This window comes from Convolutriloba macropyga, chromosome 8 (genome assembly GCF_964194025.1).
Source record: "Convolutriloba macropyga chromosome 8, txConMacr16.3, whole genome shotgun sequence".
NCBI lineage: Eukaryota > Metazoa > Xenacoelomorpha > Acoela > Convolutidae > Convolutriloba > Convolutriloba macropyga.
In genome coordinates this window covers 26,234,558-26,378,736 of record NC_134475.1, presented here as the reverse complement: position 1 = coordinate 26,378,736, position 144,179 = coordinate 26,234,558, and the positions used below count along the sequence as shown (strand labels likewise).

Below are 144,179 nucleotides of genomic sequence, written 5' to 3'. Positions count from 1 at the left end.
CATTTAAACTAATATTCCAATTGGTGCTTACCGGACTGTTCTTTTTCGTTGAACTTATTGTTGGATATATTGGAAACAGCATGGCTCTCGTTGCTGATTCTTTCCATATGCTGAGCGACGTAATATCTCTAATAATTGGATTGCTTGCGGTACGTATGGCTAGCAAGAGATCTCCAAAAAATACATTTGGATGGGTTCGAGCAGAAGTTCTAGGAGCCCTGGTTAATTCCGTGTTTCTCCTCGCACTCTGCTTTTCAATCTTCATTGAGTCCATTAAACGAATAATTGAGCCTGAGCCAGTTGAAGATGCAGATTTGGTCCTGTACGTAGGGCTGGCTGGTCTTTTCATCAATATAATTGGAATGTTCATCTTTAGCCGTAAGTTGCATGTTTGTCGCATTTTGCTGTTATTGGGCCATATTTGATTCAAATGTTTTTTAGATCATCACGCGCATGATCACGGAGGCGGTGGACATGGACATGGCCATCATCATCACCACCGGCATGGTCACTCTCAACAGCATCACGACCACAAGTTATCAAAACGAGATACATGCAGCAACGATAATATGGACCAAAAGGTAGGGTACGATGAAGTCATTGTAACAGTCAAGGCTGTTAATTCCAGAGATTAGTAATTGCTTTCAAACAAAGTTTGTGGCAATTATATTTTCCAGAGGGCATTAGTGCTGGGCAGCTCCCTTAGAGCTGATATAGTTCGTTTAGACAGAAGTCAGCTGATAAAGACAGAAGTCAGCTGCATAGAAATTCCACAAATACATACACCTTTGAATTTTTTCTTCCTGAAGACAACTTATTAGTTTTTTTGCACTAGTCAGAAGACATTCATTCTCTTAATTGGAATCGACTATTCGGCACTCTTATCTGGGACTTCTTTTAGTATTCTTCATCTGGTGAGACCAATCCAATATTTTCCAAATTAACAATTGTTTTAATTTCAGGTCTTTTTTAGGTCAAAGTTTTGAGTTGTTTTTTTCTCAGTTTTTTTTCCAGAATGAGTCAATAGTGTATTATAACCAAGCCCAGTGTATCCAGCGACAAAATGGAAGCGGCTGTTATAGCGAAATGGAACAAAGATAAACTCATTCAAGAAATTTTAAAACTAAGAGAGAATAAAAGATCATCACTCGATACTAGTTACTTGCAACAGGATGAAATAACAGAACTAAAAAAACACTTAGAAAAAAACAGGCAAGCAAATAGAGAACTCCAAACAGCTCTAGACAACAGCAAATCCCTATATGACCAAGCAATGTCAGAAATTGCTTTTTTGAGAGGACAAAATGAGAAAATGTTGACAAAAATTATTGATGGCAACAAAGACAAAGAAACTAAACAAGTTTATGCCAACAACAGACAGTTTTTTCCGAAATTTGTACCACGATTTACTAAACATCTTGTCATATCAGACAGCACGTATAAATTTGTTAAACAGGGTGATATAAGTAATGAAACTGCAATACACTCATACACTTCGGCAACAATAAGTGATGTTAATAACATTATGGATTCTTATTCGGCTGGAACAAAACCTGAAAGCCTTGTTTTTCATTTGGGACAATGCAATTGACCAAGGTACTGATGGAAAAAGGGCAGCTGAGCAAGTGGGTGACTTAGTCAGTAAGTGTTTAACTAAATTGAAGCCCCATAAGGTTGCTATATGCCAAATTCCACAATTTAAAAATGGACTATACGGACGGGACTCGAACAACAAAGAAATTGATGCTTATAACCAAGAAATCAACAGCATTGCTGACCAAATTAGAGGCGAATTCCAGTGGTCAAATGTATACGTCCTCAATTATGGTCTTGAGGCAAACGATATCAGACAAGATGGTGTACACCCAAACATATATGGAATTCAAAAAATAGTTAAAACTTTGCGGAAACATATGAAAAACATTGGCTACAACTGTTCATCAAACGATATATCATTGAGACAAATGCGTCCTAAACAGCAAAGTGGAAATTTTTTGGCATTCAAAAGGGGATGGAATAACTTCAATAGTCCGAATGAGATCTGATACTTTTGGGTGACTTAAATCTTAGTTCTTTAATAGAAACGTTGAATGTTTCTTTTGAAGAAAACATCAGTTTTGTTTGTGATTTTAATAATAGGCTTGGTTTGTGAAGGGAGAGAAGTAGCCTTTTTCAAAAGTCACTCAAATTATACTAAAAACCCAAAATTTAATTTTTGTCAGATTTATTTTAATAATTTGTTTTCACTAGGGTTCGGTTTCATCAATATTACGTATTTATTATCCGTCATATCAATTATTCTGCAAAAAAGTGGTGATATTGAAACAAACCCTGGTCCAGCTCAAATAGAAAAATTGAAAACATTAGACCAGTACTACAAAGAAAAGAACAGAACAGACGATAATCTCAAGTTCTGGTACATGAATTGCAGAAGCCTAAATAATAAATACGAAAAGTTATCAAATTTTTTGAGAACTCTCGACCAGTTGTCTTTCCTAGCAGTTACCGAAACATGGATTAAAGAGAACAATACTATTCCAGATTCTTTTTTGAACAGTAGTCATCAATTTATTCACCAGCCGAGATCATCATCGACTGAACTGGAAAGAGGGGGAGGTGTAGGCATATGGATACCCAAGAAGTTTTCAATCAAAATAAGAAATGACTTGAACACCATCAACCGGAGTTTTTTTGAATCACTTTGGATAGAAGTAACTGAGCCTCTGAAAGAAAAACTGCTCATAAATGTGGCGTATTGTTCAAACGTAAACCTTTCAAAAATCTTCCTTGATGAAATGACATCAGAAATTGCAAATGTTTACTCTAGCACTGACAATCTAGTCCTGTTTGGAGATTACAACATAAATATACTTAAAGAAACTGGGAGACAATTACTAAACAACTTCATTGCAGATAACGGGCTTCAGTATGTAAACACAAAAAAAGCAACATGGACAAATGGAGAAAAATTTTCTTTAATCGACCACTGCTTTATTTCTAAAAATCAAATCTTTGAAACAGATATTGAGTCAATACTTGAAAATGATCATTTCACTATTGTATATCAATCATCATTGAAATTAGAATGGAAGCAGCAAAATACAGAATATTTAATGCGGGATAAAAAGAGATACACAAGAAGTAAGTTTAGCCGTGATATCGCTTTGCAAGACTGGTCACTAATGTACAAAATCATTGGAGCAATCGAAATTTTTCATAAATTTATTGAAATTTTCAAAATGCATTAAATAGTCACGCACCTTTGAAGAATATAGAAGGAAAACAAAAAATGAGAACAAGAAATGGCTATCAAAAGAACTGCGTAGTCTCATTGATGAAAAACATCGTGTATTCAATGAATGGAAAAAAATCCTAATCAAGAGCTCTTTAACAGTTACAAAGTACTTAGAAACAATGTTAATAGAAAATTTCGTAAAGCATCTGACGATTATACAAAACAATTTTTCGAGAATCTCCCAACTTCAAAAGAACAATGGAAATTTATCAAGAACAAAATTAACTCAAATAAACAGACAGAAAAAATTGCAAAGCTGAAAGAGGGGCATAACATAATATCAGATGAAAAAAGCATTGCTAACTGTTTGAATAATTGTTTTGCCCGTCTTGGACTTTACAAGGGCGAAATAATTGCTCCTAAGTTGCCTTCTTTTAATTTTAAGGGAAATGAATTCAATTTCAGGCCGGTAACCAGAAGAGAACTATACAAAGTTATTGACAAACTACCAACACAAAAATCAGCTGGACCAGGGTATATGCCATCTTGGGCATTGAAAGATTGTAAGTTGTCCATTGGAACCCATTTACAGTTTGCTATTAATGAGTGTATAAATGCAAACACATTCCCTGAAATTTTAAAAGAAGTCTATGTCACTCCCATCTATAAAAAAAGGAGACAGGCATAACCCTGAAAACTATCGACCAATTTCGGTCACTCCAACGTTAGCAAAAATTTTTGAAAGACTTCTCTTGGAGCAAATGTCGGAACATTTATATATGAATAAAATAGTTAACAAAAATCAATTTGGTTTCCAAAAACAAAGGTCGTGTCTTAATACAATAATTACACTGACAGAGAAAAAAAATTATGTTGAAGAAAACGATATAGTCTTAACAATCTTTTTGGATTTAGCGAAAGCTTATAACTCAATATCCTTGGACATTTTTATTCAAAAAATTGAAAAATATGGTTTTGGAGAAAACGCAAGAGTGTTATTGAATTCTTTTCTAATTAACTGGAAACAGTGTGTTAGAAGCGGATTAGTTGAATCCGACTGGACATTTATAAATCATGGTGTTCCACAAGGTACTGTACTAGGACCACTAGTATTCATACTTTATGTGAATGACTTCGGTGAGGAAATAGGGAAAAGTTCGAATGTTTTACAATTTGCAGATGACACAGCAATTTTATGTCATGAAAAAAATGAACAGTGTTTAGAAGCAAAGGCTAAAAAATACACTAAAAAAATCACTTGTTTTTATCGCATTTAGAATTTAGTGCAATATTTTTTTAAAGTTTGTCGTCCTACTCAATTGACAGAATAAACAAACAAATTTGATGGGGCTTAAAAATTTGCTTTTTTCGAACAAAATATGACAGTGTTCATAAACTACTTTTTGAAAATAAAATACTTCCCGCAGAACTTCAAATAGCAAAAACTTCATTAAATAAACTTTTCGATATTGTCCAACAGACAAACATACAAGACCAAAAAAATTTCAGAGTAATCGGAGACGTTGAAATTAAGTTAATAATTGTACATATGATTTTTTTATCACAACAAAATGTAAATCAAAATGGAGTCGAAATTCAATTATAAGAAACTTTGTTCGGAAATGGAATAAACTTCCAAGAGCTCTAAGAAAGGAAAAATCAAAGAAAAAATTTAAAAAAGAATTAAAGGAAGAGATGCAAAAAAGACACGAACGGGTTCCAATGGACAAAAAAATTGAAGGCTTTAAAAGTTTATTTTTATAAAATAATTCACGAGAACTAGAAACTGAACCTTAGTTTTTTTATTATTATTATTATGTTAAGTTATTCAAGGGAAAGATGTAGTATGTTTGATTTATAATATTACAACATGTAACTTTAACCTTGGGGTTATTCGAATTTACATGTTTGAGATTTAAAAAAAAGTGTAAAAATCACATACGCTGCTGAGATGATTCAAATTAGCATGAGATGCGGTTTTTTGTCGGCTAAGATCCCCACTCCACCCCTAACCCACATGCTCGACCCCTCCCTTGATACAGCCCTGTTTTTATTGCCCCTACCTCCCCCTCTGTTAAGCTACAGGCAGCCTAAGCAAGTGAACGAAGTGAAACCTTCGAGGTTTCCATTCTCAAACCTGATTAAACGGCGAAACACTTCAGAAAATTGTCCAGAAAATCCAACAGCTACAAAGTGGAGAAACTTGAAAGTCTCAATCGCGAAGTCAATGGACACCTTCATTGTGACCAAGTGGTTTTTGAAATGTTGATTTTCAAAGAAGGAAAGTCTTCCGAAATACAGAATTTGAATGGCATCAAGAAGGGAACACAATCTTGTCGATAAAAAGGCAACAGCAGATGAAGAAAAAGCGGAACTAAAAGCGACTATATGTGGAGTGTAGACGAGATTAGTTCCTTACAAATATCAGAAATGTATTTCTCGGAACTTGAAATCCGAACTAAACTTGAAACACTGAATGTTATTAAGGCTAAAGGCCCAGATGATTTGAGGAACTTACCTTTTAAAAACACTCAATGATTGGATAAATCACCGAAGCTGGTTTTCAAAGCTGGAATCATTGTACCGTTATTTAAAGATCGAAACAAGCAATCAGTAGCCAACTATCGCTTGGTAACGCTTCTCAATTGTATATCAAAAGTCTCAATATTCGAAAATTGTATACTGCCGTTGCAACAGATAACCCCAGAACAACACGGTTATACAAAGAGCAAGCCAACGAGGACACGAATGATTTTGTACCTCAGTGAAATATATGAGAAACTTGATATGCACAAACTTGCAACATTCTACCTTGAATTTGAGAAGACATTTGACAAAGAGTGTGGCGTGAAACTCCTCAAAAAACTAAGGAGCTTTGGCGTAGCTGCAGGGGCATTGAAGCTACTCAAGAGCTATCCGTCTCAGAGAAGAGAAGCAAAAAAAATTTTTGAAAAAAACGGAGATGCAATCTCCAGCGAACTGATTGTATCAAATGGGATGCCCAAGGCAGTGTCTTAGGCCCTTTGCTCTTTAATTTCTCTATCAACGATTTGCCTAAGACCGCTATGAGTAAATGTTACGATTATGCAGACGACTAAAGTTGTGTGAACAAAAACTATTGCTCTGCAAATGATGCTGCCAAAACTGATGTTCTTATAACCTTATTAAACTCTATTTACTAAATGTAACGTTTTAAGTTTTAAAGGGAGCACAAATACTCGTTTAAATCTTGAGTTCTTGGATCAGCCAGGTGTCGAAAAAGACAGGTGTAATGGTGGCCGCGGATTTGACTTGGACAGCTTTATCGGATAGAAGATGCGAGAAAGCCCTCAAAGCATTCATGATGATAAACGCAATATTTCAGAGCTAACATTGTGGATGTGGAAGAAAACCTGTACAGGAGCTATGTAGTTTTAATCCTTTCGTATGGTGCAATCTAATGGAAAGCTAACAAGGCCGACCCCAGGGACAACAAAGCAATTCAGAAAAAAGGCATTAAGTTGGATTCTACGCACAGAGCAGCTTGGTTACAAAGAATGTTTGATCCGACTGGACCTTCTACTGCTAGTATTGTATCATGAGTTACATGTAGTATTGGTGTTTGTCGATATTATTAATGGACGGTATAACTTCGAATGGAAACAGTACGTAAGCATCGATAATCACAAGAAGACCACTCGAACAGAAAATATTCCAGTGTTTTCTACACGGAGGCTGCGAAAGCAAGAAAGTGATTACCTGACTAGAGCGGTTTAACTGGACAATCTCTTCAGTTGATATTTCGGTGCGGGCATTCACTATATTGCAAATGTGACGACGACACATTAAGAACTCTTCTGAGAAAGAATATGGCTATGGTAGTATCTTCCGTATTAAATTATAAGGGAAACTTTTCCCTGGATTCATCCTACATCCTGCTTTATTATTGTTTTTATTACAGCTTGCTACTGACGACACGAACCGCTTGCCCGTTGGTTGAGAAATCAAGTCTCCCTTTTGTTGCTCACTTGGATCAATTTCCACTTTCTTAGTAATTGAAACGTTAGTGTTCTAGTTACTATTATTGCAAAGCTGAGCGTAGCTTGCGTTAATCCTGGTTTTAATAAGTCTATGAGAAGTTATGGTAATCGTCGGTTTTTAAAATCGGTTGTAATTGAAACATTAGTCGGATGTATTTAGTAGCATTAAGGCTATATTAACGTTATTATTGGCCGTATCGTGGCTATTTTTTCGTCTCGAAGCAGCGAGCTTTGCTGGTAGTCATCTTAAGTTTTCAATCGGTCGAGTGTCAGTAAAAGTCAACACCGCGTCTGAAAACAAGTCTTCAGATCCACTTGCTGAGTAGAAGTGAGGAGAGAGTATTTTTTGGTCATGCTTGGTTCTAAGAGAGAGGACCAGAAAACTTGGTGTGACGGGATTTTCTCTAGGCGTTGTATATTTAATCGCGTGCAAATTTTTTAAAATTTAGTGGTTTTTACTTCATTATTAAGATGTAATTATAAGTTTTCGCATATATACTAGACCTTTAGGGGATGTTGATAGTTGTTTGTCATTTTGCTGTTTCAGATGCTTTATTAATGATAATCATTAACTTCTTTCATTACCGTTGATTTAGCGCCTTTAAGTTGATTCCTTCTCCCAAAAGTTGCAACGTACAAGTCATGATGATAATGAAATGTTCTAAAACTGGAAATAATATTCTTCCTTAAATGTTTAAGTTGAGAAACAAAATATGTGCAATTGATTGAATTGAAACTTAAGGTAACAGATTCAAGAAAGATATCCAGAGCTGAGCGTTATCATGCTTCTGTGCTTTTTTGTAGTCTTTTTCAATTTTACAGTCTACCTTTTAGTTTTTAGTAGTTTTTTAGTATTTCTTGTGAAGTCCGAGAACAGGATGATATGGCTTCAGTAAAACTTGCATCCGAGTAGTATCAGTTTAATTTGGCTAAGTGCTGCTCTTGAAGGTTTTCAAGTGTAATATTGGTTATTGTCCTAATTTATTTCAATAATTAACTGGCTTTTTGGTTAAGATTCGGTTGTGTTACTTTGCAACTACCACTTTTTTGGCATTTTTAGCATTGGTTGTTATTGATAATCTGATGTTGTAAACGTCATTCAGTAAAAACATAACATCAGGAGTTGATCATGCAATTTGAAATACAAAGTAAAGGTAAAAATTTTCAACATTTTTAATAAAAACGTATTACCCATTTTTCAATATCCTCTTCGCTACTTTGCAACTTTCATTTGTTTTTTTTTTTACAAGCTAGAGTTGTTACACTTGAATTTATTGGTACTATATAATTAATAACCGCCCTCATCTTTTCAGGCGGCTATTATAGCGCTCCTAAGTTTTTTCTAATTCAAAGAATTTGATTTGTATTGGGGCGCTGTCTTTTTTTAAGATCTGTTCACATTTTCATGATTTTTGAAGTCAAATTGGAGTAGTGAGTTTGGTCACGACGAAACAGGAAGTGGAGCGAAAAGGTGAGTGGTTTTGCGGCGTGTATATTTTTGCTCTAATTTTAAAGTAGAGTGATAAAACGGTGTTTGAACAAAAATTCGCTTTCTCTCTAGTGGTTTTTTGTTCACATGCGGCAATTTCACTTTGATTTTTACTCTTTATTTCAATTTTTTTGGATTGGATTTTTTTCTAAATTGTTTTTCCAATCCATTCATAATCCTAGGTCTAGTTTTCTGTTTAGTCATAGAAAATTCTTTGAATTGTACATCAGGACTTGTCTGCTATGTTTTTTTACTTCGTCGAACAAAAAAATGTTTAGCTTTACCTCATTTTGCCGCTTTTTCAACATTTTGCGTGATATCTTTTTGACTTCTCTAGGCTAGTTTCTCTCTTCTCTCATTCTGCTAAAAGCGAATTTTGAACATCAGTTGCTCAGCAAAGCATTTCAATATGAACAGAGCCAGTATAAAAAATTGAAGTCAGAAGTAGAAACGGGATAAACCCATAAAGCCCAATTTTAGATGCCCGCTATTTGAACGTCGTTCCTATAAGTCTTAGTTACCATCTCTAATGCTTATTGGTATTGATAGTAGCCCCTGTAGCCTCTCTCTAAGAAACAGAAGTACGTTATGTTCAACTACGAAATGCCATCAAAATAAATCGAACTTAAAAAATGGTTTTGTACAAAAATCTTTATTCAATATCTTCTAATCTTTCGATCCCAATAATGCTTAATGGAATCAACGACGGCTATTTTCCGGCAATCTGCGGGGTATGTTTCGTGTTAGCATTCAGATTCCTTTTTTGGTGACCAGGGAGTATGTTCCGCAAAAAACTGCAACCATGGCTTGTCTTTGCATTTAATTTTCTGAGATTTTTCAAGCATTGATTGGTTATAAATATTTGACTGTTGATCTCAGTGTTGAAGTACCTGCTACGACTGTTCTTGATTTAAAATTGTAAAAGTTTTAAAATTTTTTGCAAAGCTTGCTGTCTAATGGGTTCAAGATATTTGTATACCGTGGCATTCTTCAAAACTTTGAGTTTCTAGCTCATTTTTATCTAGTTTCAATTTTAAAATTTTAAAATTATTTTCTAGAAATAAAACATAAACGACATCTTTTAACGGATCTGTTATGTATGTTTTGCACCCTAAAGTTGCAGAGCTGGTGCCATTACATACTATATCATCGTTTTAAAATATGGCTCGTGCGTCTGGGGATGCAAATAATATGCACCCACTGAGCTGGGGGGGGGGAAGGGTTACAAACGGAGAAAATACAATCTTAACTGATTTGAATTAATTAGAGATAGATACAAAAAATCTTTTAATAGTGTGTTGATTCAACATTTCATTACACAATTTTAACGGCCCGTTTGAATTATACCAGATATCTTTCTTCATCATGCGTTAATTGTTGTTTATTTGCTCTTGAACGAAGTTCATAGCAATTATTGTAAACGTGTGTGTGTGTGTCTTTTTTTATGCAAAATTTTCGCTTGACAATTTTGACTTTTCGAGTGACTTTCCGCCCTTGACTTTTTGCGTTTTGTGTGATCCAAAATTCCCTCTCAATCACCATTTCAAGCAGCTGAACTCAATTGGTGGCAATTCAATACTAAAAGCCAAATAAAAAGTGCGCCGAAACTGTGTTGGTTTTTACTTTAAATCTTAATAGTGGTATATGTTAACCTTTAATGTGGTTATTTGAAGCCCACTATTGAACTTCTTAGTCACATTTTGGCTCCCCCTCCCCCGACTGAAGCAGGCTGCATTTTATTAGAGCTCCCACTAGTCGTTCGAGAGAAATTTTTTCGACGTTTAGTCGGTTATGTTTATTATATGAGATAGCGACAGAAGCGCATTTTGTTTTATATTTGGTTTTCCGAGAAGTTGTCTCCTGTAAGTGATATTTCAATGCAGTTTTTTTGTTCTGACGTACCTGTTTCTTTAGGACTTCCTTATCCTGTCTTTGCATTAATGAAACGATGCCAGAATTTTTGTGATATCTTTTATGCATCGAGTTACTATGCAGTTTAACAGCCGTTTGGAGAAAAAAGTTCATGTGCCAATATTGACTTCATTAAAATGAGTAAAATTTAATTAGTGGAAATTCAAGTATATGTTGGATTACAGTTCGATATATTACAGTTAATGTAAATTGATTTTCGTTCAAATTTTATCTCTTTTTAATTTGAACATATCCTGGACGAAAAAAAAAATTGATATAAATTCGAATTAAATGCAGTTTTGTCAATTTGGCGGGAACCGTAATAATATAATACTTAAATAATAACACTGAAATGTGTTGAAATGTCCAATACGAATTTTGAGGGGCCAATGACTTTAAAAGTTTAACAAGTGGGGTCGGAACAACTATGTTCCCGTTAATTCTCTGAAACAATGAAGCAATCGTATTGGGTCTGTTCAAAGGATAACGGCGACTGGAGCGCGGACGAAGACGAGGCGATGATGGTGGACAATCACAAACAACATCTGGATCTAACTGAACAGGTGGAATCGACAGGTCAGCATCAGAACATCCCCGGAACTCTCTCACAGGCTGCCAAAGACAATGACAGTAACGCCACTAAGTCTTCCGACACTGTCAACAGTCGATCCGCTCTCAGTCCCCACGACGAGGACAACATGCAAAACGACACTGAATCGGAAGCGACTGCCTCTCCGCCGATAGTGTCAACTATGAATCCGCAGTTAACTGCTCCTAGCTTTACCTGCTACATTTGCAGGAGTTGTGTTCCTACTGCCTCCAGATCTCTGTATCAACCTAACTCATGTTTCAATTGTGCAGAGACTAATGTACCCTCAGTCATTGCCTACCCTATAGGGTTAGTCTCTTTGGTAACTAATGTAAACCATGGCCTTGGATCTTCATGAAAAATCTAATCGCTTCTCTGGTCGAAAAAATGCTGCTGCTGAATCATAATTTTTTTTTATTGAGTGATAAGAATCTTTGATTTTCTGTACTATTCACTGGTGTATTAATTTTCATGCTTTTAAGTTGAAGACAATACATACAACAAGAATCTTCGGCTGCTACTTATGGTTAATTCATGGCTACATTTATATATCATTCGCTAATCAAAGCATTATTGTTTTATTTGTTAAGTAGTTTTGCTCCCCACTAATCTATCATCAGAGAACAGCGAGTGATCTGAGAGCAAGCAGCAGCTTATAAAAAGGAAGACCAAAAGTCTAGCCGTAAGGCCACCAGTTCAATTGAAATTTTTGTATTTTCAGCAAAAAGGACCTCAAATTAATTTAAGTAGTCCTGCTTTAAGATGCAGTCGTGCTAAATTAAAATTGGTAAGCCTGAGAGGATGCTTCTTGATTCGAGCCATTTGTTTTAGAAATGCGAAAACTGTTCAAATGAATGGAATGAGCAAAAATAAGGAAGTGGAACACAGTGAGAAAACGTGCAGGAAAAAGAAGGGCGGTATGTACAGTTTTCTCATATGATCATTCGAAGTTTTATGAATGGTTTATTTTAAAATAGGTCTGATAGAAAATTTGATTTGTGCATATTTGACACTGCTATATTGTTAATACGCATTATAAACATGCTTGCCAACATGCGTTTCTGAGATTATGAGTGGAAAAATTGCTGGCAAAAAAATGCAAATATGCCCGTAACTAAATTGAAATGAGTTAAATCAATGAATTTTTGACCGCAATTAATGATGCGTTCTTTATTGACTGCCCCCCATTCCATAACTCATTTTTGTGATGCTTATTTTCATTTGAACAGGTGACGGTTAGTTTGATCATCTTGTTGCTTCGTCTTCTCTTTTTCTCCCCATTTACCACCTCGAGCCTATATAATCTGGTTAAGATTAGAATAGCTGTTGATTCGAGCTTATATAGTGGATAATTGTCTTGGCAAAATTTGATTGGGTAATGTCACCTTCATGTAAACGCAAGGCAAGACCTTAATGAGTATTTGATCGTTTCGGGAGGGGGTAAATGGAGTGGGGGGGGGGGGGGGGGGAGGGCTGGGATGGGGTTTGATAAAAATCATTAATCACTCTTCTCAATCCTTTCCTCTGAACGTTCCTAAAATGAATCATTTCTTAACCTAAGGAGCATTTTTACAATGCTTCGATTGATAAAGCGGACAGATATGTGATCAATGAAAATTTCATTTCAGTCTGCCCGTAAGGTCAAACAATATATTGCAATCCATCGCAGTTTTGTTCACGGAAGTTCACGAAATGAAGATTTGGAGTAGATATAAGCTTTTCAATTGCTCTCAAACAATGTTTGAGGCAATTATTGTAAACGTGTTGATCGTTTCTCTTGACCGATTGTGTAAATTTTGTACTTAGCTTAGGCTGACAAGCTGGGGACTGACTAGCACCCAAAACTCTTAACAAATTGAAAGGGGTGTTTTGATGGCTCTCAGACTTCTATTGGAGGTTTCTTTTGTCCCCATGCTGCCCTTGTCGGCTGTAGGAAACTCTAGTTGGAAAATTGAATTGACTCGAGTTATCAAATAACATCAAATTAATGAACAAGAAATAAAAAAGACCACAAAATTGAATCAAATTTCAACCAGAGTTTTATTATTAAAGATGGCTCACAACTTTAACTTTGTAACCAAATTCACAACTAAAGAGGTACTTTTCTCTATCAAAAAATTTATCAGCACAAGAAGTACTCCTAATAGCTCTCAATTAAGCCGCTTGATCTAGCTGCGGTTCTCCGGTGTTCTCTGGTGTTCTGAATTTATCAAGTCAGTTCAACTCTCTCAACAATGTTTTTTTATCACATTTCTCTACAGGTCAACTCCTAAGATTCAGATCTGTTATGGTACTGTTGTGGTGATGGTGTCCTACTCTTTAGTGACTAGTCAAGCAGCAGCGTACAAGAGAGTTCAAACAAAATAATCTGTTCACTTCGCAGTATGGACCACACTAGTTGCCTTTCTTACGTAAAGTTTGTTAGGACTTCAAATGAACAATTGAATAACCTGAACTCCTTCTTTATACATTGCTGACTTCTACTCAAGCTATTCAAATTAAAACAAAAGCAGTATCAGACTTATGACGCTACCAATTAATCAATCGGTCAACCACTCTACTCAAGAAATTGGCCCTTTTTTGGAAGTCCCCCACAGTATCCATATAACAAATCCCCAAGTTACAACAATGGAACCTGCCCCAAGGTATAAACTAACTCCCTACCAAGTTTGATCACACTGGGGTAAATACCGGATGATAACTATTTTTTATAGACTTGGCGCCCCTCAGAAATCAATATTGCACCCATCTAGATTCTACGTGCACCTGTTTGTTGTTCCATAAATGTCTGGTATGCCAAATGTCTCGAATAGCAAGCCAACAATCTTACTAACAATTGGTAGGAAGCCCATTTTTGCAATTCAAGTTCTTTCACTTTCAATTGCGACACTTCTGTGAAAAAATTAGGATTTCACAAATTCTACACTCCTCCCTTCTACACTATTATTATCCCGATTAAATGCTACGATTTCGTTTGATCTAATTCTCCAACTTTGTTTAATCCTAATGATGTTTCGTCTGTTTATTCTATGTATTCTATCTTCAGTATTATATCCTCTTATCAGTAGCGTTCCCTGCACACACCTGATATTGATATCTCTCATTGGCTTGGAGAAGATTTTCAGTGGATCGTGGATAAAGCTTTCAGAGAAAAACTTTTGGTTCAAATGACTTCGGCGCTTTCTCGCACTTTACTAGTGATTTTTTGGTTTTTTCCTGTATTTTTTTTTTATAGTGATAAAACTTATTGTGATGTCTTATTGATTACCTATGCATGACAAAAATCCTTGTCCTCTAATCGAGGCATACGCTCCAATTGAGCGTATTTATTGACTTCTGTTGAAAGCTATTGAATTTAATGGCTGTTAAGTCTTTAAAAATAGACTTTCGAAGAAAAAATTTTCTTGAAAATTAACACTATCTTAAATTTATTTTCGTGAACTGTAGGTCAGTCTCAGTAATAACCGGACTCTTCTTCTCTACTTCAACCAAAATAATCTAGTTAGCAGTTTTATCTTCTAACTTGATGTTATGACCTCGATGCACGAGTGTTCATATTTTTTTAAGTTTTTGGATATTTTTTCGTAATTTTGGTTTCATTTGGAATCTTGAAACAATATCCTAATATTGATAGCTACATTGGCTTAGAGATGACGCTCAGTGGATCATACATAAAGTTTTAAGAGAAAAACATTTGGTTTAAATGTCTTCGACACTTTCTTATCGCACTTTTCTACTAATTTTTGGATTTTTCCTATGTTGTTATTTTTATATTCAATGAGTTATTGCAGTATCCTATTGGTGTTATGACCTCGAAGCACGAGTCTTCATATTTTTTTTAAGTTTTTGGATATTTTTTTTGTGTAATTTTGGTTTCATTTGGAATCTTGAAACAATATCCTAATATTGATAGCTTTATTGGCTTAGAGATGACGCTCAGTGGATCATACATAAAGTTTTAAGAGAAAAACATTTGGTTTAAATGGCTTCGACACTTTCTTATCGCACTTTTCTACTAATTTTTGGATTTTTCCTATGTTGTTATTTTTATATTCAATGAGTTATTGCAGTATCCTATTGATGACTTATGAGTGAAAATGTCCTGGTTGTCTCATCGAGGCGTAATTTAGCGTATTTTTTAGCTTTAAAGCTATTGAACTTAATGGCGTTGATACTACGGGTTTTCTCAAAAATTTGGTGGTTTTTGATGTATTTGTTCATGTTTGTTGTTTTTTTGGAGTCAAATTGTTAATAAGAAAATCTCATTGCTGTTAAAAATTTAAATGAAAGTTGAAAAGTTGTTTCTGAAAAGTTCATTTTCCAATGGCTTCGACACTTTTCTCGCTCAATTTTATGAATTTGCTGTTTTTGCTTTTTTTTATTGTTCAGGTAGCCGTAAAATGCTGACGGGTTCCATAAGCTTGTAATTGAGGATTGAATGAATGATTTTATCTGATGCAGTAAGTTTTTTCCCAATAGTCTTAAAGTTCATGATATTTTACAAGATTTTAAAGGATTTTTCAGTTTTTGTTGTTCCTTTCGTCAATTTGTAACTTATTCTCATTATTCAGAGGTCCCATACAAATCCAGGTATTTTAAAATTAGCATGTTTACTGATATTATGAGGTAACTGGTATTTTTTTTGTTGGACAATATGCGTTTTCATAAAAAGTTATTTTAGTGATGTATTTTTGTTTTTCTTTTCCCTTCCTGTAGCACAATCGGGTAATAACAGATTCCAATGATTTTCAAACGTGGCCCAATTGAACTTTTTTTCGTTCAATAAATTTTTAGCTGAATTAGTATATATAGAAGTTAAAGTACAGCTACCTAATCTTCACATATAGCGAAGGATTTTAATAGTTTCACTAATTTGTGTTTTCGCAATGTTTGTAATTTGTTGTTCGTAATTTTTTGAGTTTTTCTGCATCTTTAGTCCGTTGCTATGGCTTAGTCTAATCAGAGACAGGTTATATCGGTTCCATTAAGTTACTTTACTAAATTTATTGAGAATTAATTTGTTAAAAGCTAATTATTTTAAAGAATTTTGAAATTATTTGGTTTAAAAATTGTTGATTAATTTTTGAATTTCGCTGCAATATTTCTTCTTTTCGTCGACTTGTTGCCTAGTCTTATTAAAGAAAAATCCCATCTGATGTTTAGTCAGAAAAAAATGTAAATTTGTGTAGTTAGGGTTTTGTATGATTGTAATTGACGTCACTAGGTGCTTTTAAATTAAGGTATTGAGTTCTTGGGGTGAAATTTTTGTTGTTGCTTCTTTTTGGTGTTGTTTTTTTCTCTTAGTCTTTTCAATGGTAGATATCGTTGTAATGAGGCTTCGCATTATTAGTTCAATTATTAGTTTGCTTGTGTAACAATTTTTTTAAAACTCAAACGTCTATTTTTGATTATCTCTTTACAAAGTTTTAAGTCAAAAGACAGTTAAGTCAAACATGTAGATGAGCGCGGGTCGGAACATCTGTGCGGACGCTTAATAACGAGCCTCATTGTTTGTTCTACAACTCAAGTACGATTGAAAACAATGTAGATTTTTTTTTCACGAGTATTTCCTTGTTTCCGTTTTGAGTGAATTTGATAATGTAAGTAATTGAAAGCTCGTTTTACGCTAATAAAGTGGTTTCTTTTCAGTCAGTTCAACTGCGCGAGTTTTTTTGCTGTCTTTGTTTTTAAGCTTAAAATCTTGATTGTTGAACTCAAACTGCTAAAAGCAATCGTATGTTCTGTTAATATCGTTTCTTCATAAATCTTGCTCCTTTCATTTAGAAGCAAGACTGGCCGCTAATTGTTTTGTCGCTAATGTTAAATATATAATGATCATAATTGTTGCCATTTAAGGCAAGTTTCTTAAGTTTTCCACTCCTGTTTAACCTGTGTTTTCATATTTGTTTTGTCTATTTTCTTGTCAGTTAACAGATTCAACGCTATTTATCGCTTAATTATATTCTTCGTCTCTCGTCAGGTTTTAGTTTGTTCCAAATCCAGTGTTAGAATGTTGTCATTTAAAGAACTTGCTGTCGATATTAGTTGGATGTTGCCCCTTTTATTGTGAAAAAAATAGCTGTATCTGTTGTGAAAGTTTTGATTCTCCACTCAGATAATAAAGCAACTTGTTTTTTTTTGCCGCGTGCCATCAAATCAATTCTGATCCCTCTATTGTATGAGTTTTTTGCTATCTTTTTTGGAGTAACTTTGAGTTTCCATGATTGGGATCAGAATTTCCTTTGAGTTGTCTTATTTACTGTGCTCCCAAATCGGAGTTCTTTTTGTTCCGACCCCCACTTTTGTGGGGAGGGAGGAACTATATACTCAAATGGGTTTTTTTTTGTTCAGACAATTTTGGCCGATCGATATATTCATCGTAGAGAGTTGTGCGTGGTATCATTAAAAAGCCCGTCCAGCGTAGAATATGGAATTAAAAAGATTTTAATTAATTTCGTTTTCTAACGCGAGTTATCGTGGTTGTGAATATTACATCCGATTTGTGAATATTAGACCGATTTTTGTTCACCTTTTCAGAATTTTTTGCCTGAAATTTCGTCAGTTTTAGTAAAATATGTAAAAATTGTTAACAATAATACTGTTGATATTATTTTGAGAGCCAACAATTTCTTATTAACTGTTTTCGTTAAAGTTTTTTGGCTAAAAATTTCAAACTTCAGCGTTTTTCAAAAAAAAGTAAGCTACTTTAGTCCACTGTGATTAAATTTGCTGGAAGTACACACTCAAGAACATCCAAAAAAATCCTTGTTAATTCAAAAAAGAGCCGGTTCTACTTCCACTTATTTTGAGAGTAATTTTGTTGTTTTTTTGCTACCTTTACTCTATGATTATCCAAAACGCAGCAACTACTTTTGACCTTTTAATCAAGATCTAATACATTCGAAACAATTGCGTGTTCGTAATGGACAATCAGCAACAGAAAGGCTGGTTTTGGTCGAATCTTGGACTGTTACAATCGAAATACAATTCGGATTGGAATCAGTCGACCTATAAATTTTTTTTAAAAATTAAAGAAGCGAACAATTCAAAGCAAAGCTCACTGTTGATAGGTTTAATTGGCTTCCTAAGCATTTTCAAATTAATTTGTTTTGTTTCTTCACCGGAAAAGTTATGATTGTTTTGACTTTTAAAAACGTTTTTTTTTTAAAATAAAAATGGCTTATTGAAATTTGCCACAATTTTTTTGGCAACTTTAATTTGGTCAACTTGTTGCTTAATGTCAGCAAAGAAAGAATGTTTTTTTCTTCATCTTTCCTCCACTGAATTTATATTTGAGCTTTTTGCGGTTTTATGCGTTAAGTTAAGGTTTTCTGTTTTTGATACAACTAGGTTTTGCAAATTTTTTCTATTTTTGGCATTGGCCCATTTTTCACGTTTTTTTTCTCCTTTTGTCACATCATCACATATTGACAGTTCACATATTATCTTATTGGCTTCGAAAAAGGCACAAATGAACAGAGCAAATTTTAAAGGCATAATAGAGTATGGTTTTGACGGCTTCGATACCCCTTTCTCGAAGAATTTTCTAAAATTATTAAGTTTATCTTTAACTGTCGTTTTAATTTGTCACTTTAATTCTATGATATTTGCTGGATAATTACAGGTTTCATTGGTTTTCTATAAAGAGAAAAATCATCCAATATTCTGATTTGAGTAGATAGCTGATGGCTTCATGACTTAGAAAAACAAATTGAACTCATTTTGAGGGGCAAAATATACGTTTACAGCTTCGGAAGCGTTTTCTCGCAATTTTTATTTGAATTTTTGTTTGTTGTCTCTATTTGTTGTTCTTTTTGTAACCGCATACAAAACTGAATAATGCCAGTCTTAATGCCCTCCGATGGATTGTGATCATAAACTCGTTGAATTTTTTCAATTGCGATCTAATGGCTTTCATGACTTTGAGATAATTGTTTTCGAAAATTACAAAAGTATTACTGAATTTTGCCTTTTTTCCTTTTTTTGTCTATTTTTTTTTACCTATTCTCACTAATGAGAGGTCTCATACCACATTCACATTATTGTTTTTTGAAAGCTCAATTGAACATATTTTGAGGGGCAAATTTGGCCTTACGTCTTCGGAAGCGTTTTCTCGCAAGTTTGAATTGAATTTTTATTTGTCTCGATTTGTTGTTCTTTTTGTAACCTAATAAAAATATGAATAACTACAAGTCCTAGTGCCCTTCTATAAAAACGTACGTGATCATAAACATCGTGGATGTTTTCAATTGCTATCTAATGGTTTTCATTACTCTGAAATTATTTGTTTTTAAAAATTTAACCCAATATTTTTTAATTTTTCTCTTTTTGTTCATTTTTGTCTAATTGTTACCAAGCCTTATTTTGGAGTCGTCCCATATCTTTTTTAGTGTAGTACACGTTATTTTGTTTGGTTTCAGCTTTATCTGACGCTATTTTGAGCTTGTTAATAAGTTTTCTTTTAAAAGAAATGGACAAAAGTTTTGGATGTAATTAATGTTTGTTGTTTTTGTTTGATTTTGTTGTTCGTCTTGACTTGCTTTCCTAGTAATGGCTGATCTCATCAATCTAATGCAACCATTTTTTATTGCACTGAGTCATTTGTTTTGTTGGCGATCTTTTTGTTCATACATTGTTTTTGGAAATTAATTGAAAAAAAAACTGATACTCTCGGTTGTTCATTTGGTAGACAATTATGCCAAAAATTTGGATGAGCGGGGTCGGAACTTTATGTGCGAACGCACATTACCGAGCCTCCTTGTTAGCTTCAAGATTTTTAAGATAATTGGTAAACCAGTTCGGTTTCGTTGATGTATTTGAAATTGTAGGTGCAAAGAGCACCTTTTGTAGAGTGAGTTTTGAGTTTCCATTGTCAAGATCAGAATTTTCAAACTAAGATTTTGTTTGAGTTATATTGTTTACGGCGCTTTCACGTCGGAGTTCCTTTTTTGCTTCCAGATTTTCAAAATAATCTTACTAATTTCATCATGTCTGCGTGCTTTCACTTTGTTATCTTTTAAGGTATATTCAAGTGTGTATTTGAAGTGGTTCAGATTTTTTCTTGAATTTGTTGTTTCTGAAAAGAGTACCTTCTAAACTTAATTAGTTCAAGTTTGCAAGTAAAATGGTAGGGCAACGATTTGAGGATGATTAATTGCTCTCAAACGAAGTTTGTAGCAATTATGTTAGTCCTGTCGGTCTTGTGCGATTTTTCGCTTGACCAATTTTTCGTCTGACGCATTTGACTTTTCGTCCTCAAAAAGGGATAAACAGGTAGTGCCCAGCGGGCATTAAGTGCTCTTAGAGCCTTTCAGCTCATTAGTCTTCAAGTATGCGATTCACAGAATCTGTTTTGGAAACTTATACTTGTGGTGCGAAGGGCGGTTCTTAGAGATTGACCCCGCCGAGAAGGGCGGTTCCCCCTTCCCCACTGTGGCCACCCAATCCCCCCGTGCACCCCCCCCCCGCCGCTGCGCTCACTTACGCCTCCTTACTAACAAGGCTAGAAAACTAAAAGTTGCAGAGCCGAATCAAGCTAAAGCTAGCCTCACTAAACCGTGGGTAGCTGCTACTGACGAAGCCAACCGGTCGCCGGTGGTTTGAGAGCAGTTCGCTCGACGTTAGTCGGTTATATTAGATGTTTGAGGAACTCTGCCTTTCCAGTGCTCAAAGTTTAGTACCTAAAATGATGAATACACGTACTGCTTTTTTCAGTTTGCCTTTTTAGATCATGTACAAAATAATAAAAACCGCATGAGTAAATGCATATTTCGTAGTCACTTTTACACTTGTGACTTGTAACATGAGTATTTAGGCCGCCTCAAATGATAGGGCATCTTAATGATGAACTAGTTCTCTCTAATAAGTTGACGAAAAGTTCAACCAATTTGAGCTTGTTAGTTCGCGGCTTTTTATATAGAACAACCACTCTAATTTTCCTCAAAAATTCAGAATTGGTGCAAAAGTGCTCTACAAAAGCCATTTATTTTTATATATATATATAGAAGTTTTTGAAGTCAGAATCATCGCTACTCCTCGACCTGTTCTGTTTTTCACAAAAACATTTGAGTACCATGACACGTTTTTCGTTATCAGGTCGCTCGTTATCTATGTTTCTGTTAAACAAAGAATTTTAGAGTATTTTTTAAGTTAAGTCCTACAGCCTCAAAATCAATGTAGTGTTTTCTCATTGATATAAACTATTAAATGCAATATTTTTTGACATGATCGTTTTTGATCTGCGAGGAAAGCAACCGTAATCATCAACATAAGATTTTTAAAAAATATTTTTGACCATCTTTGATGCTATATGATCTCTCGCTCGACTTACTGTTGCCTGCTGTTGACTGTGTTTTCAGCTAACGATCAAAGGAGTGCACCTGAACTACCTCCAAAGTTTTGCGGGGCTCTGTTTTAGCAACTAAGTTGTTTAATTTCGAAATAAAGTCAAGGGTTACACTAGAGAATTGTCAAATTATGTACGTCTTGTTCTTCTTTCCTATCATTTGAATTTGTTTCGGTGAGAGCCACATTGGGTTCTTAACCAGCGGCACAATACCTCTTTACTTGCCAATTATGTCATAAGTTTTTTGATATGTGACTAAAGTCTCTGAAAAAGGAACTACGAAGAGGAGTTGTACTGGCCTTTTCTTGAACTTTCCGAAAAATTTGATTTGGATTGATGCTTTCTTTTGTAGTTTTCACACATTTTGATTATTAGTTATATGTCAAAGTTGACTGGTGATTTTAGCCTCACGTGAGAATCCAAAAGAGCTCAAAAACAAATTGGTTGAAGTTGTCAAAGGTTGAAAAAAGAGTGTATTTTCGAATGAGTTTTCATTGGAGGCAATTGACTCCTGTTTTCACTATTTCCTTTCTTTACCCGAAGTGATATATGTCTTCTAACGGTCTAACGGTACTTTATTTTGTAATTGTTTTGGGCGTTTAACTTTAAAGCTAGAATGGAAACCATTTGTATCTGGGTACCGTTTATCTGCTGAATAAAATGGTTTTTTACGCTTTGCCCGTATTGGTTGTTAATTGCTCTCAAATGAAGTTTGTAGCAATTATAATAGTCCTGTCGGTCTTTTTTATCGCTTAACCAATTTTTCGTCTGACGGTTTTGACTTTTCGTCCTCAAAAACGGATAAACAGGTAGCGCCCAGCGGGTATTAAATGCTCTTAGAGCCTTTCAGCTCTGTTTCAGCTCAAATTGTTTTGGAGACTTATACTTATGATGTGAAGGACGGTTCTTAGAGGTTGAAGACCCCTACACTGTTGACCACCCCCCCCCCCCCCCCCCTCTCTTCAGCCCTCTCCCCCCGTTTCTGGCTATTGACGAACAACCGCTCGCTAAAAACACGCAAATTTTTACTATTTTGCACAATTTTTTTCAAGCTTTTTGGAAATTTATGACATTTTTTTTGTTTTTCCCTATTTGTCAAGGAAGCTCCTCTAGATAATAATAGGTTAATGCATAGTTTCTAGTGGTAATGGAATGGTTTCAACATTCTAACATCACGATTTTTAGCATTTTTTGAGAAAACGTGCTATTTTTTTCAAATATTTCGACATTTTTTTCCTTTCTCAGATCTTTCCAGACCCAGGGAACAGAAAACCTCCTAAGTGGTTTGATAATAAGTTACTGACAAATTTTCATTTGCCTTGGAATAGTTTTTCAACTTTTTAATGTCACTTTTTTTTTAAAACTCAATTTATTTTTTTTAACAATTTTTTTTTTAAAACTCGCTTTTCAAGTTTTTTGAAAATGTTTGCCTTTTTTTAGATTTTTCAGACTTACGAGCCACGGAGCCTCCTTTAGGGTTTGAAAATAGGGAACTGTATGACTCCTGTTTTAGTATTTTTAATGACATGTTTTCCCCTTTTTTTCAATTTTTTGACATTTATAGTCATTATTCAGGTTTTTTGAGCCTCAAGGGTCAGAAAACCTCCGTTAGGGTTTAATAATAAGTTACTGGAAAATTTTTTTTGGTCATGGATTAATTTTCAACTTTTTAATATAACAAGTCTTAGCAATTTTTTTTATAAAACTTGCAATTTTTTTTTGAATTTTGTCATTTTTTGGGTTTCTCTAGCCTCAAGAGCCACGGAAGTTCATCTAGTGTTTGATATTTTTTACTTCATGGTTTAGAGATGTAATGGAATGTTTTTCAAGATTGTAATATCACAAATTTAAGCCATTTTTTAAATTTTTGCAATTTTTCATGTTTTTGAATTGTATCCGGCACCAGGGGCCCTAGGAACTCCTCCAAGGTTTAATAATAAGCTGCTGAATATATTTAACAGTTAATCGAATGGTGATCAGTATTTTTTTTCTCCAGTTAGTAATTTTTTAAATCAAATTTTCGGAAAATTTTTATGATCCAATGATCTCTTGCATGATTTTAACATCACAAATTTTAGTATTTTTTTTACATGTTTTTTTTTTCAATTTTCGACATTTATAGTCATTATTCAGGTTTTTGGAGCGTCAAGGGTCTGGAAACCTCCATTAGGGTTCGATCATAAGTTACTGGAAAATTTTTGTTGGTCATGGATTAATTTTCAACTTTTTAATATCACAAGTCTTAGCGATTTTTATAGAACTTGCAATTTCTTTGAATTTTTTTTTGTCATTTTTTGGGTTTCTCTAGCCTCAAGAGCCACGGAACTTCATCTAGTGTTTGATATTTTTTACTTCATGGTTTAGAGATGTAATGGAATGTTTTTCAAGATTGTAATATCACAAATTTAAGCCATTTTTTAAATTTTTGCAATTTTTCATTTTTTTGAATTGTACCCGGCACCAGGGGCCCTAGGAACTCCTCCAAGGTTTAATAATAAGCTGCTGAATATATTCTACAGTTAATCGAATGGTGATCAGTATTTTTTTTGTCTCCAGTTAGTAATTTTTTAAATCAAATTTTCGGAAAATTTTTATGATCCAAGTGTATGGATCTTGATGTGCCAGTGTAACTATTGCAGGCTTGAAACAGGAAGACTGAATAGTCTCTTGAGACAATGAATTGGATCTTAAGTTATTAATATTTTGAATTTTAGCAAGATTTTGTTAAAATTTGCAATTGCTTCTAAAATTGTTCAATATTTTTTGTCCTTTTCTAAGTTTAACGACCATCACTGGCCAACGAAACTTTTTAAGTCTTGGAGATGGGTTTCTTGACAGAACTCTTGAGACAAAAAATGGCTTTGAACTTTTTTTACTGCAAAGTTGACAACTTTCGGTTTTAATTTTGCCTTTTTCTGTTTTCCTATATGATTTATTTAACAACAATGCTTGAAAACTAGAAGTTGCAGAGCCGAATCCCATCATTTAAAATATTCCTATCTCTTTCGGTTGGGGTTTCTTTTCTTTCTCGTTCACCCTTTATCTCTCTCTCTCACTTTATCTCTCCCTCTCTCTCAATCACTCTCTCTCTCTCTCTCTCTCTCTCTCTCTCTTTTTGCTGATGCCGCACTCGAGCTGCTGCTACATGGCGTAATGTCATCATTTATGATCCTCATTAACATTGAGTTATAGTAGAATTTTTTTTATCATAAATGACTTAACAAGCACTTTTAGAAGACCATTGTTAATGGCACTCAAAAGCATTTTTCGCTTGAACATTTTTTTTGTCTGCCGCTTTTGACTTTTTGTTCTCAAAAACGGGATAAACAGGTAGCGCCCAGCGGGTATTAAGTGCTCTTAGAGCCTTTCAGCTGTTTCAGCTCAAAATGTTTTTTGGAGACTTATACTTATGTCAAGGGCGGTTCTTAGAGGTTGAAGACCCCTATACTGTTGCCCCCGCTCTTCAGCCCTCTCCCCCCGTTTCTGGCTATTGACGATCAACCGCTCGCTAAAAACACGCAACTTTTTACTATTTTGCACAATTTTTTTAAGGTGTTTGAAATTTTTTGACATGTCTTTTCCGTATGTGTCAAGGAAGCTCCTCTAGATAATAATAATAGTTTAATGCAAAGTTTCTAGTGGTAATGGAATGGTTTCAACATTCTAACATCCCGATTTTTAGCATTTTTTGACAAAACGTGCTATTTTCAAATATTTTGACATTTGTTTTTCCTTTTTCAGATCTTTTCAGACCCAGGGACCAGAAAACCTCCTTAGGGGTTTGACTATAAATACTGACAAATTTTCATTTGCCTTGGAATAGTTTTTCAACTTTTTAATCTCACAAATTTAACAATTTTTTTTTTATAAAACTCGCTTTTTTTCAAGTTTTTTCAAAATGTTTGTCGTTTTTTTTTATTTTTCAGCCTCAAGAGCCACGGAACCACCTTTAGGTGTTGGAAATAAGTTACTGTTTGATTGTTTGATTCCTAAGTGTAATGGACGGTCTTGCATGATTTTAACATCACAAATTTTAGTATTTTTTTTACATGTTTCTTTTTTTTTTTCAATTTTTTGACATTTATAGTCATTATTCAGGTTTTTGGAGCCTCAAGGGTCTGGAAACCTCCATTAGGGATCGATCATACGTTACTGGAAAATTTTTGTTGGTCATGGATTAATTTTCAACTTTTTAATATCACAAGTCAGCAATTTTTTTTTATAGAACTTGCAATTTTTTTGAATTTTTTTTTGTCATTTTTTGGGTTTCTCTAGCCTCAAGAGCCACGGAACTTCATCTAGTGTTAGATAGTTTTTTTACTGTATGGTTTAGAGACGTAATGGAATGTTTTTCAAGATTTTAATATTACGAATTTAAGCCAGTTTTTAAATTACTTGCAATTTTTCATGTTTTTGAATTATTTCCAGCACCAGGGGCCCTAGGAACTCCTCCAAGGTTTAATAATAAGCTGCTGAATATATTCTACAGTCATTCGATTGGTGATCAATATTTTTTTGACTCCAGTTAGTAATTTTTTAAATCGAATTTTCGGAAAATTTTTATGATCCAACCAAGTGTATGGATCTTAACTATTTGACGTGACGTCTGCAGGTCTTTGGTTAAGAATTGCTCTCAAATGAAGTTTGTAGCAATTATATTAGTCCTGAGGTCTTTTTATTTTAATGCTATTTTTCGTCTTACCAATTTGACTTTTCGTCCTCAAAACGGGATAATCACAGGTAGCGCTCGGAGGGCATTGAGTGCTCTTAGAGCCCTAAGCCTTACTATGCTCTAAGAATGCGATTCACCAAAGCTGTTGAGTAGTCAATTTAATGGTGTGAAGGGCGGTTCTTAATCTTTGACCCTCTCAGTCCCCCCGCCATCAGCCCCCCCCCCCCCATTCTCCCATTGTCCACCCTCATCCACCTGTCGATTTGAACCCCCCTCTCATCTAGCCTTCCAAACCCTAACCCCATCGCTAGCATTGAATGGTAGCATCGATAAGCCCCAGCTGGCTACTACCAAAACCAACCGCTCGCCGGTCGTTTTAGAGCGATTCGCCCGACGTTATTCGGTTATATTTTCATATATGCGGTCATACTTTTTTTGTGACAAAGTGTATCAATAGAACCGAGTTAATATTCGTTCCATCGATAATTTTCGCCCTCATGAGATAAAAATTCAAGTTCAAAAGAAATGTTTATTTCGATAGAGCCACTTTATCTTTTCCAATACTCTAAGCCTAACCAAGTTCTGTGATCAAATGCAAATATGTATAAAGCAACTTATTGCCCCTATTGAACAGGTACCACAATTGAAATCAGATTGCGTACAATTTAATTTGTCACAATTTGAGCCGCTTATGAGAGTCTAAGGCCTGTCTCTAATATGACTGAGGAATTTGATCCGCGCAATTAAGCTAACAAATGTGAAAAATTATTAACAAAGGCGAAGAATTTATTTCGAGCCATTAATTAAGCTTTCAGCGCGATATTAATTTTTCAGTATATGACTCATTATGGCTGTTTTCGCTTCTTGGTTGATTTTTAAAATCGGTAAAGGATGCGTGCTCTCACAAATTTTTATTTCCCAGTCAATGGATTGACAAGATATGTATTACAGATGACAGAAAAGGTAACGTTTTAGCCGACCAGATGAATATCAGAGGAGTGTTTCTTCATATCCTGGGAGACTTCCTGGGATCGATAATCGTGTGTGCTACAGCTGGTACTCTGATGATGTGTGAGAGGTACCAGTTCTGTGGAGACATTTGTGAGAACCAACCTCTGGAAACTCAAATCAGAGTACCTTGTTGGACGTTTTATTTGGATCCTTGTCTTAGGTAAATAGATGACACACAGGTAACATTTTGTGCTACTAAGATTATCACTATAATGTAGATTATAACTACAAGATAATGTTTCAGTATCTGCATGGTGATCATAATCCTATCTTCGACCATTCCACTGCGTAAGTATGCAGGGAACTCCGCCTAACATCACCTAAATTTCAATGGATAGATTGTGAAAGTGATGATTTGATTGTGATTTTTGTTCCAGTGAAGGAGTCCGCCTTCATTCTGCTGCAGACGGTGCCGACTCACATCAGAATAGACAAAGTGCAAAGCGAGCTGCTAGAACAGGTCAGTATCAATTCCAGTTAATGTATTAGTTATTTCTCAATTATTGTGACCCGGTTATAGTCTGAGATGTAATGACACTTCTAGATACCTATTGAGAGGTAATATTCGGTCTCATTTTAATTAAATGTTCTGAAAACAGTCCCAATGTTACTTAATACTGCAATAAGTTGAAGTCAACTACAGACACCCTCTGCTCAACATGGCAGTTGAGATCAGAGATAGTGGTTTCAATTATTGGAAGTCAATATGGCGTGGACGGGAAGGACATTTAGGCGTTAAGTTGTGCCCCCGAGTGAAGTACTGAAAAAAATAGAAAAATAGAATTTCACGCACTCTTTTGCATGATAAAAATGATTATAAATACCCTGTCATCAGTAGAAGGTGACCATCGTTATCTGATATTTTTACATCTTGATTATGCATGTGAAGAACGTAAGAACATTACGAAAATTTCGAACGTTATTGGATGCGGCCAATAGAATCCGGCAAATTTAAGATAGAGTTAAAAGTCAAGAATGAAAGCTCGATTCTGTCCAAAAATTGCTTGAAAAACGGTTACGGCCAAAAGCAACCGTTGGAAAGTTGTAAGGAATGAATTGTATTGTTTGGTTCAATACAGAAGACTTGAAAATATTTAAGTCCATTATTTAGATTTAAAAAACATACGAGCAGAAGGGTGTGCGAATCTCAATTCATAATAGGGAGGCATAAAGCGCCAACCCAGAGTACTGTGATCTCACTTCTAGCTTTTGCCGAGACCGCTTACTCCTCATTTTTTAACCCATATTCACTGTATTTGTGAGGCTATGACTAATATTTTGTTAAGGTTCCATCGATCAAAGGGATGCATGAGTTACACGTGTGGCAATTAGCTGGCAACAGAATAATAGCTTCTGCTCACGTCCAGTGTGAGTCCCCGCAGGAGTACATGCAGATGGCCAATGACATCAAGAGTTACTTCCATGACATGGGAATACACTCCACCACTATTCAACCAGAGTTCACACAACAGGTTTGCGCCGCTTCAGTTTTTCTGACATTATGATACCCACAGTAGAAACCCACATGTACGACCTGTTTTGCACCATTTTTCCGTCAAAGAGGTTTATTATAGCTGCGAAGCTGTAAGCTGAGCGTAGCTATATTGCGGTGCTCTTGGTTTTTTTACAATTCAAAGAATTTGAATTGTATTGGGGCGCTGTCTTTTTTTAAAGGTCTGTTCACACATTTTCATGCTTTTTGAAGTCAAATTGGAGTAGTGATTTTGGTCACGCCGAAACAGGAAATGGAGCGAAAAAGCGAGTGGTTTTGCGGCGTGAATTTTTTTCGCTCTAATTTTAAAGTAGATTGCGAAAATGGTGTTTGAACAAAAATTCGGATTCTCGGTAGTGGTTTTTTGTTCACATGCGGCAATTTCACTCTGATTTTCTGTTTTTTCGATTTTTTGGATCGGATTTTTTTTCTAACTGTTTTTCCCAATCCATTCACAGCTCATTCTAGGCCTAGTTTTTTGTTTGAATTAAATTTTCATTTCTCGCTAGTGGTTTTTTGTTCACATGCGGCACTTTGACATTGTTTTTTTGTTTTTTTTTCTTATTTTTTGATCTGATTTTTTTAAAATAGTTTTCTCAATTCACTAATAGTCCATTCTAGGTCTAGTTTTTCTGTTTAGTCAATGAAAATTCTTTGAATTGTACGTCAGGACTTGTCCTGCTATGTTTTTTTTGTTTCGTCGTCTGACTCTTTTTTTTTCGTTTTACATTTGTTCACACATCAAAGCTGAAAAAGTCAAATTTTCTGAATGACTTCTTCCTCTCACTAACGGTATTTGCGCGCGTGACGTCATTTCTCACTCGCTTTAGCGAAAGTTTTTAGGTTATTTGTTTGATTAGATTTTGATCATACGTGACTTACCTCACTCAATAAAATGACTTTTCATTTTAAAACTTAAGTTTAATTTGAATTTGGTTAAGGTCAAAGGAACTTATATGTGCAGTAAAGGTCCCTAATAAGAGGCTTCTGTGGAATGAATTTTAACAAGCTTTATTAATAATTCATCGCTGAATGTTTTTTACCTAGTTTTTTGAGCGGCGTCGATTTTTTTTCAGTTTAGATCTGTATCTGTTTCTATCTATTATATGGCACGCAGGTCTGTTCTTTCGCAGCTATTCCGGCAATCTGCCGGCTATGTTATAAACTGCTCAAAGCAATGGATCTGAGCTTTTTCTGTGACTGATGTCTTGTATGGCGCAATAGGGGTAAATGAGCCAAACGTTAACATGGAAAATTGCAACGAATGTATTGTAATGTTTGTTCCAATACAGAAAATTTCAAAATACAAATATCCATTTAGATTTAAAAAATATGCGAGCAGGAGGATGTGAGTAATAGGGCGGGATATAGTGCCAGCCCAGCGTAAAGTGATCTCAATTCATGCACTAAAAGATTATAGGATTTTAAGTTAAGCGTTTTATTGCGTTATTCTTTCATTAATAGAAGGACTGTATTCAACCTTCTTACGTACACATTTAACAAACGCGATAACTGAATCAGAAATATTTAGCTCTTGTTTCAAGCAGTCCATATTTTATATTTAGAACCAGTTGGAATATCAGAATAGTGGAGGTGAATTGGCAATTCAGGTAACCAATGAAACTGCCAGTTCTGAGGGTGATAATGCCCGCACACCAGCTAATAGTCGTCAGACCTCTGACTCATCTAACAACCAATCGTCACAACAGAGCTCACATTCAGTTGTTAGAAGCTCAAGTGGCGACAAATACGACGATGCAATAAATAATAGGGAATGTCTCCTAACCTGTGGACCCGAGAAAAGTTGCACTGACGAGGTACTCTGCTGCCCAAGAGACCTCAAGCAGGAGCTGAGAAATTCATTGAAGAGGAAAAAGAAAGAGAACAATGGCAATGGATTGAACGGGAATGCTGCTGGTCGGTTGCTAACAGATGTGTCATTGGACCTTACAGGTAGTTCGTGTAACCTTATTAACTGCTCTCGAGAATTTTTGCATCAATTTTTAAAAGTCTTGCTGGTCTCTTCATGCAATTTTTTGTTCTAAGATTTCGCGAGATAGGTTCTCTCTAAGGCGGAAATAGATAAAGGAGATAGGTTCCCTGAGCGTAAGCTAGCAAATACCAAAACGAACCCCTCACCTGCCGTAAAAGGATAATATTGTTAAAATATTTAATCTCGACATAACTTTCTCGCTCACGTGAACCACTTCCTATTTACTTTTTAGTTGAGACTTAGTTGTTACGGAGGTTACAATGAACTTATTAATGTCAATGAGAAGATGGGAAAATAGCTCTTATGATCAAGACTTAGAAAGACTTGACGTTTCTATGTACAGATTCTCTTATGAAGTCTTAGGGAAAATCGGGTTAATCAAGAAGCGCGCGTCGGTTTCGGTTCAACATTTCAGTTTTAAATTTTGTCATTGAGTTTTATCAGCATTAGGTGTCAGGGAACCTCTTCTAAGGTTTGATTGTAGGATACTGCATAGTTTCTAGTGGCAGTGGAATGGCTTCAACATTTTAACATCACGAATGGTAGCATTTTTTGAAAATAATTGTAATTTTTGTGACATTCATTTTTCGTTATTCACGTCTTTCCAGACGCAGGGACCAAAAATTCTCCTTGAAGGTGTGATAATAAGTTACTGAAAAATTTTTATTTACCCTGGAATAGTTTTCAACTTTTTAAGATAACAAATTTTAGCAATTTTTTTTTATAAAACTCGCTTTTTAAGTTTTTTGAAAATATTTGTCGTTTTTTTTTAGATTTTTCAGCCTCACGAGCCACGGAACCTCCTTTAGGGTTTGCAAATAGGTTACTGTATGATTCCTGTTTTAGTATTTTTAATGACATGTCTTTCCTTTTTTCAATTTTTTGACATTTATAGTCATTATTCAGGTTTTTTGAGCCTCAAGTGTCAGAAAACCTCCGTTAGGGTTTGATAATAAGTTATTGGAAAATTTTTTTGTCATGGATTAATTTTCAACTTTTTAATGTCACAAGTCTTAGCAATGTTTTTTAGTAAAACTTGCAATTTCTTTGATTTTTGTTTGTCATTTTTTAGGTTTCTCTAGCCTCAACAGCCAGGGAACTTCATCTAGTGTTTGATAATTTTTTACTGCATGGTTTAGAGATGTAATGGAATGTTGTTCAAGATTTTAATATCACGAATTTGAATTTTTTCAAGTTTTTTGAATTTTTTTTTGGTCGTTTTTTAGGTTTCTCCAGTCTCAAGAGCCATCTAGGGATGCCCTCTAGGGTTTGACAACAGGTTATTGTGTAGTTTCTAGATGTAGTGGAATGTTTTTACAAATCAGGAATGTTTTTCAAGATTTTAATATCACGAGTAAAAGATTTTAATAATCACCACGGTCCTAGGGACCTCCTCCATGGTTTAGTATTAAGCTTCTGTATTGTTTCTAGAGTTAATGGAATGGTTACCAATATTTAAATGACTCGAGTTTTTGCAATTTTGTGATACATTTTTTTTTCAATTTTTCGGAAAATTATTATGTTCCAAATTTATGGATCTTAACGAGTCAGTGAAAGTTTTTAAGGTTTGAAATAGGGATGGTGAAGTGGTTCTGAAGATATTAATATCATGAATTTTAGCAGGATTTTGTTAGAATTTGCTATTGTTTTTAAAATTTTTGATTATTTTTGACTTTTTCCTGGTTTAACGATCATTATTGGCCAACAAAACTTTTTATATCTTGCAATTGGGTTACTTGACAGAACTCCAGAGAAACAGAATTGTTTTGAACTTCTTTTCGCTGCGAAACCTTTCTTTTAAGTTTGGCAAATTTTCAAAATATCAGTTTTCTATTTGATTTATTTGTTAACAAAGCTAGAAAACTAAAGCTTGCAGAGCCAAATCAAGCTAAAGCTAGCCTCACTAAACCTTGGCTAGCTACTGATGAAGCCAATCGCTTGCCGGTCGTTTTAGAGCAATTAGCCCGACGTTTGTTGGTTCTGTTTTTACAATTCAAAGAATTTGAATTGCATTGGACTAGTCTTCTTTTGAGATCTGTTCACACATTTTCATGATTTTTGAAGTCAAATTGGAGTAGTGATTTTGGTCACGCCGAAACAGGAGGTTGAGCAAATGCAAAAATGCGAGTTGTTTTGCGACGTGAATTTTGCGTGAAAATTTGCTTTTCTCGCTAGTGGTTTTCTCGATCAAAGTGCGGCAATTTGACTTTGATTTTTTTTCATTTTTTTAATCGGATTTTGTCTTGAAATGATTGTTCCCAATCCATCAATAGCTCATTCTAGACCTAATTTTTGTTTGAATCAAATTTCTTCTCGCTAATGGTATTTTGTTCACATGCGGCCTTTTGACATTGATTTTCTGTTTTTTTTTTACTTTGTGGATCTGATTTTGACACGTTTTTTCCAATTCGCTCATAGTCCGTTCTAGGTTTAGTTTTTATTAAGTAAATGAATGTTTTTCTTTTAAATGTACGTCAAGCCTTGTCCTGCTATGTTTTTTGTTTCGCTTTACCTTTTGATCACGTTTTTTGTTTTTACATAATTCATGATTTTCACATTTGACTCCTGACTTACGTCGCTCACTGTTTCAACTGAGTGGATTATAAATTCTTTCATGCATTGAATTACGCAATATAGTGAATACGGCCCAATTCAAAAGAGCAATATCAAAAGTGACGGGATAAACCGATAAAGCCCGGTTACTAAGTTATTGAGAAATAATTTATCAAAGTTCATTCGAGTGTTTGCTAGCTGATATCGGTATTAAGCTTACTGGTTTTCAGTTTAGAAGCTGAATTAAGTATAAGTTTAGAATCCAAGTGAAACTGCGCGCCAAATTAGAAAACTTTTTGACACCGAAAAAAATGGGTCAAATTATCTTTTTTTTTCTTTTTCTGTTTCAATTCCCATCTGCATCAAGCGCGTCAACGGCGGCTACTTTACGGCTATGTGCAAAATCTGGCACTGCAGAGACTGGCATTTAAGTTGCTCTAGAACGGACTTTGAAGCATTTATTGTTAACGTGTGTCTTTTTATGCAAATTTTTTGCTCAGCCGTTTCGTCGTTTTTGTTCCAGAACATTCGCGCTTTTGTTAACATTCTTTGACTGCTTGAGTGAATTTTTCACGGCTGAATTCTTCTTTTTTTGGTGATCTAAGTTACTTTCATCGTGAAATAAAGTTTATTGTTAATATAATAGCTATTGTGAGCGAAGGAGAAGCAAAGCCATCCATTGTAGCTTAGTGTTTAAGATTTTTTTGCATCCATAAAACATTTCCAATCTGCACACCCTATAAATTAAATCGCCCCCGCCTGTCGTTCAAGAGCAATTCATCCCACGTTAGTCGATTTATGTTTAACACTTGCACGTGATTCTTTCAATGTGCTACACCACATAAACTGGTACCAAGATATACGCGTGTTAGAGATTCTTAAACACGTGTATGTCTTGGAACTGCGTTCTCTCATTCTCGCTTCTTCTGTGAGGGTTCATCTCTAGCCAAGTGTGTCATGAAGAAGAGCTGCTATTTAAGCTATTTGGAGCTTATTTTATGTACAATTTACACCTCTAACATTTTAGGCATATCAAATCAAGCTGGATCTTGTTCTCATGTCTCGACTACTCCTCAGGATGCCTCAAAGAGCTCAGGGCAACAGCCGCAATTTCAACCATTGTCAACAATTGGGAGCGGAAGCAACAAAGCATCCACAACCACAAACAGTCTGCTCTCAACCAGAGACAAGGACTCTTCAATTCTCGAAGCCCTTACAAATGAAGTTGCGAGTAAGAGTGGTAAAAGTAGTAGTGGCAATATAAGTAGCAACGAAAAGGCAATGACACAGGATTTATCTTCAAATGATCTCATCGATCACCAAAAATCGACTGAGACATCAATGCAAGGTCACAGCAGTTCTGCCACAAACATTGGTCACAACTCGGGCTCAAAGCTCACGCCACCGGGAGAGTCACAAACATGAGCCCAGCTCTGATAGCATTATGGAATTGAACTTAATCATGTACAGCTCATGTTATCTTTACTGTCTAGTGAAGTCATATTTTACAGAGTCTACACTACATCACTTCGAAAGTGCTTCTAAACAAACGCTTCATGTCTTTTGTTCGCCATTGCTGAACTGACGGTCACAAAAAATAACCAACTACAAAATTCAAAATTATTATTTGCTATGAAATGTCAAAAATCAGAATCACCCTTCTCTTTTATGGATCACTTCATATTTTCATCGGTACAAACACCTTCAAAATGAATTATTGTTAAAAATCGCGCAATAACATCCTCATTGGGATTCATGGGGGGGGGGGGGGTTGTATTGCGTAATGCGATTGTGACAATCAGTTACAGATTGATAGGACGGAGAAACATTTTTGCACAGGGTGTCGAGACATCGCGTCCCCCCACCCAGTTTGTACCGTGATAAAAACAAAGAGGTAACCTCACTTGTGGCGCTACAGATGCAGGTGTGATCAAATAATAATCTGTTAAACAGTAATACAGGTCTACTGAGAGTAGTCGCTACTGAAAATGTTCCCAGAAAAGACGGAAATTCAAAAACAACTGTTTGCTCTTTTTAGTACTATTACGGGTGTGTAACAGGAAAATAGATGTTTTTGGTTAGCGTTATAAGGGAAAGAAAACTTTTATCTGGAGCTCTGGGAAACAATTCTAGTGTTAAATTCATAACACGTATTCATATGGTAGAGGAGATAGCGTTTTCGATTTCCTTCTAATTTTTGTTTAACAAATACAAATTTTCAGCAATGAGCTCTAATTTCAAATTTAATAGCCAGTTGGACTGAAATCAAAGAGCATTTTGACTATCCGTAGTTTTCATGCTGCACTAAATCTTCAATGAATGAAACTAATGAATTACAGTTGAATCAATCGCAAGGAAAACCGTTGGGAATTGAATTAGAGTTCCATTACCCTATTTGCTAGGGTAGAAAGCCATTCAAACCCCCCAAATTGGAATAGATTTTTCATGCGCAATGCAACTAATGGGGAAATGTGGGACATAACTGGCCATTCGCTGTTGGAAGTATTGTATTACGATTGTGAATGACGTCCTTTTGTAATACTTGAATCAAAACAAAGCAAATTGTTGGTTTATGGTAGAAATGGTGGTAATTTGGTTGGGTGTCTTTCCGGTCTCTAATATTTAATTGCAGTCAGTCATATTGTTCAGTACCATTTCTAACATGTCAAATTTTTGATGATAGAGATCATAAATGGTGCTAGTTGGATGCTGTTTCACATTCTCAACAATCTTTTTCATGACCTCAATCGCAGTTGCCTTTCAACATCAAAATTCTTCCCAGTCAGGACTCGTTAACGAAAAAAGAGCGGTAATTGTTAAACAATGTCGGTAGAGACTGTTAAATTTCAACTGGAATAACTGAAATTGCAGCACGGGATAATTCTGTGAAATGTAATCGTCTTTTATTCTGCTTATATTAGGCTATATTATTTGCTACCTCTTTTTGGGCCGTTCAACCCTTTTTATGAAGACGAAATCGAATAACTTTCCGAAATGTAAAAGTTTAATTAATCGGAGAATAGATGCTTTGCAATCCAAAAATAATGATCTGTGAATTACACTTCATGACGATTGAGGCTATTCGTGAAATCCATTTGGTGTACGCTAATTGACCGTTTGCAGAAATAGCTAGCACCTCTTGTTACAGTTTGTATACTCCTGTGTCTAGATTGAACCAATGATCTTTTTCCCCCCGAACTTCTCTAAAGCGCGTCGGTCAGACAGATATATTGGTCATTATTGTGTTCACAAAGTCGCCACTGACATTTTTGAAATCCTATTTTCTGTTTAGAGTGGTTTTCAAGCAGATGCTGAAATATCGCAACTTACAAATGCGCGATTGCTGCAAACCAAGATTTCAGAGCTGAAATGCTGAAAAAATGTCATGAATATTTTCTGAGCATGTGCTGACGTACGGACCGACTAAACAGTGTAATAAATTAATATATAATGTATAACTATGAGAGCAGTTTATAGAGTTGGCATTCCGATGTCACAAAAATTTTGTGTTCAGCTCAAAAAATTTATGCTCGTTTTGGAGTCTTACTTTCTGAGTCATATGCTTATTGATAATCTTTCGAGCATTCCCCGCCCAACCCATCTTGTCCTACTACTAAATGTGATGCTAATAGATGCTTAGAGTTGACTCGTTTTTTGCCATGAGGGCTGCTAAAGTTAAATGACCTCCACAAGATGTGGCGCCATTTTTTGGTCATGTAGTTTTTCGATGCAACGCAAGGTTTTCTGAACGTACCTTTTAAAATTCTCCTAAGAAAAATTGTAATTACTGGTCTTTTCAGATTTTTTACGAGACATTTCCGTCTTGACAATTAGGAACTTCTTTTCACATGAAACTCGTATTCACATTACTAAAATTTAAATCAAATTTGTACCGAAAGGAAGTTTTTTCAATTGCTCTGTGACCAAGTTTAAAAGAATTGTTGTAGTCGTGAGCATTTTTGACAATTTTTTAATGCAAAGTTTTTGATTGACGATTTTTTCTCCCGCTTGAGCAATTTGACTTTTTTCAAAAGTTAAACTGGTCGAGACCGAGGCCATTAGTTCCATGTGTGGCTCTTATTTTTTTCCCGCGCACTTTTCTGCTCCCCTCTCCAAGTGTGGCTGTTCTGTCTAAACATATGATAGCTAGAAAATCAACCTCCTCCCCCGCCTGGCGTGAAATTCGTCCGACCATACACGTTTATGTTTAATAGCCGCCTCATCTTCTCAGCCGGCTATTATAGCGCTCCTATTTTTTTTTTACAATTCAAAGAATTTGAATTGTATTGGGGCGCTGTCTTTTTTTTTTTTTAAGATCTGTTCATACATTTTCATGATTTTTGAAGTCAAATTGGAGTAGTCATTTTGGTCACGCCGAAACAGGAAGTGGAGCGAAAAAGCGAGTGGTTTTGCGGCGTGAAATTTTTTCGCTCTAAATTTAAAGTAGAGTGAGAAAACGGTGTTTGAACAAAAAATCGCTTTCTCGCTAGTGGTTTTTTGTTCACATGCGGCAATTTCAATTTGATTTTTACTGTTTTTTCGATTTTTTGGATCGGATTTTTTTTCTAAACGGTTTTGCCAATCCATTCATAGTCCGTTCTAGGTCTAGTTTTCTGTTTAGTCAATGAAAATTCTTTGAATTGTACGTCAGGACTTGTCCTGCTATGTTTTTTTACTTCGTCGAATAAAAAAATGTTTCGCTTTACCTCATTTTGCCGCTTTTTCAACATTTTGCATGAAATCTTTTTGACTTCTCTAGGCTAGTCTCTCTCTTCTCTCATTCTGCTAAAAGTGATGCTGAGCATCAGTTGCTCAGCAAAGCAATTCAAAATGAACAGAGTCAGTATAAAAATTGAAGTCAGAAATAGAAACGGGATAAACCCATAAAGCCCAATTTTAGATGCCCGCTATTTGAACGTCGTACCTATAAGTCTTAGTTACCATCTCTAATGCTTATTGGTATTAATAGTAGCCCCTGTAGCCTCTCTCTCTATGAAACAGAAGTACCTTATGTTCAACTACGAAATTCCATCAAAATAAATCGGACTTAAAAATGTTTTTGTACAAAATCTTTTTTTTTCAATATCTTCTGTTCTTTCAATCCCAATCATGCTTATTGGAATCAACGGCGGCTTTTTTCCGGCAATCTGCCGGCTATGTTAAATAAATTTTTTTTAAATAGTGGGTTCCCATCCACTGTCCTCACCTGGCGATTTGAACCCACCTCTCGTCCAGTCCTTCCAACCCTGCCCTCGCCCTCCCCTAATGCTAGCATCCCTGAGACCAATCTGGATACTACCGAAGCCAACAGCTCGCCGGTCGTTTGAGAGCAATTCGCCCGATTTTAGTCGGTTTTGTCCAAATTTGATTTTGGTCTGCAATTCTTCATCGTGTGTCTGCCTTCTTTAAGCTGCAAGTTTAGAGAAATTATACTGCTGTGCTCTTGGTTTTTCGTTTTTCTGGCTGGTGCTCTTTTCCGTTCAAGTGGTTTTGGTGACGCGTTTAAACCGCGGCTGCTTCTTTGTTCTTTTGTCGCTTTTACATGCGGTAAACCTAATCTTGAACTAATCGAAAATAATGTTGCGTGATAATGCTGCCGGTTAACAATTAAGAATGCCATCAAAATTAACTAAGTTTTTAATAGCCGCCCTCATCTTCTCAGCCGACTATTATAGCGCTCCTATTTTTTTTACAATTCAAAGAATTTGAATTGTATTGGGGCGCTGTCTTTTTTACGACTCGAAGAGGAGTATTGGAGAAGTCCTTTTTTTAATCAATTTTATTGGAGTGATTTTTGAAGCGGGAAATGAAACGCGTGAAAAAATTTGGAGTGATTTTGGCGCTGAACAAAAGTGAAGAGCGGAGCGAAAAGAGTGGTTTTTGTTCATACCGCTGTTTTTGAGAGAGCGAGAAACTGATGTGTGAAAAAATTTTCTCTAAGCGAGCGAAATTTTTTTTGTTCACGTGCGGCATTTTAAAGCAGTTTTTTTTCATTTATTTTGGTTAAGAGGTTTGGTTATGATTTTGTTTTAATTTTAGGCTGGTTTCAGTCGTGGTTTGAAGGTTTCTGGAAATTCATATGAATTTAATGATAATTCGGAGGTTTTTAATGTATCGATTTTCGGGCTAATTTTTGCGTTTTTTTTGACGATTTTGTTTTACTGGCTCAAATGGGTATTGAAGAAACCCCTTCTACTTGAAAAAATTTATGATAACAATTGGTTGCAGTTTTGTGGGCAAGAATCATTTTTTTTGTTGAGAAATATGACAAAAAAAATGGCGAAAATTGGAACTATTTTTCTTATTTTTTTTGCCGTTTTTCGTCTTTTTCTGTTTTTAGCTAATTTCTTTGCCTACTATGACTTGCCTATTGTTTTGCGAGCATCTGGATAACCTATTGGCTGAAAAGATTTTTTGTTTGGATTTATATGTTTTTTGAAATATTTAAAAATTTAGTAACTTTTTCCAGTTTTTCAGTGAAAGTTGTTTTTAACAGTTTTTTTTTCATTAGTTAGCCTAAAATATTTTTTCGAAATTCACATAAGGGGTTTTTTAAGGAACAGTTGTTTTGATAAAGTGGTTTTGGCAGAGATCATTTTTTCAGGATCCTAATTTATAACAAAATTTGATCAGATTTTTTTATCATATTTTAACAGATTTGATTTTATTGTTCTACTTTTTTGTTTCATGGCTTTGTTTCAAGATAATCAAAAATTAGTGAAGGCGCGTTTTGTTTGATGAGTAGTTGGATTTTCACTTCGAGTCGTTTCTGGAATTCTTCCGGCTATGTTTTTTTTATAGATCTGTTCACACATTTTCATGATTTTTGAAGTCAAATTGGGGTGGTGATTTTGGTCACGCCGAAACAGGAGGTGGAGCGAAAAAGCGAGTGGTTTTGCGGCGTGAATTTTTATCACTCTAATTTTAAAGTAGAGTGAGAAACGGTGTTTGAACAAAAATTCGTTTTCTCGCTAGTGGTTTTTTTGTTCACATGCGGCAATTTCACTTTGATTTTTACTGTTTTTTTCGATTTTTTGGATCGGATTTTTTTTCTAAATGGTTTTTCCAATCCATTCATAGTTCATTCCAGGTCTAGTTTTTTTGTTTAGTCAATGAAAATTCTTTGAATTGTACGTCAGGACTTGTCCTGCTATTTTTTTTTTACTTCGTCGAACTTTTCGCTTTACCCATTTTGCCGCTTTTTCGACATTTTGCGTGAAATCTTTTTGACTTCTCTTGGCTAGTTTCACTCTTCTGTCATTCTGCTCAAATTCATTTTAAACAGCAGCTGCTCAGCAAAGCAATTCAAAATGAAGAGAGTCAGTATAAAAAATCAAAGAAATAGAAACGGGATAAACCCATGAAGCCCATTTTCAGATGCCCGGTACTTGAACTTTGTTCTCATAGGTTTTAGTTACTATCTATAATGCTTATGTATTGATATTAGACCCTGTGGCCTCTCACTGAGAGACAGGAGTATGTTCAATTACGAAATGACATCAAAATAAATCGCACTTGAATATGTTTTTATACAAAATTCAATTTTTGTGGATATTTTCTTTTCTTTCAATCCCAAGAGAGTTATGAGAATCAACGGCGGCTATTTTCCGGCAATCTGCCGGTTATGTTTTAAATATTGAGAATAAAGAATTATTGTTTCGACCCACTTTAGTGGGGGGAGGAACTATATACTCAAATTCTGTTAACATTTGACTGATTTTCGTTCTTATTGTTCATTTTCCGTAGTTTTGAGCAATTTTTACAAACTTAGAAAGACAAATGGTTTAATTTAGTAACGACAGTGTTGTTGGTTTTACCTCTTAAAACAGAAGAGCATCGGTGAATGGTTTGATCCAATTTGTTGGCTAAATTTTTGCTAAATTCTTTAATATTCAGCCTTCTTTTCATCAAAATTGGCACGAAATAAGCTTCTTTGGTGAAGTTTTCTAAAAATTTACCGGATTAACACTCTTAAAAACTGCAGACGTTCTTTATTAACTCCGAGGATACTTAGTTTTACTTTGAATAACTTGAGAGTTTTCTTGAATTAAAGTTTGGCCGGTTTTCTAATTTAACTCGATAATTATGCAAAATCCATCATGTTTTTGATATGGTGAGTTTTTGTCAAATTATCAATATCCATGATATTAGGAACAATAGGGTCTTTTAATGGACGAATTGAAATAGTGAGGCTACTTTTTTATCTTCTCGTTTTTTTCAAAATCCAAAAAATTCGGATTGTAATCAGTAGTTTTTTTAAAAAATCGTTTTAGCATTTTTTTTGCTTTTTCTTACGTTAACTCCAGAAAAGAACAATTCAAATCAAGGCGTACTAATTAGACAATAGAAATGTATCTAACTTTTAGTCGAAATTGTTTGGTTGTTTTGTCTTATGTGAATACATATTTAAAATAATTAATGGATTATTGAGCTTTGCTGTTATTTATTGGTCAACTTGAACTTTAAGATCGGCAAAGACAGGTTGCATCGTCTTCCTAATAAATTTTGATTTAATTTTGATTGCCGTTTTACATTCAAGTAGTTTTTCTTGTGCTTGGATAGAAAAGAAAATTGTTGAACGGTTTGATCCAATTTGCTGTCTAAAGTTCTTGCTAATTTCTTTAATATTAAGATTTCTTCTCTTCAAAATTGGCACGAAATAAGCTTCTTTAGTGAACTTAAAAATTGATCGGTTCAACTGCAGACATCTTTCGTTAACTCCGAGGATTGCTAGTTTTACTTTGGATCTTTTGAGAGCTTTTTTTGTCAAATTAAAATTTGCCGGTTTTTATCAACTTATCTCGATAATTATGCGGAATGCATCATTTTTATATAGTGACTTATTTTTGTTAAACTATTAATATCCATGATATTCGGAACAGTAAGGTCTTTCTAAAAAACGAATGGCAATAGCAAGGCTAGTTTTTATCTACTCGTTTTTCAAAACTAAAAAAAATTAGGATTGTATTCAGTTGGTATTTTAAAAATCGTTTTTAGCATTTTTGCTTTTTCTTACGTTTCCTCCAGAAAAGAGCAATTCAAATCGAGGACTACTAATTAGGAAATGGAAATATTTCTAAGTTTGTCGAAAGCTTATGGTCGTTTTGACTTATATGAATACATATTTTAAATAATTAATTGATTTTTGAGCCTTGCGGTTATTTGTTGGTCAACTTGAAGCTGAAGGTCGGCAAAGACAGGTTGCCTCGTCTTCCGAAAAATTTTAAATTTAATTTTAAATGACGTTTTACATTTTCAGTGGTTGTTCTTGTGCTTTGATTGCAAATTTCTTTAATATTTAGATTTCTTTTCATCAAAATTGGCACGAAATCAGCTTCTTTAGCGCTACTTAAAAATTTACCGGAATAATACTCCTAAAAACTGCAGACATCTGTTGTTAATTCCGAGGATCGCTAGTTTTACCTTGGATCTTTTGAGTGTTCTTGAATTAAAATTTGGCCGGTTTTCTTATTTAACTCGATAATTATGCAAAATGCATCATCTGTTTTTGATGTAGTGAGTTTTTTGTCAAATTATCAATATCCATGATATTATGAACAGTAGGGTCTTTTAATAGACGAATTGCAATAGTAAGGCTACTTTTTTAAATATTTTCGTTGTTTTTTAAAATTCAACAAAATTCCGACCGATTGTAATCAGTTGATTTTTTAAAAATCGTTTTAGCATTTTTGTTTTTTCTTACATAAACTCAGAAAAAAACAATTCAAATCGAGTTGTACTAATTAGAAATATATCTAGTTTTTAGTCGAAAAACTACATATTTAATAATTACATAAAAACTACATATATGTACTTTTATAGATACATATTTAAAATAATTAGTGGATTCTTGAGCTTTGCGATTCTTTTATGGTCAACTTGAAGCTTAATGTCAGCAAAGACAGGTTGAATCGTCCTGCTAATAAGTTTAAATTCAATTTTAAATGACAATTTACATTTTTAGTTTTTGTGCTTTGATACAACGAGTGTTCAAAAAATGTTTTTGGACTCTTTCCCATCATCGAGGTTTTTCCTTCTCTTGTCACATTATTAGCAAGTCAGATGTCAAATTATTGGAATTTCAAAAGAAGGTGCAGTTGAACACGACAATTTCTTTGATTAGATTTTGATTTTGTCTTCTTCGACACCGTTTTCTAGCTGAATATAATAGATTTTTTGGCGTTCTTCTGTAGTCGTTTGAGTTACTGTATAAATTTGGGTTTTAGCGGCTTGCTATGGATGAATAAAGGAACATATGCAATGATTTCAGTTGGTAGCTTAAGTTTTTCATGACTTTGGACAGAAACTTTTAAAGATTTCAATTTATTTCTGTTGATTTTCTTTATTTGAAGTTATTTGTTTTCAAGAACACATAAACGTTGTATTTTTTCACTTTGTCGTTTTTGTTTTTTGTCTACTTGTTACTGAGTCTCATCAAGGCCTGAACAAATCAGTTTGTTTAGTTTCGGTTTTATTTGACTCTATTTTGACTTTGTTATTATTTTTTTCATTGAGTTTTGGATGTAAATGTTTGTTGTTGATATTTGATTTTTTGTTTGTCTTAACTCGTGGTCTTGATAATGGCAGGTCTCATCGGCCCACTAATGTGGTGTTATTTACTTTACTAATTGATTTGAGTTGGAAGCATTTTTATTCATACACCAATTATTTTTTATCAATATGTGACTTTATGAAAATTTTTTTATCCCTTCCTCGTTTGGTAGACAATTAAGCCGAACTTGTAGGTAAATTGGGTCGGAACATTATGTGCAAACGCACATTACCGAGCGTCTTTTTTAGTGTTTAGAAGAGGTTTATAATATGTTGCATCAGCAACTCCATCTGAATTCTGTACTGCTAGTTTTATTCCACCGGAAATAGGTCTGTTTCTCATCTAATCCGGGAACCTGCTGGCAATATTTGTTTTATGCTTGACCGTTGTTGCTCTAGAATGTTCTTTTTGCTCACTTGAGGGATTTAACGTTTCTTCAAAAGAAAGTAGAGAAGTATGAAAGACGAGGCCAGTATATATTACTGTATATATATATATTGCTGTGTAACTTATTGGTGCTCATTATTATGCTCTAAGTACGATTCGCCGAAGCTGTTAATGGAAGTAGTATAAAAAAGTGACTAGAACCTCAACGGGGGGGGGGGGGGGGGGGGGGACGGACAATTACTGCAGCGTGGCAATCTACAACGGGGTGGGACATTTTGAGGTGGCCATCTACAACGGGGTGGGACAATTTGACAATTTGATTTCAAATTGTCCCACCCCGTTGTAGATGGCCACCTCAAAATGTCCCACCCCGTTGTAGATTGCCACGCTGCAGTAATTGTCCGCCCCCCCCCGCGTTGAGGTTGTAGTCACATCCCCCCCCGTTGTACCCCTGGTCAGCCCTCGATTTTTTAAAATTTTCTTCTCTTTTAACTTTCGGCTGATTTTAACTTTGTTCAATTTGTTTACAAGCTTGACCCAGTTTTTGTTATCACTAATTGTTTGCTGCGAGGTCTGTTTGTTTGTTTAGAACAGTGATATATTTTAAGCACTGCTATTTCTAGCATTGCGATTACATGTTGTATGATAAAAGTATTCAGATTCAGTTTTTCATATTTGAGAATTTACCGCTAATGGGCGTCGACACTTGGCAAAATTTTTTTTGAAAAATGGGGTTGAAAAAATTTTTTGCGTTTTTCCGGCTTTAATCAATGTGAAATTGTGTGAAACATGTTTTTTGAGTAAAAAAAGTTGTCGGAAAAAAATTTTTCAAAAAATGAAATTTTACCCTATAGGGGGGTCAGAACTTGTAAAAATTTTTGAAAAATGGGGTTGAAATTTTTTTTTGTGTGTTTTTTCGGGTTTAATCAATGTGTAATTGTGTGAAATATATTTTTTGAGTAAAAAAAGTTGTCTGAAAATTTTTTTTCAAAAAATGAAATTTTTACCCTATAGAGGGGTCAGAACTTGTAAAAATTTTTGAAAAATAGGTTTGAAAATTTTTTTTTGCGTTTTTTCGGGTTTAATCAGTGTGAAATTCAAGATTTCCGTACTGTAAATAGCGGAGTTCAAAAGATTTCCGTGATGAAAATCGAGGAATTCTTAAGATTTCCGTGTTGAAAACACGAAATTCTTAATTTTAAGATTTCGTGTTGAAAATCGCATACATACATACATACATACATAAATACATACATACATACATACATACATACATACATACATACATACATACATACATACATACATACATACATACATACATACATACATACATACATACATACATACATACATACATACATACATACATACATACATACATACATACATACATACATACATACATACATACATACATACATACATACATACATACATACATACATACATACATACATACATACATACATACATACATACATACATACATACATACATACATACATACATACATACATACATACATACATACATACATACATACATACATACATACATACATACATACATACATACATACATACATACATACATACATACATACATACATACATACATACATACATACATACATACATACATACATACATACATACATACATACATACATACATACATACATACATACATACATACATACATACATACATACATACATACATACATACATACATACATACATACATACATACATACATACATACATACATACATACATACATACATACATACATACATACATACATACATACATACATACATACATACATACATACATACATACATACATACATACATACATACATACATACATACATACATACATACATACATACATACATACATACATACATACATACATACATACATACATACATACATACATACATACATACATACATACATACATACATACATACATACATCCATACATCCATACATCCATACATCCATACATCCATACATCCATACATCCATACATCCATACATCCATACATCCATACATCCATACATCCATACATCCATACATCCATACATCCATACATCCATACATCCATACATCCATACATCCATACATCCATACATCCATACATCCATACATCCATACATCCATACATACATCCATACATACATCCATACATACATCCATACATACATCCATACATACATCCATACATACATCCATACATACATCCATACATACATCCATACATACATCCATACATACATCCATACATACATCCATACATACATCCATACATACATCCATACATACATCCATACATACATCCATACATACATCCATACATACATCCATACATACATCCATACATACATCCATACATACATCCATACATACATCCATACATACATCCATACATACATCCATACATACATCCATACATACATCCATACATACATCCATACATACATCCATACATACATCCATACATACATCCATACATACATCCATACATACATCCATACATACATCCATACATACATCCATACATACATCCATACATACATCCATACATACATCCATACATACATCCATACATACATCCATACATACATCCATACATACATCCATACATACATCCATACATACATCCATACATACATACATACATCCATACATACATCCATACATACATCCATACATACATCCATACATACATCCATACATACATCCATACATACATCCATACATACATCCATACATACATCCATACATACATCCATACATACATCCATACATACATCCATACATACATCCATACATACATCCATACATACATCCATACATACATCCATACATACATCCATACATACATCCATACATACATCCATACATACATCCATACATACATCCATACATACATCCATACATACATCCATACATACATCCATACATACATCCATACATACATCCATACATACATCCATACATACATCCATACATACATCCATACATACATCCATACATACATCCATACATACATCCATACATACATCCATACATACATCCATACATACATCCATACATACATCCATACATACATCCATACATACATCCATACATACATCCATACATACATCCATACATACATCCATACATACATCCATACATACATCCATACATACATCCATACATACATCCATACATACATCCATACATACATCCATACATACATCCATACATACATCCATACATACATCCATACATACATCCATACATACATCCATACATACATCCATACATACATCCATACATACATCCATACATACATCCATACATACATCCATACATACATCCATACATACATCCATACATACATCCATACATACATCCATACCATACATCCATACATACATCCATACATACATCCATACATACATCCATACATACATCCATACATACATCCATACATACATCCATACATACATCCATACATACATCCATACATACATCCATACATACATCCATACATACATCCATACATACATCCATACATACATCCATACATACATCCATACATACATCCATACATACATCCATACATACATCCATACATACATCCATACATACATCCATACATACATCCATACATACATCCCTACCTACATCCCATACATACATCCATACATACATCCATACATACATCCATACATACATCCATACATACATCCATACATACATCCATACATACATCCATACATACATCCATACATACATCCATACATACAACCATACATACATCCATACATACATCCATACATACATCCATACATACACATCCAAACATACATCCATACATACATCCATACATACATCCATACATACATCCATACATACATCCCATACATACATCCATACATACATCCATACATGCATCCATACATACATCCATAACATACATCCATACATACATCCATACATACATCCATACATACATCCATACATACATCCATACATACATCCATACATACATCCATACATACATCCATACATACATCCATACATACATCCATACATACATCCATACATACATCCATACATACATCCATACATACATCCATACATACATCCATACATACATCCATACATACATCCATACATACATCCATACATACATCCATACATACATCCATACATACATCCATACATACATCCATACATACATCCATACATACATCCATACATACATCCATACATACATCCATACATACATCCATACATACATCCATACATACATCCATACATACATCCATACATACATCCATACATACATCCATACATACATCCATACATACATCCATACATACATCCATACATACATCCATACATCCATACATCCATACATCCATACATCCATACATCCATACATCCATACATCCATACATCCATACATCCATACATCCATACATCCATACATCCATACATCCATACATCCATACATCCATACATCCATACATCCATACATCCATACATATACATACATACACAAGGATAAAAAAACCAGAGTTGTACAAGAGAAACCAGTTTTCACCTAAGTATGTACACAATTTGGTCATAATAACTTATGTCCATAAATGCAAACATAAATTGGCGAAAACAACAGTAAAACAACTAACCTGTTAGTAGATGTATAAAATAATTAATGATATATTAATTGGAGAGTCATCGGATCATGTCCAAACATGTTCAAGGTCACAACACTTTCCAAAATAAATAGACCAATAGGAGTGCTTGATTTATGATTCAGGTTGACAACCAATCATAATTGAAAGATTTATAAACAAAAACTCTAAACGCTCACGTTCAGTAAACAGTAAATAATGAACACAATAGGAACAAAAGACATCAAGCTCATTCATGAGAAAGTTTTATCACTGAGAGGTGACATAAATTATACACACATATCTTATCGACAATTATATTTCGTAGCTGCTTGTTCTTTGTTAGATCCAGAAGTTGACGGAGAAATAGCACTTAAATTTAGGCCCTATGGTGGTTTCATTGGAATTGATAATTCAAGACTAGATCCTTTATTGAAACGGAGCAAAGTGCTACGACTTCATGCTGCATTGCATGACGCCGCTGGATTTATAAAAGATTGCCGAAACAAAGGCCCTGGATATGTTTACGCTTTCCGTTACTCACCAGTAAACAATTGTCTTTTCGGACACCTGACAGGAATATTATTCATTCTATCAGTGAAAATTTTTCATTCACAATTGTTTCGTGAATTGGAATGCTAGAAAATTTTGGCAGCAAAACCACAAATATAATTGTCCTCGATCTCGAAGGTTTCAAACTCAAGTCACTTGGATTCATTATAAAAGAATTCAGTTTGTGTTCGAGTTACAACGATACAATATTTTTCAAACCGCCGCTTAAATTTGCTGATTTACCCGCACACGATAGACGAACTGTTATTTGGCTGACCAATAACCACGATAGACGAACTGTTATTTGGCTGACCAATAACCTACACGGTCTTGATTGGGACGAAGGTGATATACCTTACTGTGATTTGAAAACAATCTGTCTGAGTTTCAGTTCCCGATTCACACGGAAAAACTTTTTTGCCAAAGGCATTGAAAAGTGTGAGCTCCTCAGTAAGCTTTTACAAAAAACTGTTTATAATCTGGAGGATCTAAATTGTCCCCGAATCTCAGAGATAATATCAGAAGAAAAAGTTCCCTCCTGTTATCTTCATTCAAACTTTCGTTCAACAAACGATCAATTATCAAATCACTGCGCGGAACGTAAAGCAAGAATATTCTCACAGTGGACACAAAGTGATGTACAAAGAAGACACGGCAACTTTAACAACTTATCTGTCAGACAACTTGAAGATATTCACTTGCTTGACTCCACTTGACGATCAGCCGATTGTAATGTTCAACAGAGTTCAGGATCCCTCTCCACCAATACAGAATAATTTTTCAAGTGATCAACAGAACCGAGCGAACTATCTCAACAATAAACGAAACACAGCACAACAACCGCGTTACAACTCGCTTTATAGCGCAGCAGCAAAACGTTATTTTGCATCCATTACTCTTTCTCCCGACGAACTAGACAGCTTTAGGGCTTTCCTGCCCGTGATAGATAATTTCTATCACTTCCAACTGTATGTAAAAAATAAACAGAGCTCGAGAACATCGGAATCAGTTCAATTATGGCTATGAACAAAACAAACCAGAAGCCTATGCAGTCCCCCAAAGAGCAGCGAATCTCACGTTGGAAGCAATGGGCGGACAAAAAAGTTCCTCAATTTAGATTGAAAAAAACACCACCAGAACGTGAGCTATCACTTAATGAGATGCCGAATGAGTTGCGATTATATGTCTTGGAGCACCCCGAAGTTGAAAAAGTCTTCAGTCAACCATCGTTCGAGGAAAATGACTCATCAACCGTTTGTTATAAACTAGAGATAAAAAGTCATATTAAAGGTTTCAATTTGTTTGAGTTCTGGTACATGAAACAGTTGCCCAGAGAATAATTCAAAAATTTAACATTTTGTATCATTCTTGTTTCAATTCACTTTTCAATTAATTATTTTTCTCCAATGAATCAAAGAAACGAGGCTGACGCCGGTATCAGTAATTTAGTCTGTGATGTAAACAACAAGGAGAGGCCCCCATGGCGTTGTTGTTCAAATTCAACAGTGCCAAGGTCCGAAGTAATATTTTTTGTTCAAGTTAGTATCATTGTGTTAATGATCATTCTTTGCTTTTCTATGCTCTTTCTATTATCAGAAAGCTGTGAAGAGAAATCAATCTTGATTGCTCTCTTATCGAGTTTAGTTGGTTACATTTTACCTAATCCCAAACTATGAACAAAATTATTCTTACACATGACAGGGTATTCATGTCAATTGTAGGACCAAGTGGTTGTAGTAAAACAGAACTCTTGTTTCGAATGCTAAAAGGTTCGACCTTTTATCCACGTTTTGAGAAAATTTATTATTTTTACAAAGAGTTCCAACCACTTTACAAAGATATGCAACAAGTTATACCAGGGATTGAGTTTCTAAAATACTCAGGCTTTGATATAACAAAAAATCTATCGCATTGTCTGCTTATCTATGATGATTCATGTGAAGAAATCTTCAGCGATAAAGAATTTGTAAAAATAGCTACCTCAGGACGTCATCGCAAATTACATGTTATATACATCAAGCATAATTTGTTCCATCAAAGCAAATGGTCCAGAACCATTGATCTGAATACAACACACATAATATTATTCAAGTCGCTTCGTGACATTCAACAAATTGAATATCTTGGAAAACAGTTGAATTGTCTCCAGTTGATAAAAGAAGCATACAAACTAGCAACTGCGGAGCCCTTTGGACATTTTATTATTGATCTCGATCCCAAAACCAGTCAGGGTTTACGATTTGCGTCACATATTATTGGACCTAATCCTTCAATTTTTTACATTCCTTCGGAGGAAGCCGTTGTTACACCAATTACGAATGAAAAAGAAACATTTGCTTATGCTCAAGCAATGGGCAAATAGCACAAACAAGAACTTTGAATCCGAGTTACTTAAAGACGGCGACTTCATTTGGTTTCTGAGTGACTGTGTGATGAACGTACTCTCTGGAGTTGTTCCAGTCAGTAAAAAGAACTAAAAAAATTTGAAAAAACTCTGCGTCAACTTTCAAACAGGAAAGTAGGGAAAACTGAACAGTTAAAAATAATTCAATCTCCCTTGGGCAACAATCTCATTCAACTCATAGCATTACCCTGCATTGAATATATAGAACAAAATGCATACTGAAGAGTTTGTGTTAATACCTAAACAGATGTATACAAGAGAACAACCTCATGTCTCTCAATTACTCAGCAACAAAAATATTCACAATCCAGCCAAGCAGATATTGCTTCTCCAGAGAAACAAGTCACCATCAGCTCCTTCTGCCTCGCAACAGGATACAGAACAACAAACTGACGCTTCAGTGGATGATAGAAGTACAATAAACGAGTCTATGGCGAAATCATTTACGACAGACAACACATCGACTATCAAAAAAGGAGTGCTGAATGATATTAGAATCTTGAAGGGGATAAAGTTTGAAAGAGCGAATACAATACTGGACATAATAGAGGAATCAGATTCTGTGTCCTTGGACTCATCAAAGAGATTGCTTATTAATGGTACAAATACAGAAGTTCTTGCTGCTACATTTCTTTACAATTTACAGCAAACCACTTGCAAACTATCTTTCGAACAATTCAGCGTATTAACGCATCTCGATATTGGGTCGCTTTTGACTTGTAACACATACGCCAAAAAGTTTCTAAATTTATCATCTGAAAAGAGACTGCAATTTTTGGAATATGAGTCGGACAAAGAATTTGCTTCAAAATCCCAGCGAAAGAAAACAAAAGCTTCTGACAGAGACCAGAGAAACTTTGAAGAGGCAGAAAAAGAAATCAAACCAACCACCCCCTGGGAGAATTACTTCCTATCAAGTTAAACAGTTAGACAAATTGTACACTAAAGGCAGTGCTGCATTTGGTAGCATTGCTAACTTGAAGGAGGCTAGCGGTTTCACCAGAGGCAAAATTGTTCGCTATCTTCAGTCGAAAGCCCCGTACACAAAATACAGACAATTCAGGAAAAGTTTTCCCCGACTGAAAGCTGTTGCATATAGAATAAATGAAATCTGGTCTGTCGATGTTGCGTATATGGATAAAGTTGCCCAACACAACAACGGTGTAAAATATTTGTTAGTGGCTGTGGATGTTTTATCACGTTACTTACGAGTTCAACCAATGAAAGCTTCATATGCAAAAGATGCTGTTGAAGCGTTCAAAAAAATGATCAAGAAGAAACAACCAGAAAAAGTATGGACAGACAAGGGATCAGAGTTCAAAGGAGATTTCAAAAAATTTTGTGAAAACAAAGGAATTCATTTATATACAACAGAAAGCGAAACCAAGTCGGCATTTGCAGAGAGGAACATTCGATCGCTTAAAAACATCATTTACAAATATTTGGAAGAAAAGTGGACTTGGACATATATTGAAGATTTACCCCAGTTTGTAAATACTATAAACAGTCGTGTTAACCGGGTAACCCATTTAGCACCTAATAAAGTTTTCAAACAACATGAACCAGTTTTAAAATCATTAGCAATTAACACAACAAAGTACAAACCAAAATACGAAAAAGAAGACCTTGTTAGAATTGCAAAGCACGACGAAAAATTCCGAAAAGGTTATAAACAAAATTATACAGACGAAGTTTTTACGATATTCAAAATTGCTACCGTGTGTCCACCAACGTACAATCTTATAGATGCAAACAACGTTGTAATTGAAGATAAATTTTTATGAACCGGAATTAGTCCAAGTAAACGTGTTAGTTACTGCAGACGAATAAAATGAATCCCGCCAAAGAATTCACAATCGATCTAATATCCAACGCATCAATGGAAGTTTGTGGTGAAACCACAATGGAAAAATTCCGTAACCAGTTATCTCAACCACTTATTTTGGATGGAGAATGGCAAGTAGCTTTATCTTCAATATCCTTCCCATCATACATCAACAACGTCATTTCAAACGGCTTAGTCGTTTATAAAAACTCGGGAGTGGAATTCGACGCCTCAAATAATCGCAGTGGACACCTCAGAAAAATTCGCAAAGGCATTTACAGTAGCTTGGATCAACTAATGGATGAACTCAGGCGAATTGCTCAGGTTAAACAATTTGATTTGTACTTTTGCCAAAATTACTCATAAACTGGTTTTACAATTCGGAGCGAATGAGGGTTTTTCATTTGAAAACGAAGAAGTTCCAAGTATTCTCGGCTTCAAGGGTATAAAAGACAACTCGCATGATGGATACATTCATATTGGATACAAATCACACAAAACTCTCAATAGACACCAAAGTGATTTTCCAGTTGATATAAGCTGTGGCTCACAATTAATATTTGTCTACATAGACGTTATAGAATATCAAATTATTGGAGACGTGAGAGCTCCTGTAATTAAAATCATTGAGACCGAAAGGCGTTTAAGAAACGGCAGCATAAACACTGTTACACCCATTCATCACAAGACATTTACAATTCTGGATTACAAGCCCATACTTTCTAACAATATTCAGAACATTTAAGTGGAGTTGAGGAACGAAGCCGGAAAACTTATTCCATTTAATGGTACAGGAAAAGTGATAGTAGGCCTAAAGTTTCAAAAAATCAAGTGAAATGGAAGCTTACTACAGCAACCAAGCATCACAGTCAATGCCACATTTCTCCGGTCATTATCGTCAAAGAGGAAGTGGCTTTGGAGCACTCGCAGCAGGTATTGGAAGAGTTGCTTTACCATTGGCAAGAAGAATTATATGGCCCGCTGCCAAAAGAATTGGCCGAGAGCTTTTAGTGCAGGGTGCACCTGAGTTGGTTGAAGTAGCAACGAAACGAAAGTCGGCAAAGCAGGCGTTGAAAAGCACGGTTGCAAAAACAGCCCGAAAACAATTTGGTGGTTCTCTCCATTCACGCATAACACGAGGCCGGCAAGTTATTAAACGTCGAAGACAACAATATGCTAAACCTCGAACCTACAAAAAACGTTCCACTAAAAAAATCATTTCTCGAAAACCACAGCCAAGAAGAAGTCGACTGGATTTTTTCTCTCGAGTCAAAAATGCGAACTAATATTGTAATACCTTCCGAAGCCACTCACAGTTCCTTGGATTTATTTGAAAAAAACCACCTTTGCTAGTCACCTTTGATCAATCATTTGAGCAAAAAACTGGACCACTTTATTCTCCCTCTGGATCATCGCTCGAATTCGAAGTTGTAGGCGATCGCAACAATTTCATAGATTTGCAGAAAATTTATTTGGAAGTAAAATGTCGAATACAAAATGCTGATGGAACTGATTTGCGATATACCGCCGGCGATGCAACCGCAACCGATGCTGCATATTTTGTCAACAATGTTATTCATTCACTGTTTGCCGACTGTACTGTTTCTGCAAATGGAATAAAAATTTCCTCAGCTAATGGACACTATGCTCATAAAAGTTTTATTGAAACAGAATTTTCACATGGAACCGATTCAAAGGAAACTTGGTTAAAGTGTCAAGGTTACGAGTATGAGCCGAACCCCGCTGGTATAGCTGCAGCTTCAAGGGATGCAAGGCAGGTAGCTGTGAGAGAATCGGAACAAATTACTTTATATGGAAAGCTCGCTGTTGATTTCTTTTCCTGCGAAAAACATTTAGTAAGTGGTGTTACCTTAAGACTTTCTTCCCGAAGGTCGCAAGATGATTTTGTTACCATTAGTGAGACAGCGGCGAAAAATTACAAAGTTAAAATCGATGAAGCAAACTTATTTGTTAGAAAGATGACAGTGTCAGACAACGTTGTTGGAGCCATTGAAAAAACACTCCTACAAACTCCGGCAATGTATCGCTACAATGAAGTAATAACAAAAACATTCCTCGCAACAGCAGGTCAACGCAGTTGGAAACATGAAGATATTTTCACAAAAGAACCAATAAGGCGGCTGATTGTTGCATTGTGCAGGAGCAATGCATTCATTGGAACTAACAATATCAATCCCTACCACTATCAAAAGTTTGATTTGAGTGAAATTACGGTCTATCGAAACGGGTTCGCAACAGCTGGCACTCCAATGTTAACAAATGATAACAAGCGCCTGTATTACAATTCAATGAGTGCATTAGCTTATGTTGAAAACGGTCATGGAATACCACTAAGTGATTTTGCGCATCACTTTATAATGGTCTTTGACTTAACTAGCACGCAAAAGGCGACGCACGATTTTATTCATCCCGAACTAACAAACTCATCATTATCTGTTGAACTGAAATTTGATACTGGTTTGCCAAACAACATTGAAATTTTTTTCCTGGGAGAAAAATCGTCTACTGTGTACATTGACTCTGCAAGAAACTTATCCAAAAATGTTCTACCTATGAATGCTTACTAATGGATGAAGACCAAATTTATTTTCATGTTCAAAAGTGCAAACATCTCAAATTTAAATTTCGAGGTGTTTATGCGGCTGACAATTATCCCTTAAATTTACCAGTTAACAGTTTTATAATTGTGAATGCATCGCGAGCTGATTCTATTGGTTCACATTGGGTGATGCTTGCGAAACGCTACGCACACCCCGTACTATACTTTGCAGATCCGTTAGCACTTCCTCTGACTGCCTATAAAGACATTTTCTCCCGCTTAAAGCAATGTACTGATTTACATATGACGATGGATATTATGGAGCACAGAAGAGATATTCAGTCTCCCCTGCAATCAGCAGACTCGCAACTGTGTGGTTTATTTTGCATCTATATTGCTCATTATTTCTATAGCAGTAAGTTTCCATTTGTACCTGATGTAAATGAATTGCAATTGTTGGCATTTTTAAAACATATGGAGTGAAATTGAATTAATTGTTCTATCACAGCACTATTTTAGACAGTAGAATTTTTACAGAACAAAGTTTATTAAATAGTCTGAAGTCTCACGTACAAAACTTCCCTGCCCACTTAAAATTATATCCATAATCTGATAGAGAGAAGAAGAATGTTCACCAAGCATTAGTCGACAAAAACGTTTTACCGTCACATCAGGGATAGTAGAAGCAGGTATGGTAGTAGTAATGGTTGAGAGTCTTTTCACAGGATTAGGCAGAGGAAGTTGTTTTTTAGTTTTCTTGGTTGAAACATGATTAAATTTTGACAAGTACTCCACAGCAACATGTAAGCGAGAAACAATAGCACCATGAGAAACAAAATTTTTCTCCGTAGGCAAAATAAGGATTTTAAAACAAGTCACAAGGCAAGGTATCGTCGCAGGAGCATACGAAGAAAAAACAATTTTATCTTCGGAACCTGAATCTTCAAAAATGAGATGCCAATGACTGGAACCAAACGAACAACCATCGATAACAGTCGAAGACGAATGATAACCGTATGCAAAATTTTCTATTCCAGAATCTTGAGGTTTTGGTTCTGTGTCGCAAATAGTGTATTTGAATCGTTTTTGAAATTTTTTGAAGTATTCAGGACTGTTTTCGTACATAGCTTCAACCATAGTAAGAGACTAAACTGAGTGAGTAAATAGTGATATACCTCTATGAATTATTGGGTTTGAGTTGATAACATGGTGTAAACAAAATTTCAAGGTCGTTCGAAGACGAAATTTCTTTACATTGTTATTTTTATTGCTTGTAAACAAATTCTGTCTAGACATTAAGTAAACAAACCGAGACATTAAGTAAACAAACCGAATAAATTTTGTCTAGACTTTAAGAAAACAAATCAGGGTTGTTGAAGTTCTGTACATGAATAAAGGCTGTCGCAATTTCCCGAAGTTCTGCAAATTTTGCTGTGATTGGTTGACGACTCGAATTAAAATCTATTTTAGTAACATAAAAAAATATTTCAACTTTATTGCTAGCATGTATTCATGAATACACTTTGATTTTCTGCAGAACTTGAGAGACATTTGTTTATTCATATTCTAAGACTCAGTTGTCAATACTTTTCGATAAAAATAAAACATCTATTTGTTCATTCCATAGTTAAACGTACCCAATTATTACAAAATGCCTGCAAAAGATCGAAACCTACCCGTCAACTGTGAAAATTGTGGAAAATCTGTTGTAAAGGCTCATATTGCTCGCCACAGGAAGACATGTATGATGGGGACGCTTTACTGTAAGAAAAGGAATTGTAATTTTGCGACAAAAAATGCTGCAGAATTGTCATACCATATTGCAAAGGCTCACGGAGCAAAAGTTCGTAATACACTGAACAAGTGTGTTGTCTGTCAGAAACAGTCCCAAGTTTCTACTCACTTCAACTGCATCGCAAAACGGCACATCAAGCCAGCACAAAAATTGGGTCCTCACGCTCAAACCGTGTTCGTCAGATTATGGAGAAAGTTGATAACGATAGCGAGTCATTGAACGAAGAACTGGCAGCCTGTCAACATTTACTTGACGATATGCATGCTGAGCATGGTAGACAAGAAGTTTCCAACTTCAGTTTATCAGATTTGGACAACAAAAAGATCAATGAAAAAATCGATGAAGTTTTCACAAAATTGAAATGTGCTGCAAAAGTTAACCTAGCATTGGGGTTTATTTTGCGAAATGTAGAGACAAACGATTACCGATATTATTATCCGCATGAAAATAACTTACTCCTGGATCAAGCTTTTCTTCTAAGCAATAGAAACGACTTATTAAACCTTCAGAACAAAATCGAGAAACTTGACTTGATTGAAACATGTACAAAAGAACGTCAAAACTCAAAATGGCGTTTCACAGTAATCACAAATGTTACCGTTTTTGCAGCGCTTCTTACAAATATACCTATGGGTTGCACTGATACTCCACTTCCAGAACCATTGTTAAGGAACCCTGAGGTTAATTGTCTCGTTTCAAACGGACACGATGAACCGTATAACGATAATTTGTGTTTATTCCGTGCAATTGCAATTCATTTATTCGGATCAATAGATGTTGAACCAAATGCAACTAAAATATTTCACAATTTTGTTACTGCAAGTGGTTGCGACCCCGAACATTTTGCAGGTGTTTCCTTTGATCAAGTTCCTATAATTGAAGAACTGATAAAACAAAATATTTTCGTCTATGATTTTGACATTGAAGATGGTGAAATTATTGGTGAACTTGTTCGACGAAGCGTTGAAAGATATGATAAAAACATCAATTGCTTCGGTATAACAACCATATTTGTTATGTTAATGATATCAACAAATTCTTCAAGAAGTTTCGTTGTCCCAGCTGTGATGTCTTTTTCAACCATTCCGGAAACTTCAATCGTCACTTGAAAACTTGTAAAGTACGAGTGAAAAATGTCTATCCGCGAGGTGTTTATTCTTTGCGAGAAACATTGTTTGAGAAACTGGACAACTTCTCAATAGCTTATCCAGAAGATGATACTCTCTTCAAAAATTTAGCCGTCTTCGACTTCGAAGCAATATGTGTTCATTCAGTGGATATCAATAACACAGCGACAACATCATGGATTGGTACTCATGTACCTGTATCGGTATCAATCTCCTCAAATTTGTTGGACCAACCAGTTTTCATATGCGAAAACGATCCTAATCGTCTCATCATATCCTTTGTTGCTCAACTGGAAATACTAGCAGCAAAAAACAAGGTGGATGTGAGATCCAAGTTCTTGGAGGTAGATGGATGGTAGAATCAGAGATCAAAACCAGGTTGAATGATGTTTCCTGCAGACTGCAAATTATTTCCGAAACTCAATCAATTATCAGTAGTGAAACAGAAGATAGAAATGCTTCTAAAAATTTCTTACGATACCAACAAAAGCAGCTCCTTGATCTCCAGTGTCATTTCAATAATTATGTTGACACTCTACCAGTTTTTGGATTCAACAGTGGAAAGTATGATCTGAATTTAATCAAAAGCTCTCTCATTCCTCATCTCCTCAACGACAAAGCTGTTACACCTACGGTAATCAAGAAGGCAAATCAATTTATTTCTTTCAAATTTGGGGATATTCAATTTCTCGATATAGTAAATTTTCTCGGTGGAGCAACAACTCTGGACTCCTTTCTGAAAGCATATCAATCCGAAGAGACAAAAGGATATTTCCCATATGAATGGTTTGATTCGCCATCGAAACTTGACTGTAGCCATCTTCCACATTACGATTCCTTCTTCAGCAAACTGAAAAACCTAAATCCACTGGAAAAAGATTTCGCTCAGTTCGAAAAGTTGATTAAATCTGGAAAAGAAGAGTCGGTAGTTCTCCGGGAAATGGGACTGAAAGAAAAGCCTAGAACTGGAATAGAAAACTATGCTCTCCTAGAAGAGTTGTGGAAGGTGGAGAAAATGAAAACTTTTCGAGATTTCCTTCGTTGGTATAACAACAAAGATGTTGTACCAACTTTGCAAGCAATGAAGAAAATGATGAAATTTTATCACGATCAGAAAATTGATATGTTAAAGCTTGGGTGTACACTACCCAATTTGGCAAATATCTGTCTTCATAAATCAACTGATAGAAAGTTTTACCCTTTCATCGAAGCTGACAAAGACTTGCATGAGAAAATACGAAGTGAAATGACTGGTGGTCCATCAATAGTGTTTACGAGGAAAGGTGTTGTAGACAAAACATTCATCCGGAGGTCAAATAATGTCTGTAAAGCAATACTTGGAATAGATGCTAGCCAATGGTACCATTTCTCCATGTGCCAAGCGATGCCAACTGGACTCTACACTAGATGGGAGTTTGATAGCGATCTTCAAAAGTTCAAAGCTCGTCAAAACAAAATCAGGAAGTTTGAGAACATGGTAATGGCTTTCTATCAAGCAAACAGACCCGAATGTACTATTGAGAGCTTCTATACAACTGGAAAACAGAAAAAAATTGATTCTTTTACTGTGGATGGCTTTTGTAGTCACTGCCAAACAATTTTTGAAGCCCTTGGATGCTACTACCATTTCTGTCCCTGTAGAGAAACTCAACCAAGTCTTGATAAGGACGAATTTGAGAATGGTATCCGGAAGCGTGAGTCTGATAAGTTACGAAAGCTTTACCTAGAAAAGAAAGGATACAAAGTTATAGAGATGAGAGAATGTGAATGGTGGGATCATGTTCAGAAGAACTCCCTGTTGAAGAACCACGTTAGAAAAAATTTCCCCTACAAAATACCTTTGAGCAGTGAGACGCTGTTGATGCGGATACAGGAAGATAAATTATTCGGATATGTACAGTGTGATTTAGAAGTTCCTGAAGAGCTTCGTGAACGATTTGCAAACTTTCCTCCAATTTTCAAAAACTGTGATGTTGGAAGAGAGAATATAGGTAAATTCATGCTGGATTATGCTGAAAGAAACTCGTTATTGTTAAAACCACAACGAATGTTGATTTCGAGTTACAAATTAAACAATGGAATAGTCATAACACCATTATTAAAGTTCTATTTGAAGCTTGGTCTCCGCTGTACCAAAATCCACAGATTCCTTGAGTATAAAAATACCCCCCGCAAAAATGTTTCAACGGTTTTGTACAATCTGTTGTTGATGCAAGACGAGAAGGTGATGAAAATCCAGACTCTAGCGTTGTTGCTGAAACTATGAAATTACTTGGGAACAGCTCGTATGGTTATCAGATTATGGATCGAAGTCGACACACAGAAACTCTTTATCTTAACGATGAAAAGACGCATAAAGCTATTAATAATCGTCTTTTTAGAAGATTGAACAACGTTTCGACAGATATATATGAGGTTGAGCTTGCAAAAAGCACTGTTGAGCATCGTGAACCAATAATTGTTGTATTCTTTATCTTACAGTATGCAAAACTGAGAATGCTGGAGCTCTACTACAATTTCTTTGACAAGTTCTGTGATGTTCAGAAATTTGAGGAGCTTGAAATGGACACTGATTCTCTGTATCTGGCACTGGCTCATGAAAATCTCTATGAATGCATTAAACCAGAAATGAGGAGTATTTGGAATGAGATGAGAAGTAATGACTGCACAAATTTTTGTCATGCTAATAGTACAAGTAATTTTTTCCCAAGAACTTGTTGCGATAAGCATATAAAACATGACAAGCGTGAGCCTGGATTATTCAAAGAGGAATTCCGATGTACTGAAATGCTATGTTTATGTAGCAAAACTTACTGTTGCTATAATTCAGTAACGAATAAAACTAAGTTCAGCAGCAAAGGACTTAACAAGAGTGTTCTGGAAGAAAACAGTGATGGACCTTTACAGAAATACAGACGAGTCCTGGACGATGCAGTGAATATAGCCTCAACTAACAGAGGATTCAGAACTATAAATCACCAAATTCTAACCTATGAGCAAACAAAAAAGGACTCTCGTTTTTCTATCCAAAACGAATTGTGGATGCAGATGGAATTCATACGACACCTTTGATAATCTAAATTTTCTGATTCTTTTCTGATTCATTCATTTTATACATTTAAATCAATTTTCCGCTTGTGAACATGTGATGTGATTATAATAAAGTTTTTTCAAATTGATGAGTCCACTGTTTAAAGTAATCATTCTTGATGGGAAACCCGAACCGGGTTTTTAAAGTTCAAGCTGAGCATGTAAAAGTTTTCTGACTTATTTCGCAAGGTGTTCACCAGATCTGAGACAACCCTGGATGAAAAAATCAAGCACGACTTACTCTTCTGAAATAAAGAAACACCTGGAAATTCCTAAAGTCCCTTTTGTTCTAGCACTTCTGACTGAATAACTTTCATCGTAGCTAACAATAAGAATTTTTTGTGTGTATCAATGTAGACATCCATATAAGGAGACCAATAAAATGTTATTAGTTCAACAGAGGTCTATTTTGATCCATTTTTCTTCCAGTTAACCCAGAGTTGAGTTGATTGTTTCGTTTTTATCAGTTCTTTGAGATAATCCTTTTTACCTGTACAGTCTCTGAAAATAGCTATAGTTTGCTGTGACATCATTCATAATAAATATGTGATTTAGGAACTATTAATTACAACAATCATGAGTTTGATCGATAGTCATTTTATAGAAACCTCTTTATTTAGAATAAGCTTATTCTCAACACAGGTGCTAATCAGAATATTTGAAAGTGTATTAGCACTGTAGAATTTTCGGCCTTACACTTAGTCTTATTGACCACTGTTTGCTACCAAGTAACCTAAAACATTAGCATAAAAAGATGACACATCTTGAAAGAAAAACATAAACCGACAATTGTCGGAGGACTTGCTCATGAACGACATGCGAGGCACTTTAATTGATGTTCTTTAGTCTAGACCAATTTTTTCTTTATGGGTGCAAAAAACTTTGACCCCACCGAGACTCGAACCACTGACCTCTCGCTCCATGGCCAAACTCACTACCAACTTGGCTACGAGTCACTTAATTTTGCCATGCTCCAACCGCTTTTATATTAGCAACTTTGGAGCACTAGCGATCCTTACACTTAGTCTTATTGACCACTGTTTGCTACCAAGTAACTTAAAACATTAGCATAAAAAGATGACTCATCTTGAAAGAAAAACATAAACCGACAATTGTCGGAGGACTTGCTCATGAACGACATGCGAGGCACTTTAATTGATGTTCTTTAGTCTAGACCAATTTTTTCTTTATGGGTGCAAAAAACTTTGACCCCACCGAGACTCGAACCACTGACCTCTCGCTCCATGGCCAAACTCACTACCAACTTGGCTACGAGTCACTTAATTTTGCCATGCTCCAACCGCTTTTATATTAGCAACTTTGGAGCACTAGCGATCACTCAAAAATGAAGAACGAAAGCGTGAAAAATTCACTTTAGCAGTCAAAGAATGTTCTAGAAGAAAAGCGCAAAAATGTCAAGTGAAAGACTTGCATAAAAGACACACAAGTTTACAATAATTGCTATGAACTGCGTTCAAGAGCAATTAAAAATATAACACAGCTTCATTTTCCAATTTGCTATCTGTTAATCTTTTTTTTTGTTATTTTGTGATGAAAAAATTTAATGAGAAATCTTATACATAAGACCTATTACCAATCTTAATGCGATGTTGTCTTATTTGCAATCTTAATGCGTGTAAAATCTAAAACCTATCTTTATAAATTACTGTCAAAAATCAGATCTTAATTCATGTAAAATCTATTACCTATATTTATACGTTGTTCCCATAACTCTAATGTTAATACATGTAAAACCTATTACCCATTTTTATACAATACTGTCAAAAATCAAATCTTAATACATGTAAAATCTATTACCTATCTTTATACATTACTGTGATAATTGAACGGTGACCAAAATGATTTGAAATCGCTATAGCCTATCTTAAAACATGTGGGTCACCACCCCCCCCCCCCCCCCCGGGCAGCTCCGCTCATCTATATACTACTAATGGAGCTGTTCATGATGTGTAGGAGTATTTTATGCCAAAACTTCCACCACCGCACTCTAGGCTTAAGCTATCTACAACCAAATCTAATCCTTGACTGTTGTTCGAGAGCCATTTTGTGATGTAGGCTGTTATCTTATAACAGTTTTAGATTATACACCAAAAGCTTCTGGAATTTTATTTTGGACCAATGTAATGTAAGCTGAAAATAGATCTGGGGATGATGATGCGAGAAATTTATCAATTCATTTCAGGAATAATGTCTACTATTTGGCGATCTCCATATAATTTATGCAATATCGGAATTTCTCATCGTAAAACTGCCTGAAGATAGGAAACTGTACATCTCAGCTTATTTTTTTTGAGAAGTCTGTAGCGTTTAATTGCTCTCGAACAAAGTTAGTAGTATTTACTCGAGTAAACGTCCAAAACCCAATATAACTTGGTAAACCGCCTTTTCGGAAGAGCATTTTTAGTATCATTCTGAGTACCATTTTGTCTGTCTATCGCCAGAAAATAGATCGGTTTTTTTTACTGTTGTCAGGTTTGAATTAGTGACTATTGTACTTACGACGGAAATGCAGATAAAAGCTTTCCATAAGTAGCAGTCAGTTGATATCAACGTGATATGTGTTGTATTCGATCATAAAGCTTTACAATTAACATGCAAAAGCTTGCTTGAAATGGATATAGGCATGATCAAGTTTAACAAATTTTACGTGGTACTCAACTGACTACCTCATTGGGAAACGGGCAAACTTCTATCCACAGTTTTTCCGTGCATACTCTTGTCACTTTTCTAAACCTTGGAGGAGTTCAAAGTTCTATCGGTCTTTCATGCAATTCAATTGACAGAAAATTTGGAATGTTACTGAAGCTGCTCTTCCAAAGCAGCCAATTTTTGTAATCATGCAATTTAAAAGTTCACTGTTAACCAATGTATTTGGGTCCTGTACGTCTGTAAGCGACCTTCTGCTTAAGCAATTTTTCGTCCGATTATTTGACATTTTGTGTGGCTTTTTGCGCCCGACTTTTGATTTTGATGTACGCTGCTCTATATTTGGAGTTTTAAGCAGCTCCACTCGGCAGTTAACTATAAAATGTCAACTGAAAAAGGTTTCATTCACCTGTTTTCATTTTTTATTCTAAATTTTTGTTCAGATAACTCCATTTTGAGCCCATTTGTGATGTTATAGTCCACGTCACTCCGCTCGTGTCGTTTCAGAGCAGCTCGTCCGACCTTTATGGGTCGTCTTTTCTATCATACATTGTTTTGAAATAGTTTTTCATTGATGCAACTTTTGCCGCAAAAGGTGCCTCGGAAAGAATGTCCCACAAAAGATATCGGATAAAATTGGCTAAAAATTCCAGGCTGGCTGGAAATTCAAGTGCCAATTAATTTTGTAGGGCGGGAACAATAACTGCTAGGAATTTGCGTAGCATGCTAATACTTACCTAATGCTTTGAACATTAACGAAAACGACATAAAAGGGTTGGCATATAGAAGATGTAATTCAACGTTAAAAACTTAATGATATCTCGTCACTGCATGTCCTTTGAGTGTAGACTAAGTGATCTTATGCGATAGTCTATATCAACTTTAGGGCCACATATGATGATTTGATGATTAGTGATAGTTTGAATAGGGTTTTGATAGTTCAGAATTGAAAAAAAAAACTGAATACGCCGCGGTGACTAAAATAATGACACGTCATTGATTAATTATAAACCGTTTGCCAAGGATCTATAATATCAGTAATTGAAAACACCTGAAAATTGGCGTTGAAGTTACGACTCAAAGTTGTGTTACAGTTTTCAAACTCTGGTGCAGATAAATGCGCCTTAACTCGTGGCAATTAACTAGTTCACTGGGAATGAGATTGCTCACTGGGTTAAAAACAGTGTTAAATTTTTTGGCGTCTATATTTTCAGATGTCGAAATATGTTTTTAATGTTTGATTGACCAACTATTCATACAGATATGCCTCGAGGTCTCGAGCACCTCGGCGTACCTGGGCCTGATTATATCACGGAACAGCTTTCGTCATGCGATGACCCCGAGGAATGGATTAGCAGATTTCAGGTAGGTTTAAACATTATGATAAAAAGTCCGATTTAACGTTAGGACATTTGGGGCATTTTTGAAAGAGTATCATACAAAGGTGACGATAATTTTTATGCTCTCTAAATGTAATGAGTTCAGGAAAACGGTGTGAGTTTAGTTTGTCAGAATAAAAATGATGGCTTCTATGTTCAAATGCACTCATCCAAAAAGAGAGAAGTGTCTAGTCACTGAACTGAACTATCAATGTAGATTGGTGTAATTTTCGGACTAAGCTAAAGTTAACCAAGACATTGTTCCATTTTTCGAAAATGGGGATTATTACGCGAGGCTCGCCTTTTTTCACGTTGTTCACGCATGGTTGAGAAAAAATGAACACCATCTTGTAGCCCTCAGGAACTAGTTTTGATTTATATAAAAAGATATTAGAAAAATATATCTGAAAAAAGAGGAGAACACCTGAAAATCGAAAAGAAAAAAAAATCGCTCGGGGGTGACTCATTGCGCTGAAATTTAAAAACAGGCTGAGAAGTTTGTACTAAAATTTAGTTGGGCCAATCATTGTATTTTTCTTAAAATTCTTCTGTCTCCCTTTTTCTGCTGATAACGAACTATTGTAAGAACCAATGTGTCTGTATTAAACAAGTTTTTGTAGAAAATAGGAGACTTTGGGCAATTTAAAGCTTTCAAAAAGCAAAAATGAATTTTGAAATTTTAAAACTAAATGCAACAAAAAATGTTCTCTTTTCTATATTTTAGAGTTGTTTTTGCAAACAGTTTTTTATTTCATCTGAACTTATTACTTCAGAACAACCAAATTCGTGTTTGAAAAGTGAAGATGGAAATCATTTCTTATCTTCTTTATTTGTATTCCTTAAGTTGTCAGAGCAGATAGTTCGAATTAACCTCCTGTCGTATAATGCCTTACAAAAAGATGGTGTGTTGGAGATTTTATTATTCTCCAGGCTGAAAACCTAATGGGAGTTAATAATTTTGAAAATTAGAATACTATTTTTCGTTTCTGTATTTTGAAATTGCTCTTGGAATTGATCTTCTTTTCCAGAATGTGGTCGTTTTTATAATTTGAAAAATTAAAGACTTTATTGATTGTTAAAGTCCTAATATAAGAAAAGCGGATTTGATAGATGAAAAAAGTTTCATTTCCAGTTATCATAAAGATTAATAAAATTTAGTGATAATCAATTTTTCAATAGTACTAAGAAGCTTCGAGCATAGTGTTAAACGTTCCCCTCATATTAAACCCAGGTAGAGGACGAGATTGCTAACTGAGTTACAGACAGGTGTTAAATTTTTTGGAGTCTATGTTTTAGTTATTAAAATGTTTTTTTTTAATATTTGATTGACCAACTATTCATACAGACATGCCTCGAGGTCTCGAGCACCTCGGCGTACCTGGGCCTGATTATATCACGTAACAGCTTTCGTCATGCGATGACCCCGAGGAATGGATTGCAGATTTCGGGTAGGTTTAAACATTATGATATAAAGTCCAATTTAACGTTAGGATATTTGGGGCAGTTTTGAAAGAGTATCATACAAAGGTGAGGATAATTTCAGGAAAACAGTGTGAGTTTAGTTTGTCAAAATAATATGATGGCTTCTATGTTCAAATGCACTCATCCAAAAGGAGAGAAGTGTCTAGTCACTGAACTGAACTATCAATGTAGATTGGTATAATTTTCGGACTAAGCTAAAGTTAACCAAGACTTTGTTCCATTTTTCGAAAATGGGGATTATTACGCGAGGCTCGCTTTTTTAACTTTGTTCACGCATGGTTGAGAAAAAATGAACACCATCTTGTAGTCCTCAGGAACTAGTTTTGATTTATATAAAAAGTTATTAGAAAAATATATCTGAAAAAAGAGGAGAACACCTCAAAATTTTAAAGGAAAATCGAAAAGGAAAAAAAATCGCTCGGGGGTGACTCATTGCGCTGAAATTTAAAAACAGGCTGAGAAGTTTGTACTAAAATTTAATTTGGCCAATCATTGTATTTTTCTTAAAATTCTTCTGTCTCCCTTTTTTCTCCTGATAACGAACTATTGTAAGAACCAATGTGTCTGTATCGAACAAGTTTTTGTAGATAATAGGAGACTTTGGGCAATTTAAAGCTCTCAAAAAAGCAAAAATCAATTTTGAAATTTTAAAGCTAAATGCAACAAAAAATGTATTCTTTTCTTTATGCTAGAGTTGTTTTTGCAAACAGTTTTTTATTTCGTCTAAACTTATTACTTCAGAACAACCAAATTCGTTTTTGAAAAGTGAAGATGGAAATCCTTTCTTATCTTCTTTATTTGTATTCCTTAAGTTGTCAGAGCAGATAGTTCGAATTAACCTCCTGTCGTATAATGCCTTACAAAAAGATTGTGTTGGAGATTTTATTAATGTCCAGGTTGAAAACCTAATGACAGAGTTAATAATTTTGAAAATTAGAATACTATTTTTCGTTTCTGTATTTTCAAATTGTTCTTGGAATTGATCTTCTTTTCCAGAATGTGGTCGTTTTTATAATTTGAAAAATTAAATACTTTATTGATTGTTAAAGTCCTAATATAAGAAAAGCGGATTTGATAGATGAAAAAAATTTCATTTCCAGTTCACATAAAACTTAATAAAATTTAGTGATAATCAATTTTTCAATACTACTAAGAAGCTTCAAGGATATTGTTCAACGTTCCTTTACATATTAGACGCAAGTAAGGGCCGAGATTGGTCACTGAGTTAAAAACACGTGTTAAATTTTTTGGCGTCTATGTTTTCAGCTATCGAAATATGTTTTTATTATTTGATTGACCAAAAATTGGTAATCACTAAAATCAATAAATTTTAGTGATAACCAATTTTTCAATACTAGTAAGTAAGGAGCTTTGAGGATAGTGTTCAACGTTCCCTTACATCTTGTGCGCAAGTAGAGGCCGAGTGGAAAAACTGTGGAAACTGCCGAGTCAAGAAATCTAGAAAATTAGAAGAACTAAATAATATTTGCTACAAATTGGGTTTTAAATTTTCAAAGCCAGAGTTGTGTTCTTCAAACTTTGCTGGTAGCAAATTTGCGAGATTTTAAGAAAAAGGAGTTAACCTATTGTGGTCATGAAACATCAAATATGACAAAACTTTTGGAAAAATTTCTTAAAATATTCATTTCAAATTTAAGTTTCAAATTTACGATTACCGATACAATTGCCTCAAAAATTCCACACCGAGCTTTCCAGATGACTCAAACAGGACACAATTGAACGGTGCGAGCAGTGGATAAAGATGAGTTGCAATAAAGAAAATTAAAAAAAATGGTCGGGTTTTCTTTTGTTTGTGCATGCGTGCGTTTTTTTGGGTGTATAAATATGGTTGTGTGTGTGTGCGCGTGTGTGTGTGGGATGCGTTTTGTATGTGATTAAGAGAAAGAGGGAAAAAGTTAGTTTTAGCGAGGGAGTCTCTTGAAGTGTTGGACACAAATAGTGCAATAACTATCAGGAATCATGAAAAATTAGAAAAGTTACAAATTATTTCTAGCCAATTGCCGCTTGAAATTTGTGCAAGGAAACGATTCAATTTTCAAATCGCCGGAAACTTATCTGTGAGATTTTAAATTATTAATTTTTTCATTATACTCATGAGACATCAAAAAGACAACCATTTCGAATAGGACTTCGAAAAGTTTCATTCGAAGTTTAATGCAAGTTACAATTACCGATACAATTGCCTCAACCAGTCCACACCTAGTTGTTTAGAAAAAAACGGAGAAGACCTAATTGAACGCGAGGGATCTTGAATAAAGATCGGTTTCCAAAAATAAAGATTGTTTTTTTGGTGTTGGGGTTTGTATTTGTGCGATTTACTTTGTGCGTGTTATGTGTGGTGAATGTGTGTGTGTTTGTATGTTTTATCTGTGTATAACCTACGTACCCCCTCCCGTTCAACTATTCCCCCCATACCTACCCCCAACAACTCCCTACTCCCGTCTATCCACCCTCAAACTAGCCCTTCCTATGTACCCCTTCCAGCGCCCTCGACCACCCTCCCCCACTCCAGATACCTACGCCCCCACACCTACTCACATTTCTAACATTGTTTGCGTCTTACTATATTTTGCTTTTTTCTTTTTGACAGTAGGTATGTTTAGTTAAGAATTTTTATTGCACGACTCATCGAGTCGTTTCCCGTATTCTACCAGCTGTTAATGCAAATTTTTCGCTTGACGTTTTGACTTTTTGAGTGACTCTTACGATCTTGACTTTTCTGTTTAGCATGATATATATTGAAATATATATTGAAAAGTGCGCTGAATTTGGTGAAAAATTTTCAATTTAACTTTTATTAGTGGATATAGTCGAATATAATAACCTGTAATGACCATTTGAAGCCTCTTAGTAAATTTAATCACGCCCCCCCCCCACCGACGAGCAGGCGCTATAGATTTGAGAGCAAGTCTTCTGACGTTAGTCGGTTATTTTTGTAATCTAAAAGCAAAGTTTTTGACATTCTAAAAAATCGTATTGTAAGAAGTCAAATTATCATATCAGGATTTTGGATGACATGAAAACGATTTTAGATATGTATTACGGCACTTTGTTTTGGTGGCAAAACTTGACACGTAATTTCTTCTTTTTTCTATTGTATTGTTTCAAACTGCAAATTACTGCTCATTAAACCTAGTTGTTTTTTCTTTTCAATGCGAAACTTTAGTTGTTCTATTTTCACTACTGTTTACTCTGGCTTAACTTTGCGTGGAAAGGGATGCAGGTATGGCTTTTGTTTTTTTAAAGAATTGCCATAGCTTTTGCTATTGTACGAAGTGTTTTAAGAAATTTTAATATTGAATTTGAAGTATTGACTTTTTTCCTTCAAGTTTTCCTTGAAAGTTTCAACACAATTTTTAAAAACCTTGCGGAGGAAATATGGCATCTCAATGTGGCTTCAAGTGATAGTAGATTTGTTGAGGAGCTGATACTGATCTATTTTTAAGTGCTCGGAAATTTAAGCAGGAGTGGTTGCTTAAATTTCTAAATACTTAAAAATAGCCAAGTATCGACTCATCAACTAATCTACTATCACTTTAAGCCACTTTGAGATGTCATTCTTTCCGCAAGCTTTTGTGCGACGTTGATTGATTTAGACGGATAACAGCGTTCTGCTACCATCGTTACGACCAGCCCTGCCCTTAATGGATCTTCATGACATTCCGAGACGCGATTTCCACCAGTCGCTAATCGAAGTGCTGAAGGAACAGTTGCGAAATTGTCTAGAAAATGTGTGCAAGGATCAAGGTCAATCATCGAAAAAGGGTAACAGTGACAACTCTAGTTCTGATAAAAGCGGAGAGGCCAGTGGTAATAACCCCGTTGTTCTGTCCCTTGTTGAAAAGAACTTCGTTTTAATTGAGTTTGAACCACTGCAAGATATTTTGTTTGATGCACTGTCTCGGCTGCCAGAAATTCCTGAGGACATATTGAAAAAAATTGAAACGAACAAAGTGGTATATCGTCACAGTTTATGCAGTTTGAGTGTCAAAAGACAGATTTGGCAGCAGAATCAGAATTTGTTTGGAGAGGAAATTTCGCCCCTCTTGAGCGAGTATATAAAGACTAAAGAAACAGTCATGTATAGCACGAGTGATCAGAGCACATTTATGAGTTCAGCTCCTAAAATTAGGCGACAAGGAGTGGTGGTGAAAAGGAAAGGAATTGTTTCCCATGAAAGTGAAAGTATTTTTAGACAAAAATCTCGTGTAAAACTTTGCAAATTCCAATTTTGTAAATCTGTGATTGATCTTTTGGTAACTCGAGGTTCCTCGATGACGTTAGGATTTACGCTGACTTTGTATTTACCTCGGGAAATTTTAAATTTTCTCATTTCTTCTCATTAGAACTTTTTGCTCTCGTTTATCATGGTTGCATTATGAACATTTTTTTCTGTTTTTAATAGCCGCCGTCAGCCTCTCAATGGCTATTATTTAGGCGCTCTTCTTTTTACAATTCAAAGAATTTGAATTTTTGTATTAGGGCGCTGTCTTTTTACGACTCGAAGACGAGTATTGGTTTTCTTAAGGTTTTTTTTTTTACCGGAAGTACTATTTGTTCAGGCGGCTTTTTGACCTTAGTGAAAGTGAGGAAAATTGCCGTTTTAACTCTTTTATGAGCGAGAGAAGTTCTTCGTTCATGCACTGCGTTAAGTAAATGACTTTTCGACTTCGAAAAGTTTTTTTTGAGAGATTGGAGCTTATATATGACAGTTTTTAGCCGTGTTTTCGTCAATTTGGCCCAATTGTTTTTATTGTAACTTGGTTTTTTGTAGAAGTAAATTTTGATCAATGCTGCTTGAATACGCAACCAACTGAAATCGATACCACAATGTTTCTGAGAGCTGAATATTTCGTTTCAAGTGCAAAATTGCCCCATATTTCATTTTTGGTCTCAGTTTATGGCTTTTTTTCATTTATTTGTCCATTTTTGGCTCTTTGAGCGGACTTTTTCTCACGCAATTGGTAAATATGTCAATGTCTTTTTGATAATTCCTGAATTGGATGCCTGTTTTTGACGTGGGGTGTTATTGTTTTTGATAGTGGCAAACCGATAGCGATTCTTGCGACCGTTTACTTTTTCAATTTCGGTGACTTCTACTTCTACTGCGTGACGTGATTGGTTCTGCTTTTATGTCAGTTGAGTGACTTACCTCTCTCAAAAAAATGATATCTGAGCGCACTTAATGAACTGTAAAATTTATGAACATTTAATTGTGAAAGGTCAATAGTGTGCATCTAAGTATTGCCAAACGTATATGCCCTAATTCTTGAGTTTTAGAGTCTTGAATTTTGGATTTCGAATATTAATTTTGAAATTGCTCTATTAGGGTTTTTCCTTATAGATCGTAGTGTCTCATAAAAATGACAGTTCGAAAAAGTCTAACCCAAAGAGTTTAGTGTTCTGTTAATGGACTTTTGGTCATTCTGCCTATCTTATTTTTTAGTAGTTTCGGTTCCATGGAAGGCCACAAGTTTCTATCGCGGCTTTTTCCCGGCAATCTGCCGGCTATTTTGTAAAATTGTACACCTTGTACACCTACATACGAGTTTTTGCGTTTGAATATTGATGTCTCTTTAGTCTTTATAATTAATTTCCATTTGATTAATTTTTCTTCATTTTTTTCGTTTTATAGCGTTCATTGTGATTGAAAGCGACAACTAATGTTTATAGTTAAAGCGGCAATGTTTAATTAGCTACCAATTGATTACTTTTTGTGATTACTGAAAAATTACTTGAATTGATTACATAAAATAGCGTTTTGATTGAGAGAACTTACGGAAACTGATAAAATTATTTAACAATTTTTGGCCATTTTTTGCAGTATTCAAATTTTTCTTCGATAATAAAGTTATGGGAGCCTAAATTGGCTTGACTGTTGCTATTCGCGTACTTCATTGTCTTCAATTTCGTACAAAAAGTTTGGCCTCTTTTATATATAGGAGTAATGTAATTTTTTAGTTCAGTTGGTTTTTATGGGCTATCCTCATGTTTGACTGATTTTTTTGTTTTTAGTAGTCACTTTAGTAGGAACCAGTTGATTTAAAAGGTAATTCTTTCACGAAGATGGCTCTTCAAGTTGTTTCCGGAATTTTTCCGGCTTTTGTCTTAGATCTTTTCACATTTTCATGATTCTATTTGGAGTAATGATTTTGGTAACGCCGAAAAAAATTTCACGTCGCAAAACCACTCTTTTTCTCGCTGTTGATTTTTTTTCACGTGCGGCATGTTAACTTTGATCTTCTGTTTTTTTATCTGATTTTTTGCAAACGGTTTTCCCAATTCACTCATAGTTCGTTCTAGGTCTAGTTTTTTGTTTAGTCAATGATGATTCTTTGAATTTTACGTCAGGACTTGTCTGTTGTGTTTTTTCAATTCAAAGAATTTGAATTGTATTGGGGCGCTGTCTTTTTTTCAAGATATGTTCACACATTTTCATGATTTTTGAAGTCAAATTAGAGTAGTGATTTTGGTCACGCCGAAACAGGAAGTGGAGCAAAAAAGCGAGTGGTTTTGCGGCGTGAAATTTTTTCGGTTTCTCGCCAGTGGTTTTTTGTTCACATGCGGCAATATCACTTTGATTTTTACTGTTTTTTTCAATTTTTTGGATAGGATTTTTTTCTAAATGTTTTTCCCAATCCATTCATAGTCCGTTCTAGGTCTAGTTTTCTGTTTAGTCAATGAAAATTCTTTGAATTGTACGTCAGGACTTGTCCTGCTATGTTTTTTTAATTCGTTTCACCTTTTGATCACGTTTTTTGTTTTACAGAAGTCACGATTTTCACGCTTGACTTCTGACTTGCTTCACTCACTGTTTCAGCTGAATGGATTTTAAACTCTCACACATTGAATTCCGCATTGTAGTGAGTTACGGTCAAAGTCAAAAGAGCAAAATCAAAAGATCAAAAGAAACAGGATAAGCATATAAAGACCGGTCATTGTGAATTAGATTATCAAAGTTCATTGAAGCGATTGCTAGCTGGCATTAGTATTACGCTTAATAGCGTTCAGTTTAAAAGATGAAGTAAGTGTAATTTAAGAATCTAACCGAATATGCAGAGTTTGCACACCAAATAAAACATGACACTGAAAAATTCTTTCAATTTCTATCTCTTATTTTTTTCTGTTTCAATCCCAATGTGCGTCAAGCGGGTCAGCGACGGCTATTTTCCTGCGATTTACTGGCTATGTTTATCTATTCTTTTTTTGTGGTGGGGGGGGGGGGTTGGGGTCAGGTGAGTCTAAAATTTTAATTTTAAAGGAACATATTTGATGAACGAAAAATCGAGCAAGCGGAAACAATTCTTACGTTTCATAAAAGACTAGTCGAGTTTATCGGTCACAACATCCACCTGTATGACGTTATTCTGCAGTTCTTGCGCACTTTGTTTGTGAAGACTCGCAATGTGCACTACTGCACATTGAGAACGGAGCTGTTAATGAAGTTTCACGACGATGAAAAGAAAGTCATTACCAATGTGGACCCTTGCTACAGGTGAGGATTCTATTTCAAATGAAAACATTTCTTTGTGTCGTCGCAATACGAATTTTTGTTGAACTCAAAACAAGTTGCAGTCGTAAAAATTGTTGCGAACAGTGAATCACTTCTTGTGTTTGTTATTAGTGTTATTTGGATTGCTCGAGCCGTTGAGCTCTTCCAGTGATCACTAGCAATTTAAATGCCATCATGTTATTATAACTTTTCCCTGATGCACGTGATATAGTTTTTAAAAAAATCGGGCGAGGATGGATGAAATTCAAACTAACTGTAATTCTTTTTTACAATTCTAAGAATTTGAATTGTATTGGGGCGCTGTCTTTTTTTAAGATCTGTTCACACATTTTCATGATTTTTCATGATAGTCGAATTGGAGCAGTGATTTTGGTCACGCCGAAACAGGAAGTGGAGCGAAAAAGCGAGTGGTTTTGCGGCGTGAAATTTTTTCGCTCTAATTTTAGAGGGAGAAAACGGTGTTCGAACAAAAAATCGCTTTCTCGCTAGTGGTTTGTTCACATGCGGCAATTTCACTTTCGATTTTTACTGTTTCGATTTTTTGGGTAGGATTTTTACGACTCGGAGAGGAGTATTGGAGAAGTCCTTTTTTTAAATCATTTTTATTGGAGTGATTTTTGAAGCGGGAAATGAAACGCGTGAAAAAATTAGGAGTGATTTTGGTGCTGAACAAAAGTGAAGAGCGGAGCGAAAAGAGAGTGGTTTTTGTTCATACCGCTGTTTTTGAGAGAGCGAGAAATTGAGGTGTGAAAACATTTTCTCTAAGCGAGCGAAATTTTTTTCACGTGCGGCATTTTAAAGCAGTTTTTTTATTTATTTTGGTTAAGAGGTTTGGTTATGTTTTTGTTTTAATTTTAAGCTGGTTTCGGTAGTGCTTTAAAGGTTTTTGGAAATTCATGTAAATTTTATGATAATTCGGAAGTTTTTAATGTATTTTGCTGATTTTCGGGCTAATTTTTGCGTTTTTTTGACAATTATTTTGTTTTGCTGGCTCAAATGGGTATTGAAGAAACCCCTTCTACTTGAGCAAATTTATGATAACAATTGGTTACATCTTTTTTTGTAAAAATGTTTTTCTTTTGTTGAGAAATATGACAAAAAATGGCAAAAATTGGAACTATTTTTCTTAATTTTTTGAAGTTTTTCGTTTTTTTTTTGTTTTTAGCTAAGTTTCTTAGCCTATTATGACTTGCCTATTGTTTTGCGAGCAACTGGATAACCTTTTGGCTGATAGGAATTTTTCTTTGGATTTATATGCTTTTGAAATTTTAAAAAATTTGATAACTTTTTCCAGTTTTTCAGTGAAAGTTGTTTTTAAGAGCTTTCTTTTCATAATTTAGCCTAAAGTATTTAGGAGATAGTTTTTTTGGGATCTCAATTTATAACAAAATTTGATCAGATTTTTTATCATTTTAACAGATTTGATTTTACTGTTCGTACTTTTTTGTTTCATGGTTTTGTTTCAAGATAATCATAAATTAGTGAAGGCACGTTTTATTTGATGAGTAGTTGGATGGCGTTTAAATGGATTTTCACTTCGAGTCGTTTCCGGAATTTTTCCGGCTAGTTTTTTAGAAATAGTTTTCCCAATTCACTCGTAGTTCATTCTAGGCCTAGTTTTTTGTTTGAACCAAATTTCACTCTTGCTTTTAGTTTTTGTTCGCATGCGGCATTTTGACATTGAATATTTTCAATTTAAAATTTGTAAATTTTTTGACCTTTTTTTGGAACTGGTTTTCCCAATTCACTCAGTCCGTTTTAGGTGTAATTGTTTGTTTAGTCAATGGAATTTCTTGGAATTGTACGTCAGGACTTGTCCTGCTATATTTTTTATTTCGTCAAAATTTTTGTTACGACCATATGACGGCACAGCCACTTTTTGTTCATTTGTTCATGCAATTTCAACTGAATCGCTTGCTTGACTATTGGAGTAAGTTTTGTCTGTCCATTCGCCTGATTAAATTTTTGGTCACGTGTGACTTACCTCACTCTCAAAAATGACTTCCTCACTCTGAAATTGACTTTTTAAAATTTAATTCAAAGAGATAAGGTCAAGTGGGTGTATGTCACTCCAATTGAAGGTTATTTAAGAACAGCTAATAGAGGCAGCACTAAGTTATACAGATTCATAATCAAAATATAACATCTCACCATTTAATGAAAAATTTGTTTTGTCTCTCTTTTACTATCTTTTTGAGATTGCAGATATAGGAAGCTGTTGTGGCTATTTTTCTGGCAATCTGTCAGCTATGTTTTTTATTGAGCAAGGTTTACATTTGTCTTTCCGGATCTATTCTGTTTCGGTTCTACCCAGCTTAGTGAGCATAGTTTTTTTGACCCCCGGGTGCACGTGCTATTTTCTTACATAGTAACGTGCTAATAACAACATATAATTCGTAACTGGGGGTCATAAAAGTTACTGGGGGGCTGAAACAGATTAGATCCGTCTTTTGTGTCATTCCACTTGTATAGTAGACAGCTACCTGGTTTTAATCATTGGTTGATTAATATCTGCAAAGTGAAAGCGGCTATTATTGGGAACATCGTGGTTTTCTACAATTCAGAGAATTTGAATTGTATTGCTGCGCTGTCTTTTTAAGATCTGCTTAGGCTTTTTTTGTCTTTTTCACGTCAGTAAGAAGTCAAATTAGAGTGGTGATTATGATCACACTGAAATAGTAAAGTAAGCGAAAAATTGAGTAGGTTTGAGGACGTGACTTTTTTCAAAATACTTTTAATGTGGCGGTTTTTGAGGGATTTTTTGTCAGGTGCGTCAATTTGACTTGTTTTCAGAGTTTCCTTCCCTTCAGTGCTTTTACGGCGGTACATGTGTTCTAATTGTGCCTCTTTACCTTTGCTTGAATTCATTAAGCGGCAGCTAAAACTTTATGACTTTGTCAATATTTGTTAAAAAAATATTAGTGAATTTTAGATTTTGCCCCCTTTTAAAAATTATCTGTTGTCTTATCACAGTATCATCAATGGCAGGTCTGATTGGTTGCTAATAAGGTTTAAAAGATCCTTATTAATGGCTCGAGTTATTAGCTCATGGTTTTCATGACTTTGACACAACTTTTTCTCAAAAGTTTTGAGTGCGTTTTAGTATTATTGTACCTTTTGATGTCTTATCATTTAATCTCATTGAGGACAAGTCTCTGATGCCGCTAATAGGAATTAAGTTAATCGATTTAATCGTTTCTTGTTGAAAGCTAGTACTTTCTTTGACGGTTACACTAATTGTTTTCAATAAGTTATCGATTTTTTTTTAGTTTTGCGTGTTTTTCTTTTGTTTGTCATCTTAACTCTTATTGTCACTATTGGGAGTTGTCGTTGTTTGCTAAAGAAGCTTTAATCAAAAAAAGTCATTTCATTTGATAAATGTTGTTTTTTGTGACTTGTACGCTTGTTCGTTTTAAAATAAGTATTTAGTGATTTTTTTAAAAGTTTTGCTAGGATTTGTACTTATTGCTGGCTTATCACTTAATCTCATTGATGACAGGTCTCAACGGTGGTCATTGAGGACTCAATTGATTGATTTAATTGTAGCCCTTAGTAGCTGTTGCGTTCTGTGACTTTTATTTTAAGTGTTTTCAAAAAGTTTCAGCCATTTTTTTGTTATTGTTTTATCATTTAATATTATTAGTGAGAGTACTTCAACGAAAAACATGTTCCAACATTACTTGTGATGGTTGAAATATATCATAGCCGGTCTTGTCAAAAAAAATAAAATGCAGAGAAAAAAAACTATTTGCAAATTTTTCCTGTTTTCAAAAGCTTATGGGTGATTTTCAAGCTGAATAGATCAGTTAAATTTTGAGGATGGGCGATGAGAAAATTTTTGGCGGCACAAGTTTTGTGCTTTTTGAAGATACGATTAATAGCCGCCTCAGCTACTCAGCCGGCTATTATAGCGCTCCTGATTTTTTACTTCGTTGTACTAAAATGTCGCTTTACCGTAGTTCACAGCTTGTTGAACATAATGCGTGAATTTTTTTTGACTTCTCCAGGCTAGTTTCATTCTGCTGAAAGTGTTTTTAGACAGCAGTTGCTCAGCAAAGCAATTCAAATTAAACAGAGTCAGTATCAAAAAGAGTATTTAGAAAAAGAAACTGGATAAACCCATAACGCCCAGTTTTTGATGACGTTACTAGAACTTTGTTCTTATTTACCATCTCTAATGCTTATTGCTATTGATACTAGCCCCTGTGTCGTCTCACTACGAAACAGTAGAATGTTCAGCTCCAAAGTGACATCAGAATAGTTTGCACCTTAAAGTTGTTTGTGTACAAAGATCATTTTCATTAGTTTTTCCCTTCTTTCAATCCCAATCTGGTTTGTGGGAATCAGCGGCGGCTATTCTCCGGCAATCTGCCGGGTATGTTTAAACATAAGAATTTCAAGTCATTTCGAAAGTTTTTAAAGAACTTTGCCTGTTTTTCCCCGTCCGCATATGATTGTCTTATATGTCAGCCATGGTTTCTGATGGCCGAGAAGTTATTTATTTGTAGTATGTGATAAAAGAAGAATGCATTGAACACATTGGTTTGAAAGTGTAAACAAAACCTTAGTGATATCTGGTGTTTTTACATCCATTTTTAAAAACTTTTTTTGTCTGTGTTTGACCTAAATTGGTAACAAATGCTAGCTTAAATTAACATTTTGTTGTTTTAGCTTGTAAAATTGCGGTTTTGATAGCTTTACAACAAGAGGTGCAACAGTTTTGTTAATTGTGCAAGGTTTGCTACCTTTTCTGTTTCTATTTGGCTCCTAAAAGGTCAAAAAGTGGATCGTAAGGTACACCCTTGTTTTTATCTGAGTTTGTTCAGATGTTTGGTTGATAAAATATTGTTGATGATGTTAGCATGACAAGTTTTTGAGTTAAAAGCTTTTTAAAATCTTTATTTTTCTCATATAATTTTTGCTTGCCCTGACCGAAGGAATTTTTTGCTGATAACTTTGATCTCTTCGATAAGATTTTTTGACAGTTATTTGCTATCTATTGCTTTTGCATTGGTGTTCTCTAGAATCCGGGGAACGCTCTTTTCTTGTCTTTGCACGTCTAGATTCAATTTGCTTTTTAAAATTTGAGCATTGATTAGATGGAATTTTCGTTCGAATGTAATTCAGCAACAAGGATTCTGAACATGGTTTTCTCACTTCCTAGTGCTTATGGCGTTTGAAAGGACTCAACTCAAACTGAAACTGTCAGTTTGTGAATTTTTATGACAGAAATGGTGCCTTTTTTCAAATGTGAGTCGAAGTTTTTAGTCCAGTGTCTCTAGGTCGTTTGTTATTGATCTGCTCCTCAAGCACTAAAAATACTCTTTTGCGTTCATGATCTTTGTGTATTGCTAACGTCGATTTTAATAACAGCATTTCTATTCAAATTTGCAAAGTTTTTTTAATTTTTCTTGAAAAAGGCAGTCTATTTTTTGAAAGATTGTAGATGTTTTGTTAAATAGAGTTTAGCAACACAGAAAGGGTTTTTAATGCTTGACGCTCAACAACTTTTCAGTAATATGCGCTCATTTTTTAAACTTTTTGTAATGTTTTGCCTATGTTTGTGTCCCATATTTCCTTCAAGAATTCTACTAGCCTGTAATTTAGGGGTATTGTACAGTTTGACCTCCAAAAGTTGTTTTTGAGAGCGTTATGTTAAGAAAAATTGACAAAATTTTACTGGTTTTTGCTATTTTTGTACGTTTTCTCTCGTGTCATTGACCTCAAGTTGCTTTTAATGACATTAACATTGTTATGTTGCCTCTCCTTGCCTTTCGTGCCATGCAAGAATTTCATTAGATGTCATGTTCTCTGCTTTTTCACGTTTTGGGTCAAAAAGTTTAGCTTTCAATACTTTAACAACAGTACCCACTATTTATTTTTCTGTTTTTCTTTATATTTGGTCAAAATAGTTTGGCTTGTTGTCAGTTATCGAATTCAGGGCTCAAATCAGTTGACGTGTTTTATTCAATTCTTTAGATTGTAATTCCAGACTCTGTGAACTTTCTTTGCCACGCATAGACTCATTAGCCGTCTTATTTTTTGTCTAATTTGAATTTCATTATGGCCTTTTGTAGTTTTATTTGCTCTGTGTTCTTTTCGCTTTATTTTTTTGCACCTGAAAAGTTAGGACTTGTTAGTTTGTTTTATTTCCCTGTTAGATTGTCCTTTCTGCTTTGAAATTGTGCTACTTAAATTATTTTAAATACCTAAACAGAAACACGTAACTCAATCCAAAACAATCATAACACAATTACTTGGCTCAAGAGCTGCGATTAGCAACAAAAGCATCCGGTAGAGCCCACTCGTTTTGCGATCGGTCAGGACTTTAAAAGCTTAAGAATTCAAGGTATTTGATCATTCTACAGGTTCACGTGGTGCATGGATGCGTGTCTGAAGGAAAAAGAAGTGGACTCGAAAAGGGCTAAAGAGATGTGCAATTTCGTCCACTCTCTCAAGAAAGATCATTCACGCGTTATAGGTAAACAACTGCTTATTGTTTCTCTTTAGCTTGCAGCCCATTGATTAAGGAAGCTACATCTGTAATTTGTTATGACAGGGTTCTCTTTCATTGGTCTTTAAAAACCTCTGGCAGGGCAAGATCTGAATCATGAGCGGCTTTTTTTTCAGACAGGCTTTTGAAAACCAGAAGTAATTAATGGTGCGGTGCTACTTTAACTCGATTATTCAACGGTAGATTCGATTGCTCAATTATTAATTGCTCTCGAACGGAGTTCGTAGCAATTATTGTAAACGTGTTGGTCTTTTTACGACTCGAAGAGGAGTATTGAGATTCTACAGGTTTTTTTTAGCTGACGCAAGTTTTCATGACTTAAATTTTTACTTCTTTTTTTCGACCATTTACCTCCGTTTTCAATTGCTCTCAAACAAAGTTTCCAGCAATTATATTAGTCCTGTTGGTGTCTTTATGCGATTTTTCGCTTGACCGATTTTTCGTCTGACTCATTCGACTTTTCGTCCGCAAAAACGGGATAAACAGGTAGCGCCCAGTGGGCATTAAGTGCTTTTAGAGCCTTTCAGCTCTGATTTCAGCTCAAACTGTTTTGGAGACCTATACTTATGATGTGAAGGGCGGTTCTTAGAGGTTGAAGACTTCCCCACTGCTGATCCCCCACTATTGCCCCCATCCCCCCACCGCGTTGTTGCCCCCCACGCACTGTTGGCTCACCCCACCCCCCATCAGCCCTGGTGCACCCCCCACCCCCTGGCTAGCTGCTGACAAACAACCGCTCGCTAAAAACGCAAATGTATACTAATTTTTGGAATTTTCTCAGGTTTACTGAAATATTTTGTCATTTTTTAGGTTTCTTCAGCCTCAAGAGCCACTTAACCTCCTCTCCTCTAGGGTCTGATAATAGGTAGCTGCATAGTTTCTAGTGGCAGTGGAATGGTTTAAACATTTTAACATAACGAATTTTTTTATAAATCTTGTGTTGTTTTCAAATTTTTTAAAATTTGTTATCATTAATTACGTTTTTCGACCACCAGTCCAGTGTTTGATAATAGGTTATTGAAAAATTTAGTTCTGCTCTGGAATAGTTTTCAACTTTTTAATATGACAAGTTTTTGAGAGCCACTTAACCGCCTCTAGGGTTGAAGATAGGTTACTGTATAGTTTCCGGATGCAATGGAATGTTTTAAGATTTTAACAACGGGTTTTAACATTTTTTTGACAACTTGCAATTTTTTCATTTTCTACTTTTTTCCTTATTCGGGTTTTTTGACCCTCAGGGGCCACAAAACATCTGTTAATGTTTCATAATAATTTACTGAAAAATTTTTATTGGCCATGGACTAGTTTTCAATTTTTATCACAAATTTTTGCATAAAAACTTCTTTTGTTGAAGTTTTTTTTTAAATTTTGGCCGTTTGGCAGGTTTGTTCATTCTCAAAGGCCAAGAAATCTCATCAATGGTTTGACAATAGGTTACTGTATGGTTTCTAAATGTAATGGAATGTTTTTCAAGGTTTTAACATAACGGATTTTTATCATGTTTTGACAATTGTTTTCGACATTTTTTCTTAGTTACGTTTTTTCAGCCTCGGGAGTCCGAAAACCTCCATTATGTTTTCATAATAAGTTACTGGAAAATTTTTTTAGCAATGGATTAGTTTTAATTTTTTATCACAAATTTAAGCAATTTTTTCAACTTTTTTGAAAATATTTGCCGTTTTTTAGGTTTCTCCAACCTCGGATCGAATTAAACTCCGCTGGGGTTTGACAATAGATTACTGCCTATTTTCTCGATGTAATGGAATATTTCAAGATTTTAACATGCCGAATTTCATCATTTTGACAAAACATTCATTTTTTAGTTTTCATTTTTTATCACACATTTTAGCAACTTTATAAAACTTGCTTTTTTAAACATATTTTGGCCATTTTGCAGGTTTGTCCGGTTTCAACAGTCAAGAAATGTCCTCTAGGGTTTAACAATAGGTTACTGTATGGTTTCCAGATTTAATGGAAAATTTTTCAGATTTTAATATCACGGATTTTTAACATTCTTGTGACAAAAGTTGCAATTTTCCCCTTTTTTTGTGTTCCAGGTTTTTCAGCCTCAGTGGGTCAGAAAACCTCCGTTAGTGTTATGTAGTTACTGGAAAAGTATATGGAAAGTTTTATATCGGCCATGGATTAGTTTTCAATATTTTATCACAAATTTTAGCATTTTTTTAATTAAAACTTGCCGTTTTTTGTCAAGTTTTTGATTTTTTTGTCTTTTTTTAGGTTTTTCTAGCCTGGTTTCTCCAACTTATAGTTTTTTGAGATGTATTAGAATGTTTTTCATGCTTTTAATATTACGTGCAAAGTTTTTAAATTTTTGATTTTTTTCGGGCAGCAGTGTCCTAGTGATCTCCTCCAAGGTTTGATAATAAGCTGTTGCATACTTTCTAAAGTTAATGGAATGTTTATCAAAATTTTAATGGCTCTAGTTTTAGCAATTTTTTGATGAAATTAAATTTCAAATTTTTGGAAAATTGTTATGTTCCAAGTTTATGGATCTTTGAGCCAGTGAAACTTGAAAAGCTTGAAATAGGGATACTGGATAGTCCCTTGAGACAACGAAATAGTTAATATTAATATCTTTAATTAAGAAGTTTTTGTTAGACTTGCGATTGTTTGCGAAATTTTTGAATATTTTTAACGATCATTACTGGCCAACGAAACTTGCTGGTGGGTTACTTGACAGGACTCCAGAGACAAAAAATAGTTTTGAACATTTTTTTTCACTGCGGAATCTGGAAACTCTATTTTGAAGTTTTGCATTATTGAAATTTTTTAAAATATCAGTTGTTATTTATTTGCTAACATGGCTAGAAAACTTAAAGTTGCAGTCGAATTAAGCTGAAGCTAGCCTCACTAGTCTCTGGCTAGCTACTGAGTAAGCCAACCGCTTGCGGTCGTTTGAGAGCAGTTCGCCCGACGTTAGTCGGTTATGTTTGATTGTTGACTTCTGTTTTCGAACATAGGACTTCAACAATAGCTGTTTGTAATGTATAGCAACTGGGAACTATTGGTAATATTCAAGCTGAAGAGGTCGATAGAATTTTTGGTCCCATTTAACCACTTCCTACACCCTCACACCCACGTACCCGCCCACCTCAACCCTCCCCCCACCACCCCTCCCCCACAAACTCTCCCATCCCCGCCCCTCACGTACACCCTCCCACCCACCTAACCTAACCCCTCCTACAAACCTAACCACACCTACAAACCACAGCCACCCCTCTGCCCCCCCCCCAAAAACAGCACCCTCCTCCGCACAACACACCGCACCTACATCCAGTTAACCCCAACCCTCCCCCATTTATACCCTTCCCTACCTACCTACCCACGTTTTCATAAAAATTCTAACTAAATTTCTTCATATTTTTGATTTAGGTAGGCTCAGATAAGAGCCCACATAATTCCCTCCGACCTGTATAAACTAACCCACCTCCCTCCACTCCAACCACCCCTTCTCCCCCCACACCTACCGCCACCAACGCCACCTATCCCCAACAACTGCACCCCCATCCCCACCTCCCCATATTTCTTACTAAAAATTGATTTTTGCTCACTCTATTGCTTTTTTCTCAACGTTTTTCTGAAATAGGTAGGGTTAGATAAGATTTTTTATTGCACGACTCTTGGATTCTTTTCCGGTATTCTACCGGCTATGTTTTTATGCAGATTTTTTGTTATACCGTATTTGCGCTTTTCTTCGACTTCTCAAGTAACTTCAGGCTCTCCCTGCCCCCCAACTACCCCCGCCCCCAAACCACCCTCCATCGTCTATCCCACACCTATGCTCAACACATACACAACACCTAACCACCCACACCTACCCGCCAACATTTTTCATTAAAAATTGATGTTTCACATGTTTATTGCTTTCTAATAGCCGCCGTCAGCCTCTCAACAGCTATTATTTAGGCGCTCTCCTTTTTTTAAAATTCGCTTTACCTTTCATTGCGTTTTTCTTTTTTACAAAGTCACGATTTTGACGCTTGAGTTCTGGCTTACTTTACTCACTGTTTCATCTGAATGGATTTTAAATTCTTTCACGCATTGATTTACGCATTATAGTGAATACGGTCAAAGCCAAAAGAGCAAAATACGGGATAAACGTATAAAGCCCTGTCATTAAGTAATTTCTGTAGGTTATCAAAGTTCATTCAATCTAGTTGGTTCTAGTATTTTGCTTAATAGCGTTCAGTTTAAAAGCTAAATTAAGTGTAATCTCAGAATCTAACCGAATGTTCAGAAGTTACGCACCAAATAAGAAAATTTTGACACTTTGAAAAATTCTCTCGATTTCAATCCGTGTCAATCCCAATGGGCGTCATGCGGGTCAACGGCGGCTATTTTTCCGCAACTTGCCGGCTGTTTTTCTTTTTTCATATTTCTGTAGGTAGGGTGAGATAAGAGTTTTTATCGCGCGACTCTTCGAGTCGTTTCCGGTATTCTCCTGGCTATATTTTTTATGCAAAATTTTTTGTTTGGCCGGTTTTGCGCTTTTCTTCTAGAACATTCTTTGACTTCTCAAGTGACTTTTTCAGGCGTTTGTTCTTCATTTTGGATTTATCTCTATTTTTCTCTCTTCGAAGTAAAGCTTGTTGCTAAAATAAAATCGATTGCAGCATAGCAACAAGAAGGGCCTGATAGCCGAGTGGGCAGTGCTTCTGGTGAGGGCTCTGGAGGTCCATTGTTCGAATCCCGGTGTGGGTAACTATTTTTGTGCCCATAAAGAAAGATTATTTAGGCTACAGCCCCTGAATTAAATTGCCTCGCTTGTCGTTCGAGAGCAATTCTTCCGACATTAGTCGTTTTATGTTTGAGTATGGTGTGAAATTGTGATGTCCCAGAATGCATTTACCGTCTATCAGAGAGACAGCAGTAGTGACACTGGGTGATTTTTGCAGGTGACCTGTCTATGATAGTGTGTGACCCCTATACTGTGAATACATTGGTGCACAGTGTGTTCCGACAGCTGCAGGTTCTTTCAGCTCGCAAAGGCAGTTTCCCAAAGCGAAATGACGACACCCTTCTTCTGTTGCGACTCCTAACTCTCGCCATATCTGCCTGGGAGATTATTGATAAACAGAATTTCAAGGTCAGTTTGTGAAATAAATGTCCCTGAAGTTTTGGAACTGATTTCTTCAAAGATGTATTCGTTTTTACACTAGAACGATGTACTAATAACGTGTTGCATTTTTCTCTTTTAAAGCGGAAACTTGCGTGAACAAAAATGAGTAGACTTTTCGTCGGAATATTGCTCCGTAAAATGCTTTTGTTTAAAGTTTTCTTGTTTAAACTACTTTTTTTTTACGTTGTATGATGAGGATTTGAAATCATTGTACTTTGTGATCAAAAACGGACATAGTGGAGAGATATATTAGTTCTTTGAAAGGGTAGAGAACTGAGTCGTTGATCTGTAAGCAAAAATTACTTTGGATAATCTGAATCTATAAGATAGTATTATTTAGAGGTAATTGTCTCAAGTTTAATCTTGTAAGAAAAAGTTAAATTGTTCAAAATGAAATCGGAAATGTAGAAGTCATGATTTGTATGTAACCACGTTTTAGCGTCATAAGTTGGCATTAGTATTATGCTTAATGGCGTTCAGTTTAAACGCTAATTTAATTTTAATCTCAGAATCTAACCGAATCTGCAGAATTTACGCACCAAATAAGAACAATTTGACATTTTAAAAAATTCTGTCGATTTCTGTCTCTTAATTTTTGCGTTTCGATACCAATGGTCGTCAGGCGGGTCAACTGAGTGGATTTTAAATTCTTTCACGCATTCAATTACGCAATGTGCTGAATACTGCCAAAGTCACAAGATCAAAGTCAAAAGAAACTGTATAAACCGATAAAGCCCGGTCATTACGTCATTGAGAATTAGGTTATCAAAGTTATTAGAGTGTTTGCTAGCTGAAATTGGTAGTAAGCTTATTAGCTTTCAAATTAGAAACTGGATTAAATATAGTTTTAGAACTACTTTTTTTTACGTTTTACGATAAGGATTTGAAATCATTGTACTTTGTGATCAAAAACGGACATAGTGGAGAGATATATTAGTTCATTGAAAGGTTAGAGAACTGAGTCGTTGATCGGTAAGCAAAAATTACTTTGGATAATCTGAATCTATAGGATACAGTATTATTTAGAGGTCATTGTCTCAAGTTTATTCTTGTAGGAAAACGTTAATTTGTTCAAAATGAAATCGGAAATGTAGAAGTCATGATTTGTATACAACCCCGTTTTTTGTCATAAATTTTGTTGATTTTCTTTATTACAGTTGATTTTTTCATATGCTTCAATTACAGTAAAAATGTATACCTATGGTTTTAAAAGGGAAAGGCGTATTTAAATAATAAGTTAAGATTAACCAACTCCTACAAATCTAAACTTCAGAACATTAGTATCAACTGAATGTATTTAGGAACCCAAAGTGGATTCTAAAATCTTGTCCAACTTCTGTCCCGCTCTCCTCTGTCTGTTTGTGGATGACGTCATCAGACCTGTGGAGGTCAATGTGGAGAAGATGAGAAAGGCAGTCGATCCCACAGGTAAAAATTTATCAATAATCGGAACATACAAAAATCGATTTTGATTGTATTGGGGCGCTGCTTTTTTCAGAGCCCCAAAGATCAGTTCACACATTTTTTGACTTTTTGAGGTCAATGCGAATTCGAATTGTTGTAGTGATTTTAGTTACGTCGAGAAAAGAGATCGAAAAGTGAGAAATTTAAAGCTTGAATTGTTTTCAAACGAAATTCAAAGAACATCTAATTGTTTAAGGGCGAGTTTTTTTTTCAGTTGTGTGATTAATTTTTGGTCACTCTTGACTTACATCACTCCAATGTGACTTTTCCCTTCTCTAATTGATTTTGACCAATTTAAGTGAACGAGATATGGTCAACTGAGTATATGTCACTCTAATTGAAAGTCATTTGAGGGTAGCTAAGAGTGACAAAACATACAATTTCTTCTAAACAAAAATACGAAATCTGAACAATTAGTTAAAAAAAATAGACAAAATTTTTCTTTTCTTCATTTTCATTATTATTTTTATACCGCACGTCTACGAAGCTATCGCAGCTATTGTCTGACAATCTGCGAGCTATGTCGAATGATACTTTAGATAGAGTTTCTGATGAGGCATAAGCAATCCTATTTAATGCATTGAGTTGATTGCATATGGTCGTTATGACTTTATGACGACGGAATTTCATGAAATGTTTGTGAACTGTGGCCTCTATTTGGTATGTATTGTACTTTTGTTGTCTTCTTGCTTAGTCTCAATGATGAGAGGACCCATTGCGTTTTTTATTGCGACATAAAGAAACATAATTTATGTTTACAGTTGATAATTTTTATTTTTATGACTTCATCACTATATAAAAATGAATGAATGTTTTTAATAGCTTATGGTTTTTAACTTTAACAATTTTTGTCATGAATTATTTTTCAATAGCCGCCCGCCGTCAGCCTCTCAACGGCTATTATTTAGGCGCTCCCTTTTTCAAATTCGCTTTACCCTTTGATCACGTTTTTCGTTTAACATAAGTCAGGCTTGACCTCTGACTTACTTCACTCACTGTTTGAACTGTCAATTACGCAATGTGATGAATTCTGCCAAAGTCAGAAGATCAATGTCAAAAGAAACTGTATAAACCGATAAAGCTCGGTCATTAGGTCATTGAGAAATAGGTTATCAAAATTGTTAGTGTTTGCTAGCTGACATTGGTATTTAGCTTATTAGCTTTCAATTTAGAAGCTGAATTAAATATAATTTTAAAATTTAACTGAAACTGCACGCCAAATTAGCACACTTTTTGACACTGAAAAAAGACAAACAAATTCGGTCAATTATCTCTTCTTCTCTTTTTTCTGTTTCAATCCCGATGTGCATCCAGCGCGTCAACGTTGGCTATTTCCCGTCAATCTGACGGCTATGTTTTTTTTTCATTTTGACCGTATTTGTTGGTGTTTCGTGTTGACACTTAGTCTTCAAATGATAGGTATATTTTGGTTTTATTATGGCCAGGGGGAACTTTTTGTAATGTCTTCATTTTTTAATAGCAGTCCTCGTCTTCTCAACCAGCTCTTGTTACCGCCAATTAAAAATGTGTTTTGCTTTACCACATTTCGCCGTTTTTTCGACCGTTTGCATGAAATCTTTTGGACTTGTCTAAGCATCTTTCGTTCTTCACTCATTCTATTCAAAGTTTTCTTAAACGGCAGTTGCTTGGCAAAATTAATCTAAACGAAATCAATAATAGAAGCAGGATAGACCCCTAAAGCCCCTTTACGGATGGGCACTACTAAAACTTTGTTATAATTCTTAGTTACCGTCTTTAATGCTTATTGGTATTAATATTAGCCCCTGTATCCTCTCTTTTAGAAACAAGAGTTTTTCTATTTACGAAATGAGTTTAAAAATTTTGCACTTTAAAAATGTGTTTGTACAAAAATCAATTTTCATTTTTTTATCGTCTGCCGCTTTTTTCGTTATGCATTTTTTTACGCCGCAAATTTTCCGCAGCTTCTTCGTCCGACTGACTGTATTTTCGTGGGTGACGTTTTCTCATTCTAGCAAAAATGTTTAGGCCATTTATGTGATAAGCTTATGATCGTACTTGACGTACCTCACTCAAGAAAATTACTTTTGCGCTTCAAAATTAATTTTAATTTTAGTTTGTTTAAATTCCAAGAAAGTCATGTGTGTACTAAAAGTCGCTAATAAAAGGCTTCTGTGGAGTTAATTTATCGCTGAATGTCCTCAAACACTTTAGGTGGCGTTGGATAACGTTTGCAACTTACTTCTGAATTCGTATCTATATGTATTCTGTGGCAAGTATATCTGTGTCACAGCTATTGCGGCAATCTGCAGGGTGTGTTTGATCATTTTGTCAGGATTGTGGCTCAAAAAACATTGTTTGAGTTTTCTCCTTATTTGTTGTTCTGTTTGCCCTGACAATCAGTCTCATATTTGAATTGATTTTCTTTAGTTTGCAACTATATTTTTTTTGCTTAGACACCATATGTTTGCGAAAAATTATTGTGAATTTTTTTAGATGATCCTTTCGTTTTTTGGAATTTTTGTTACTTGTCCGAATGTAATTTATAAAAGAATCGATGTGCTTTTCAACATCAAATTATATGTATTTAAGGATTTCTTCAACTAGTGTCTTAACTAATTTGAGGTAAAAAATGGAATAAAAGTTTTTAGTTGCTCTTCTCAAAGAAAGTTTGTAGCAATTATATTAGTCCTGTTAGTCTTTTTTTAAAACAATTTTTTGCTTGAGTGATTTTTTGTCTGACCTATTTGACTTTTCGTCCTCAAAAACGGGATAAACAGGTAGCGCCCAGCGGGCATTAAGTTCTCTTAGAGCTTTTCAGCTCACTAGTCTCCAAGGATAAGATTAACGGAAACTGTTTTGGAGACTTATACTTATGCCGTGAGGGGCGGTTCTTACAAGTTGACCCCCACCCAACACCCACAACAACCAACCCCCTCCCCCCCACAACAGCCCCCCTCACTCCCAATCCCCACCCCTGCACATTGTCAGGCCGTGAGGGCCCGGTCCAGCCAAAGATACCCCTCCCACCGTTGCTCCCCACCCGCTGCCCTCACCTCAAGCCCATTCATGTTAGCTAAAGCTATGCTCAATAAACCGTGGTTAGCTACTGACAAAGTCAACTTCTTGCCTGTCGTTTGAGAGCAATTCGCCCGACGTTAGTTGGTTCTGCTTGTATGTTCCTCTTTTTCCAATTGTTTTTCTGCTCTGATGTTTTTCCAATTTCTGCTGCGCCATATGTTTTATTGGCCATCAAAAGTTATTATTTGCAAACGTTTTTTGTCGACTTTTTCCTTTCTCTGGAGGATTGTAGTTAAGTACTTCTGGTGTTTTAACAATCCGAAGAATTTGGGTTTTGTTGGTGCTATGTCTTTTTACAATCCAAAGTATTTGGATTGTATTGGTGTGCTCTCTTGTTTTAAGATATGTTCACACCTTCTTCGGCTTTTTCGTCAGTGAGAAGTCAAGTTAGAGTGGCGATTTTAATCGCTTTGGAGTAGTAATGAGAGCGAAACGGCAAGTAGTTTTGAAGCGTGCTTTTTAAGTACCTTTAAAGTGGAGTGAGAAGTTGGTATTTGAACAAATTTTAAGTCTGAAATCAATTTTTTCCACGTGCGGCAATTTGACTGCTGTTTCAGTGTTTTTCTCTTAAACGCTATTGAAATTATACATGTTTTCCAATGGCATCTATTTGCAGTTGATTGAACTCATCGACGTGCAGCTAATCCTTTTGTCCACTTAGAAACTATTTGCTGTCTGAAAATACTGCTGAAAATTTTTCTTATCAATTAGTATCATAATTGACAGCTTGATTGGTTGATAATAAGGCATGAATAAAGCTAATTAAGTGTAGGAGTTGCTGGCTAGTGATTTTCATAACTTTTACTCTATTTGTTCTCAAACTATTTTCATGAATTTTTGAGTTTTGAGAGTATTTATAGTACTTTTTGTTGTCTTTCTACTAATTTTCATTCGGGAAATTTCCCGTAGGTTTTCAATATGTTCTATTTTCACCGTTGTAATTGTTTCAGCTCGGAGCTAATCTTTCTATGACATTGACTTTCAATGTTTTCGGGAAATGTCGAATTTTTGACGTCTAAGAGTTTTTTTCCGAATTTGTCTTTTTTGTGGTCTCCTTATTGACAAGTCTAGTCGGTTGCCAGGGATGCCAAGTTTAGCTGTTTTTGTCTATGAGCTATACGCTGTTCGTTTTCGAAAAAAATTTCTGAATTTTTTTAGTTTTGTTTATACTTGTACTATTTGATGTTTTACACTTTATCTCATTAATAGCAGACTTCATCGGTTGATAATAAGTAATAGGTGAATCTAATTAATCGCTTGAGTTCATAGCAGTCGTTTTAAGGATTCTGATATCTGTTTTCCGAAAATTAAAATAAGATTTTTCGGTCTTAAGTGTGTGTTTTTCGTATCGCTTATTGTCAAAAAAAATTCTTATTGGCCTTCCAATGCGGCGTATTTCAGGCAATTTATTGACTGCAATTTTTAGCCAACGTTTTATTCACTGAGATACCATTTGTTTGAAAGGTTGAAGTGAATCATGCCGTGTAAAAGTATTTTATGGGTTTTAAAGTTTTATGATATGCTGTTTTGCTCAATTGATTTGCTGGTCAGAAACAGCATTTCTAAGTTTTTTATTCAATTTTTTGGATTGTATTTCGGGACTTATGCTGCTATAGTTTTATTTCGTCGTCAAATTTTTGTTACGAGCATTTAACGTAACACGCTCACTTCAATTCTGCTTTTTGTTTATTGTTTCATGCAATTTGTTTTGAATTGTGTACCTGATGTTATTTTTTGATTCTTAGTGGATCGAGTTTTTTGTTCATTGTATGATGAAGTTTTTGGTCACATGTGACTTGCCTCACTCTCCAAAATTACTTTTCTCACTCAGAGATTTTAATTACTGTAATTTGCTCCTTTATTCTTTCTTTTCCATTTTTAGACGGGCAGGTCGTGTACGAAACTATAGCAGCTATTTCCTGGGAATCCGCCAGCTATGTTTGTCACTGTTTGGGATTAAAGCTGAATCAGAACTTAACTGTTAATAGTGTTCGTCCTTTTATTGATGGTCATGATAAAATTGATGTATCTTTCATACGTGATGTGTTGATATACGAATTGATATTTTTCAGGTGCGCTTAAATTGGAAGCTTCAAAGAAAGGCGAGCTTCTTCCAGACTCAGTTTACAACGCAGAAATCCCGGCTGCCTTTATAGAAGGAATAGAAAACAGCAAAATAGCGGGACACTTAGCTGGAGAATACCTGTGCCACCTCGCCAAAGCGAGGAACAAGTTGGCGTTGACTAGAATACTGAAGTGTGTTTTGGAATCTGATTCTGATCTCCCGTATTTGGATATGTTTCAGCATCAGTTCATGTTCGCATTGGCCAACATGGTTGAAGACTTTAAAAGTGACTCGAAGTTTCGCGATTTCATTTTCAATTCATATCTGTTGGTAAAAGTGAAAAAGGAGTCTGTATTGCGACACACATTGAGACTATTACAGCTGATTAAGCATAAAATTGGGAAAGAATTGTTTTCAGAGCTAATAGAAAAGTTCAAGCCACTCGAAAGTTGTTCTGGTATTACTGATGATTTGTACAAGAAGCTTGTGGTTTAAATAATTTTTTTTTGTGATTTAAGTTTTGCAGTTCGCTCAAAGTTTTTGCGAAAATTAAATTTGTTAATCTTGTTCGAGTTATGTTTAGTTTCCTTTTTTCAGTACTTCTATCGGTAAATACGATTAATTCAATCAAAGCTTAAATTAATAATTTGTTCTGAAACTCCTTAAACTAGGCTTAAGCCTGTGCAAGTGCTACAGAATATTGGTTGGGGTTGTTAATAGCTGCAATAGCGATGGCTGAGTGAATTTGTCATTGGCCTTCTCTTGGTTTTTTTTAAAATCAAAGAATTTGAATGGTATTTGGGTGCAGTCTTTTTACGACTCAAGAGTAGCGGCGGAGTGTATTTTTAATCAATGAGGAGGATCAGAAATGTGCGTTCGCAAATAGTGTTCCGACCCCGCCCAACCACGTTTTTAACTTAATTGTCCACAAAACGAAGAGATAGAAAACTTTTAACAAATCGCTTTTTGTCCGGAAATAATTGGTGTAGACATTTAAAAAATCGCTTCAAGCTCAAACCACTATAAAAATTAAAGGGGCCCAATGATAGCGGCCATTAAGGAAACTAAAAGACAAGACAAAATCTAATAAAGCAACAACCATTACCTACGACCAAAACTCATTGTCCATCTATTTTTTATTCAAGGAAAAAAGTCAAAATAGCACAGTAAAACTAAACTAAACCAAATGACTTGTATTTCACAAAAGAAATAAACCTGTTTTCATTGATAACAAATTAACAAGTGTAGCGAAAACTTTGAAAATATCTTATGCGACACTTTTTGAAAACAATTAAATTCAAAGTCATGAAAGCCATTAGCTATAAACTGAAATCATTCACTGGCTTGATTTATAACATCAAACAAAACCGTTGAGAACTGTCATCATTAAAAATGTCATACAACTACGAAAAGATCAAATAAAGGCAAAAATCAAAAAAGCAAGGAAATCTACCTTATAATTAACTTTAAATGGATGAGACCCCTCTGTTTGCTGAGACTATGCAAAAAGGTGGCAGAAGTAAGATAAAAAATTAGATAAAAATTAATTTTGAAACAATTTTTTTTAAACGTAAGACAAAAACGTAAGACAAGACAACAGATTTCAAATAAAAAATGGCGAATAGATTGTTTTTTACTGCTAGGGAAGTCAATTGGACATGTTAGTGATACTACGTTAAAAGACTACAAATTGACAACGAATACAGCTAGAACTCAAAATTTAACAAACAATTTTACGCAAACGGTGTTGAAGCAAAAAAAAAACGTATGCTTTTCGCATAAATTATCATGTTTGCTCATTGGTCTTGAATTGCACTTAAATTTGATACGTAAATAATTGAGGTTTGATTTGAAATATTTTTAGTCTTTAACTAACATAAAAAAAACAAAAAAGGCACAAATAAATGAAAAAAAATATTCAGCGCGCCATTACAATCCGAGGAGCTATTAGATTCCACAAGTGGACCAAAACTGGTCCTGCTCTTGCTTCATCTCCATATAAACTAAAAATGCTCCAAATGTTACCGAAATAGCTATATTGACTAAAAGGTTAATATAGCAAGAGCTGAATTTTGCTTCATCTGAAAGCACTAGATAGTTTCTTTAATAGCTCCCTTAATACCAATTTAGCCATTTGATGCATTAAATTTAATCGTAGGATTGCAAAAAGAACATTAAATGCTAGCAAAACTGAAAGAATCCATTAAAAGTTTAGGAAAGGATTTTTTGGAGCCATAAGAGCCACTATCTTTACTAAAAAAACAAGTTTTTTCATTGGAGCTGATTTGTACATAAATGGGACTTGTTATCAATTGAATTTTTAAATGAGAACTGACTTGCGGGTAATTGGGATACGAATTTGCAACAATTATAAAAAATACAAACCCAAAATACAATACAAGTTCTTTTTCATTGCGAAAATCAACGATGGACCAAAACTGGCGTTGCTATCTTTGTCCAGCTAAAAAAACGCGATTGTTCTACAACATTTTGTAATAATTTTTGGCAAACGAAAATAATATCAAATCTAAACACTAAATTGTACATTTTTAAAACTACATTAATATCTGTTTAAAACAAGCTATTGTCTGAGTAATCGCAGATTGTCTCAGCATTTTTCATGTCTGCACTACCGGTCAAACTGGACAAAGTTGTCCACATAGGCATATTTGAGGCCATTTTTGTGAAGAGAAATTGCTGAATTTTCATGAATCTGGCTGGAATTATAGACAAAACAGTTAGTTCAAACAATACACCGACTCCCTTTTACTTAAACAAAACCAATGAGAATATCGTCAATATTTTACTAATTGCGAAATTTTTGAACAAAACAACGGAAGTTAGGTTAACGTTCACAAAACTTAAACCTCCTTAACTCATCGGGAAAAGCAAAATTTCTAAAATATCTTTTCAATTTGAAATTCTTTACCTGACTAGCTTTCCAATGATACTATTTACAATCTTTTACGATGAATATATCGATCGGCGAAAATTGACTGAACAAAAAAAACCCGTTGAGTATGTAGTTCCTCACTCACTAAAGTGGGTCAGAACAATAAGAATAACTTACAACTGGTGACCAAGAGAGGCACTGCTTAAAAATTTTTGCTGGACAAATTTAAAGAAGGGCGAAGGGAGAATGGTTAGTTTTTACGAACCGTTAATTTGAGAGTACGATAAATTGAGGTGTGAGAAAGTTGTTTCAAAGCTAGCGAAATTTTGTGTTAACGTGCGGCTTTTTCAACCGATTTTTTGCTTTTGATGTTGAATAATTTCAAATTGCTCTCTAACGAAGTTTTGTGGCAGTTTTTTTGATAGTTTGGCAAATTTTTGCTTGATAGTTTTTGCGCTTGTCTTCTAGACAATTTTCACTTTCGATTTCACTTCTCGAGTGACTTTTTCACGCTTGACTTTTTTTGCGTGATCTAAATCGCTTTTTTGGGAAAATAAGTTTGTTGTTAAAACAAGCAGTTGTAAGATAGCAAAGCACAAGGACATGTCAGCCGGGTGTTTAATTCTGTCGAGGACCCCAGAGGTCGGGGTTCAAATCCTTCCCTAGTCGGATTTTTTTTGCGCTTAAAAATAATTTATATGGGCTACAGCCCCTTAATAATTTGCCCCACCGAAAGCCTTTTGTCCGCTGTTATTCGGTTTGTTTCCTTGTTTAATAGATTTGATCCGATAAAAGTAATAATATTAAGTTTGTTTTGATAGTGCTGTGAAGTTTTTTTCTACTTGTAACGTCTCAAAAGTGCTTTTTATGTGGATTTTAAAATCAGTCTTTAGCAGTTTTTAGCACAGCTGTTGTTGGTCCTGCTCCGAAGCAAACCTTTTCCGCTATGGCCCTGTGCACCATTTCGAAGCGAATTATTTATTAGAAAAATGATTCATTAATTAATGATGAGTTAATTTAACGTGAAGCATCACTCCAAAGTTTCTATTGAAATAAGATAAGTCTACCACAAAGTTCCAAAAAATATTCTGAAGGCGAGTTTTATAATAAGTTAAATGCTTTTTATTCTGTGCTTTTATTCTGGCTCTTATAGCAGTTTTTGCCCATTTGATACCTTGTTTATATTAAGAGCTCACTAAACATTTATTGCTCATGGACATTTTTGGAATTTTATAATGAAATGTTATGGAAAAATAAGAAAATTGTTTTAAGTTTTTGGTCAATTTCCTAATTTGTTTCAAGAATTTCAAATTTTGAGAAGTTTGTGACCTTATTATGGCTCTCCTAATAATGCGTGAGCTGTTTGGTTGCATCAATTGTATGATGAACGTTTTTCTTTTGTATGTGTAGTTGTATATTTTATGAAATTTTATTTGACTACTTTTTTCTTAAAATTCTGCTGGTAGATGCTAGTTATTTGAAAAGCTATTTTCGGCAAAGAAGATTCCGGATTTTGTTCTTGAAATTCTTCCGGCTATTCTATTTTGGATATGTTTACACTTTTAAAGTCAAAATTGAAGTGGTGGTTGTGGTCAAGCCGAAACAAGACGGAGTAAAAAAAGTGAGTGGTTTTGCGACGTGAAGTGTTTTCACATTTATTGTTAGTTATAGTGAAAAACGGATGGTTTAAATTAAAATTCGATTTCTTGCTAATTGATGGATTTTACTGTTCATGTGCAATAGTTTGACTTTTTAATTTTTTTTTGTTCTTTAGTGGTTTTCTTTCTAAATCGTGTTAGTGCTGTTTAGGTCTAATTTTGTTCATTGAGGGCTTGTCCTAATATGATTTTAATTGCTCTTGAACGAAGTTCATAGCAATTATTGTAAACGTGTGTGTTTTTTATGCAAATTTTTCGCTTGACAAATTTGCGCTTTTCTTCTAGAACATTCTTTGACTTCTCAAGTGACTTTTCACGCTTTCGTTGTTCATTTTTGAGTGATCTGTATTGCTCTCACGCCGAATTAAAGCTTGCTGCTAATATAAAATCGGTTGCAGAATAGCAGAGGTAATTGATTCGTAGCGCAGAGGTTTGTGCGTGTGGTTGTGGATCGGGAGGTCAGTGGTTCGAATCCCGGTTTTATTTGGTCGTCCAATTTTTTAGAAGCTGTTTATTCATTCATTTTTACGACTTCAGCTGCGTGCGTGACGTCACTTTCACATTTACTGGAGCGTTTTTTAGGCCAAACCTGAGTTGCCTTACTCAAAATGTTTCTTCTCTCTAATTGATTTTTTGCTTGAGTGAATAGGGGGACTCAAATAAGAATAACTCACTATAATTTAAGAGCAGATATACTGTACATGAGTCTAAATTATTTTAGGACAGCACTATAAAATCAGATATTTCTCCTAGGCGTTTAGTAGGTTTTCTTTTCGTTGTTGTTTTTGGGACTACAGATCTAAGAAAATATTGCAGCTGTTTTTGGCAATCTGTCTGCTATGTTTTTCCAACGCATAAGATTTCAGATAGTTAGTTTGTCGAAAATTTAACGTTAAATCTGTCGTCGTCTTGAGAAAATCTAAATAACGAGCAGGATGCAAAACATGCTTCTTAAAATATTACTAATTCGATAAGAACTTGGTGTTTCAGATTATATGTATATTTCCCTAATTAGATTAGCTTCGTTTTTCGAGAAATCGTTCTATATTTAACCCAATTCAGGAAACCTATAATCATTTTATTAGAATTGTTACTGACCCTACAGGAAAATCGAGAGGAATTCACTACAATATGGTGTCTTTTCTTTTGTGCCCAAATGAGCAGGTTGATCAAATTACGAATGGGAGAAAACTCATTAACCCAACTTCACACTTATTACCCTTAATGATGGAATCTGACCCCAAAGGAGGAGAAAGTCCACAGAATGATAGAGGAAAGCATGAAAGGGCATCAAATGATGAGGAGGAGCAATTTGTAGTTTTCAATTCGATCACATTCTCAATCTTATCACGGGAGGGTGCTTCAAAAGTGACAGAGGGGGAAAATATTCCCAGTCAACCTGATCTGCCAGGCTCCTCAGACTATTTCGTACCTCAAGTTGAACAGACTCTGCTTCATTTTATATGCACACTACCCTATGCTTGTAAGTTGCGGGATTCTTGTTTTAATTCACCCTATATCCGCTATGTAAACATGTACGTAATGGAATAAGCGCGAAAAAGGGGTATGTGTCAGTCAAAATGGTATATTGGTTCTATAGTTCATAAATGTGTTTTTTGGCTGCTTATCTTGGATGCATGTTAAGCATATATGTTTTGTTTTTTTTTGTTCAAGTAACGGCGGAAGATCTAGACATATATCGTTTACTTGATAGTTCACATATTCTGGTAAAATAATGAGAAAGCAATTGTTAATTCTGATAAGAATTAACAGAACCTCAATAATTGCTAAATTGAATGACAATTGAAAAAAAAATATTAAAATGCCAGTCTTTAAATCGCCGAAAAACGTACTCAAGCGAGACACAACTGGTTTTAGAGCATTATGATCACACTTAGTGTAAGTGCCCTTAAAGAAATGGCCAAAATCAGGTGATTCTTGAGTCCAACAAAAAATCTCCTGGTCATAATGGCCATTGTGTTAACAGCTAGATTGCAAAAGTGTGACTGTTAGTTGCTTCAGAATTGTGCTAGTTAACGTAGGTCCCATCATGTATTCAACGGCTGCCTTTAATCTCTGACGAGTCAGATTGATATTTATTGATAATACGCAATTGAAACTTGTAGGGCAATCTTCGCCTCAAAGCAATATTTGCATTTAAAAACAGTACTGGCAAACACATTAAATCCTCGAAACTGTGCTGTGAGAAATGCACATCATTCCCATTTTAGATATTATGAATCGCTCGATTGAGATGTTTTTATGGGTGCAGTTTACCGAGCACCGGTTTGTTTTGCAAATTGCAATTTTAACTGCAGCAACCGTGTGAATTGTCTACCAGATGCCTCCAAATTTTCTGGAACCAGATAATCTGGCCATGGAGGTGGGATAACGGTGCATAAGATGTCCTTTTATTTAAGTGATTGATGATCAAGAATGTCTTTTTATAGCTGCAAAGCTGTTATCTGAGCATGCATTTATAATGCGGCACTCGTGGTTTTGAGAGAGTGGTTTTTAATTCTTCGATAGTATTTGAAACTATTGTTTTATGGAGGTTCATGAAAGAGTTCCACCCGTAACCCGATCAACACACGCCCTTACAATAAGGTTAATGCTGGCATAATTGAACCGTAGCTAGCTACTGACGAAGCCAACCGCTCACCAGTCGCTTGAGAGCAATTCGCCCGACGTGAGTCGGTTATGTTCTCGATGGAGTAGAATCTTTAATTTGCTGTTTTGTTATAGTCTCGTTGAATTTGCAATTAATGATTATTTAGTGAAGATAAGACGCTCTATTATACACTGCCTGTTTTTGTGTCCATAATTTTTGTGTTTAGGTTCTTCGGAAGACTTGGGTCAAGAAGAGCTGTTTGTGTCACCTACTGATTCAGAATTAGCCCTTAAGCTAGCGATAAGCAATCAAAAACTTACCCTGAAATCAGCCAAAAATCTGACTGTCTCAAATCTGTGCGTTCAGAATGAAGACAGTAATTCTGTATTGTTTGTTGATACAGTGAGTTCTGATAACTCACATAACTTTCTCGAGAAGCTTCTTAAAGGAGAAATAGACGAAAAGGACTCGAAATCATTCGAAAATTTTCTCTCAGAAAATAATAAATATGACTTAATGGCAGCTATTGAGCTTTTTTGTCAAAGGCTGATCAATCTGAAGGAAGCAGGGAATAAAGTGACGTTTATTTTGAGATGTTTTGACGATCAGTTTAACTTGCATCCCCTAGAGGTTGTGTTTCTGACCCAGCTGCAGTCACATTTTGACATTAAATTCTCTGATGATTCCTCTGACGTCGATATTTCGAAATTAGTTGCTTCTCACAAAAGTAGTTCTAGCTACTTGAAGGAGTTGAATGAGAAACATCTGGCTCTCTACTCAGTATGGGTATCTTATCTTACTCTTCTTGTGAATTCGCGATGCGAGTTGTCACTCGCTCGAACTCTAAACGTGCCAGACCGCGAATTGGATCCGTCAGTTTTCAAAGCTCTAAAAAAGAGCGCATACGAGAAAGAAATGCCGATGTTCCAAACAGCGCTTTCCCTCATAACACAAGTACGATTAGGAGGCAAAGGATACCGACCAAGTTCGAAAAGCTCAATATTGCAACACGTGAAGGGATTGGGCGAGTTTGTGGACTTCATTGATCGGCTGAGATCACATCTGGAAGATTACAACCTATCCCCAAAAATTGCAATTAAGAGAGTTCTGCAAAGCTTGCAACGCGAATTCTTGAGCTCTAAAAGATCGCGGGAGTTTTGGCCTTTTGTGGATTGTGTGTACTCGGAGCTATGGCAGTGTTTGAAGGAGATATGTGCACTTAACTTGGTGGCCCCTTCTCCAAAGACACCCAATAGTGGGGGAACCTTGGCTGGTCGGGAGTCCTTTAAGCTTCTGCATCGGATGGTCATCAAGTTGAACGTCATTCACTCGCTGCGAAGTGTAACCTCTATGGACTTTGGTTCCGACAAGTCCAAATTGAGTCATACTCCAATTTTAGAGGCTTTCAAATCGCCTGCAGTTGCAATGACACTAGAGAAAGCTATAAAAGATTGTGTAAAGAAAGCTGAAGATGTTAAAGTTGAAAATGAGGAAAATAACAAGCTCACTAAGACTCCACTCAAAGGGCCGAGAAGGTCGCAACAAGAAATGAATTGGGCCAAAACACCTGAAACCCCGTTTTTTGGAGCAAAGGATGTCAATTTTACCGTTGAAGATGAAAATTCACGCTTGTCGCTCGATTTTGGCCAGGACAATCAACAGGAAGCCATAGAAGGTATAGAGGATGAGTTAACCGAGTCTGTATTAGAGAAAACGATTGTCTGCGAGGAATTCGTGAATGCAGAACCAGATTTTGATGAAAAGTCAAATTTAGTTCCTGACACTGTTCCTCAAAAAGACGTAACAAAAACTGCGAAACGAAAGAAACTTGAAGCAAAAATTGTTCCGGAGCAAGAGAATAAGACAGGTTGCAAGGAGAATGTCAGTGCTCAAGTGACCAAAAAGCCAAAAATTGAAACAACTGGAAAGAAGTCGGAAAATAAACCGAAAGGTAAGAAAACGACGAAAAAGACTTTAGAACCTGTGAAAGGACAGAAGACTTTAGGAATGTTCTTCAAATAAATGGTGCTGTCTGATTGTGCTAATGTCAAATAGATTGTCTTGTGGTTTGATTGTTGTCACAAATCTTTAGTTATTTGAAGTGATCGGTTTGAAGTTTGAAAAGTTGTATTGTTTGTGAAATTAAAGTTTGCATCTGTATATTTTTTAAGCTTCAGGTTTATAATGAGTAGCGGCGTGTTCAAAAATAGTTTTACTACAATGCAACGTAATTAAAAAGATATTGATGGCATTTTTGCATAGAAAAGCATGGGTTGCGAAGCAACCCTTTACTCCTTTCAGCGATGTTGAGAACACGTTACCCGAATGTTAGGGAATAAGTCATCGTCAAATTAAGCAAAAAAGTGAATTGAAGCACTGTCAAAAAGGTCTCAGGGGCCAAATTCGCAGAGCCAAAATGTCCAATGTGACAAAATACTCAAAATATACCCCATATTTTACCGATTGTACTCATTAACAGAACGACCAGTTACCATAATATTATCTAAGTTAGATAATTTGTTAATCAAGTGTAATCAAGTAAATAAACAGTGTAATCAAGAAAGTTTTTAGTAGAACCTTATTCATAAAAGTAATTCACAACCTTAAGACTCAAGTTTTTTAGGCTTCTTTAGTTGTTTTCAGCAGTTCTGCATGCCGAAATTGGCAGCTAATTCAAGTATTAGTAGTAAGTATGTATCCGGCGCAACCAGCAAATGTGTATTTAAGTTGTAAAAAACCAACAAGGAGGCTCGGTAATGTGCATACGCACATAAGTTTCCGACCCCGCTCATCCACATTCTTGACTTAATTGGCTACCGAATGTTGAAGAGATAGAAAACTTTCAAAAACATACATATCGTTCAATAAACCACCAAAGGAATAAAATAATGTTACGCTAGAGGGCCGATGAAACTTGTTGTTAGTAGGACTACTAGAAAACAACAATAAAAATCAAATAACGAACATTAATTAAGATCAACACTCGATGCCTATTTTAGAGAAATCATAAAATTAAACTGGCATCAGATAAAACCTGAACAAAACAAATTGACATGTACTTCATTGGAAAAGATATGGGACCTGTCCTCAATCGACTGGGTAACAAAAAGAGCAAAAAGGTGCGAAGTTCGAAAATACGTTTCTATTTTTCTATTTTTGAACAAAAAATGTTTCAAAGTGATCATTATCATAAGATATTAACTGAAATGTTCATGTATAAATGTTCAATTGCCCAATTTATCAAAGCCAATCAATTGGACCTACCATTAATGTTATAGTTTAAAAAGAAAACGGACGTTCTTTTAATTGTACAAATACAAAATCTCATAAAACATTTTATGAAATCTCATAGTAACAGTAGTAACAATGCCGAGATGAAAATGGTTGAAATTAAGACCGGTATAAAGATTAAATTGTAGTTCACTGGAATTGGGTTGTGACCTGTCTCTACAGACTAATCTACAAATAGACCAAAAATTGGTTAAACATTGTCAAGCTCAAAAATCCAAATATTTTTTTTGAAAATAATTTGCTCAAAAGTCATAACAGACAATAAGATTTCAACAAAGCAATGGATTAAGGTGCAACAGCCCAGGAAGCCAATTTGTACTGTTATTAATAAGTGTAAACCACGAGAGGGCAAAATAACAACAAATACAGGCAGAAGCCAAAATTTCACACAATTTTTGCGACATCAGTGTTCGTGGCACTATATTTAAAAGATGTTATCTGAAAGAATTGTAATTCATCACTTGCCTCTCCTCTGAACATCAACTGTTCTTGCTTATAAAGGGACTACCGAGAAATAACACCAAAAAGAAACCCAAATTTTGAACAGCATAGAAATCACGAAAATTTTTTATGAATGTAAATGGTCGAAGCCATGGGCCAAAACAAAAAACAGAAAAATGTTTGGATGAAAAAAGTATTTGAGACTTCTCATTAGTAAGATTGAGTTACATAGTGACAAAAATGAGAGCAAAAAGGAGAGAGTTGAAAAAATTTCATAAAATTATTTTGAAAGCCTCATTGAAACGAATAGCTAGTAGAAACTGAAATCTTGAAGAGGTTTGAGACATTTCATTATCAGTTATATGTCGTTTTACAACAAAAAGACAAACATAGGCAAAAATAAAAACTAAATATTGCTAGAGAACTGTGTCTGAGCCCAAAAGCATAAACTGTTCAACAAAAACAATTAAAATATTCAGATGGGCCAGAAAACATATTTGGTCCAATTTTGATGAAAAAGGTCTGAATTTTGAGAAATTTAGCATTGATTCTAGCCAAGAAACAGGGATCGAAAAGTTTCAGCATTCCGGCTCTATCTTAAATGATAAAATCAATGCCACTCTTGTTAACAATTTTAACTTATTTTTTATCAAAATCGACGAAAATTTGATCAAAAATACGGAAAATGTGAATAAAAACAACGGAGTATTGTCTCTTATTGACAAAACTTTAAGCACCGATAACTCCCTGTAAAAATTGAAAATCAAAAAATTTTGTTCATTCCATTTTCTACGCTGGACGGGCTTCGTAATGATACCACTCGCAACTCTCTACGATGATTATATCGATCGGCCAAAATTGACTGGTCAAAAAAACCCATTTGAGTATATAGTTCCTCCCCCACTAAAATGGGTCGGAACAAAAATTAGACACCAAAGAGGGGAATTTTTAGTCATAGTACGGCTGCCTTAAATTTGAAATAGATTTCTTTTCAGTAATTTCAGACGATGCTGGAAATGTTAATGATGTCAGGAAAAAATAGCCAATGCCAAAATACCCAAAGTTCGAAAATACAATTTTTTCCCTATTTTTTAAAATTATAATATTTTGTATAATAATGCCTTTGTGAGATATTTATAATATTATAAATATTATAATTCACGAAGCTTTTAATGTGAGCCTAGTTTATTTGGCCATGCCTAGAGGGTCATTGTCATGCCGGGGGACTTGATATGAAATTATCACAATAAATTAAAACATGATTTTAGTAGCAATTATTTTCTAATTGGAAATTATTGAACAAAAAGATCAAATATAATACTTTGAGTAATATGGCGTCGGGCATTTTCGCATTGCGTAAATTGTCATGTAACTGATGTCAATATAGGGTAGCGACAAATAGCAATGGGGGTATAGATGGAGCAGTGGCCAGAGGGCGTAATATAAAATTCAAAGCGTTATAGTTTGAGTATCATATACAGTTTGAATATCATATACTGTTTTTTTGGGGGCGGGGGTGGAGGGGTTGGCTTTTCGCCAACATATACTTCTGTTTTTGGGGGGGGGGGGGGTTGGTGGTGGTGTCGGTGAATCCTGGGTAGTTGTTTTGCTTTGGAAAAGTCATTCTTTTTTGGAATTAAATTCAAATGCAGGTCTTGGTTCAGTACTTTACCTAGAGTTCCGATCATACCACTCTTTAGACTTTGAACGCCTTCAATCTAGTCTTAAGCTTTTCCAATCATTGTCAAATCCTGGCAAGAACTGGGTGAGGTCTTATTTGGTAGTGTCAAATAGTTGATATAGCAAAAAAATAGCCGACAGATTGCTTTCGCATATCTCCAAAGTTAGGAAGAAACACACTCAGAACCGAGATTATCGGCAAATTTTCTTTAAGAGATAATGCTAAAGCTCGTTCATGCAACATGCACTGTCATCTAATTGTCATATTTGGAAAGAACTGGTTGAATGTAAAGATCTAGTTTTTTGCACCTATTTTTGAGGCGAGCTGTTTCAATTTTTCTTGTACTAAATTGCATAAAGTTTTCTGCAGTAAGGTTTTTTTTGTTAAGAGCCATTGATAAGCTCTAATTAATTTATATTTGATATTTTATTTTAAAATAGATGGGGTATAGCTGTATAAGCTGTTGTGAATAATTTTTCTTGGGAGCCAAATGTAAAGATAAAAGGGAGTTCGTGATTTGTTTGAACCGATTGTTTTGTCTTAATTTTCGGCTAAATTTAAAAAAGATCAGAAGTTCTTTTCTTTTTTTTTAAAAAAAAAACTGATATCAATTATGCCCAATTGGCCTTTTCGTCCAGTTTCACCGGTAATGCAGACATTAAAACTGCTGACACAATCTTGGTTTACTCATATATGGCCTATTGTACCTCCGGTCAGTAAGAAGAGTTTCTGGAAGTAACATTTTCGCGGTCTTTCGCTATTTTACCAATATTTTTGAAATGCAGTTAAATTTTGATATATTGATTTTCGTCTGCCAAAAATTATACTACGCAAAATTTTAAAACTTTTTTTTCGACAGCCGCGCAGCACTAGGAAGGCCAGGTTTAGTCTCAATGTTGATTTTTCCGACGAAAAATGATTCGCTTTGTATTTGGGATCTGTCATTTTTATTTTTTGTTTTCTTTTTTTTTCATCGCAATTACATGCAAATCTGTTTTCAATTAAGAGTTCAATTTAAAACAGGTTCCGTTTACGTTCAAGCAAGATATAAAAAAATAAATATTGTTTATTGGGTGAAGCGCATGGTTTTTCTTGCTCCGACAACTGGTTATCGTAAATTTTTGATAATTTCTTTTGAATTTTGTCAGCTTTTGTTCTTCTTGTAGTCTTACGACTGAGTCTAATTAATCAATTGACTAATATGGCGTCAAGGAGCTATGTGCTAATTATAAAACAAAATGACGTCAAATCAGACTTTAACTATTAACAGGTCAAATTACGTGCAGATGAAGGCCATTGAACATACATGATGAACATACATGAGGGAAGCAGATGGTTTTTTGGCTTTCACACCGTTTGCATAAAATTGTTTTTGAAGTTTTGAGATCTGCCGCTATTGAATGTTAATTTGCGGTCTTTTGGCTAAGTCTAGCTAATGACATACACATTTGGTTTCCTGAGCAATAACAAATTAGTCTATCTTTTTTCATTTGGAAGTTAACGGTTGTTCTCGTGAGATTTTAAGGTTTTTTGAGATTTGCTAATTTCAACCTTATTTTTGCCGCCTTATAGCGTATTCTCAACAAAAGGAGGTCTCATTCTTTGTAAACTTAGTTTCATTTTAGTATTAATTGCTGTTTTAAATTATGGTTTTGTGTTGATACTAGGAGTTTTCATAACTTCGTAATTTTTATTTGACAATTTCCAATTTTTGAGGTTTTTTTGCTGTTTTGTGCTATCACAAAATTAATGGCCCATTAATGAGAATTCGCATATCAATTTGTCGGCGTTAAAAGAAGATGAATCTAATTATTTTCAAAATTTTAATGTATAGGTTGTTATTTTATCGGCTTCGACACCGTTTTTTTTGTTAAATTGATTTGACTTTTTGATTTCTGCCTTTGTTTTTTTGTAGTCTTATGACATTTTTGATGATGAGAGGTCTCATTAGTTTTGTTTGGTATTTTAAATGAAGCCATTGAATGATTTGTTTATAGCTAATGGCTTTCAAGACTTTGGACTTAACTGTTTTGATAAAGTGTAAACGTGTAAACCTTTTTGTTTTCTGTCTACTTGTTGTTTATTCTCAATAAAGACTGATCACATTTTTCCTAGTGAAATGCATGTCACTCGGTTCAGTTTAGTTATTATCTGTTGCTATTTTGACTTTTTCATTAAGTTTTCAAAAAAGACAATGAGTTTTCGGTCGTAAGTAATGCTTGTTTTTATTTGATTTAGTTGTTTGTCTTGTCGCTTATGCTCTTTAACGTCTGGTATCATTTGCCCTCTAATGTGTTAATGTTCAAATTGTATAGTGGTTTGAGTTTAAAGCGATTTTTAATGGATGCACCAATTAACCAATTATTTTCTTGAAATAATCTATTTTTGAAAGTTTATCTCCATCATTTGGTGGACAATTAAGTCAAAAACGTGTTTGAGCGGGGTCCAAACATAATGTGTGAACGCACATTTCCGAGTCTCCTTGTTTTTCTTTAGATTGCAAAGAGCTATAATTAAGTTATAAACGCCGGTGTGTAAAAATGATCAGTTTTTTTGTATGTTGAGATTAATGGACCCAAAGAGTTTTTATGCATTTTTAAGCATTACGCTAATGCTAGGTGCTCGTTGATATTTGTTCCGACCCCTCTTGAGGGGGGGGAGGAACTATATACTCAACTGGGTTTTTTTTTTTTTGTTCAGTCAATTTTGGCCGATCGATATATTCATCGTAGAGAAATGAGACTGGTATCATTAGAAAGCTTGTCCAGCGTAGAATGTGGAATTAAAAAGATTTTTTTGATTTTCGTTTTTGACAGGGAGATATCGGGGTTTAAACTTTCGAGAAAATAGAGTGAATTCCGTTGATTTCATTCACCTTTTTTCGGCATTTTTGACTAAAATTTCGCCAATTTTGATAAAATTTAATAAAATTTTTCAAGAAAATGTTGTTGATTTTATGTTTAAAGACAAAATACATTGTCGGCTATTTTCATTGAATTTTTTGTCACAAATTCCGGCTAAAAATTTCACAAAATTCAGACTTTTTCATCAAAAACAGCACGAAATAAGTTTCTTTAGTCCCTTCTGATTAAATTTGCAGGAAGAGCACATCCAAACACCACAAACACAATCTTTGTAGAATTAAAAGGGGGCTATTTCCACTTTAACTTCCGTTGAGGGTGCTCTGTAAATGAAACTTTGCCGTTTTTTGCTAACTTTATTCGTTGATTATCAAAAACGCAGCATTTACTTATGATTTTTAACAAACAAAATATCTATATCAATGACATTCCAACAATTAAATTATTTAAATTAATTAATACTATTTAAATTCTTAAAGATATAGATTGTGGTTCTTTACCGCTTCGACAATACTTTCTCGAAGAATTTAATTGAAATTTTTAAATTTGTCTTTAACTGTCGTTTTACTTTGTTTTTTAGTCGTATTTATTTTCCTGTACAATGACCGATTTGATTGGCTTTTCCTGAAAGAGTAGATGAGCCGATGTTCTGATATTAGAAGATAGATAATGGCTTTCATGACTTTGAAAACAATTGTTTTCCAAAATGAAAAAAAAAATTATTTCAACTTCGCAATTTTGTTCCTTTTATTGTCTGTTTGTTACCTGGTCTCGTTAATTAAAGGTCAAAGATGACATTATTTTTGTCAGGGGAAGGTGTCAAAGCGATTGTTGTCACAAAATCTAATGTTTCTAAAGAATTCGTTATGATTTTACTGGCTTCGACACGGGTTTTTCACAAAAAAAAGTAAACTATTAATTGGTTTTTGTCATATTTGGCGTTCTTTTTGTAGACTTAAGACAAATTCTGGATAATTGCAGATCTCAAGGGCTTCCTTTGGAAGAATGGATGAACCTATTCAAAGTTTTCATTTTGTAATTTATGGCTTTCATGTTTTTGGAAATAAATTTTTTTTGAAAAAAAAACAAGTATTACATAAGTTTGCATTCTTTTTTTCCTTTTTGTCTAATTGTTGCTTATTTTAATTAATGAGCGGCCACATAATACATTATCGGTGTTTGACGAAGGTGCAATCGAACATACTTTGGGGGCAAAAGTATGGCTTTATGGCTTCCAAAGCATTTTCTGACAAGTTTTAATTGATTTTTATTTTGTTGTCTATTTGCTGTTTTTTTTTGTAATTGCATAAAAAATTGAATACCAAGAGTACTTAATTCCCTTCTATAGAAGTATTGGTAACTCTAAACCTATGGGAAATTTTAGTTGATTCCTGATGGTTTTCATTACTTTGAAATTAGTTGTTTTTTCTAAAAATTCAGCGAATTTTCTAACTTTAAAGTTTCTGTTCTTTATTGTCAAATTGTTACCAAGCTTTATTATGAACTGGTGAATAACCATTTTTTTTTCTGGTGAATTACAATTTATTTCGTTTATTTTCAGAGTTATCTGACGCTGTTTTGACTTTTTTATTAAGTTTTATTTTTTAAAACGGACATAAATTTTTTGATGTAATTAATGTTTGTTGTTGTTGTTTGATTTTGCCGTTCGTGTTCGCTCGCTTTCTTAATATCGGCATATCTCATCAATCTAATGCATCACTTTTTACTTCACTGACTTATTTGCTTTGGAGGCTATCGTTTCGTTCATACACCAATTTTTTTTTGAAAAATACTTGAACTTTTTGTGTTTTTCTATCTGTTCCTCATTTGGTAGACAATTATGCCAAAATTGTGGATGAGCGGGGTCGGAACCTTATGTGCGATCGCACATTACCGAGCCGCCTTGTTTAGTTAACTTCGTATTTTGTAAAAAAGACTCAGTTTCGTCTAGCGTTAAACAGGATAACACTCAAAATGCCTAATTCATTGCATAATTTTTGATTGTATTGAAAAACATCATCTACAAGCAAAATTCTACGCATTGGAACCATTTATCATCGGAGCATGGAAATCAATAGAGCATAGGAAATGGATGAAAAATATTTCAAACTTCGTTTACATACGAAATTCGGTTTTGAACAGTTTGTTGGGAGCCTTTTCTAATATGCGTTTGATAGTTACTCAAAGTGACAAAATACAGGCCAGTAAAACATGCTTTTATATTATTTTTGCCGTGACACAATTAATGGGAGTGGCGTGCGTGGTCATAGCAGTAGTTTACGGATTCTATCTTGGTGGATATGAGTGGGGTTCGAACGAGGAGAGTCAGTTCCATTTCCACCCCGTGTTCATGGTATGTGGGATGGTATTCTTCTATGGCAATGCGGTCATGGTATTCAGAGCAGCTGACACTCACAAGGTACGCATTACTATCGCAAAATGTATCAATAAAATAAAAATCGATCATATAAAATTATCATGAGCTCCTGAGGAAGACAAGAGTTAGAATTTATTCTCATTTATTACACAGATGTGCTGATCAAATTTTTTCCACTAGCGGTGACTACAAAATGTCTTTGGTTTCCTCGAAAAACTTCAGAATGTAACAAAAAATGGTTCAAAAGTGGAAAAAATGAAGAGAAAATGATTCTTCCGAAAGTTCTGCAGGCTGTGAGTTGTCTCGAATGAAATATAACAATTATATAGTTCTCATGGCAATTTTTTTTTGATAAATGTTGCGAAAGTGAAAGTTTTATGATTTTTTGTGATGAGAGAAATTGCGAAAAAAGTATGTAATTATTCAAGTTGTGGGTCTAAACTTGTACGAAACGGTTTTCTTAATAGACTCTTTTGATCGAAATGGTTTAAAAATCTTAAAAAAATTGAAACTCAGAAAAAGGACAAGAGGCACAAATGTTCTGTGTTTTCTTGAGGAAAAAAAGTCGGAGTGAGACAAACGTGATTTCGAGACAAGGTGACTGCCCTTTGTTAATTCTACGAAGTGGAAAAAACTGAAGGAAAAAAAGGATTAGTAAAAGATAAATTCAACAGTATTTATTTTTTGACAAACTCAACTAGGCTCATTTTTCTGTTGTCATTAGTTGCCAGTAAAATGCTCGTCGGCAAACAAAATACGAAAATGATAAAGTTTATTTTGTTTATTTGGAGCGTTTAAAAACACTATCGTTTTTTGCTAGCTCCCCCGTCCTATATGCCAATGGGAGGGCCTAATTTACTTTGAGCCAGCGGAACAAAAATTGAAAATGTACAAAACAAGTGATCTCACAAAAACCAATGTTTAGGCCAAATTATTTCAAATTGAGTGCAACAAGAGTACTGGTTTGGCCTCAAATATTTAAATTTTAGAAGATGTTACGTTGGAAAATGTTCAACAAAAATAGGAACAAATTTTTGGTTGATTTTCATAACATATAGAACTTTTGTTAATATGCTTGTATTATTTTCAAACTTCTGCTCCGTTAATATTTGCCTATTCACTCGTAACAATTCAAATGCATCTACATAATGTTTTGAAATATGCCGTTGGGGAGACTAATTTACTGGGGGGCTAGCGAAAAAATTCCGAAAAATATACGAAGCTGAAATTATCTCGTTAAAGAGAATCTTTACGCAAATTATTTCGATTTGAGTGCAACAAGAGTGCTGATTTAGCTTTTTATTTGTCGTGCTTTGAACACGTTATCTTAGAAAACGTGATGTTACATTGGTTGTTAAACAATTTTATGATTTGATGAAGACTTGTCTTGTAATTCCAGAAACCGTATAAAATGTACATTGCATTTGTACAATTAGCAATTGAACAACATTCAAATTGGTCGGTTCCTGTTGAGTGTGGTCTCTATACAATAACAGTGAACAAAATGAAGCCTAATAAGAAGAGCAATTTTACTGACCCGGTCTTACTCAGTCTTATTTTAATCAGCCCTAAATTGTTGAACAAGTTGTTGCTTCTTATTTACTTTATTTTTGTTTTGTTAGCTGAACAGTTAACGTTATTTTCGGTAAATTCATATTAGATTGTCTCGCCAGGACTTACTAAAATCAAATAAATAATTTGCTCGAACTTTTCACCAAACTATCTAAAAAAATTACAACCGTAGCGGTAAGCGTTAAAGTTCGAGTGAAGCTAACTGAAACTTTCTGAAAATTGGAGCAATGAAGTTTAAACAAAGTAACATTTTGATTCTTACGATGTAAAATCAGCGAAAACTACACAATACAAGCGTCTACCGGTACCAAGTTTTTTGAGTAAATTTACTTTTTTGTAATCACATTTCACTTTTCCTATCTTAATACGTTGTACGTGTGAAATGTACTTACACACTGCGATGATGTACTTACACACTGCGAGAACGACGTCGCCCTAAATGGAAATTCCAGTCAGTGTTTTTCACTTTTAAACTCAACTTTTAAAATTAAAAAATTGAATCTACTTTACGCCGCAAATAATTATTGTGGAAGACTAGTCCGCAAAAATTGCCGTAATTAGATTTTACTTAAATCGGGAGCTAATATTGCGTTTTTAAGGACTAGAAGCAAAAATCACATCTAAAAGGAACATTTTCTTAAATCTACACGTGAAACATAACAGGTAAACAATGAAGGTGCTTTCAGTGTATTTGTACATTTTAAGTCTACCTGAACCTGCAATTATTTGATTAGATTTTACCTGAACTTTTTTAGAGTGAAAAAGCAGAAGTAGCAAAATGAAACTTGGAGGTACTGCCACCGATGTTCATTTGTGTTGATATTAAGAGCTAATTTGTTCGAATTTATCAAGTTGCTTGAACGGGAGACCTCACATTGATTAGGATTTACGGCGTGATCAGAATCTGTAAGGTTTGTGTCGTAGGTAGTTAAGAGAGCCTAAACTGGACTACAAGTTTTCTCGATAGAATGTGAAAATCTGTAACCAGCTTTTTTCTGCATAATATTTTTGTTTAAATGGCTTGTTTCGACTTTTTGTACAGGGTCTATAAATTGGATCAAAATGGGAATAAATTTTTTGCCATATTTATTACCACTCTGAAACATCGGTTTCTTGCTCACATGGGGAAAAAGAAACAGAGGTCCGAAATGATGTTCATTTTGAGGGTCAAAATTTAAAGAAGTATCTGATATATTTTTAGGGTCTCTTGAGAAGGGTGGTAGTGAAAAGTGTGCACACTTCAATCCACTCTTTCACCATTCTGTTCACATGCAGTGGTCTGTACGCAGTGTACGACTACAAAGAGCACATCAGTTTGCAACACATGTATAGCATACACAGCTGGGTGGGCACGGCAGCCATTGTTTTATTCATGATTCAGTTCTCAATCGGAATCATCACTTTTCTCATTCCACAGGTATAAAGCAGCCATTTCAAACCTTTTCGAATCACGGTTTAATTTTTAGTTTGAGATTTTAAACGCTGAAAGATTGTTAAATTTGATTTCATTAAATGAAAATTTAAAATTACGCACTCGGAGTTTCAATCAACCCGGTTTTAAGGATATTGTTTTCCCTATAAAAACTAAAACGAAAATGTACGTCTTCACAGTTGACGATCCCCTTGTTCTTTAAATTTTTCGAGGAAATTCAGAAAAATAACCCAAAATGCGGGCTTGTGATCATCGTCGCGATTGCGGTGCTTTCTACATTAAAAGCATATGTTAGTGTCGTGGTCGATAACACGGGTTAAAAGAATTCAATAAGTTGAATATTAAATCAAATTTGAAACTTAAAATATACGTATCTATGCAAAAAAATACAGAGAAAATTTAGATTAGCTAAAAATATTTAACATGATTGACATGTGAATAGGTCTTTGTTCCGAATCCCGGAGGTGACTTTCTATTTTCATCAACATTTCATGAGAATCATATATGGCCTAGATACAATCGAGTTTATTAGTTAGAGGTCGGTGGATGTTAGAATCAGGTTTCTGTTGGTGGGAGAATTTACTTCTGACATATGATTGATAGGTCAATAAGATAATGATTGCGCCAAAACAAAATTAGAATTGAGTTTAGTTTTGTGGCCATTATTTGTCGACATAGCGACAAAGTTCGTCAGGTAAGTTCTTCTTTTGTTCTTTGAAGATTTAATAAAAAAACTTCTAAGTTTCTTGATCTTTCTTCGAAACCATCATATCCTCCCTCCTTTCTTAAGAAAATATGTGGTTATAGGTTCTCCAAATCTGTCGGGTTGTTTTCTGTTTCTTGTTGATGTTCGTGAAGGCTCTAGTGGTTCGGGTTGTTGGTGCTCTGCAGCTGATATGGCTGCAGAAGCTTCATCCTGATGTGAAGGTCCCACATCTGTGTTCTGAAGTTGTGGTTTTGATTGAGATATGATCTCCTCCACTGCTGGTTCGGTTTTCACATTGTCCTCTTCTAGTCTCGCAATTTGGTTTTCGCATACTAGAATAGTCCGTGTCGAGATTTCGGGCTGTATGAAAGATGTGTTCAAGACTTTCTTGATGATGAAGGTAGCAGGAACTGTCGTTGTTTTTTCATTGGCCTTGAATAGAATGGGTTCGCACAAGTTGAAATCTGCTGTTGCTGGTAGTCTAACTTTTCGTCCCAACAGGACTTCAGCTGGAGTTTTGCTCCTCGTCTTCGAAGTGTTGTGATGTGCCATCAGTGCCCTTTGCAGGAATGCTCCAATTGACATATTAAGGTTGGAACTCCATGCTTGAAGTGCCCGCTTCACTGTCTGAGTTGCTCGTTCAGCTAGTCCATTTGTTCTTTGATGATAAACGGGTGATTCCATTTTCTTAATTTCCAGTGATTCATACCGCTTATAAGGTCACCAATTACAAAATCAGGTGCATTATCAGATACTGAAATTTTGGTATTCCGAATCTTGCAAAGATTTGACTAAGATATACTTTAACTGTTTCTGATGTTCTATTTACCGCGGGGAAAGCTTCTATCTAACCAGAACCCGCGTCAACAATTACTAAGATATTCCGTGGTCCTTAACACAACACCAGTCCATGTGGAGCCGTTCCCAAACGTAGGCTTCTCGCCACCAAGAGACTGTTTTGCCAGGTTAGGCCTGTTCATTTAACAATTCTTAAATTTACTAACAAAATAACGTCTTGGGTAATGCCAGACCATCATGCTATCATTTTGACTGATGTCTCAGTTGCATTTTCCCAGGATGAGTCTCATGCACTTTTGCCATAACCAAGTGTCGTAGTTTGGGTGGAATCAAGGAACAACACCACTGAAGATGATTCCATTGTGTATGGTCAGTGCATCTTTGTGTTGATCGAATCCTTTTTCCGCTTCTAAACATTGTTTCCAATTGCCGCTTTTGATTCCTTTCATTGTCTGTTTGTTCCAAGTTCAATTTTGATTTCTGCTCGGGTCACCAAATCACTCTAAGCGAAGTAGATGTTATTGATTGCGAAGCACACTCGATCGTTGTCAGATTCGTCTTCGTCAAAATCCATTCTGCTCAAAGCATCTGCATAGGGTATCTGCTCTCCTGGTGTGTACTTCAACTCATAATCGAAGCCCATTAGAGCTATTGCGCATCTGGTAATTCTAGCTGGTGCTGTCTTCGGGATCTCTTCGTCTGGTGCAAAGAGGTATTTGAGTGGTTTGTGGTCCATCTGCAAGGTAAATCGACTTCCAGGAAGGAATTGCTTCAATCTTGTAACCACAAACACAATTGCCAGTGCTTCCCGCTTTTTGTTCGAGTAGTGTTGCTCCGCTGGAGTCAACTTTCTCGATATATATATGACTGGTTGTCCTGCTTGTTAAAGAACCCCGCCAACGCGTTTTTCAGAGGCATCAGTTTTAACTGTTGCCTCTTTTTGCAAACCATATGGCTGTACAAGTGGTTTAAAGCATAATTCATTTTTTATGTCTTTAAAGGTTTTTTGTTGCATTTGGCCCCATGAGAAATCGCTATTTCTCATGTTATTTAAGGATAGCTTGTTTGCAAAATCAGGAATCATTCTTCAGTAAAAATTTGGTAACCCAACGAACGATTCAAGTTGTTTGTTGCTAGTTGGTGCTTTTGCATTTTTTGTTTTTTCAACATGTTTGTGATCTGGTGCTATACCCTCCTTTGAAATGGAGTATCCCAAAAAAGCTATCGCTATTGAATGGTTTTGAGTTACTTTTTCTCATTAATAGTAAAGTTTTTCTCACGTAGTCGACTCTTGAAAGCAAGCATTCTCTCGTCGAACTACTCCTTGGTAGTTCCATAGACCGACACATCGTCTTGAAAGATCACAACGCCTTTGATTCTTTTGAGTGTTGATTCAATGGCTATTCTGGAAGATGGAAGACGAGTTTTTCAATCACTGGGGTAGTCGGCACATCTTGAACAGTCCCTGAGATGTGTTGATTGTGCATATATCTTTTGCCACCTTGTCAAGTTCAATTTGATAGTGGGCATCTAGAGAGGTCAATTTTGCCAAAGTATGAGGCCCGATGTAGGTTGTGGAAGATTGTCTCCATGTCTGGTATTGGGTAGTCCTCATCCATTACCTTGCAATTGATATGCACTTTCAAGTCCACGCAAAGTCTCAGTTCTCCACTCTTCTTTCTCTGCCACACCACTGGAGATGCATTAGTGACTCCTCCTGGCTGTACCGGTTCAAGGATGCCCTCTCTGACCATCTGTTCCAGCTTCTCTGTGACCGTGTCTTGAAGAGGTAGAAGTATTTTTCTGGCTTTGCAGAACACTCGCTGTGATCCTGTGCTTCTAACAGCTTCATATGAGCTTTGTCCCCTTACAGCTTCACATGAGTTTTGTAACCCTTTACAGCAGGTAGGTGCTCTGTTGTGATGTGGTTCACACCGTACTTGGGTAGAAGGTCTCTACCAAGTAGTCCACATTCTTTATCAGACTGCACAACTGCTGGTTTTTTCTGTGTGAGCCTGCTTCCGTTCCACTCTACGTCACAAGTAAGTGTTCCCAGAAGCGTTAATTGATGACCATCAAAAGGCTCGAAATGTCTTTTTTTACCATCTAACTGTGGTTTACCGTTTACCAAGCTCAGTCAATGTTTTTGATGATATCACTGTGCTATCTGCACCTGTGTCTACTTGCATTTTTACCTTGCAGTTATTTATTGACATATATTCCCATGTCGCAGACATGCTAAAGATTTGTTCTTTGGTATAAAACACTCCCATCTCCGATGCTGGAGATGCTTGCTCTGAAGAATTGTTTTCTTCGCAAAAGTTATTCTGTTTATTGTACTTTCCTGAAATTGGTTGGGGTTTGCTTCTACACATTTTTGAGAAGTGTCCCATCTTTTCACAGGTGTTGCCCTTTATACTTAGCGCTGAATAGGGTCTACTAGAATGTCGCTTACCTCTACACCTAGTGCATATATTGTTGCTGTTATTAGCCGTAAATTTTTCATTTTGTTTTCGAATGGTCCTTTTTTTGAAGTCGAACCCAACTTCTTCTTTAACAGTAAAAGGCTTATTTCCTGATGAAGAACTTGCAAAAGCCAATGCTTGACTTTTAAACTGTAAGCTCTCGGTCATTTCAGTAACCGACACTGCTGGTTTTGCTTTAATACCGTCTAGTAGCCTAAGCTTCGCCTCGGGGTCCCTCAAACCTGAGATTAACTTTTTTTTACCAACTCCTCTTCGGGGTTGGCCGCTGTTTTGAGTTTTTTGAAGTCACATTAGCGTGCTTCCTCCTTAAGACGTGCTAGGAAATCGTCGTCTGATTTCCCTACACCTTGTATACGGACATAAACTTAGCCCTTCTGCCGTTACTACTCTCTCTTTAGGGGAAATATAATTTTGAATCGCCAATCTGATGTCTCTTTACGGAGTTTCTATTCAATTCCTAGGACTAATTAGGCTCTTAAGTTTAAAAATTGCATCTTGCCCGCTCATACTAAGAAAGAGATTGGTTACCTGTAGGTCCTGTACAGTAACATCGGTGTTTATCTTGTCTATTTTCTTCTGTGCACGACATTTTGCCACAAAAGACATAATCCACGCAATAGCTGATTCTGCATTCTGTAGATCCAAAATTTGTCTGTCTGTAGTTGGTCTGAACACCATTTTCGTGGTCGATACCACGGGTCAAAACAGTTCAATAAGTTGAATTTTAATTCAAATTTGGAACTGAAAATATACAAAAATTAGCTCGTATTTACAGTACTTGTCTATGCGAAAATATAGAGAGAAAATTTAGATTAGCTAGAGGTATGTTACATGATTGACATATGATTTTCTAATTTCATCAACATTTCATGAGAATCATATATGGCCTAGATACAATCGAGTTCATTAGTTAGAGGTCGGTGGATGTTAGAATCAGGTTTCTGTTGGTGGGAGAAGTTACTTCTGACATATGATTGATAGGTCAATAAGATAATGATAGCGCCAAAACAAAATTAGAATTGAGTTTCGTTTTTTGGCCTTTATTTATCGACATAGCAACAAAGTGCGTCAGGTAAGTTCTTCTTTTGTTATTTGAAGATTTAATAAAGAAAACTTCTAAGTTTTTTGATGTTTCTTTGAAACCATCACAGTTAGTTCGAAGAATCAAACAATAGCAGTTTGCGATGAACAGATCGTACACTACTAGAAAATAATATGATACTATGCGTGTCCATTCCAAAAAATGGAATCTCGTTGAATTTTGGGAAAACCGATGAGAGCTTCTGTGAACTTGAATGACATACCTGGACGATTCCAGAACGCTTGAAAATTGCCAGCAAAAGTTTTCCATTTATCTTCATATTACGACCTTGTTTTTTCTTAAGCCCAGCGTGTTATCAAAATGATGTTTTGATGCTTTAAGAATATAACAACCAATTTTGTTGTTGACATTTCAGCAATCTGAAAGTCACAAGCGCCTTATGTTGCCCATCCATCGCTTTCTCGGGAAGTCAATTTTCATATTAGTGGTGATTGCTGTTATCTCTGGCATCGCAACGGAAAGCCTCGCCTTCGGATACAGCAAAGCAAATGAAAAGAAGCAAGTGTGGTATCTACCGCCCTATGCATTGGTTGGAAACTTGTTAGGGTCAGCTGTCGTTTTATTTGCTAGTGGAGTCTTGGTCATCATTACAAACTCAGTTATAAACTGGGACTTCGATGAAACTAATAAATCTGAACTTGACAAACTGATTAAATGATTGTCATTCAACTTCCGATGTTTGTCAAAATTCTCATACCTAATATATGAATAGGGTTGTACTCGCTTCCCTTATATGGTATTATCTTAATTAATGGTAAAAAGAAGCTGTAGTTTGTGTTCTTCCCCAGGCTGAGGCAGTCCTGATAATACAAGACCGAAAGTGCCTCTGATCAGACCGTACAAGACCGAAAATTCCTCTGATCAGACTCTTCGATGCGCTCGAAGTGTGTTCTAATCCGTCTCTGATCACACTCAAGTGCGCTCGACCGTTTCTGTGCGCTCAAAAAGACCCGCGTTCCTGATTAGCTGATCAGACCCACCTACACTAGAATGTACTTCTGATCAGAATCCCGGATAGAGGTGTCACCGCTAAAAATTGCTAGAAGTGTAGGATTTAGCGGTGAAAGCCGCGAATTTTCGTAATAGTTGCGGCTTTTAGCAGTGAATGCGGTTAATGCGGTTAAAAAAACATTTCACCGGTAAAAACATTTCACCGGTAAAGTCTTACAAATATTCGCTAATCCATAAGAAACGTCTTGATCTACAGTTATTTAAAATCCTCAAAAAGGGATCGCATTTGATATCAGCTTTTGGATCCAGCATTTGGACTAGCGTTTGGACCCCCTGGTTCTGATCAGAGCCATTGGAATTTAGATGAGTATCTGATTAGAACGCTGCTTTAATATTGCCTTCTGGTAGAGCCAACTTCTCTCAGTAAAAAAAAACAAAAATTGAAAAAATAATAGGCTTGAAATGGTCCCTGATCAGACCAGACCCACTTGCGTTCGATATCGTTTCTGATCAGACCCAGTTGCGCTTGAAACCGGTTATGATCAGACTCAAGTGCGCTCGAATCCGTCTCTGATCAGACTCAAGTGCGCTACTGCACTTGAAATTGCCCTGAAATTTTGAGCAAAAAATGGTCAGGTATGCGCGCGAAATGGTCTAATCAGGACAAGTTTGAGCGTACACCTCAGGTTGGGTCTTTATCGAAACTTTCCCTCTCTCTCTCTCTCTAATGTATTAATGCAGCCTCCTAATCTGAGTAAAATAACTGGAATAAAGGAGTGCCACTTTGTCCGTGGTGATGGTCTATAGTGTCTTAAAAGTGTCGTTTGACTGTGGCTTATTGTCACGCCCCTATTTCGTCCCTCATAGTTACGTGATGATTTTCCCTAAAATAGCCATAAATAAGTGCTATAAATTAGTTCATATTCAGTTAGGTTCAAGGCCATATATAGCCAGTATTTCCATCTAGGCCTGTAACCTCTAATTTGTTTATGTTTACGAAAAACAACCGCAGATTGACAGTTTTACTAGCAAACATTTCAAGTGCCTAAAAGCCTCAATATTTACTTTTTTGAGTTTCTTGATGATAAATTCACATAATCAGTAAATAACTTCATGAGAGATTATGTACTTGGTGAAGTAATTATTCTGATAAAGTAGGTGCTAATACGGAATTGTATATGTACTGAACAAACACCAAGAGACGTACAAAAGCCGGAAATTGCCCAACTTGTAGATCAGTAAATATTTGCGAAGGACCAATACAACTCAAGGCACAACCCTGCGGAACGACTATCAACAGAACACCGGAGAACCAGCCTGACAATCAGTTGCCTATCATCTCATAAAACTTGATAAAACTTGAGAAACTTCTTGTTAAAATTATTAAACAATTCTTGCTAAAATAACTAAAGATTGAACTGGAAATTCACTTGAAAACCTCCAAGTTTGATAAACTAAGTTACAGATGAAATAGCGACTAACTTAACACTAAAATGCAAGGCAAACTAGTGGATATATCACGCATCTGAACCGCTCAATAAAAGGCTATTACTAGCTAATTTTATTCAAAATATATCTGCTAAAAATCGCACTGTGAAACACCAAAATAAGTCCTTGTAAAATGCCAATTATTCAAGTTAATTACTTCTAATATAAACCTCAATAACACCACGAGGAACACTAATAAAAATCAGTGCGTAACACTTATCATTAGTGACAAATTGTTTTCAGTTTTTACCGAGTAATTTGAATAATAAAACTAGATACCACAGAATAGGACTGCAAACAGCCCGGATTAGACTCGTAAAATCAGTACCCAATAGTAGAATTTCAATTTTTCATTTTTAGTCAACCCAGCATAATAATCATGTCATTTTTTAACGTATGCACTCTACCCCATTCCGAACTTTGGAAGCACAAGGCTTACTTCGACACAAGAAACACGAGCTCCTTCGATTTTGGATGAAATACACTAGGTAATATTTTTGTCCAGTATTGTAATGGCCATATTTTAGACTTTTCAAAATTTAACATGATTCTGGGATCGTCATTTTTGTTTCGGAACCCTCAGTGCCCTTTATAAACCAGAATTGCAAAGGATAAGTTGTTTTAAAACCTGACTTACCATGTAAAAATAGCGCATGCGCCTGTGGCGAGGGTGCAAAAGTTTTGTTAGTAACTAAATAAATCTAAGCGAAAAATATACCAAAATGCGTCATTTTTCTTAGCCCGTCAGAATCGAGTATTTAAATACGCATAGAAATCGTTCCAATTTACGTACAAAGCTCGGAAAAGGTGCAAATAACATAATTTCGTTAAACCTAATAAATAAACCTATCAAGTAAGGCTCGTTTGAACTTAATAATTTTAGGTTTTTGCACGGTTTCGAATAGAATGGTGACCAGCTTTGATCTCAAGTATCAAAGCTAGACTGATACCATTTAAATGAGCAAAAAGACTTTGCCGTCTAAAAAAAACTTGTTGCTATGTACGTATTGCAGCTTCTACGTTGAATTGTTGACCTTTGCTTGCAGAACACGTTGCTTTATATAACAATCTTATTACGTTGTCCAAAACTTGATACGTTGATTTGGCGATTTATCGCATTATGTGTTGCTTATTATATCGCATAAATGAATTGAGATTTCGAAAGTCTGATTTTGTCAGCTTTAAGTTTTATGCACGCCTAGCTGGGGGTCCGAAACAGAGTAGATTGTTTTTTTTCTTTTTGCCCCAACGCCATATTTTCTAAATTTCGAAGGAGCTTTACGCTAGGGGATATTTTCATTGCTATCAAACGAAGTTGGTAGCAATTATAATACTCCTATGGTCTTGTTAATGCAATTTTTCACTTGACGGTTGGCTGATTCTTTTGACTTTCCGTCCTCAAATATTGGGATAAACAAGTAACGCCCTGAGGGCATTAAATTCTCTTAGAGGCATACGCCTTCCTAGTCTCTAAGAATGCGATCCACAAATGTTCTTAAGAAAAAATTTCATGGTTTGTAGGGAGGCTTAAAAATTGACCCCTACTACGAGTGTTGAAAGAATGAGTTGAGTTACTTAAAAGTCTGACCGTTTTGTCCCGTTTCAGGCTTTTTTCAATCACTCCTGTAACATTTTCTCTGTCAAAATGTTTATTCAATTGTACTCCTAGGACTACTTTTGAGAAGAAAAGATAGTTCTATTCGACATAACATTGCTGCCACGTAATTTGAAGAAGATTATGAAAGCTGTTTTTTTTCCAGTCCTCTTTTTCCCAGTTTATTCATTCTATTGCAGGTCCTCTTTTTCCCAGTTTATTCATTCTATTGGTTTGAAAGAGTCCCCGGTCAATATGTGTGGTATAATTTTACGGCTCTTAAGCCCGCAAAAAATAATTTAATTATTGTGTTTTTTGGGGGGAAATTGTCGCCGTTATGTGGCTATTCATGGAAAATTTTGAACAATAATTGTACCGATTACATCATAATTCTAGTCAGTTCAATTTGATGTGTTTTTATAGCTCAAATGTTTTTTCATGGATGAATGTTTTGAAAAAAATAGCGGAAACTGTTGAAACATAAATCAGGTCAAACATCCTTTAGAAATGTTTTTTTAAGACAATTGGTCTAGATAGGTTTTCAATCTTTTTTTTTAATTTGCTAAAATAATCAGATGCGAAAATAATCCGAGGGAAGTACATATGCACTATTTTTTGTTTTTAAAACAGTTTACTTTTTATCGTTTCAGCCAATTAATTTCACTCGTTCGTGAGTCTTTTCAATTGCTTAGAAAAGTTACTGCTGAAAATTTTTTTAAATAAAAAAACACTAACTTTGACTTTTGGCTTTTTGACTTTGAATTTTGCCTTATGTACATTTAGATTCTTATATGGTTCATTAGATTCTTATATTGTTCATTGTTCTTACAGTTTTGTTCAGAATCGGCGCACAATGTGTTTAGATTTCGAAAATCTGGCAAAAGCGATAGACGAATAAAGGAGGAACGAAACTGAACTTCGAAATCGAATCACAAAAGATTATATAACTAACCGACTTGGATAACTAGTCAAACTAATTAAATTCGAATTCTTTCAATCTAGGCATTCTTTGATTATCATATTAACATTTTACATCAACTTAATAATTCAATCTTATTGATCCAAATTTTTTTTCAAAAGGGCGGATTTAATATGCGATCCGGTTCTTTTTCTTCAGTCAAGTATTCATTTTCTGTTCATGTATCGCAGAGGAAATAAATTGGACTGAAAACAGTAAAAGGAGACAGTAAATGTTTAGAGGGTTGAGAGGGGGCTGGGAGATTAAATCATATGACTGTAATTTTTAAGAAAGTGTTATTATTTTATATATTTAAAAAATGCACAAGATTACACAAATTTGCTCATAATTAAAAAGTGAAAATTTCATAATAAATTTAATTAAAACAAGTATTTAAAAAACAAACACCTGAAGTATTTTTTAAAAGTGTGCATGAGTTTTTCTTTTCTTAATAATACATATTTTACATTTCAAAATTTTTGGACTGATTGCCGACATAACCCGCACCGAAAAGTTGTATAAAATTAGGGAATGAAAAATTTTCAAAGACGAGCCAACCTTGTCTAGAGAAGAAATGTTTATTTTTTTTAACTTAATAGAATATATTTGATTAGCCAAATCGAATCCAAAACTAAAAGCACAGTTGTCTTTCAGTTGAGCGAGCAGCTGTTCGAGGTGAAAATGACAAAATGTTATCAAAACAAAATTTTTAAGATAAAAGGAAGAAGGATTTTGGCTACTTTTTTAAACTTCAATATTCTGATCGTTGATTCTAATGCATCAAGCAGCTTCGAAATTGTTTTACATTTACCTATAAATGCTTAGCAACTTTGTTGGAAATCGTATGAAGTTTTCAAAACAGTTTTGCTTGAGTAGAAGAAACAATAAACAAAAAATACTTTTTTGAGAAAGAACGAACAAATCGTCTTCTCAATTTTCTATTCAGTTGATTGTTTACAAGGCTTCATGGGACGTCATTTAACCTAAAGTAATGAAAATTGTCCATACTCAAACCATTAATTCCTTAACAGAAGGACATAAATAAACTGTAATTTCAGGAAAAAAGCTTTGTTATCTCCAACAGATTTCCGTTATTTGATTGATTTTATAACATACTTTCTTGAAATGATCAAAAACTGATTGAATATCGTTTTCAGATTATATAGCGATGAGCTTTTTAATATACAAAATATTTCTGTATTCCATTGGAAAATTGACAATTTAATTTTTTTACTTTTTTGCATTAGCACTGTAAAGAAAAGTTTTTTGTCCGAATTAAAACTAAATTGTATGAAATTCAAAATTGTTCGAATTTGTTGCGCAAGAATTGAAAATTGCTTTAAGAAACTGTTTCTGCCAACAAGGGAACAATTCAAGCGATTTTTCAACTCTAGCTTTGATTGATTTTTTTCAATTTGGGAACGGTCTATACGATAATTTTTGATTATTGAGTCATCCCGTTTGGTGAAATTTTTGCCAATCGGAATTTTTTAATTAGGAAAAAATAGAATAATCGAATTTCCATTTGTAATATTGATTTGAAATTTTTAGTTTTTGCAAAGTTCTTAAGCTAATCTTGAAGATCATGTCCGGTCACTTATTTGTTTGATATTTCGATTATGTAAATTGATCTTAGCCATTTGCCTTCGCAAATACTGTCGGTGTTTTTCTGATTGTTCTTCAACTTAGATTTTCTGTTAACTGCTACTTTATACTGTTGGAAACAATTACGTTGTGAAAAACTGCTTTGGTCGGACAAGACACTATTTCCCTTCAAAAATGTAAGACACAATCTTGCTCCGAAAAAAGTTGCTTCGATTTCAGCGTAACAAAATTGATAGGAGAGAAAAATTTTCCTCTCAGAACAAAGAAACAATTTTGACGAGCATGAGAAGTATGTTGGAACATTCTTTTATATGCACGGTCTCATGCGAGCAATCTTTTTAAAATTTTTTTCTTTTTAAAAAAAGTTTTAAAGTTTTTTTTCTTTGAAAAAAAAACTTTTAAAAAAAGTTTTTTTCTACGGTAAATGTTTTGTAACACCTACGTTTTTGTGCTTATTGAATAAAATGGTTAATAAAAAGCAACTGGAAGCAATTATTTTTCAAATTGCAGAACGTAAAAGTTAATAAGAAATATAACTTTTTGATACTGCTATTAACCCAATGCTCTGCATGTACTCATCAAACTCTAAAAGACTCCTATAGTCGAGTTTTTTTGTTTGTCAATATGAGTTCCTTTTTTCAAGATGCCACATGCTCATATGCCTACTTAGAACCAAATTAATAACACTTTTTATAAATTCTTTTTATTACAATTTCCCACGTACATTTAACTTTTTTCCTCATCTATTCTTTATATGAAAAACAAATCAAATTAACCATATATTCTTTTTGGTCAAACAGTAGGATCTAAAGAAACTAGTTTTGGCGATTAAATCATCTACATCTTTACCGTTGTTAGCATCTAGTCTAAATTTAGTGTTTTACACAGTCAATATTTAACATCAAAACTAAACTTTGATTCTGAAGCACACTTAGATAATCAGCTGTCAATTAGATTACGAAGCTCTGTTTTGTCGCATCGACTCTTCATAACTCGGGGGAGGGGGCGCACGGTCATTTCCTCTCCTACTCGATTGGGTGCTGGAAGCTACCTGGATTACTCCCGAACCCTGCCCATTAGCATTCCTTCCAGTGGTACTGCTGCTGCTTCCACTATGGAACAGGTGGGCTTGGTATGGCCGAGCAGAGGTTGTGGCTGACGATGATGTGGCAGCTGTGACGTCATAACTTGGGGGACGAGTGGCTGAACGGCTGTATGACGGGGGCATTAGACGTCCAAAAGAATCTTCAATTTTGAACCCCTCTTTCTCTAAAAAAACACTCTCGCAACAGATGATGTTTTGGTTTATTACGTTTCGTTAATATCCCTATAACAGTTTTGTTCACGTGATTGCAGTGATTGCGAATTACCGAAAACAAAAGAAATTATTGTAGAGATTATAATACTGGGTGAAGTGAGAAAAGCGTCGACTTTTGAGGGCTTTTTAATGTCGGCTCCAAAATATTTCGGGTTTTTATGAATATTTCAGTGTTTTAGTGTGTCATACAGGAGCAGTTGTGACCAGTCAATAGCGTCATCTTTTTCGAGCAACAGATGTGTGGCACACAAGCTAATTGTTATGACACCAACGTTATACCATAAAACGGCACTTTCTAGTACGATATATACCATAAGCTGTTTTTTGGATATCGCTGCCTCAAATCATCACTTGTTACCATAAATTTGTTCATCACGGAAACATCGTAACCACAAAACACAATTTGACACAATTGGTACCACGAAACAGCACCTTATGGCACCAAGAAGTGGTACTTTAGTACATGATGATTTAATGATAAAATTATGACTTCTTCGTCGACATAGAGATACCAACCTTATCAAAAAGGGATACTTATGGCCCGATTGTTGACATAAGAATGGCATTTAGGGCAACATGGCAATCTCAAAATGGTTTTTTACAGTGCTATCACCATCATCTACAAGAAGTGCTTTCTGGCACCATCGTACGATTGTTATCGAAAAACGGTACTCGATGACAGCACCGTTACCATAAGGCATTTTCTGGCTTTGCTGTTTTTTTTTTAAAAAAACCGTCGCATCAATAACTTAACAGATAGGAGTAGCAACGGTGCGAAGAAAAAACACTTCGTGGTATCAAGTTTTTATTATACGGCGTCCTCTTTATTTTACCTTTAAAAGGAAACTTAAAGCGCCATTGAGACCTTAGGGCATCATCATTAGCGTAAAAATTTATTTTTGGCGCTATTTTTAACAGAAATTTGTTTTTTTTTGCACTATTGCTTCAATAGAATGGCTCGCTGTGGCACCATTGTTATCACAAAGTGGTTTTGGATGGCACGTTTTTACCTTAAATTGTTTCAAGACGCCACAACTACCAGGAACCTTTTTAAATGAGAAAACACTTAAAGTTGTCAACAAAAGAGAAACACAATTTTTTTGCAATAATAGATAACGGGGAAGAATGAAACACACCAACTCAACATTTGGGTGACTGGGTTATTTTCTTGTTAGGAGCGCGGTAGATGCTACAATTGAAGTTGTTGACAACTACCTATTTTTCATGAAACTTGTATGATTACCGGGAAATCATACAAATCATATATGACCTTGTATGATTACCGGGGATCATATATGACCTTGTATGAAGTAAAGGAAAGTTGTCTGAGGGGAAACCCAGGATTGCAGTCTTAATTTTGTCTTGATCATAACCATAAAAATGCTATTTTTGCTGTTATAAATCGGCACTCTTTGACATCAATTTACCAAAAAAACTACAGTTACATGTTCACCACGGTTACCATAAGTCGTCTTGGTTACAAAAAGGTACCAGAAGTTACCCAGTTATCATGAGTCTTAAATCTAAGGTACCAGTTTTCCCATGAGGCGATGATTTAATCGAGATAACTACAAAGGTTTCATTAGGGCACATCATTTCCATGGAAACTTATATCAATACTAAATGGCTATCACCTAACTCTACTTGATATTACAATTCTTGCCATAAATTGGCTTTCACGTACCATTTTTTAGGATGAAGCAACCATTTATGGTTACCGCGTTATGTTTGAAACAACCCCCGTGGTATTATAGCTTAAACATCTTAAAATTATAGGTACTATAGTTATATATTCCATGACTGTAATGACTTTATTATGGGTTTTCGTAGCACTGATGGGCCATTTTTTTCGTTAAGACCAAGGAAATTGTTTTCAAAATACACTCCTTCATTGATAAATACAGCAAACCGAATTTCGGTTGCTAATTAGAGCAAACCTTTTTTCTGAGGACTTTTTTCTCAAGCTGATATTTTTTCGGAGCCTTAATTGCTCAGTATGATTTTGGCATGTGGTTCAGAACAAATTCAGAACAACTTGAGTTGTCCTGATTTTTTACTCTGATCTTTCAAATTTTTGACATGATCATGAAACTTGACAGAGTAAAATACAGAACAAAAGTAAACATGATTCAGCGCTGAAAATAAATGTGACCTCAGTCCGGGAGGACAATGCTGGGTTAAAAATGTAGACAGGCGCGAGAACTTGACAATACCAACAATTGCTCACACCTCTGTTATTTTTACGTTCCCTCATGGGAAAGAGCTCTTTAGTTCTCACAAAACGAGGTTCCATTAGTTTTCATTGATGGATCAGCGCAATCTCTTTATCCCATTGATGGATCATAGAAATTTGATTAAAATAAATGGCATAGTTGATTCATGGTAAATTCATTTTAGAGCCCAAAATCCCATCGGTGGTTCATAGCATTTTCTTAGAAGCCAAAATTCGCTTTGGCAGTTTGTAGCTTTTTTGATAGAATCAAAAGCCCAAATTGATCACAGTTAGTTCATAGAAACGTTTCCTATTGGTTGAAAATTTACATGCAGCTCGGTTGCAAAATATTTATTAAATTTAAACCAAGAAATTTGTATGAAAATTTGAGCAGTGGTACATTGACTGAATTTTTAACTAAAATCTTTCAATACAATAGCTGATTTGGAGCTTAAGAAAAACTACAATAGAAGTGTACCAAATACAAGAGTGCGATATGTATCGAGCAGAAAATGTATATTCAAGGCTGCGATTTAGTTTTAGTTAATCTACTATGATCCAGCAATATTCAGAGATATACTACCGATGGATTCTCTATGATCAGAAAAAATGTGGTCATGAACCATTGACGATCTATCGATCGATGGAGTTTCTATAAAATAACAATGGTCCAGCATTGAAAAACAATGGAAACCCAACCTGGGTTCGTCGTGCCAGTATATCAGGCAGGAGACTAGAATTTTTGGTCAATAAGTGTTAAAAAATTAGATTTTGTGAACTTATTGTAAGCTTTGAGAGAGACAGAGAATACTTACTGCATTTAAAGCAGGTTATGCAGATGATGATAGCACTCAACACAACCGTGGCTGCAATTGCACCCAGCACAATGCCCACCACATTCCTAAAAAGGTCTATTAGTCATCGTGGATGTATTCTGTCACTCTACTGTTCCCGTGTTGACTAAAAACTGATCTGTGGCCTCTGTTAGTTTTACCTCCCAAAAACGAATAAGAGTGAAGCCTCAATAAGTAGAATTTTAAGGAAATGCCACTAAAATTCTATATGGGCTGCCAAGGGTGGGGGTGGGGAAGTAATCTGACGTAAGAGTGGAGCTGAACTGGAAGAAATTCCGCCCTTAGCAGTCCCACTATTATATCGTCTTATCATTTTATTCCCCAATCCCACTTCGAGAAAGAAATGACCTCCCTTACTCTCAACATCAATTTAACCGTTTAGACATATTACCCCTCATTCTTACTTGCTTCCAAATGGGCGAGTGGAGTTGGGTACACTCAACCCGGGTATTTATGACCATCATTGCATAACAGACGGTAGGAGGAGCCCAAACTTATGTAAAATTTTTTAATTGAATATACGGAATCTCAGTGTAATGTTTGCAGCATTCGAATTTAAGGTAAATTTGACGCAAAATTTTTATCTTCTGACTTTCCAATGCTTTTTGGATAATGATTTTCCGCAGATTTCTATCAGTGGTTTTGGATAATTTCCTTGACTCAGGAGAAAAGCAACTTTCCGCTGAGAACTTATATTTAAATCTAAAGTCGTATGATGTCGTTTTTGAAATGTACTCAGATCATTCAAAATTCCAAAGACTATTTTTCATATATTGTTCTGGCCAGAAAATTATCCCTAATCCCGTTGTGAACGACAATCGTGACTTCACATGAACTATTCTTCTAGCCAACAGACTGGGTATCAATGCTTACCCTTGAAGGACGTAATACTAATGGAAGAAAAGAAATGATAGTCAAAATTTATTTATTTCAGATTATTTTTGAGATAGTTTTCAAGTTTTTTCCACAATAAAAATGCTACAGCTATTGGACAGACTTTTTTGCACAATGCATAAATCAGAATGATCTTCCGTGATAAAAAATATTTCAAATTTCATTTCTTTCTTTGACGTTATATAGCATTATGTGCGAACGCACATTAAGGACCATTCTTGTGAATCGAAATCAATTTCCAACACCGTTTTTATTCTAATTATGATAGTTGAATCACGCAGTTGTTTCTACAAAAGAGGGCATGAATTGTTTTCATTTTCTTGAATTGTTTTCATTTTGATTAATACTCTCTCTACAGTTCGTTTCCGTCAATTTTTGGCATCCCTCAAACCGGGAAAATGATATCTTGAACTATAGATGGGCATCCATTCTTAGCTGTATTTGGCATAATATGAAAAATAGGTATATTGAATGAACAAAATATATATTTTAAACGAAGAAATTTGTTCAAAAGCAAATGAAAAAGGAAATTTTCTTCTGACGATGTAAAAAAACTAATATTCGAAAGACTAAGAAATGAAAAAAAGAAAACAATTTGTTAGTTTTCGTGGGTTTTTCTAGGACTTCTGGGACTTTTTAATTTTAAGAAAATTGTTTTTGTTGTCAAACGGGTTTCCAATATAGAAAAAACAGAAAAACGTTATGCAACTTCGAAATCAAAAAATTTAAACAAAAGAGGCTACAACTTATTGATGAAGTACCTATTAGCTGTTCTCTGCAATTTTATTTGTACGGAAAGTCTATGGGGAAAAATTTCTAAAGAACAAACATAGGACTCCACAGAAGTAAAACTCTTCATTCATCCTTTTGCTATTTTCCAGCTTCTAACAAACTGATTGTTTTACTAATTAGGGATTCTTTTTTGGGGACTATATGACTCAAAAGGGGAAGTATTTTTCCATTTAAAACTTTTCTATCAAAAAAAGATCAAAACAAATATTAACAAAAACATTGAAGTTTTGTCAGTTTCTGCCAACACCTACGCTGAACCCAAATCAAAAAGTTTTTCTGAGAATTGATTTAATTGAAAACTTACAGAGTTGCCAAAATGGGTAGTTGATATCAGAACAGTAAACATCTAGTTTGTTATTAAATAAAAATTAAACAGCTTTTTTAAAATTTTTTTGTCGATTAATGCTAATGCTTCATTTGATCATTGAAAAAAAGCTTTTAACAGGCATTCAGTTGACTCTTTTTTCAAGAAATTGAAAAAGCTGTCACTTATATAGTTTTGCTTTCGTAGCTATTTGTAAATATCTGGGAAAATTCACATTGTACCTTGTAGCTCTACCTCCACGTTTTAGACGAACTTAAGTAGCGACTTTAAGATTTAGAAAATGGTTTTGTAGGGTTCAATCAGAATAGAACAAAAAAGCCACCTGCGAGTTCGAAAATATTTTGTAATCGTTATAGACTTAAAATCAATTCGATCCCTGCGTCGATGAGTTCACCGCATATCAACAAGCAGTCCATTTGGTCTCATATCAGATTGAACGGAAATTCTGGAGGTGTCTTTAAAGTTATGAATTCAAGTAATAACAATAAACAAAAATTTTCACTGAATTCGAAGTTTTTTCCTCATTATCATTAATGATCGCGGAAAAATAACTATCTTGTAATTCAGAGCTCACTTTTATTTTTAGTGATTGCTTTTAAATTTACTGTAAGACATCACATTTTAATTTGAAAAAAATATGCGTTTTTCAAATTTACTCCATTTTCTCAATTGATACTTTAAACTTTCTTTCTCCGTTTGATCTTAAATAAACTGAAGTATGATGTCTTTATACAACCAGCAAGATTTAATTGGTGTACAAATACGACACTTTTTGAAATAAAAAATATAAAAAACTTTTTCTCCGATATGTAGCTCAAAGAAAAATCTTTGTTTCGTTAGCTCTAAGTTGTAAAAATTTGAATACTCCGTGATCAAGAAACGCGCAAATAGAAAGAATTTGGATTCGGTTTTGTACAAAACATGGCAAGTTGACAAAATGTTTTTTATTAGTAACCCCGAAGTGATAGCGGCTATTATTGGGGACATCGTCGTTTTTAACAATCGAAAGAAGTTGAATTGTATTGGTGCACTGTCTTTCTATTTAGGATCTGTTCACGCATTTTCATGATTTTTGAAGTCAAATTGGAGTGGTGATATTGGTCACGCCGAAACAGGAAGTGGAGTGAAAAAGCGAGTGGTTTTGCGGCAGGAAGGAATTTTTTTGCTCTAATCTTACAGTAGAGGGAGAAAACGGCGTTTGAACAAGAAATCGCTTTCTCGGTAGTGGTTTGTTCACATGCGGCAATTTCACTGACTTTTACTGTTTTTTCGAATTTTTGGGTAGATTTTTTTTCTAAATGGTTTTTCCAATTCACTCATAGTCCGTTCTAGGTCTAGTTTTTGCTTAGTCAATGAAAATTTTTTGAAATGTACGTCAGGACCTGTCCTGTTATGTTTTTTATTTCATCGTTGCGATTTTTGTTGCGACCACATGACGTCACAGCCACTTCAAATCTGCCTTTGTTCATTCGTTAATAAGTTGAATTGTATTGGTGCGCTGTCTTTCTTTTTAGGATCTGTTCACGCTTGTTTCGGCTTTTCACGTCAGTGAGAAGTTAAATTATAGTGGTGTTTTTGTTCACACTGAAATAGAAAGTGAGCGAAAAATCGAGTAGGTATGAGACGTGACTTTTTTCAAAAAAACCTTTTAAAGTGGTGTAGGAAATTGGTGTTTGAAAATTTTGGCGGTTTTTGAGAAGATTTTTTTTCAGGTGCCTCAATTTGAAATCGATTTTCAAAATTTCCTCTCCTTTAGTGCTTTTAAAACGGTACAAATGTTTTCTAATTGTGCCTATTGGCCTTTGCTTGAATTCATTGAGGGGCAGCAAAATGACTTTACCACTATTTGCTGTCATAAAATATTGGTGATTTTTCTCTTTTGCTCCCTTTTTTTAAAGATATCTGTGATTTTACTACCTAGTGTCATCAATGAAAAGTCTGATTGGTTGAAATTGAGGCATAGAAGAATTCAATTAATGGCTGGAGCTAATCGCCAGTGGTTTTCTTAATTTTGATACTACATTTTCTCAATTGTTGAAATCTGTAAATATTGAGTGTACTTTTTGATGTCTTATCGTTTAATCTCAATACGAAAGGGTCTCTGAGGCTGCTAAGAATGGCTAAGCCTATAGATTTAATCGTCTTTTTGTTCAAAGCTAGTGCTTTCTATGACTTTGACACTAATTGTCATTATAATTTTTTTTGAGTTTTGCAAGTTTTTCTTTTCAACTTTGTTGTCTTTACTCTTGGTATCATTATTGGCAGGTCTCATTATTTTCTCTAATGGCTTCAATTACAGCAATTCATTTCAGTTTATAGCCATTGCTTTTTGTGACTCATACATTTGTTCGTCTTTAAAAAAGATCTTAATGATTTTTTTTAGTTTTGCTAGATTTGTTGTTTTGATTGTTGTCTTATTACTCAATCTCGTTGACGACAGATTGTAACGGAGGTCATTGAGGACTCAATTAATTGATGTAATTGTATCCTTCATGAGCTGTTGCGTTCTGTGACATTTAAAACTAAGTGTTTTTCAAAATTGTCAGCGAGTTTTTTTTGTGATTTTAGGTTCTTTTTGTCTTATCATTTAACATTACTAGTGAGAGGACTCCTTGATATTGAATGACAAGTTGCTAATGAGAAATAAAGGAATATTTGAAATCATAGAAGTTGTTTTTTGATGTTGATCCTGTCTTTTCATAAAAAACAAAAGTTGAATATTTAGTCTTGCTTGTTTTTGTTCTTGCGTGTTTTAATGCTTAGTCTCATTACTAACCGCTCTCATTTGCCTTTTTAAGCGGAGTAAGTGGTAATCAGACTATAAACTAAAATAATTCTCTGAATTGCATTTCAGGACTTGTCCTGCTATCTTTTTATTTTGTCGTCTCCATCAATAATTCTTGTGACCATTGACTTTTTCAATTTCAATGACTTCTACTGCATGGCAATTACAAATTGTGTGCGTGACGAATGACTTCCAAACTCATTCAATAAACTGTATTTTTTTGAACTTTTACTAATTAAAGATCCATAATGAGCATCTAAATAGTGCCAAACGTATATGCCCTAATTCTTGAGTATTAAAGTCTTGACTTTTTGATATCGAATATTAATTTTGAAAAAGCTCGGTTGAGGCTTTTTTCTATAGAGCGTATTTGTCTCGCAAAAATGACAGTCGGAATCTAACCCAAAACATCTAGCGGTCTATTAAAGGACTGGTGTTCAATCTGTTTATTTTATTTCTTTAGTTGTTTCAGTTCCACGGATGGGCACAAGCGTGCACCGCAGCTATTGTCCGGCAATCTGCCGGCTTTTTTTTAATTTTTTACTTCAGTTCTGTCGTTAAATAATAATGTTCAACTGATGCTTCTTAAACATTAAAATTCTGTAAAATGTAAAAATCTGTTATAAATTATAAAACAATTGATACCGCAATTGGTTTTTCTTCTGAGAAATTTATATTAACATGGGAGTTCCGAATTGTTTTTTTTAAATACAACAGTCGTACCTAAGATTGATACGGAAAAAGTAAGTCAGTTCGAGTTTCGAATAGTTAGCTTTCATGTAGTTGTTTTTCTCTGATTTTTATGTTTTTGAGATAGTTTCTATGTAATTATTGAAAATTTAATAAATCCACTACTACTGTACACAAAGAACTCATATAGATTCATCAACGCTTTTGATTGTATTTTACGACTGGTCCTGGTCCTGGTTTTTACGACTGAATCAGGATATAGTTATAAGAAATGAGACTGACGTAGAGTCTGCACAGTCCTGATCAGAGCAGAGAGTGTCACAACAGAACTGTTCAGAGTTGCCCTCTCTCTCCGCATGCTGTTTGCACTCCAAGTTGTTGTTGCACACTTTCCTCGCCTCGTCTAGTGACGTCACTCCCGTGGGAATAGTTATGAGGATGAAGAGGAAGGGCAGCGCAATTGTCAAGGATATTTTTGCTAAAATTAAGGGACCGAATAAAATTTAATTATATTAATGATTAAGTAACCACATAGAAAGCCATACTTGCTCATGACAAATATGGTTGACTGATATGTATTCAAGATTCATTTCACTGACACCCCTTTAAACCTTTTTACCTTGCAAGGATTTTGTGGTGCAGAAATGCTATTGATCTCATGAAATTTGTATTAAAAAGCTCTGTCTAGTAGCAAAATTTTAATGAATAATGAACAAACTTAAAGAGTCCGTCCGTGCACATATGTGAAATTATATAAAATTTATAATTTTATATAATTTCACAGGGGGGGGGGGGGGGTGGAGGTTGGGTGGGGGTGGGGATGAGACGTGAGAGTATGAAAAAGTTAAAAATCCTTTACCTGTACAGGAAGGGCCAGCATTGGCCATTAAAGTGAGGCTCGTCATTGAAAATTTACATTTTGTTTAAGAATTGTTTTGTCTATGTGAGATTCTGAATCGAATTCTGAATATAGTTTAATGTAAATAAATAGCTCCGCCAAAGCTTTCAAGATAAATCAACCTGCGTCAGAGCATTTTGCACCGTTTTTATTTTTATTTTACCAACTTTATATTATTTGCTTCATTTACAAAACTTTCGAATCTCAATACGCACAAATGTTTTTCAAAACTTGGCTTTAATGCACTCTAAAAATTGAAAGCTTTCAAATGCGAATAGTGCAGTTAAATTTATGATTGTTTTTGTTGTTTATGCGACCCCCAGCTGTTATCAAATTTGAAATGGGATCAAATAAGTTTATTAGTGTTCTGCTGGCGAATGAGTCTTCTGGCCTTGGAATCCGAATCACTCCACCCGGTGCACCATTTATGTAGGTAACAATCTGTTCACGTTAATTCTCAGGTTGAAATTCCCAAAATGGCGACTACCTAGTTTGAAATCGCAGACCGAAACGACTTCTGACCAGGCCTTCGTAGACCAACGTGGATTGCCTCCGACCGGATTGACCTCTGATCAGACCTCTCCAGAACAAAGTGATCTCATGCGTCGAAGCAGTGTGTGTGTGTGTGTGTGTGTGTGTGTGTGTGTGTGTGTGTGTGTGTGTGTGAGCGCGCGTGCACCTTAAGTGCACTCGAAGCCATTGCTCATCAGATCATTCGAGAACAAGTTGAACTCTTATCAGACATGATTGAGCCCATATCCAAACTTTCGTACGACTCTGGCGCCGACAATTTTCAGACCATTGTCCGCTATGGCGCATTCAAATCTGCCTCTTATCAGACCATTCAAAATCCAAGCTCAATATGCTGTAAGAAAGTACCCGGGATGAACATTTTTGATAATCAAACAAAGAACAGATATGGTTTCATATAAGACATAGACAATTTCTTGGTATGATCTTGCAATGATTAGTAAGAATCATACAGATACTTTGGTTAATAAGAACCATAAATGATCTTCGTATGACTAGTAAGAGCCATAAATGATCTTTGTATGATTAGTAAGAACCATGCATGATCTTTCTAAGGTTGCTGAGATTCATAAACCCAATTTTTCTTCATATTAATTGATTTTCTGTTCAATTAGTGATGCAATTGCATCACCACTGGAAAGCTAAGTGGCTCTCCCTAAAATCAACCTTCTTCAAGGACAAGAAATAAAGAAAATTGAGATGTTGTGCAATAAAGGGAAAAATTTGTCTTTATGTGTTATTTTTTGCAATTGGGTGATACCGGTACACCATTAAGTTTCACATAAATAAGAAAAAATAAACTGTGCAGATGTATTGATTTGCATAGAATTAAGCTAATGTAGAACAAAAAAAAGGGTTTTAAATTTTTATTTCAAAAAACTTCCTTCTGTGACAAAGAAGTTTCTGAAATGCATGACTACATTAAACCAAAAGAAAGACAATTTGGGCTCGTAAATTTTCCGCGTATGACCAATAAGAGGTAAAAATTTTAAATTTGTTATTTTACTTCAATATTTTTTTTGCAACTGTCATGTTGATAATTTTTTATAATCTTTTTATGATTACTAAGAACAATTTATGATATTTGTACGTTTGTTAAGATTCCATAAAACTGTATATAATTACCAGGAGTTAGATACATGGCATAGTATGATTACTAAGATTCCTTGATGGTGTTTAACCCGTATAATGCGATTTTGCGCATTATCTAGGTATCATTTTTGAAGTTTTGGTCCATTGATTTCTAATTTTGACCCCTATAATTCAAAGAAAAATGTTAGGCAATAGTCATAGCTTACCAAAATTAATAGTTAGCAAAGATTTCTAGGGGAGCAACTATTGAGGTTTATTGGTGTATTATTTTGTTAAAATTTTGGGATTTTTGCTTATTATTGTAAATTAAAACTTTGTAAAAATTATCTTGAAATATAATTATTATAAAAAATTTTTGGCTCTGTGATGCAACTTATTGACTGCAGTTATCAAATGTTAGTCGCCATTATAACCTTCTGAAGGGCTATTTCAGACTTTTTACAGGTAATTCCACATCAAATGATTATCGCATCAATCGAATTAATTTTGAAAAACTCTTTACTTTCCGGAACCATAAAAAACAGCTCAGCTCCTTTTTCATCTTAGTTCTCTCTTGCGTAGCTTTAAAAAACAAGACCAGGCGTCAAATCCTGACGGTATTTGAAACCAATTTAGATCAATATCTATATCTTCAACCATGAAAGCTTCAACATGGGTTTGTCAACGGTAAATACAATTTTTTTTGTGACATAAAGGAGGTGATAGCTAGTGGCAACTTTGGCAGTGTGTCTTGGGAAAATGTTTAAAGTTCCTTTAGTTTTTTTCTAAAATTTTTTAGGATTAAATCATACACAGCGCATGATAAAAGCATATTGAAAGTTTTCCTTTCACTTCGTTTTCAAAAACGAGAACAATTTAATTCGAGCTTCTGCATATCGTGAATCACTAATTCATGTTGTATATTCAGATGAAACTTCCCTTTGCTTCAAATTTTTGCAGGTTTTGCGAGGAATCTAGGCAGTACAAAAGATTTAATGATCAAAGGGAAATTTGCAAAACTGCCAATTCTTTAATTTATTATTATAAAGTACATTATAACGTCAATAAAAGCAACAAAAAATTTTGAGAAAAAAATTCGTACTTTATTTTTAAAAATTTTCTTTTTTCAAAGCCATTTTTGTGTCATTCAGGGGTGTTTCTGATCAATGCATTGGCAATCTACGTGTGTGAGATAAGTACGCACAGAATCTGAAAACCATAAAGGGTAATCAATTTTTCGAAGAAAACAATTTCCAAAAGCAATTCTGGTGAACAATTGGATAATCTGGCAAGAGAATTGGTTGAAAGACTTTTTCACTTATGTCTCCAATTTATTACGGGAACATTATTTGTGTCTCCCCGGTTAAAATATCAATAAAAGATATCGCAGTTGACCTAAACTGGGCACAATTGATTGCTAAAAACGACTAGCCTTAACGTTTTGATTTCTATTTTTTGAAATGCTTGTTTTTCGTAGTAACTTTATGCAACCATTCCATAGCTTATGAAAATCGTACAAGGTTATCGTGGCGAATGAAAAATTTATTTATTTGGAGTACAACTGTTGATCACAATTTTTAAATTCACTTCGAACTTATAAACACTAACATTGACCTTTTTCATTTAAGCACAATTTTTCACATGAAAGGAACCATTTCAAAAGCAGATCAAACTTGTATATGAAATATGGACATCCCTAACACGCTGCTTCTATATTTGCAAAAGAGAGATATCGACAAAGCCTTCTGTTCAATTTCTATCGCGATACCACCTTCATTAATTTGAATTCTTTATTGCATGATGTCATTCCAAAGCCTTGATCCTTTTTCGACCCCAGACAAATTTACAGCTCAACAGAGAATTTTTTTGTGAAGAAGTTTTTACTATCAAATGTATAATTTTGCTTGGTGTGTTTGTGTGTGTGTGTGTGTGTGTGTGTATGTACGTGTGCGGGTGTGTGTGTGTGTGTGTGTGTGTGTGTGTGGGCGTGTGTGTGTGTGTGTGTGTGTGTTTCTGTGTGTGTATGTGTGTGTGTGCGTGCGTGAGTGTTTTCATTTATTTAGAAGTTTAATTATGCGATGCAGTTTTACTGAATTGAATTACTTGGAAGTTTTTACGAGGTGAGGTAACTAATCACAAGATGTTTTTGCAAGATTTCAAAAGACGCTAAGTTAAGCAAATGTGGTATTTCATCTGTGCTGGTGTTTCAGAATATCGAACAAGATCATGATTGCACAGATAATGAGAGACAGTCCTGCTGACATTGACGGCAGACTCAAAGTTGGAGATCAAATATTAGAGGTCAGTGGGTTAATTTTCATGTCCTATTTATCCACGTCACAATTTCCCATGAGTGAGATTTTGAAGTGACAGTTCAAGGATGCTCGTTAATGTGCGTTTGCACATGAAGTTCCGACCTGAGCTCATCTACATTTTCGACTTAATTGTCTACCTAATGATGAGATAGTTAAAATAGATGTTTGTTTTAAAAATCGTTACAAAACCGAACTACTAATTGAACTGCATAAAACCATGCCTTATTACAGTGCTCACAAACCTGCCAATAGAAAGACTACGAGAAAAAAAAACAAGTAAATAAGCAAAAACAAAAATTTTTCTGCGAATGTGCTGAGAAGAGAAAAAGAAACACAAATATTGACCAATCACAAAACTTTCATGAAAACGCATGTTCTCAAACAAACAAAACATCAGTTGCGATATGATATTAGTGGAAAAATAGTTTTTGAGCTTCTAGAAATATGATGGAACCTCTAAATGATGAGAATAAATTACAAGTTGACGAAAACAACAAAAATTGAACAAAAATCTTAGAGAACAAACAATGATGTAAATTTGAATACTATTCGCTATAAACTGAGTGCTTGAGCAACATCAATCATTCAAACCTCAATTAGAAGCCTATGAGACCAGTCAGCATTTTACGCCTACATGAAGAATTTTAAAAAAGCAGAAACAGGAAATTCAAAAAACAATGTGCGAGAAAAATGTCGAAGACAAAAAAAATTGTGGTAAAAAATTTTCTAATCTCATATAATTTTTTAGCAGCAATAGGGTTCTTCTTTTTTCACAATATGAGTTCAAAAAATCAACAAGTGTGAACAAATATAATAAAACCACGAAACTTTTAAGGAAACTCGTTATATCAACGCCGTTGACTTCAATAGCTTTCAACAAAAGACAAAAACTACGCTAACTTAAGGAGAAAACGTTGATGTTTGTCAATCATAGGTCATCAAAAGAACATCACAATAAGTCTTATGATTATGAAAACAACAACGAATACATACAAAAACCAAAAATTTAGTAGAAATGTGCGAGATAAAAAGTGTCGAAACCAATTAGACCATAAGCGTTTCTCTGAAAACTTTATCTGTGATCCATTGGACGTCTTCTTTAAAGCAGTGGGAACGACCAATATTAAGATAATGAGATAAAATTTCAAAAGGAACCAAAATTACAAAAGAAGTCCGATTTTTTTGAAATTATAACAACTCGTGGCATCGAAGTCATTAAATCATTCGTTAGCAGATAAAATTACTTAATAGAATAATTTTAGTTGCAATAAAAAGGAAAGGTGCCCTGCCATTTTTAAGGTGCCCTGCCATTTTTAATGGCAGGGAAAGGTGCCCTGCCATTTTTAAAAGTCTTAATAGCCACTAAACTCAAAAGCTCTCAACGGAAATCAATAATTGCAAAAAACTATGCCTTGACAAGCAGGGTCATCATTCAAACGTCACAATAAGACTTATGATTTTGAAAGCAACAACAAAAACAGTCAAAACCAAAAATTCTGTAGAAATGTGCAAAAAAGGGTCGAAGCCATTTAAGCCATAAATTTTTCTCTTACAACTTTATCTTTAATCCGTTGAACGTTTTTTCCAAATCATTGAGAACTATCATTGTTTTCATAATGTAATAAAGTTTCAAAGGGAACCCAAATTACAAAAATATCAAAATTTAAGATTGATTAATGTCCAGAAAAAAACTTAACAGCCATTAAATTCAAGAGCTTTCACCGGAAGTGAAAAAAACACTACGTTATGCCTCGATGGGAAGAAAAAATGTTTGTCATTAATATATTATCAGTAAGACATCACAATTAGGATTAAGAAAAGAAAGACAAAGGCAGACAAAATCCAAAAAAAATAAAGCAGAAATTTGAGAAGAAAGTGTTAAAGACATTTAAACCATAATCTTTTCTAGAAAAACTTTATCTATGATCCATTGGAAGTCGTTTTTTAAGCCAAAGGAGACTGTTATTACAAAGATAATGAGATAAGACTTCAAAAGGAACCGAAATCAAGAAAAAAATTAATTTTTTGGCAGTTAAGAAAACTCGTGTTATCGAAATCCTAAACCAATAGTTAGCAGATAAAACCGCTTACCAGAATAATTTTGGTTGCAGTGCTTCTTTTGATTGCTAATGACGTCTTTCATTAACTGAAGCTCGATATGAAAAGTGACTAGTCTCTTGGTGACTTTTTTTAAAAAAATATGAATAATTTTCTTAAAAAAGTTCTCAAATAGAATTCGATTTTTTTGTAAACTTTCCTATGAGACCAGAAGTCTTTTTTTATCGCATTTCGTCTGTTAGGAACACAAAATTTATTTAGTTTGTCGCGTGAAATGTAATTTTGAATTACTATTTTAATTTGAAGAAAAATTACACTTAAAGTGAGCAAAATCATTCCAAATATCCCGTGTTCACATAAAACTTCAGTCCTCGATGACTCCTCGAAAAAAACGAAATTCAAAAAAATCTTGTTAATTTTTGAATTCTACGCTGGACGAGATTTTTAATGATACCACTCACATTTCTCTACAATGAATATATCGATCGACCAAAATTGTCTGAACAAAAACAACCCATTTAAGTATATAGTTCCTCCCCCCACAAGTGCGATCGGAACAATTAAAAGAACAAAGTAAGACTCAAAGTAAGTGTTTTCAAATGCGCTCACATGAGAGCAGGATAATAGTCTGTTAGAGAGATCATTGGATCACAGATGTCAAAGATGCTAAATTTTACTATACAGTTTTATAATTCAATTGACTTGAAGTTATTTCATTGACAATCAATTCGGATCAAATTCACAGGTTCTGGCCTGTGATCAGACCCTAACGCGACTATGCCATAATCAGATCTCCCGAGCGGTACCAGCGTTTCCAAGCCATGTTATTTGAGTTGCACTATACCAATACGCCCCTCCCCCCTCTCTCTATTGCAAAATGTATGTATCTTTTTGCAAATGGAGTTAACCTCTGTTCGTTCCTTCACCTTTGGTCTTAATGATGTCATTTTTATGCTTTTCAGAACGATCTCACAGGTGAAGTGGTTTTTGATTGCAACCGTTCTGAAAAATTTTGATTTCAAATTGAATTATGCAAAATATGATATCTCTATTTGTGCATATTAGAGCTAAAGCGGAAAAAGAGTAACAGCATTGCCCGCTAAGTTCATGCATGATTTATTCAATTGTCCACAGGATATGTCCCAAAAGCGGGTTAAGGAGAGACTGCAGTTGAGAGCTAAAAAGAGAAAATTGTAGATGAAATGACTATTGGAATAATTACTCCTAGGGAAATAGGTCGACAATTTCCTCCTCTGTCCCCTCCTCCTTTTGGACCATAGTGTTTTACCCTCCATGCGCCTTTTATCCTGCTTGATATTGAAATACAGAGAATCTCTTT

General features: G+C 34.9%; 7 protein-coding genes across 9 annotated transcripts in view; 6 read left to right on the top strand and 1 right to left on the bottom strand.

The window, feature by feature from the left end:
* Positions 1-35,032, top strand: part of LOC142344637 (cation diffusion facilitator family protein 1-like) — a 41,888-nt gene extending 6,856 nt beyond the window's left edge. Inside the window, exons 1-10 of one of the 2 annotated variants that reach the window (XM_075396450.1) lie at positions 1-378; positions 442-581; positions 11,137-11,552; positions 12,075-12,160; positions 27,236-27,431; positions 27,516-27,559; positions 27,649-27,731; positions 28,558-28,743; positions 30,329-30,716; positions 34,337-35,032. The exon at positions 1-378 is cut by the window's left edge and continues 172 nt beyond it. In XM_075396450.1, the coding sequence (XP_075252565.1) occupies positions 1-378; positions 442-581; positions 11,137-11,552; positions 12,075-12,160; positions 27,236-27,431; positions 27,516-27,559; positions 27,649-27,731; positions 28,558-28,743; positions 30,329-30,716; positions 34,337-34,734 (2,315 nt within the window). In that variant the 3' untranslated portion in view covers positions 34,735-35,032. The remainder of the gene's footprint in view (positions 379-441; positions 582-11,136; positions 11,553-12,074; positions 12,161-27,235; positions 27,432-27,515; positions 27,560-27,648; positions 27,732-28,557; positions 28,744-30,328; positions 30,717-34,336) is intronic. The other variant, XM_075396451.1, reaches the window with a different exon arrangement.
* Positions 35,033-66,135: 31,103 nt separating this feature from the next.
* On the top strand, positions 66,136-94,238 carry LOC142344636 (negative elongation factor B-like). Its single transcript, XM_075396449.1, has 7 exons — positions 66,136-66,319; positions 71,433-71,992; positions 75,158-75,331; positions 81,718-81,830; positions 86,780-86,970; positions 88,305-88,431; positions 93,600-94,238. The coding sequence occupies exons 1-7, from the start codon at positions 66,218-66,220 to the stop codon at positions 94,085-94,087; spliced, it is 1,755 nt and encodes a 584-aa protein (XP_075252564.1). The 5' UTR covers positions 66,136-66,217; the 3' UTR covers positions 94,088-94,238.
* Positions 94,239-99,096: 4,858 nt separating this feature from the next.
* LOC142344635 (uncharacterized) lies at positions 99,097-102,914 on the top strand. The gene is made up of 2 exons (XM_075396447.1): positions 99,097-99,626; positions 100,981-102,914. The coding sequence occupies exons 1-2, from the start codon at positions 99,275-99,277 to the stop codon at positions 102,774-102,776; spliced, it is 2,148 nt and encodes a 715-aa protein (XP_075252562.1). The 5' UTR covers positions 99,097-99,274; the 3' UTR covers positions 102,777-102,914.
* An 8,036-nt stretch (positions 102,915-110,950) lies between these two features.
* On the top strand, positions 110,951-120,276 carry LOC142344040 (lysosomal membrane ascorbate-dependent ferrireductase CYB561A3-like). Its single transcript, XM_075395508.1, has 3 exons — positions 110,951-111,447; positions 114,179-114,394; positions 119,857-120,276. The coding sequence occupies exons 1-3, from the start codon at positions 111,121-111,123 to the stop codon at positions 120,157-120,159; spliced, it is 846 nt and encodes a 281-aa protein (XP_075251623.1). The 5' UTR covers positions 110,951-111,120; the 3' UTR covers positions 120,160-120,276.
* Positions 120,277-126,863: 6,587 nt separating this feature from the next.
* Positions 126,864-137,000, bottom strand: LOC142344633 (uncharacterized). Its single transcript, XM_075396444.1, has 4 exons — positions 136,827-137,000; positions 136,250-136,445; positions 130,443-130,528; positions 126,864-127,366 (listed from the first exon to the last, which is right to left on the bottom strand). Exons 1-4 carry the CDS (start codon positions 136,870-136,872, stop codon positions 127,053-127,055), a joined length of 642 nt encoding a protein of 213 aa, XP_075252559.1. The 5' UTR covers positions 136,873-137,000; the 3' UTR covers positions 126,864-127,052.
* LOC142344631 (vasopressin V1a receptor-like) overlaps positions 130,893-144,179 on the top strand; it is an 89,854-nt gene continuing 76,567 nt past the window's right edge. Inside the window, exon 1 of the mRNA XM_075396443.1 lies at positions 130,893-130,958. The gene's annotated coding sequence lies outside the window, so the exon portion shown is untranslated. The remainder of the gene's footprint in view (positions 130,959-144,179) is intronic.
* The window catches only part of LOC142344634 (gamma-2-syntrophin-like), a 43,043-nt gene continuing 35,887 nt past the window's right edge, over positions 137,024-144,179 (top strand). Inside the window, exons 1-2 of one of the 2 annotated variants that reach the window (XM_075396446.1) lie at positions 137,024-137,298; positions 140,678-140,768. In XM_075396446.1, coding sequence (XP_075252561.1) covers positions 137,243-137,298; positions 140,678-140,768 — 147 coding nt within the window. In that variant the 5' untranslated portion in view covers positions 137,024-137,242. The remainder of the gene's footprint in view (positions 137,299-140,677; positions 140,769-144,179) is intronic. The other variant, XM_075396445.1, reaches the window with a different exon arrangement.

Excerpts from the sequence above, each read along its gene's own strand:
- LOC142344636 (XM_075396449.1), top strand. The coding sequence starts at position 66,218 with ATGCCTCGAGGTCTCGAGCACCTCGGCGTACCTGGGCCTGATTATATC. Across the intron at positions 71,993-75,157 it reads CAAGGAGTGGTGGTGAAAAG|ACTAGTCGAGTTTATCGGTC; the intron begins GAAAGGAATTGT and ends GTTTCATAAAAG. Across the intron at positions 86,971-88,304 it reads TTGATAAACAGAATTTCAAG|GAACCCAAAGTGGATTCTAA; the intron begins GTCAGTTTGTGA and ends GAATGTATTTAG.
- LOC142344635 (XM_075396447.1), top strand. The coding sequence starts at position 99,275 with ATGGTGTCTTTTCTTTTGTGCCCAAATGAGCAGGTTGATCAAATTACG. Across the intron at positions 99,627-100,980 it reads ATGCACACTACCCTATGCTT|GTTCTTCGGAAGACTTGGGT; the intron begins GTAAGTTGCGGG and ends TTTTGTGTTTAG.
- LOC142344040 (XM_075395508.1), top strand. The coding sequence starts at position 111,121 with ATGAAAAATATTTCAAACTTCGTTTACATACGAAATTCGGTTTTGAAC. Across the intron at positions 111,448-114,178 it reads GAGCAGCTGACACTCACAAG|GGTCTCTTGAGAAGGGTGGT; the intron begins GTACGCATTACT and ends ATATATTTTTAG. Across the intron at positions 114,395-119,856 it reads TCACTTTTCTCATTCCACAG|CAATCTGAAAGTCACAAGCG; the intron begins GTATAAAGCAGC and ends TTGACATTTCAG.
- LOC142344633 (XM_075396444.1), bottom strand. The coding sequence starts at position 136,872 with ATGACGAGCCTCACTTTAATGGCCAATGCTGGCCCTTCCTGTACAG. Across the intron at positions 136,446-136,826 it reads TGCTGGCCCTTCCTGTACAG|CAAAAATATCCTTGACAATT; the intron begins GTAAAGGATTTT and ends CCTTAATTTTAG. Across the intron at positions 130,529-136,249 it reads CAGGACTGTGCAGACTCTAC|GAATGTGGTGGGCATTGTGC; the intron begins GTCAGTCTCATT and ends AGACCTTTTTAG.